The sequence below is a fragment of the Hyla sarda genome, unplaced genomic scaffold, assembly GCF_029499605.1.
Source record: "Hyla sarda isolate aHylSar1 unplaced genomic scaffold, aHylSar1.hap1 scaffold_305, whole genome shotgun sequence".
Lineage (NCBI taxonomy): Eukaryota > Metazoa > Chordata > Amphibia > Anura > Hylidae > Hyla > Hyla sarda.
The window spans coordinates 1-140,399 of NW_026609770.1; the positions used below are offsets into that span (position 1 = coordinate 1).

The 140,399-nt window shown below is 46.8% G+C and overlaps 45 non-coding genes and 10 pseudogenes across 45 annotated transcripts in view; all 55 read right to left on the reverse strand.

The window, feature by feature from the left end:
• Positions 1 to 410: 410 nt before the first annotated feature.
• On the reverse strand, positions 411 to 601 carry LOC130328270 (U2 spliceosomal RNA). Its single transcript, XR_008872302.1, has one exon. It is a non-coding gene; the product is annotated as a U2 spliceosomal RNA (small nuclear RNA).
• Positions 602 to 2,693: 2,092 nt separating this feature from the next.
• Positions 2,694 to 2,873, reverse strand: LOC130328229 (U2 spliceosomal RNA; annotated as a pseudogene).
• A 692-nt stretch (positions 2,874 to 3,565) lies between these two features.
• Positions 3,566 to 3,725, reverse strand: LOC130328241 (U2 spliceosomal RNA; annotated as a pseudogene).
• Positions 3,726 to 5,807: 2,082 nt separating this feature from the next.
• On the reverse strand, positions 5,808 to 5,998 carry LOC130328282 (U2 spliceosomal RNA). Its single transcript, XR_008872313.1, has one exon. It is a non-coding gene; the product is annotated as a U2 spliceosomal RNA (small nuclear RNA).
• A 2,088-nt stretch (positions 5,999 to 8,086) lies between these two features.
• Positions 8,087 to 8,277, reverse strand: LOC130328294 (U2 spliceosomal RNA). Its single transcript, XR_008872324.1, has one exon. It is a non-coding gene; the product is annotated as a U2 spliceosomal RNA (small nuclear RNA).
• Positions 8,278 to 10,361: 2,084 nt separating this feature from the next.
• On the reverse strand, positions 10,362 to 10,552 carry LOC130328155 (U2 spliceosomal RNA). Its single transcript, XR_008872219.1, has one exon. It is a non-coding gene; the product is annotated as a U2 spliceosomal RNA (small nuclear RNA).
• A 2,085-nt stretch (positions 10,553 to 12,637) lies between these two features.
• On the reverse strand, positions 12,638 to 12,828 carry LOC130328168 (U2 spliceosomal RNA). The gene has a single exon (XR_008872230.1). It is a non-coding gene; the product is annotated as a U2 spliceosomal RNA (small nuclear RNA).
• Positions 12,829 to 14,919: 2,091 nt separating this feature from the next.
• On the reverse strand, positions 14,920 to 15,110 carry LOC130328180 (U2 spliceosomal RNA). The gene has a single exon (XR_008872241.1). It is a non-coding gene; the product is annotated as a U2 spliceosomal RNA (small nuclear RNA).
• A 2,085-nt stretch (positions 15,111 to 17,195) lies between these two features.
• LOC130328192 (U2 spliceosomal RNA) lies at positions 17,196 to 17,386 on the reverse strand. The gene has a single exon (XR_008872252.1). It is a non-coding gene; the product is annotated as a U2 spliceosomal RNA (small nuclear RNA).
• A 2,087-nt stretch (positions 17,387 to 19,473) lies between these two features.
• LOC130328204 (U2 spliceosomal RNA) lies at positions 19,474 to 19,664 on the reverse strand. Its single transcript, XR_008872263.1, has one exon. It is a non-coding gene; the product is annotated as a U2 spliceosomal RNA (small nuclear RNA).
• A 2,088-nt stretch (positions 19,665 to 21,752) lies between these two features.
• LOC130328216 (U2 spliceosomal RNA) lies at positions 21,753 to 21,943 on the reverse strand. Its single transcript, XR_008872274.1, has one exon. It is a non-coding gene; the product is annotated as a U2 spliceosomal RNA (small nuclear RNA).
• Positions 21,944 to 24,020: 2,077 nt separating this feature from the next.
• Positions 24,021 to 24,210, reverse strand: LOC130328237 (U2 spliceosomal RNA). The gene has a single exon (XR_008872287.1). It is a non-coding gene; the product is annotated as a U2 spliceosomal RNA (small nuclear RNA).
• Positions 24,211 to 24,903: 693 nt separating this feature from the next.
• Positions 24,904 to 25,063, reverse strand: LOC130328246 (U2 spliceosomal RNA; annotated as a pseudogene).
• Positions 25,064 to 27,150: 2,087 nt separating this feature from the next.
• Positions 27,151 to 27,341, reverse strand: LOC130328228 (U2 spliceosomal RNA). Its single transcript, XR_008872281.1, has one exon. It is a non-coding gene; the product is annotated as a U2 spliceosomal RNA (small nuclear RNA).
• A 2,100-nt stretch (positions 27,342 to 29,441) lies between these two features.
• On the reverse strand, positions 29,442 to 29,625 carry LOC130328225 (U2 spliceosomal RNA). Its single transcript, XR_008872279.1, has one exon. It is a non-coding gene; the product is annotated as a U2 spliceosomal RNA (small nuclear RNA).
• Positions 29,626 to 35,016: 5,391 nt separating this feature from the next.
• On the reverse strand, positions 35,017 to 35,234 carry LOC130328253 (U2 spliceosomal RNA; annotated as a pseudogene).
• A 2,087-nt stretch (positions 35,235 to 37,321) lies between these two features.
• On the reverse strand, positions 37,322 to 37,512 carry LOC130328240 (U2 spliceosomal RNA). The gene has a single exon (XR_008872288.1). It is a non-coding gene; the product is annotated as a U2 spliceosomal RNA (small nuclear RNA).
• A 2,084-nt stretch (positions 37,513 to 39,596) lies between these two features.
• Positions 39,597 to 39,787, reverse strand: LOC130328252 (U2 spliceosomal RNA). Its single transcript, XR_008872289.1, has one exon. It is a non-coding gene; the product is annotated as a U2 spliceosomal RNA (small nuclear RNA).
• Positions 39,788 to 41,877: 2,090 nt separating this feature from the next.
• On the reverse strand, positions 41,878 to 42,068 carry LOC130328257 (U2 spliceosomal RNA). Its single transcript, XR_008872290.1, has one exon. It is a non-coding gene; the product is annotated as a U2 spliceosomal RNA (small nuclear RNA).
• A 2,088-nt stretch (positions 42,069 to 44,156) lies between these two features.
• LOC130328259 (U2 spliceosomal RNA) lies at positions 44,157 to 44,347 on the reverse strand. Its single transcript, XR_008872292.1, has one exon. It is a non-coding gene; the product is annotated as a U2 spliceosomal RNA (small nuclear RNA).
• Positions 44,348 to 46,429: 2,082 nt separating this feature from the next.
• On the reverse strand, positions 46,430 to 46,620 carry LOC130328260 (U2 spliceosomal RNA). The gene has a single exon (XR_008872293.1). It is a non-coding gene; the product is annotated as a U2 spliceosomal RNA (small nuclear RNA).
• A 2,097-nt stretch (positions 46,621 to 48,717) lies between these two features.
• LOC130328261 (U2 spliceosomal RNA) lies at positions 48,718 to 48,908 on the reverse strand. The gene has a single exon (XR_008872294.1). It is a non-coding gene; the product is annotated as a U2 spliceosomal RNA (small nuclear RNA).
• Positions 48,909 to 51,004: 2,096 nt separating this feature from the next.
• On the reverse strand, positions 51,005 to 51,195 carry LOC130328262 (U2 spliceosomal RNA). The gene has a single exon (XR_008872295.1). It is a non-coding gene; the product is annotated as a U2 spliceosomal RNA (small nuclear RNA).
• A 2,076-nt stretch (positions 51,196 to 53,271) lies between these two features.
• LOC130328263 (U2 spliceosomal RNA) lies at positions 53,272 to 53,462 on the reverse strand. Its single transcript, XR_008872296.1, has one exon. It is a non-coding gene; the product is annotated as a U2 spliceosomal RNA (small nuclear RNA).
• A 2,089-nt stretch (positions 53,463 to 55,551) lies between these two features.
• LOC130328264 (U2 spliceosomal RNA) lies at positions 55,552 to 55,742 on the reverse strand. The gene has a single exon (XR_008872297.1). It is a non-coding gene; the product is annotated as a U2 spliceosomal RNA (small nuclear RNA).
• A 2,080-nt stretch (positions 55,743 to 57,822) lies between these two features.
• Positions 57,823 to 58,013, reverse strand: LOC130328265 (U2 spliceosomal RNA). The gene has a single exon (XR_008872298.1). It is a non-coding gene; the product is annotated as a U2 spliceosomal RNA (small nuclear RNA).
• Positions 58,014 to 60,099: 2,086 nt separating this feature from the next.
• On the reverse strand, positions 60,100 to 60,290 carry LOC130328267 (U2 spliceosomal RNA). The gene has a single exon (XR_008872299.1). It is a non-coding gene; the product is annotated as a U2 spliceosomal RNA (small nuclear RNA).
• Positions 60,291 to 62,382: 2,092 nt separating this feature from the next.
• Positions 62,383 to 62,573, reverse strand: LOC130328268 (U2 spliceosomal RNA). The gene has a single exon (XR_008872300.1). It is a non-coding gene; the product is annotated as a U2 spliceosomal RNA (small nuclear RNA).
• Positions 62,574 to 64,660: 2,087 nt separating this feature from the next.
• Positions 64,661 to 64,851, reverse strand: LOC130328269 (U2 spliceosomal RNA). Its single transcript, XR_008872301.1, has one exon. It is a non-coding gene; the product is annotated as a U2 spliceosomal RNA (small nuclear RNA).
• A 2,089-nt stretch (positions 64,852 to 66,940) lies between these two features.
• On the reverse strand, positions 66,941 to 67,131 carry LOC130328271 (U2 spliceosomal RNA). Its single transcript, XR_008872303.1, has one exon. It is a non-coding gene; the product is annotated as a U2 spliceosomal RNA (small nuclear RNA).
• A 2,094-nt stretch (positions 67,132 to 69,225) lies between these two features.
• LOC130328220 (U2 spliceosomal RNA) lies at positions 69,226 to 69,399 on the reverse strand (annotated as a pseudogene).
• A 5,800-nt stretch (positions 69,400 to 75,199) lies between these two features.
• Positions 75,200 to 75,376, reverse strand: LOC130328250 (U2 spliceosomal RNA; annotated as a pseudogene).
• Positions 75,377 to 77,469: 2,093 nt separating this feature from the next.
• Positions 77,470 to 77,660, reverse strand: LOC130328272 (U2 spliceosomal RNA). Its single transcript, XR_008872304.1, has one exon. It is a non-coding gene; the product is annotated as a U2 spliceosomal RNA (small nuclear RNA).
• Positions 77,661 to 79,745: 2,085 nt separating this feature from the next.
• LOC130328273 (U2 spliceosomal RNA) lies at positions 79,746 to 79,936 on the reverse strand. The gene has a single exon (XR_008872305.1). It is a non-coding gene; the product is annotated as a U2 spliceosomal RNA (small nuclear RNA).
• Positions 79,937 to 82,022: 2,086 nt separating this feature from the next.
• On the reverse strand, positions 82,023 to 82,213 carry LOC130328274 (U2 spliceosomal RNA). Its single transcript, XR_008872306.1, has one exon. It is a non-coding gene; the product is annotated as a U2 spliceosomal RNA (small nuclear RNA).
• A 2,092-nt stretch (positions 82,214 to 84,305) lies between these two features.
• LOC130328275 (U2 spliceosomal RNA) lies at positions 84,306 to 84,496 on the reverse strand. The gene has a single exon (XR_008872307.1). It is a non-coding gene; the product is annotated as a U2 spliceosomal RNA (small nuclear RNA).
• A 2,090-nt stretch (positions 84,497 to 86,586) lies between these two features.
• On the reverse strand, positions 86,587 to 86,777 carry LOC130328276 (U2 spliceosomal RNA). The gene has a single exon (XR_008872308.1). It is a non-coding gene; the product is annotated as a U2 spliceosomal RNA (small nuclear RNA).
• Positions 86,778 to 88,871: 2,094 nt separating this feature from the next.
• On the reverse strand, positions 88,872 to 89,062 carry LOC130328278 (U2 spliceosomal RNA). Its single transcript, XR_008872309.1, has one exon. It is a non-coding gene; the product is annotated as a U2 spliceosomal RNA (small nuclear RNA).
• Positions 89,063 to 91,148: 2,086 nt separating this feature from the next.
• LOC130328209 (U2 spliceosomal RNA) lies at positions 91,149 to 91,339 on the reverse strand. The gene has a single exon (XR_008872268.1). It is a non-coding gene; the product is annotated as a U2 spliceosomal RNA (small nuclear RNA).
• A 2,102-nt stretch (positions 91,340 to 93,441) lies between these two features.
• Positions 93,442 to 93,632, reverse strand: LOC130328279 (U2 spliceosomal RNA). The gene has a single exon (XR_008872310.1). It is a non-coding gene; the product is annotated as a U2 spliceosomal RNA (small nuclear RNA).
• Positions 93,633 to 95,723: 2,091 nt separating this feature from the next.
• On the reverse strand, positions 95,724 to 95,914 carry LOC130328280 (U2 spliceosomal RNA). Its single transcript, XR_008872311.1, has one exon. It is a non-coding gene; the product is annotated as a U2 spliceosomal RNA (small nuclear RNA).
• Positions 95,915 to 97,994: 2,080 nt separating this feature from the next.
• LOC130328281 (U2 spliceosomal RNA) lies at positions 97,995 to 98,185 on the reverse strand. Its single transcript, XR_008872312.1, has one exon. It is a non-coding gene; the product is annotated as a U2 spliceosomal RNA (small nuclear RNA).
• A 2,092-nt stretch (positions 98,186 to 100,277) lies between these two features.
• On the reverse strand, positions 100,278 to 100,456 carry LOC130328230 (U2 spliceosomal RNA; annotated as a pseudogene).
• A 692-nt stretch (positions 100,457 to 101,148) lies between these two features.
• LOC130328242 (U2 spliceosomal RNA) lies at positions 101,149 to 101,308 on the reverse strand (annotated as a pseudogene).
• A 2,099-nt stretch (positions 101,309 to 103,407) lies between these two features.
• On the reverse strand, positions 103,408 to 103,598 carry LOC130328283 (U2 spliceosomal RNA). The gene has a single exon (XR_008872314.1). It is a non-coding gene; the product is annotated as a U2 spliceosomal RNA (small nuclear RNA).
• A 2,083-nt stretch (positions 103,599 to 105,681) lies between these two features.
• On the reverse strand, positions 105,682 to 105,872 carry LOC130328284 (U2 spliceosomal RNA). The gene has a single exon (XR_008872315.1). It is a non-coding gene; the product is annotated as a U2 spliceosomal RNA (small nuclear RNA).
• A 2,076-nt stretch (positions 105,873 to 107,948) lies between these two features.
• LOC130328285 (U2 spliceosomal RNA) lies at positions 107,949 to 108,139 on the reverse strand. The gene has a single exon (XR_008872316.1). It is a non-coding gene; the product is annotated as a U2 spliceosomal RNA (small nuclear RNA).
• A 2,096-nt stretch (positions 108,140 to 110,235) lies between these two features.
• Positions 110,236 to 110,409, reverse strand: LOC130328221 (U2 spliceosomal RNA; annotated as a pseudogene).
• A 12,847-nt stretch (positions 110,410 to 123,256) lies between these two features.
• LOC130328286 (U2 spliceosomal RNA) lies at positions 123,257 to 123,447 on the reverse strand. Its single transcript, XR_008872317.1, has one exon. It is a non-coding gene; the product is annotated as a U2 spliceosomal RNA (small nuclear RNA).
• A 2,090-nt stretch (positions 123,448 to 125,537) lies between these two features.
• Positions 125,538 to 125,728, reverse strand: LOC130328287 (U2 spliceosomal RNA). Its single transcript, XR_008872318.1, has one exon. It is a non-coding gene; the product is annotated as a U2 spliceosomal RNA (small nuclear RNA).
• Positions 125,729 to 127,818: 2,090 nt separating this feature from the next.
• On the reverse strand, positions 127,819 to 128,009 carry LOC130328289 (U2 spliceosomal RNA). Its single transcript, XR_008872319.1, has one exon. It is a non-coding gene; the product is annotated as a U2 spliceosomal RNA (small nuclear RNA).
• A 2,088-nt stretch (positions 128,010 to 130,097) lies between these two features.
• On the reverse strand, positions 130,098 to 130,283 carry LOC130328226 (U2 spliceosomal RNA). The gene has a single exon (XR_008872280.1). It is a non-coding gene; the product is annotated as a U2 spliceosomal RNA (small nuclear RNA).
• A 5,389-nt stretch (positions 130,284 to 135,672) lies between these two features.
• LOC130328254 (U2 spliceosomal RNA) lies at positions 135,673 to 135,890 on the reverse strand (annotated as a pseudogene).
• Positions 135,891 to 137,963: 2,073 nt separating this feature from the next.
• On the reverse strand, positions 137,964 to 138,154 carry LOC130328290 (U2 spliceosomal RNA). Its single transcript, XR_008872320.1, has one exon. It is a non-coding gene; the product is annotated as a U2 spliceosomal RNA (small nuclear RNA).
• A 2,090-nt stretch (positions 138,155 to 140,244) lies between these two features.
• LOC130328291 (U2 spliceosomal RNA) overlaps positions 140,245 to 140,399 on the reverse strand; it is a 191-nt gene continuing 36 nt past the window's right edge. The window contains exon 1 of the small nuclear RNA XR_008872321.1: positions 140,245 to 140,399. This exon is cut by the window's right edge and continues 36 nt beyond it. This is a non-coding gene — a small nuclear RNA (U2 spliceosomal RNA).

A 140,399-nucleotide genomic window follows, 5' to 3' on the forward strand; every position in this document is an offset into this window, starting at 1 on the left:
ATCACGTTCAACCAGGGAATTAAGGGGTAGGGGTGTGGCGCGATATTGGGGAAGGGATGAGATTTTATATTTCTTCATAAGCATTAATCTTATTTTGTCAATTAGGAACATTCAGCACCCACCCGCTATCAAGGCAGCTGCCTATCATGTCATGCCCTACCTGCACAGGTGTGCTGGCTACTCAAATGATCCAATTAAGGAGGCCATTTAGTCAGCAGCAGCAGAAGTCCTGTGCCTGGACGCTCCAACAGGGGCCAGACACAAGCAGAAGCAGAAGCAGCAGAAGCAGCAGCAGCACCACCTTTTGTTTTTTGGCTGCAGCAGCAGCAAGGCCCACAGGGCTGGCTAGCTGGCTAGCCAGCAAGCAGGTAGCAATGAAAGTAGGAATCTTTCTTTTTAACCCTGTAAGGGGGTGGTGCACTGTACCCGAAGATACTGCCATATCGGGTCAATGCATAGGGCGACGGAAGCAAGCTTCGAAATCGGCCCCCGTTCTCAAAAATCCATTTAATATATGGTCCCCAGATAGGGGACGTATCAGATATTAAACTGATAAGAACAGATACTACACTTGATCTTAGCCAAAAGGCCGAGAAGCGATAACCGTGAAAGGGGCGGGCCCAACAAGGTCCCCTTCATGGGCACTATCACTGCTTGCTGTCAGGGAGGCTGCCAGACAATTTTCCATGCACACTCTGGGCTGGGGGGCAGTCAACCACCAGTACACACAGCAGAACCTAAACCCATACCATTATTGCTAAGCAGCAAGACAGGGGCCCATTGCACTCCCACGGGGCCTTTTTAAATGCAATCCATAACCCGGATTTGCCAGGAACCCTTCTTACTCCTCCTACTTGCATGTGACACTGGGCTTAGGATCTGCATAGGAAACACACACACAAGCACACACCTACCTTTGTTGCCTGCAGATGCCTCCTTGGCTGTCCCCAAACGGTATCAAACCAACACCCACGGGAAGCTGTAAGCATAGAGGACATGCCTGCACCCCATTGGACTTACCTGTGTGGGTTAAATCCGGGTTATTTGACAACCTATGGCGGTGATGGTTCTGCTCAGGCAGAGCAGTGCTGATGCTCCTCATAAAGCTGTCGCTGCTGTGAAGGTTCTAGGTGACATCACAAATCCCTTTGGTTACATACACAACAAAGCTGGGTTGTTGTTGTTTACACTCTGCAAGGCCTGTGGAAGTGAGTGACATCATAGCACTGTAGTTCTGAGGGTTCAAGATGGATGCAACAATCTCCTGTTGCTTCTATGAAGGCCGTAATAGACGACATCACCAAACAGCTCCATAGTCACATACACAGCAAAGGAGAGATGTTGTTTACACCTAGTGATGTCAGTGGTATTGAGTGACATCACAGCACAGTGCTAAGGCTCCTGGGCCTGGACACAGCAGCGGCTGCAATATCTCAACGGAGAATACGTTTATATCTATGTGTGTGTGTGCGCATATATATATATATATATATATATATATATATATATATATATATATATATTTCTCCGCCGAAATCACTTTTAAACCCATTTCCACCTTTTTTTCCCTTCTCTTCCTCTTACTTTTTTTTCACGTTTTTTTACGTTTTTCTCCTTTTCGCCTCTTTTCTGGGCGTATTATTCTTCTTTTTCTTCTTTTTTTTCGTCTAATGCATACCCCATCAGTGCAGCAATGCTTATTCAATACCGCCAGCAGATGGAGACACTGGGGGATAATTTTCTAAGGATTTATACTGATTTTTCCTGTCTGAATTTGTCGCACAGAAAGTTGCAGGCCAAATATGTGTGACATTTCTGCGACTTTAGCTTCTAGAGCATTTTTACAACATTATACATAGGTGCTGAATACATAAAAAGCGACTGTTCAGCGACAGACAAGTCGCATCGGCTGAAAGTAGGCCAGAATGTCAGTCCATGTTGGAGCAGGTTTAGATACAGTCTAAAGCATAGATCTCAAAGTCTGTGCACAGAATTTAGCAAGGGCCTCGCACCTTCTGATGCATCAGGTAGGTGCACAATAGCATAGCCTAACCCTCTGTACTTTGGTCTATATTGATGCGGGACATAGACAGCCAGCTGATGACCAATCCATTAGTGCAATGGATGGCTGGAAGCATTTGTCTTTGCCTTTGCAATACCACAGAAGCAATGCATGGTCAATGTACAGCAATGACACACCTGTGTGAACAGCCAGGAGACCCCCCCCCCCATGTTATGTTACATAGTTACATAGTTAGTACGGTCGAAAAAAGACATATGTCCATCACGTTCAACCAGGGAATTAAGGGGTAGGGGTGTGGCGCGATATTGGGGAAGGGATGAGATTTTATATTTCTTCATAAGCATTAATCTTATTTTGTCAATTAGGAACATTCAGCACCCACCCGCTATCAAGGCAGCTGCCTATCATGTCATGCCCTACCTGCACAGGTGTGCTGGCTACTCAAATGATCCAATTAAGGAGGCCATTTAGTCAGCAGCAGCAGAAGTCCTGTGCCTGGACGCTCCAACAGGGGCCAGACACAAGCAGAAGCAGAAGCAGCAGAAGCAGCAGCAGCACCACCTTTTGTTTTTTGGCTGCAGCAGCAGCAAGGCCCACAGGGCTGGCTAGCTGGCTAGCCAGCAAGCAGGTAGCAATGAAAGTAGGAATCTTTCTTTTTAACCCTGTAAGGGGGTGGTGCACTGTACCCGAAGATACTGCCATATCGGGTCAATGCATAGGGCGACGGAAGCAAGCTTCGAAATCGGCCCCCGTTCTCAAAAATCCATTTAATATATGGTCCCCAGATAGGGGACGTATCAGATATTAAACTGATAAGAACAGATTTTTTTTTTTTTTATCTAAAGCCGAGGAACGTGCTTTCGATTCACCCAAAGTGCAAGAAAAAGTGCAAACGTGTTACACTAAAAAAACGTGCACAAAGGATGCGGTCTATCGCAAGCCCTTCTCCGATAGGAGAGAGGCCCCCCAACAAACCTTACCCTTCGCCTCCGGACCAAAAGGTACCTGCGAGGTTCCAGGTTCGATGTCCCTTTTCGCCGAAGCTACTAGGAGACCACAAATGCTCCCGGCATCCCCCTTGGCGTTAGCCAAGGTATCTGCCCGCAGAGCCGATTACGGTAGGTACCCTGCGAAGCAGGAGTACCCGGGGTGTTTGCAGGGAGGTGCGGAACCTAATGGCCACACACACCTCCCCTAGACCGCCAGGAGGGACACCCAGAAGGGCTACCGCATCCTGACAAATCCTGTGAACACACGACACGCAAAAAGTGACACAGTGAGACAAAAAATAAATAAATAAGTGAATGTGTGCAGATATACTGCCCGGACATCCGGCCGGATCTATAAAAATTTCTCTGATCCTAGCCAGAAGGCCGGGAATCAAGAGGTGAGTGCCACAAGGTGAAGAGATTATGGTGCCCGTGCTTCAACTCAGTGAGCCTATTCTCCCAGTGAGTTTCGGCACCTCGGGGTCACCACTCCCCGAGGCACAAAAGTACCTCGGCTCTAGACCCTCTCAGCCTCATGGCGAGACCCGGAGGGAACAGGTCACATCGGGGCAGCCGTCGAGCTGATTCCTCAGAACCAGCCCCGGAAAGCCCTGGTACACCTGCATCCTCCATGCAGCACCCATCCCCACCAGCATGAAAACTGATAAGAACAGATACTACACTTGATCTTAGCCAAAAGGCCGAGAAGCGATAACCGTGAAAGGGGCGGGCCCAACAAGGTCCCCTTCATGGGCACTATCACTGCTTGCTGTCAGGGAGGCTGCCAGACAATTTTCCATGCACACTCTGGGCTGGGGGGCAGTCAACCACCAGTACACACAGCAGAACCTAAACCCATACCATTATTGCTAAGCAGCAAGACAGGGGCCCATTGCACTCCCACGGGGCCTTTTTAAATGCAATCCATAACCCGGATTTGCCAGGAACCCTTCTTACTCCTCCTACTTGCATGTGACACTGGGCTTAGGATCTGCATAGGAAACACACACACAAGCACACACCTACCTTTGTTGCCTGCAGATGCCTCCTTGGCTGTCCCCAAACGGTATCAAACCAACACCCACGGGAAGCTGTAAGCATAGAGGACATGCCTGCACCCCATTGGACTTACCTGTGTGGGTTAAATCCGGGTTATTTGACAACCTATGGCGGTGATGGTTCTGCTCAGGCAGAGCAGTGCTGATGCTCCTCATAAAGCTGTCGCTGCTGTGAAGGTTCTAGGTGACATCACAAATCCCTTTGGTTACATACACAACAAAGCTGGGTTGTTGTTGTTTACACTCTGCAAGGCCTGTGGAAGTGAGTGACATCATAGCACTGTAGTTCTGAGGGTTCAAGATGGATGCAACAATCTCCTGTTGCTTCTATGAAGGCCGTAATAGACGACATCACCAAACAGCTCCATAGTCACATACACAGCAAAGGAGAGATGTTGTTTACACCTAGTGATGTCAGTGGTATTGAGTGACATCACAGCACAGTGCTAAGGCTCCTGGGCCTGGACACAGCAGCGGCTGCAATATCTCAACGGAGAATACGTTTATATCTACGTGTGTGTGTGCGCATATATATATATATATATATATATATATATATATATATATTTCTCCGCCAAAATCACTTTTAAACCCATTTCCACCTTTTTTTCCCTTCTCTTCCTCTTACTTTTTTTTCACGTTTTTTTACGTTTTTCTCCTTTTCGCCTCTTTTCTGGGCGTATTATTCTTCTTTTTCTTCTTTTTTTTCGTCTAATGCATACCCCATCAGTGCAGCAATGCTTATTCAATACCGCCAGCAGATGGAGACACTGGGGGATAATTTTCTAAGGATTTATACTGATTTTTCCTGTCTGAATTTGTCGCACAGAAAGTTGCAGGCCAAATATGTGTGACATTTCTGCGACTTTAGCTTCTAGAGCATTTTTACAACATTATACATAGGTGCTGAATACATAAAAAGCGACTGTTCAGCGACAGACAAGTCGCATCGGCTGAAAGTAGGCCAGAATGTCAGTCCATGTTGGAGCAGGTTTAGATACAGTATAAAGCATAGATCTCAAAGTCTGTGCACAGAATTTAGCAAGGGCCTCGCACCTTCTGATGCATCAGGTAGGTGCACAATAGCATAGCCTAACCCTCTGTACTTTGGTCTATATTGATGCGGGACATAGACAGCCAGCTGATGACCAATCCATTAGTGCAATGGATGGCTGGAAGCATTTGTCTTTGCCTTTGCAATACCACAGAAGCAATGCATGGTCAATGTACAGCAATGACACACCTGTGTGAACAGCCAGGAGACCCCCCCCCCCATGTTATGTTACATAGTTACATAGTTAGTACGGTCGAAAAAAGACATATGTCCATCACGTTCAACCAGGGAATTAAGGGGTAGGGGTGTGGCGCGATATTGGGGAAGGGATGAGATTTTATATTTCTTCATAAGCATTAATCTTATTTTGTCAATTAGGAACATTCAGCACCCACCCGCTATCAAGGCAGCTGCCTATCATGTCATGCCCTACCTGCACAGGTGTGCTGGCTACTCAAATGATCCAATTAAGGAGGCCATTTAGTCAGCAGCAGCAGAAGTCCTGTGCCTGGACGCTCCAACAGGGGCCAGACACAAGCAGAAGCAGAAGCAGCAGAAGCAGCAGCAGCACCACCTTTTGTTTTTTGGCTGCAGCAGCAGCAAGGCCCACAGGGCTGGCTAGCTGGCTAGCCAGCAAGCAGGTAGCAATGAAAGTAGGAATCTTTCTTTTTAACCCTGTAAGGGGGTGGTGCACTGTACCCGAAGATACTGCCATATCGGGTCAATGCATAGGGCGACGGAAGCAAGCTTCGAAATCGGCCCCCGTTCTCAAAAATCCATTTAATATATGGTCCCCAGATAGGGGACGTATCAGATATTAAACTGATAAGAACAGATACTACACTTGATCTTAGCCAAAAGGCCGAGAAGCGATAACCGTGAAAGGGGCGGGCCCAACAAGGTCCCCTTCATGGGCACTATCACTGCTTGCTGTCAGGGAGGCTGCCAGACAATTTTCCATGCACACTCTGGGCTGGGGGGCAGTCAACCACCAGTACACACAGCAGAACCTAAACCCATACCATTATTGCTAAGCAGCAAGACAGGGGCCCATTGCACTCCCACGGGGCCTTTTTAAATGCAATCCATAACCCGGATTTGCCAGGAACCCTTCTTACTCCTCCTACTTGCATGTGACACTGGGCTTAGGATCTGCATAGGAAACACACACACAAGCACACACCTACCTTTGTTGCCTGCAGATGCCTCCTTGGCTGTCCCCAAACGGTATCAAACCAACACCCACGGGAAGCTGTAAGCATAGAGGACATGCCTGCACCCCATTGGACTTACCTGTGTGGGTTAAATCCGGGTTATTTGACAACCTATGGCGGTGATGGTTCTGCTCAGGCAGAGCAGTGCTGATGCTCCTCATAAAGCTGTCGCTGCTGTGAAGGTTCTAGGTGACATCACAAATCCCTTTGGTTACATACACAACAAAGCTGGGTTGTTGTTGTTTACACTCTGCAAGGCCTGTGGAAGTGAGTGACATCATAGCACTGTAGTTCTGAGGGTTCAAGATGGATGCAACAATCTCCTGTTGCTTCTATGAAGGCCGTAATAGACGACATCACCAAACAGCTCCATAGTCACATACACAGCAAAGGAGAGATGTTGTTTACACCTAGTGATGTCAGTGGTATTGAGTGACATCACAGCACAGTGCTAAGGCTCCTGGGCCTGGACACAGCAGCGGCTGCAATATCTCAACGGAGAATACGTTTATATCTATGTGTGTGTGTGCGCATATATATATATATATATATATATATATATATATATATATATATATTTCTCCGCCGAAATCACTTTTAAACCCATTTCCACCTTTTTTTCCCTTCTCTTCCTCTTACTTTTTTTTCACGTTTTTTTACGTTTTTCTCCTTTTCGCCTCTTTTCTGGGCGTATTATTCTTCTTTTTCTTCTTTTTTTTCGTCTAATGCATACCCCATCAGTGCAGCAATGCTTATTCAATACCGCCAGCAGATGGAGACACTGGGGGATAATTTTCTAAGGATTTATACTGATTTTTCCTGTCTGAATTTGTCGCACAGAAAGTTGCAGGCCAAATATGTGTGACATTTCTGCGACTTTAGCTTCTAGAGCATTTTTACAACATTATACATAGGTGCTGAATACATAAAAAGCGACTGTTCAGCGACAGACAAGTCGCATCGGCTGAAAGTAGGCCAGAATGTCAGTCCATGTTGGAGCAGGTTTAGATACAGTCTAAAGCATAGATCTCAAAGTCTGTGCACAGAATTTAGCAAGGGCCTCGCACCTTCTGATGCATCAGGTAGGTGCACAATAGCATAGCCTAACCCTCTGTACTTTGGTCTATATTGATGCGGGACATAGACAGCCAGCTGATGACCAATCCATTAGTGCAATGGATGGCTGGAAGCATTTGTCTTTGCCTTTGCAATACCACAGAAGCAATGCATGGTCAATGTACAGCAATGACACACCTGTGTGAACAGCCAGGAGACCCCCCCCCCCATGTTATGTTACATAGTTACATAGTTAGTACGGTCGAAAAAAGACATATGTCCATCACGTTCAACCAGGGAATTAAGGGGTAGGGGTGTGGCGCGATATTGGGGAAGGGATGAGATTTTATATTTCTTCATAAGCATTAATCTTATTTTGTCAATTAGGAACATTCAGCACCCACCCGCTATCAAGGCAGCTGCCTATCATGTCATGCCCTACCTGCACAGGTGTGCTGGCTACTCAAATGATCCAATTAAGGAGGCCATTTAGTCAGCAGCAGCAGAAGTCCTGTGCCTGGACGCTCCAACAGGGGCCAGACACAAGCAGAAGCAGAAGCAGCAGAAGCAGCAGCAGCACCACCTTTTGTTTTTTGGCTGCAGCAGCAGCAAGGCCCACAGGGCTGGCTAGCTGGCTAGCCAGCAAGCAGGTAGCAATGAAAGTAGGAATCTTTCTTTTTAACCCTGTAAGGGGGTGGTGCACTGTACCCGAAGATACTGCCATATCGGGTCAATGCATAGGGCGACGGAAGCAAGCTTCGAAATCGGCCCCCGTTCTCAAAAATCCATTTAATATATGGTCCCCAGATAGGGGACGTATCAGATATTAAACTGATAAGAACAGATACTACACTTGATCTTAGCCAAAAGGCCGAGAAGCGATAACCGTGAAAGGGGCGGGCCCAACAAGGTCCCCTTCATGGGTACTATCACTGCTTGCTGTCAGGGAGGCTGCCAGACAATTTTCCATGCACACTCTGGGCTGGGGGGCAGTCAACCACCAGTACACACAGCAGAACCTAAACCCATACCATTATTGCTAAGCAGCAAGACAGGGGCCCATTGCACTCCCACGGGGCCTTTTTAAATGCAATCCATAACCCGGATTTGCCAGGAACCCTTCTTACTCCTCCTACTTGCATGTGACACTGGGCTTAGGATCTGCATAGGAAACACACACACAAGCACACACCTACCTTTGTTGCCTGCAGATGCCTCCTTGGCTGTCCCCAAACGGTATCAAACCAACACCCACGGGAAGCTGTAAGCATAGAGGACATGCCTGCACCCCATTGGACTTACCTGTGTGGGTTAAATCCGGGTTATTTGACAACCTATGGCGGTGATGGTTCTGCTCAGGCAGAGCAGTGCTGATGCTCCTCATAAAGCTGTCGCTGCTGTGAAGGTTCTAGGTGACATCACAAATCCCTTTGGTTACATACACAACAAAGCTGGGTTGTTGTTGTTTACACTCTGCAAGGCCTGTGGAAGTGAGTGACATCATAGCACTGTAGTTCTGAGGGTTCAAGATGGATGCAACAATCTCCTGTTGCTTCTATGAAGGCCGTAATAGACGACATCACCAAACAGCTCCATAGTCACATACACAGCAAAGGAGAGATGTTGTTTACACCTAGTGATGTCAGTGGTATTGAGTGACATCACAGCACAGTGCTAAGGCTCCTGGGCCTGGACACAGCAGCGGCTGCAATATCTCAACGGAGAATACGTTTATATCTATGTGTGTGTGTGCGCATATATATATATATATATATATATATATATATATATATATATTTCTCCGCCGAAATCACTTTTAAACCCATTTCCACCTTTTTTTCCCTTCTCTTCCTCTTACTTTTTTTTCACGTTTTTTTACGTTTTTCTCCTTTTCGCCTCTTTTCTGGGCGTATTATTCTTCTTTTTCTTCTTTTTTTTCGTCTAATGCATACCCCATCAGTGCAGCAATGCTTATTCAATACCGCCAGCAGATGGAGACACTGGGGGATAATTTTCTAAGGATTTATACTGATTTTTCCTGTCTGAATTTGTCGCACAGAAAGTTGCAGGCCAAATATGTGTGACATTTCTGCGACTTTAGCTTCTAGAGCATTTTTACAACATTATACATAGGTGCTGAATACATAAAAAGCGACTGTTCAGCGACAGACAAGTCGCATCGGCTGAAAGTAGGCCAGAATGTCAGTCCATGTTGGAGCAGGTTTAGATACAGTCTAAAGCATAGATCTCAAAGTCTGTGCACAGAATTTAGCAAGGGCCTCGCACCTTCTGATGCATCAGGTAGGTGCACAATAGCATAGCCTAACCCTCTGTACTTTGGTCTATATTGATGCGGGACATAGACAGCCAGCTGATGACCAATCCATTAGTGCAATGGATGGCTGGAAGCATTTGTCTTTGCCTTTGCAATACCACAGAAGCAATGCATGGTCAATGTACAGCAATGACACACCTGTGTGAACAGCCAGGAGACCCCCCCCCCCATGTTATGTTACATAGTTACATAGTTAGTACGGTCGAAAAAAGACATATGTCCATCACGTTCAACCAGGGAATTAAGGGGTAGGGGTGTGGCGCGATATTGGGGAAGGGATGAGATTTTATATTTCTTCATAAGCATTAATCTTATTTTGTCAATTAGGAACATTCAGCACCCACCCGCTATCAAGGCAGCTGCCTATCATGTCATGCCCTACCTGCACAGGTGTGCTGGCTACTCAAATGATCCAATTAAGGAGGCCATTTAGTCAGCAGCAGCAGAAGTCCTGTGCCTGGACGCTCCAACAGGGGCCAGACACAAGCAGAAGCAGAAGCAGCAGAAGCAGCAGCAGCACCACCTTTTGTTTTTTGGCTGCAGCAGCAGCAAGGCCCACAGGGCTGGCTAGCTGGCTAGCCAGCAAGCAGGTAGCAATGAAAGTAGGAATCTTTCTTTTTAACCCTGTAAGGGGGTGGTGCACTGTACCCGAAGATACTGCCATATCGGGTCAATGCATAGGGCGACGGAAGCAAGCTTCGAAATCGGCCCCCGTTCTCAAAAATCCATTTAATATATGGTCCCCAGATAGGGGACGTATCAGATATTAAACTGATAAGAACAGATACTACACTTGATCTTAGCCAAAAGGCCGAGAAGCGATAACCGTGAAAGGGGCGGGCCCAACAAGGTCCCCTTCATGGGCACTATCACTGCTTGCTGTCAGGGAGGCTGCCAGACAATTTTCCATGCACACTCTGGGCTGGGGGGCAGTCAACCACCAGTACACACAGCAGAACCTAAACCCATACCATTATTGCTAAGCAGCAAGACAGGGGCCCATTGCACTCCCACGGGGCCTTTTTAAATGCAATCCATAACCCGGATTTGCCAGGAACCCTTCTTACTCCTCCTACTTGCATGTGACACTGGGCTTAGGATCTGCATAGGAAACACACACACAAGCACACACCTACCTTTGTTGCCTGCAGATGCCTCCTTGGCTGTCCCCAAACGGTATCAAACCAACACCCACGGGAAGCTGTAAGCATAGAGGACATGCCTGCACCCCATTGGACTTACCTGTGTGGGTTAAATCCGGGTTATTTGACAACCTATGGCGGTGATGGTTCTGCTCAGGCAGAGCAGTGCTGATGCTCCTCATAAAGCTGTCGCTGCTGTGAAGGTTCTAGGTGACATCACAAATCCCTTTGGTTACATACACAACAAAGCTGGGTTGTTGTTGTTTACACTCTGCAAGGCCTGTGGAAGTGAGTGACATCATAGCACTGTAGTTCTGAGGGTTCAAGATGGATGCAACAATCTCCTGTTGCTTCTATGAAGGCCGTAATAGACGACATCACCAAACAGCTCCATAGTCACATACACAGCAAAGGAGAGATGTTGTTTACACCTAGTGATGTCAGTGGTATTGAGTGACATCACAGCACAGTGCTAAGGCTCCTGGGCCTGGACACAGCAGCGGCTGCAATATCTCAACGGAGAATACGTTTATATCTATGTGTGTGTGTGCGCATATATATATATATATATATATATATATATATATATATATATATTTCTCCGCCGAAATCACTTTTAAACCCATTTCCACCTTTTTTTCCCTTCTCTTCCTCTTACTTTTTTTTCACGTTTTTTTACGTTTTTCTCCTTTTCGCCTCTTTTCTGGGCGTATTATTCTTCTTTTTCTTCTTTTTTTTCGTCTAATGCATACCCCATCAGTGCAGCAATGCTTATTCAATACCGCCAGCAGATGGAGACACTGGGGGATAATTTTCTAAGGATTTATACTGATTTTTCCTGTCTGAATTTGTCGCACAGAAAGTTGCAGGCCAAATATGTGTGACATTTCTGCGACTTTAGCTTCTAGAGCATTTTTACAACATTATACATAGGTGCTGAATACATAAAAAGCGACTGTTCAGCGACAGACAAGTCGCATCGGCTGAAAGTAGGCCAGAATGTCAGTCCATGTTGGAGCAGGTTTAGATACAGTCTAAAGCATAGATCTCAAAGTCTGTGCACAGAATTTAGCAAGGGCCTCGCACCTTCTGATGCATCAGGTAGGTGCACAATAGCATAGCCTAACCCTCTGTACTTTGGTCTATATTGATGCGGGACATAGACAGCCAGCTGATGACCAATCCATTAGTGCAATGGATGGCTGGAAGCATTTGTCTTTGCCTTTGCAATACCACAGAAGCAATGCATGGTCAATGTACAGCAATGACACACCTGTGTGAACAGCCAGGAGACCCCCCCCCCATGTTATGTTACATAGTTACATAGTTAGTACGGTCGAAAAAAGACATATGTCCATCACGTTCAACCAGGGAATTAAGGGGTAGGGGTGTGGCGCGATATTGGGGAAGGGATGAGATTTTATATTTCTTCATAAGCATTAATCTTATTTTGTCAATTAGGAACATTCAGCACCCACCCGCTATCAAGGCAGCTGCCTATCATGTCATGCCCTACCTGCACAGGTGTGCTGGCTACTCAAAAGATCCAATTAAGGAGGCCATTTAGTCAGCAGCAGCAGAAGTCCTGTGCCTGGACGCTCCAACAGGGGCCAGACACAAGCAGAAGCAGAAGCAGCAGAAGCAGCAGCAGCACCACCTTTTGTTTTTTGGCTGCAGCAGCAGCAAGGCCCACAGGGCTGGCTAGCTGGCTAGCCAGCAAGCAGGTAGCAATGAAAGTAGGAATCTTTCTTTTTAACCCTGTAAGGGGGTGGTGCACTGTACCCGAAGATACTGCCATATCGGGTCAATGCATAGGGCGACGGAAGCAAGCTTCGAAATCGGCCCCCGTTCTCAAAAATCCATTTAATATATGGTCCCCAGATAGGGGACGTATCAGATATTAAACTGATAAGAACAGATACTACACTTGATCTTAGCCAAAAGGCCGAGAAGCGATAACCGTGAAAGGGGCGGGCCCAACAAGGTCCCCTTCATGGGCACTATCACTGCTTGCTGTCAGGGAGGCTGCCAGACAATTTTCCATGCACACTCTGGGCTGGGGGGCAGTCAACCACCAGTACACACAGCAGAACCTAAACCCATACCATTATTGCTAAGCAGCAAGACAGGGGCCCATTGCACTCCCACGGGGCCTTTTTAAATGCAATCCATAACCCGGATTTGCCAGGAACCCTTCTTACTCCTCCTACTTGCATGTGACACTGGGCTTAGGATCTGCATAGGAAACACACACACAAGCACACACCTACCTTTGTTGCCTGCAGATGCCTCCTTGGCTGTCCCCAAACGGTATCAAACCAACACCCACGGGAAGCTGTAAGCATAGAGGACATGCCTGCACCCCATTGGACTTACCTGTGTGGGTTAAATCCGGGTTATTTGACAACCTATGGCGGTGATGGTTCTGCTCAGGCAGAGCAGTGCTGATGCTCCTCATAAAGCTGTCGCTGCTGTGAAGGTTCTAGGTGACATCACAAATCCCTTTGGTTACATACACAACAAAGCTGGGTTGTTGTTGTTTACACTCTGCAAGGCCTGTGGAAGTGAGTGACATCATAGCACTGTAGTTCTGAGGGTTCAAGATGGATGCAACAATCTCCTGTTGCTTCTATGAAGGCCGTAATAGACGACATCACCAAACAGCTCCATAGTCACATACACAGCAAAGGAGAGATGTTGTTTACACCTAGTGATGTCAGTGGTATTGAGTGACATCACAGCACAGTGCTAAGGCTCCTGGGCCTGGACACAGCAGCGGCTGCAATATCTCAACGGAGAATACGTTTATATCTATGTGTGTGTGTGCGCATATATATATATATATATATATATATATATATATATATATATATATATTTCTCCGCCGAAATCACTTTTAAACCCATTTCCACCTTTTTTTCCCTTCTCTTCCTCTTACTTTTTTTTCACGTTTTTTTACGTTTTTCTCCTTTTCGCCTCTTTTCTGGGCGTATTATTCTTCTTTTTCTTCTTTTTTTTCGTCTAATGCATACCCCATCAGTGCAGCAATGCTTATTCAATACCGCCAGCAGATGGAGACACTGGGGGATAATTTTCTAAGGATTTATACTGATTTTTCCTGTCTGAATTTGTCGCACAGAAAGTTGCAGGCCAAATATGTGTGACATTTCTGCGACTTTAGCTTCTAGAGCATTTTTACAACATTATACATAGGTGCTGAATACATAAAAAGCGACTGTTCAGCGACAGACAAGTCGCATCGGCTGAAAGTAGGCCAGAATGTCAGTCCATGTTGGAGCAGGTTTAGATACAGTCTAAAGCATAGATCTCAAAGTCTGTGCACAGAATTTAGCAAGGGCCTCGCACCTTCTGATGCATCAGGTAGGTGCACAATAGCATAGCCTAACCCTCTGTACTTTGGTCTATATTGATGCGGGACATAGACAGCCAGCTGATGACCAATCCATTAGTGCAATGGATGGCTGGAAGCATTTGTCTTTGCCTTTGCAATACCACAGAAGCAATGCATGGTCAATGTACAGCAATGACACACCTGTGTGAACAGCCAGGAGACCCCCCCCCCCCATGTTATGTTACATAGTTACATAGTTAGTACGGTCGAAAAAAGACATATGTCCATCACGTTCAACCAGGGAATTAAGGGGTAGGGGTGTGGCGCGATATTGGGGAAGGGATGAGATTTTATATTTCTTCATAAGCATTAATCTTATTTTGTCAATTAGGAACATTCAGCACCCACCCGCTATCAAGGCAGCTGCCTATCATGTCATGCCCTACCTGCACAGGTGTGCTGGCTACTCAAATGATCCAATTAAGGAGGCCATTTAGTCAGCAGCAGCAGAAGTCCTGTGCCTGGACGCTCCAACAGGGGCCAGACACAAGCAGAAGCAGAAGCAGCAGAAGCAGCAGCAGCACCACCTTTTGTTTTTTGGCTGCAGCAGCAGCAAGGCCCACAGGGCTGGCTAGCTGGCTAGCCAGCAAGCAGGTAGCAATGAAAGTAGGAATCTTTCTTTTTAACCCTGTAAGGGGGTGGTGCACTGTACCCGAAGATACTGCCATATCGGGTCAATGCATAGGGCGACGGAAGCAAGCTTCGAAATCGGCCCCCGTTCTCAAAAATCCATTTAATATATGGTCCCCAGATAGGGGACGTATCAGATATTAAACTGATAAGAACAGATACTACACTTGATCTTAGCCAAAAGGCCGAGAAGCGATAACCGTGAAAGGGGCGGGCCCAACAAGGTCCCCTTCATGGGCACTATCACTGCTTGCTGTCAGGGAGGCTGCCAGACAATTTTCCATGCACACTCTGGGCTGGGGGGCAGTCAACCACCAGTACACACAGCAGAACCTAAACCCATACCATTATTGCTAAGCAGCAAGACAGGGGCCCATTGCACTCCCACGGGGCCTTTTTAAATGCAATCCATAACCCGGATTTGCCAGGAACCCTTCTTACTCCTCCTACTTGCATGTGACACTGGGCTTAGGATCTGCATAGGAAACACACACACAAGCACACACCTACCTTTGTTGCCTGCAGATGCCTCCTTGGCTGTCCCCAAACGGTATCAAACCAACACCCACGGGAAGCTGTAAGCATAGAGGACATGCCTGCACCCCATTGGACTTACCTGTGTGGGTTAAATCCGGGTTATTTGACAACCTATGGCGGTGATGGTTCTGCTCAGGCAGAGCAGTGCTGATGCTCCTCATAAAGCTGTCGCTGCTGTGAAGGTTCTAGGTGACATCACAAATCCCTTTGGTTACATACACAACAAAGCTGGGTTGTTGTTGTTTACACTCTGCAAGGCCTGTGGAAGTGAGTGACATCATAGCACTGTAGTTCTGAGGGTTCAAGATGGATGCAACAATCTCCTGTTGCTTCTATGAAGGCCGTAATAGACGACATCACCAAACAGCTCCATAGTCACATACACAGCAAAGGAGAGATGTTGTTTACACCTAGTGATGTCAGTGGTATTGAGTGACATCACAGCACAGTGCTAAGGCTCCTGGGCCTGGACACAGCAGCGGCTGCAATATCTCAACGGAGAATACGTTTATATCTATGTGTGTGTGTGCGCATATATATATATATATATATATATATATATATATATATATATATATTTCTCCGCCGAAATCACTTTTAAACCCATTTCCACCTTTTTTTCCCTTCTCTTCCTCTTACTTTTTTTTCACGTTTTTTTACGTTTTTCTCCTTTTCGCCTCTTTTCTGGGCGTATTATTCTTCTTTTTCTTCTTTTTTTTCGTCTAATGCATACCCCATCAGTGCAGCAATGCTTATTCAATACCGCCAGCAGATGGAGACACTGGGGGATAATTTTCTAAGGATTTATACTGATTTTTCCTGTCTGAATTTGTCGCACAGAAAGTTGCAGGCCAAATATGTGTGACATTTCTGCGACTTTAGCTTCTAGAGCATTTTTACAACATTATACATAGGTGCTGAATACATAAAAAGCGACTGTTCAGCGACAGACAAGTCGCATCGGCTGAAAGTAGGCCAGAATGTCAGTCCATGTTGGAGCAGGTTTAGATACAGTCTAAAGCATAGATCTCAAAGTCTGTGCACAGAATTTAGCAAGGGCCTCGCACCTTCTGATGCATCAGGTAGGTGCACAATAGCATAGCCTAACCCTCTGTACTTTGGTCTATATTGATGCGGGACATAGACAGCCAGCTGATGACCAATCCATTAGTGCAATGGATGGCTGGAAGCATTTGTCTTTGCCTTTGCAATACCACAGAAGCAATGCATGGTCAATGTATAGCAATGACACACCTGTGTGAACAGCCAGGAGACCCCCCCCCCCATGTTATGTTACATAGTTACATAGTTAGTACGGTCGAAAAAAGACATATGTCCATCACGTTCAACCAGGGAATTAAGGGGTAGGGGTGTGGCGCGATATTGGGGAAGGGATGAGATTTTATATTTCTTCATAAGCATTAATCTTATTTTGTCAATTAGGAACATTCAGCACCCACCCGCTATCAAGGCAGCTGCCTATCATGTCATGCCCTACCTGCACAGGTGTGCTGGCTACTCAAATGATCCAATTAAGGAGGCCATTTAGTCAGCAGCAGCAGAAGTCCTGTGCCTGGACGCTCCAACAGGGGCCAGACACAAGCAGAAGCAGCAGAAGAAGCAGCAGCAGCACCACCTTTTGTTTTTTGGCTGCAGCAGCAGCAAGGCCCACAGGGCTGGCTAGCTGGCTAGCCAGCAAGCAGGTAGCAATGAAAGTAGGAATCTTTCTTTTTAACCCTGTAAGGGGGTGGTGCACTGTACCCGAAGATACTGCCATATCGGGTCAATGCATAGGGCGACGGAAGCAAGCTTCGAAATCGGCCCCCGTTCTCAAAAATCCATTTAATATATGGTCCCCAGATAGGGGACGTATCAGATATTAAACTGATAAGAACAGATACTACACTTGATCTTAGCCAAAAGGCCGAGAAGCGATAACCGTGAAAGGGGCGGGCCCAACAAGGTCCCCTTCATGGGCACTATCACTGCTTGCTGTCAGGGAGGCTGCCAGACAATTTTCCATGCACACTCTGGGCTGGGGGGCAGTCAACCACCAGTACACACAGCAGAACCTAAACCCATACCATTATTGCTAAGCAGCAAGACAGGGGCCCATTGCACTCCCACGGGGCCTTTTTAAATGCAATCCATAACCCGGATTTGCCAGGAACCCTTCTTACTCCTCCTACTTGCATGTGACACTGGGCTTAGGATCTGCATAGGAAACACACACACAAGCACACACCTACCTTTGTTGCCTGCAGATGCCTCCTTGGCTGTCCCCAAACGGTATCAAACCAACACCCACGGGAAGCTGTAAGCATAGAGGACATGCCTGCACCCCATTGGACTTACCTGTGTGGGTTAAATCCGGGTTATTTGACAACCTATGGCGGTGATGGTTCTGCTCAGGCAGAGCAGTGCTGATGCTCCTCATAAAGCTGTCGCTGCTGTGAAGGTTCTAGGTGACATCACAAATCCCTTTGGTTACATACACAACAAAGCTGGGTTGTTGTTGTTTACACTCTGCAAGGCCTGTGGAAGTGAGTGACATCATAGCACTGTAGTTCTGAGGGTTCAAGATGGATGCAACAATCTCCTGTTGCTTCTATGAAGGCCGTAATAGACGACATCACCAAACAGCTCCATAGTCACATACACAGCAAAGGAGAGATGTTGTTTACACCTAGTGATGTCAGTGGTATTGAGTGACATCACAGCACAGTGCTAAGGCTCCTGGGCCTGGACACAGCAGCGGCTGCAATATCTCAACGGAGAATACGTTTATATCTATGTGTGTGTGTGCGCATATATATATATATATATATATATATATATATATATATATATATTTCTCCGCCGAAATCACTTTTAAACCCATTTCCACCTTTTTTTCCCTTCTCTTCCTCTTACTTTTTTTTCACGTTTTTTTACGTTTTTCTCCTTTTCGCCTCTTTTCTGGGCGTATTATTCTTCTTTTTCTTCTTTTTTTTCGTCTAATGCATACCCCATCAGTGCAGCAATGCTTATTCAATACCGCCAGCAGATGGAGACACTGGGGGATAATTTTCTAAGGATTTATACTGATTTTTCCTGTCTGAATTTGTCGCACAGAAAGTTGCAGGCCAAATATGTGTGACATTTCTGCGACTTTAGCTTCTAGAGCATTTTTACAACATTATACATAGGTGCTGAATACATAAAAAGCGACTGTTCAGCGACAGACAAGTCGCATCGGCTGAAAGTAGGCCAGAATGTCAGTCCATGTTGGAGCAGGTTTAGATACAGTCTAAAGCATAGATCTCAAAGTCTGTGCACAGAATTTAGCAAGGGCCTCGCACCTTCTGATGCATCAGGTAGGTGCACAATAGCATAGCCTAACCCTCTGTACTTTGGTCTATATTGATGCGGGACATAGACAGCCAGCTGATGACCAATCCATTAGTGCAATGGATGGCTGGAAGCATTTGTCTTTGCCTTTGCAATACCACAGAAGCAATGCATGGTCAATGTACAGCAATGACACACCTGTGTGAACAGCCAGGAGACCCCCCCCCCCCATGTTATGTTACATAGTTACATAGTTAGTACGGTCGAAAAAAGACATATGTCCATCACGTTCAACCAGGGAATTAAGGGGTAGGGGTGTGGCGCGATATTGGGGAAGGGATGAGATTTTATATTTCTTCATAAGCATTAATCTTATTTTGTCAATTAGGAACATTCAGCACCCACCCGCTATCAAGGCAGCTGCCTATCATGTCATGCCCTACCTGCACAGGTGTGCTGGCTACTCAAATGATCCAATTAAGGAGGCCATTTAGTCAGCAGCAGCAGAAGTCCTGTGCCTGGACGCTCCAACAGGGGCCAGACACAAGCAGAAGCAGAAGCAGCAGAAGCAGCAGCAGCACCACCTTTTGTTTTTTGGCTGCAGCAGCAGCAAGGCCCACAGGGCTGGCTAGCTGGCTAGCCAGCAAGCAGGTAGCAATGAAAGTAGGAATCTTTCTTTTTAACCCTGTAAGGGGGTGGTGCACTGTACCCGAAGATACTGCCATATCGGGTCAATGCATAGGGCGACGGAAGCAAGCTTCGAAATCGGCCCCCGTTCTCAAAAATCCATTTAATATATGGTCCCCAGATAGGGGACGTATCAGATATTAAACTGATAAGAACAGATACTACACTTGATCTTAGCCAAAAGGCCGAGAAGCGATAACCGTGAAAGGGGCGGGCCCAACAAGGTCCCCTTCATGGGCACTATCACTGCTTGCTGTCAGGGAGGCTGCCAGACAATTTTCCATGCACACTCTGGGCTGGGGGGCAGTCAACCACCAGTACACACAGCAGAACCTAAACCCATACCATTATTGCTAAGCAGCAAGACAGGGGCCCATTGCACTCCCACGGGGCCTTTTTAAATGCAATCCATAACCCGGATTTGCCAGGAACCCTTCTTACTCCTCCTACTTGCATGTGACACTGGGCTTAGGATCTGCATAGGAAACACACACACAAGCACACACCTACCTTTGTTGCCTGCAGATGCCTCCTTGGCTGTCCCCAAACGGTATCAAACCAACACCCACGGGAAGCTGTAAGCATAGAGGACATGCCTGCACCCCATTGGACTTACCTGTGTGGGTTAAATCCGGGTTATTTGACAACCTATGGCGGTGATGGTTCTGCTCAGGCAGAGCAGTGCTGATGCTCCTCATAAAGCTGTCGCTGCTGTGAAGGTTCTAGGTGACATCACAAATCCCTTTGGTTACATACACAACAAAGCTGGGTTGTTGTTGTTTACACTCTGCAAGGCCTGTGGAAGTGAGTGACATCATAGCACTGTAGTTCTGAGGGTTCAAGATGGATGCAACAATCTCCTGTTGCTTCTATGAAGGCCGTAATAGACGACATCACCAAACAGCTCCATAGTCACATACACAGCAAAGGAGAGATGTTGTTTACACCTAGTGATGTCAGTGGTATTGAGTGACATCACAGCACAGTGCTAAGGCTCCTGGGCCTGGACACAGCAGCGGCTGCAATATCTCAACGGAGAATACGTTTATATCTATGTGTGTGTGTGCGCATATATATATATATATATATATATATATATATATATATATATATATTTCTCCGCCGAAATCACTTTTAAACCCATTTCCACCTTTTTTTCCCTTCTCTTCCTCTTACTTTTTTTTCACGTTTTTTTACGTTTTTCTCCTTTTCGCCTCTTTTCTGGGCGTATTATTCTTCTTTTTCTTCTTTTTTTTCGTCTAATGCATACCCCATCAGTGCAGCAATGCTTATTCAATACCGCCAGCAGATGGAGACACTGGGGGATAATTTTCTAAGGATTTATACTGATTTTTCCTGTCTGAATTTGTCGCACAGAAAGTTGCAGGCCAAATATGTGTGACATTTCTGCGACTTTAGCTTCTAGAGCATTTTTACAACATTATACATAGGTGCTGAATACATAAAAAGCGACTGTTCAGCGACAGACAAGTCGCATCGGCTGAAAGTAGGCCAGAATGTCAGTCCATGTTGGAGCAGGTTTAGATACAGTCTAAAGCATAGATCTCAAAGTCTGTGCACAGAATTTAGCAAGGGCCTCGCACCTTCTGATGCATCAGGTAGGTGCACAATAGCATAGCCTAACCCTCTGTACTTTGGTCTATATTGATGCGGGACATAGACAGCCAGCTGATGACCAATCCATTAGTGCAATGGATGGCTGGAAGCATTTGTCTTTGCCTTTGCAATACCACAGAAGCAATGCATGGTCAATGTACAGCAATGACACACCTGTGTGAACAGCCAGGAGACCCCCCCCCCCATGTTATGTTACATAGTTACATAGTTAGTACGGTCGAAAAAAGACATATGTCCATCACGTTCAACCAGGGAATTAAGGGGTAGGGGTGTGGCGCGATATTGGGGAAGGGATGAGATTTTATATTTCTTCATAAGCATTAATCTTATTTTGTCAATTAGGAACATTCAGCACCCACCCGCTATCAAGGCAGCTGCCTATCATGTCATGCCCTACCTGCACAGGTGTGCTGGCTACTCAAATGATCCAATTAAGGAGGCCATTTAGTCAGCAGCAGCAGAAGTCCTGTGCCTGGACGCTCCAACAGGGGCCAGACACAAGCAGAAGCAGAAGCAGCAGAAGCAGCAGCAGCACCACCTTTTGTTTTTTGGCTGCAGCAGCAGCAAGGCCCACAGGGCTGGCTAGCTGGCTAGCCAGCAAGCAGGTAGCAATGAAAGTAGGAATCTTTCTTTTTAACCCTGTAAGGGGGTGGTGCACTGTACCCGAAGATACTGCCATATCGGGTCAATGCATAGGGCGACGGAAGCAAGCTTCGAAATCGGCCCCCGTTCTCAAAAATCCATTTAATATATGGTCCCCAGATAGGGGACGTATCAGATATTAAACTGATAAGAACAGATACTACACTTGATCTTAGCCAAAAGGCCGAGAAGCGATAACCGTGAAAGGGGCGGGCCCAACAAGGTCCCCTTCATGGGCACTATCACTGCTTGCTGTCAGGGAGGCTGCCAGACAATTTTCCATGCACACTCTGGGCTGGGGGGCAGTCAACCACCAGTACACACAGCAGAACCTAAACCCATACCATTATTGCTAAGCAGCAAGACAGGGGCCCATTGCACTCCCACGGGGCCTTTTTAAATGCAATCCATAACCCGGATTTGCCAGGAACCCTTCTTACTCCTCCTACTTGCATGTGACACTGGGCTTAGGATCTGCATAGGAAACACACACACAAGCACACACCTACCTTTGTTGCCTGCAGATGCCTCCTTGGCTGTCCCCAAACGGTATCAAACCAACACCCACGGGAAGCTGTAAGCATAGAGGACATGCCTGCACCCCATTGGACTTACCTGTGTGGGTTAAATCCGGGTTATTTGACAACCTATGGCGGTGATGGTTCTGCTCAGGCAGAGCAGTGCTGATGCTCCTCATAAAGCTGTCGCTGCTGTGAAGGTTCTAGGTGACATCACAAATCCCTTTGGTTACATACACAACAAAGCTGGGTTGTTGTTGTTTACACTCTGCAAGGCCTGTGGAAGTGAGTGACATCATAGCACTGTAGTTCTGAGGGTTCAAGATGGATGCAACAATCTCCTGTTGCTTCTATGAAGGCCGTAATAGACGACATCACCAAACAGCTCCATAGTCACATACACAGCAAAGGAGAGATGTTGTTTACACCTAGTGATGTCAGTGGTATTGAGTGACATCACAGCACAGTGCTAAGGCTCCTGGGCCTGGACACAGCAGCGGCTGCAATATCTCAACGGAGAATACGTTTATATCTATGTGTGTGTGTGCGCATATATATATATATATATATATATATATATATATTTCTCCGCCGAAATCACTTTTAAACCCATTTCCACCTTTTTTTCCCTTCTCTTCCTCTTACTTTTTTTTCACGTTTTTTTACGTTTTTCTCCTTTTCGCCTCTTTTCTGGGCGTATTATTCTTCTTTTTCTTCTTTTTTTTCGTCTAATGCATACCCCATCAGTGCAGCAATGCTTATTCAATACCGCCAGCAGATGGAGACACTGGGGGATAATTTTCTAAGGATTTATACTGATTTTTCCTGTCTGAATTTGTCGCACAGAAAGTTGCAGGCCAAATATGTGTGACATTTCTGCGACTTTAGCTTCTAGAGCATTTTTACAACATTATACATAGGTGCTGAATACATAAAAAGCGACTGTTCAGCGACAGACAAGTCGCATCGGCTGAAAGTAGGCCAGAATGTCAGTCCATGTTGGAGCAGGTTTAGATACAGTCTAAAGCATAGATCTCAAAGTCTGTGCACAGAATTTAGCAAGGGCCTCGCACCTTCTGATGCATCAGGTAGGTGCACAATAGCATAGCCTAACCCTCTGTACTTTGGTCTATATTGATGCGGGACATAGACAGCCAGCTGATGACCAATCCATTAGTGCAATGGATGGCTGGAAGCATTTGTCTTTGCCTTTGCAATACCACAGAAGCAATGCATGGTCAATGTACAGCAATGACACACCTGTGTGAACAGCCAGGAGACCCCCCCCCCCCATGTTATGTTACATAGTTACATAGTTAGTACGGTCGAAAAAAGACATATGTCCATCACGTTCAACCAGGGAATTAAGGGGTAGGGGTGTGGCGCGATATTGGGGAAGGGATGAGATTTTATATTTCTTCATAAGCATTAATCTTATTTTGTCAATTAGGAACATTCAGCACCCACCCGCTATCAAGGCAGCTGCCTATCATGTCATGCCCTACCTGCACAGGTGTGCTGGCTACTCAAATGATCCAATTAAGGAGGCCATTTAGTCAGCAGCAGCAGAAGTCCTGTGCCTGGACGCTCCAACAGGGGCCAGACACAAGCAGAAGCAGAAGCAGCAGAAGCAGCAGCAGCACCACCTTTTGTTTTTTGGCTGCAGCAGCAGCAAGGCCCACAGGGCTGGCTAGCTGGCTAGCCAGCAAGCAGGTAGCAATGAAAGTAGGAATCTTTCTTTTTAACCCTGTAAGGGGGTGGTGCACTGTACCCGAAGATACTGCCATATCGGGTCAATGCATAGGGCGACGGAAGCAAGCTTCGAAATCGGCCCCCGTTCTCAAAAATCCATTTAATATATGGTCCCCAGATAGGGGACGTATCAGATATTAAACTGATAAGAACAGATTTTTTTTTTTTTTTTTTTTTTTTTTTTAAAGCCGAGGAACGTGCTTTCGATTCACCCAAAGTGCAAGAAAAAGTGCAAACGTGTTACACTAAAAAAAAGTGCACAAAGGATGCGGTCTATCGCAAGCCCTTCTCCGATAGGAGAGAGGCCCCCCAACAAACCTTACCCTTCACCTCCGGACCAAAAGGTACCTGCGAGGTTCCAGGTTCGATGTCCCTTTTCGCCGAAGCTACTAGGGGACCACAAATGCTCCCGGCATCCCCCTTGGCGTTAGCCAAGGTATCTGCCCGCAGAGCCGATTACGGTAGGTACCCTGCCAAAGCAGGAGTACCCGGGGTGTTTGCAGGGAGGTGCGGAACCTAATGGCCACACACACCTCCCCTAGACCGCCAGGAGGGACACCCAGAAGGGCTACCGCATCCTGACCAATCCTGTGAACACACAACACGCAAAAAGTGACACAGTGAGACAAAAAAGAAATAAATAAGTGAATGTGTGCAGATATACTGCCCGGACATCCGGCCGGATCTATAAAAATTTCTCTGATCCTAGCCAGAAGGCCGGGAATCAAGAGGTGAGTGCCACAAGGTGAAGAGATTATGGTGCCCGTGCTTCAACTCAGTGAGCCTATTCTCCCAGTGAGTTTCGGCACCTCGGGGTCACCACTCCCCGAGGCACAAAAGTACCTCGGCTCTAGACCCTCTCAGCCTCATGGCGAGACCCGGAGGGAACAGGTCACATCGGGGCAGCCGTCGAGCTGATTCCTCAGAACCAACCCCGGAAAGCCCTGGTACACCTGCATCCTCCATGCAGCACCCATCCCCACCAGCATGAAAACTGATAAGAACAGATACTACACTTGATCTTAGCCAAAAGGCCGAGAAGCGATAACCGTGAAAGGGGCGGGCCCAACAAGGTCCCCTTCATGGGCACTATCACTGCTTGCTGTCAGGGAGGCTGCCAGACAATTTTCCATGCACACTCTGGGCTGGGGGGCAGTCAACCACCAGTACACACAGCAGAACCTAAACCCATACCATTATTGCTAAGCAGCAAGACAGGGGCCCATTGCACTCCCACGGGGCCTTTTTAAATGCAATCCATAACCCGGATTTGCCAGGAACCCTTCTTACTCCTCCTACTTGCATGTGACACTGGGCTTAGGATCTGCATAGGAAACACACACACAAGCACACACCTACCTTTGTTGCCTGCAGATGCCTCCTTGGCTGTCCCCAAACGGTATCAAACCAACACCCACGGGAAGCTGTAAGCATAGAGGACATGCCTGCACCCCATTGGACTTACCTGTGTGGGTTAAATCCGGGTTATTTGACAACCTATGGCGGTGATGGTTCTGCTCAGGCAGAGCAGTGCTGATGCTCCTCATAAAGCTGTCGCTGCTGTGAAGGTTCTAGGTGACATCACAAATCCCTTTGGTTACATACACAACAAAGCTGGGTTGTTGTTGTTTACACTCTGCAAGGCCTGTGGAAGTGAGTGACATCATAGCACTGTAGTTCTGAGGGTTCAAGATGGATGCAACAATCTCCTGTTGCTTCTATGAAGGCCGTAATAGACGACATCACCAAACAGCTCCATAGTCACATACACAGCAAAGGAGAGATGTTGTTTACACCTAGTGATGTCAGTGGTATTGAGTGACATCACAGCACAGTGCTAAGGCTCCTGGGCCTGGACACAGCAGCGGCTGCAATATCTCAACGGAGAATACGTTTATATCTATGTGTGTGTGTGCGCATATATATATATATATATATATATATATATATATATATATATATATTCTCCGCCGAAATCACTTTTAAACCCATTTCCACCTTTTTTTCCCTTCTCTTCCTCTTACTTTTTTTCACGTTTTTTTACGTTTTTCTCCTTTTCGCCTCTTTTCTGGGCGTATTATTCTTCTTTTTCTTCTTTTTTTTCGTCTAATGCATACCCCATCAGTGCAGCAATGCTTATTCAATACCGCCAGCAGATGGAGACACTGGGGGATAATTTTCTAAGGATTTATACTGATTTTTCCTGTCTGAATTTGTCGCACAGAAAGTTGCAGGCCAAATATGTGTGACATTTCTGCGACTTTAGCTTCTAGAGCATTTTTACAACATTATACATAGGTGCTGAATACATAAAAAGCGACTGTTCAGCGACAGACAAGTCGCATCGGCTGAAAGTAGGCCAGAATGTCAGTCCATGTTGGAGCAGGTTTAGATACAGTCTAAAGCATAGATCTCAAAGTCTGTGCACAGAATTTAGCAAGGGCCTCGCACCTTCTGATGCATCAGGTAGGTGCACAATAGCATAGCCTAACCCTCTGTACTTTGGTCTATATTGATGCGGGACATAGACAGCCAGCTGATGACCAATCCATTAGTGCAATGGATGGCTGGAAGCATTTGTCTTTGCCTTTGCAATACCACAGAAGCAATGCATGGTCAATGTACAGCAATGACACACCTGTGTGAACAGCCAGGAGACCCCCCCCCCCCATGTTATGTTACATAGTTACATAGTTAGTACGGTCGAAAAAAGACATATGTCCATCACGTTCAACCAGGGAATTAAGGGGTAGGGGTGTGGCGCGATATTGGGGAAGGGATGAGATTTTATATTTCTTCATAAGCATTAATCTTATTTTGTCAATTAGGAACATTCAGCACCCACCCGCTATCAAGGCAGCTGCCTATCATGTCATGCCCTACCTGCACAGGTGTGCTGGCTACTCAAATGATCCAATTAAGGAGGCCATTTAGTCAGCAGCAGCAGAAGTCCTGTGCCTGGACGCTCCAACAGGGGCCAGACACAAGCAGAAGCAGAAGCAGCAGAAGCAGCAGCAGCACCACCTTTTGTTTTTTGGCTGCAGCAGCAGCAAGGCCCACAGGGCTGGCTAGCTGGCTAGCCAGCAAGCAGGTAGCAATGAAAGTAGGAATCTTTCTTTTTAACCCTGTAAGGGGGTGGTGCACTGTACCCGAAGATACTGCCATATCGGGTCAATGCATAGGGCGACGGAAGCAAGCTTCGAAATCGGCCCCCGTTCTCAAAAATCCATTTAATATATGGTCCCCAGATAGGGGACGTATCAGATATTAAACTGATAAGAACAGATACTACACTTGATCTTAGCCAAAAGGCCGAGAAGCGATAACCGTGAAAGGGGCGGGCCCAACAAGGTCCCCTTCATGGGCACTATCACTGCTTGCTGTCAGGGAGGCTGCCAGACAATTTTCCATGCACACTCTGGGCTGGGGGGCAGTCAACCACCAGTACACACAGCAGAACCTAAACCCATACCATTATTGCTAAGCAGCAAGACAGGGGCCCATTGCACTCCCACGGGGCCTTTTTAAATGCAATCCATAACCCGGATTTGCCAGGAACCCTTCTTACTCCTCCTACTTGCATGTGACACTGGGCTTAGGATCTGCATAGGAAACACACACACAAGCACACACCTACCTTTGTTGCCTGCAGATGCCTCCTTGGCTGTCCCCAAACGGTATCAAACCAACACCCACGGGAAGCTGTAAGCATAGAGGACATGCCTGCACCCCATTGGACTTACCTGTGTGGGTTAAATCCGGGTTATTTGACAACCTATGGCGGTGATGGTTCTGCTCAGGCAGAGCAGTGCTGATGCTCCTCATAAAGCTGTCGCTGCTGTGAAGGTTCTAGGTGACATCACAAATCCCTTTGGTTACATACACAACAAAGCTGGGTTGTTGTTGTTTACACTCTGCAAGGCCTGTGGAAGTGAGTGACATCATAGCACTGTAGTTCTGAGGGTTCAAGATGGATGCAACAATCTCCTGTTGCTTCTATGAAGGCCGTAATAGACGACATCACCAAACAGCTCCATAGTCACATACACAGCAAAGGAGAGATGTTGTTTACACCTAGTGATGTCAGTGGTATTGAGTGACATCACAGCACAGTGCTAAGGCTCCTGGGCCTGGACACAGCAGCGGCTGCAATATCTCAACGGAGAATACGTTTATATCTATGTGTGTGTGTGCGCATATATATATATATATATATATATATATATATATATATATATATATTTCTCCGCCGAAATCACTTTTAAACCCATTTCCACCTTTTTTTCCCTTCTCTTCCTCTTACTTTTTTTTCACGTTTTTTTACGTTTTTCTCCTTTTCGCCTCTTTTCTGGGCGTATTATTCTTCTTTTTCTTCTTTTTTTTCGTCTAATGCATACCCCATCAGTGCAGCAATGCTTATTCAATACCGCCAGCAGATGGAGACACTGGGGGATAATTTTCTAAGGATTTATACTGATTTTTCCTGTCTGAATTTGTCGCACAGAAAGTTGCAGGCCAAATATGTGTGACATTTCTGCGACCTTTAGCTTCTAGAGCATTTTTACAACATTATACATAGGTGCTGAATACATAAAAAGCGACTGTTCAGCGACAGACAAGTCGCATCGGCTGAAAGTAGGCCAGAATGTCAGTCCATGTTGGAGCAGGTTTAGATACAGTCTAAAGCATAGATCTCAAAGTCTGTGCACAGAATTTAGCAAGGGCCTCGCACCTTCTGATGCATCAGGTAGGTGCACAATAGCATAGCCTAACCCTCTGTACTTTGGTCTATATTGATGCGGGACATAGACAGCCAGCTGATGACCAATCCATTAGTGCAATGGATGGCTGGAAGCATTTGTCTTTGCCTTTGCAATACCACAGAAGCAATGCATGGTCAATGTACAGCAATGACACACCTGTGTGAACAGCCAGGAGACCCCCCCCCCCCCATGTTATGTTACATAGTTACATAGTTAGTACGGTCGAAAAAAGACATATGTCCATCACGTTCAACCAGGGAATTAAGGGGTAGGGGTGTGGCGCGATATTGGGGAAGGGATGAGATTTTATATTTCTTCATAAGCATTAATCTTATTTTGTCAATTAGGAACATTCAGCACCCACCCGCTATCAAGGCAGCTGCCTATCATGTCATGCCCTACCTGCACAGGTGTGCTGGCTACTCAAATGATCCAATTAAGGAGGCCATTTAGTCAGCAGCAGCAGAAGTCCTGTGCCTGGACGCTCCAACAGGGGCCAGACACAAGCAGAAGCAGAAGCAGCAGAAGCAGCAGAAGCAGCAGCAGCACCACCTTTTGTTTTTTGGCTGCAGCAGCAGCAAGGCCCACAGGGCTGGCTAGCTGGCTAGCCAGCAAGCAGGTAGCAATGAAAGTAGGAATCTTTCTTTTTAACCCTGTAAGGGGGTGGTGCACTGTACCCGAAGATACTGCCATATCGGGTCAATGCATAGGGCGACGGAAGCAAGCTTCGAAATCGGCCCCCGTTCTCAAAAATCCATTTAATATATGGTCCCCAGATAGGGGACGTATCAGATATTAAACTGATAAGAACAGATAAGGTTTCAACAAAATTTTATTGAATAAATCAGAAACCATACAAAATTTAAAATGCAAAATAATAAAAGGTTCACAAAAGTTTTAAAATACAAATAATAAAACCAGTAATAAAAGGAGAAAAAATAAAAATGGCAGGATAAAACATTATACAAATGTCATAAAAACTGATTATATTGTTATTTCGTTCCATAGAGGCAGACACCACATGGATGCTGCCTCGCTGGCCCCCAACTGTTTCTTGTCTCTTAGGTAATAGATGTACATCTCACTCAGGGCCAGCTTTATACAGTTTTTAACATCAATAAAATCATGTTTAAAAAGTAAGATGTTCCTAACTTTCCAGATGGCATTTTTAAAACAATTAATAATCATCCAGCAGATCATCTGCTGTTTAAAATTGGGGCAGTTAAAAAGACCGTAAAAGACACATTCGTGATTAAAATCTTTTAGGCCGCAGGCCCACTTCAAAAGTGGGCCTACCTTCCTCCAAAGCTCCCGTGCAAAAGGGCAGTTCCAAAATATGTGCAGCACCGTTTCGTCCACTCCGCAGCCATCTCTCGGGCACTTGGCTCTCGCCACCAGTCCTCGCCTGTGCTGGAACTCACGAGTAGGGAGGCACTGGTGGACGATTGCCCAGGCAAGATCCCTGTGTACATTCGCCAGAAACTTCCCGTACACGTTCCGCCATACCTTTTTGGATCTTGCCTGTGTGAAATTGGACACTGCCAGGGTAACCTCACTCCGCCTGAGGACCTTTGATACCTTTCTCTGGTCCCCCAGTATGTCAGGCTCCAAATCTTGGAGACCTAGGAGCCTGACTGTCTTTTCCAACACCACATAATGTTTTGGGGGACACAGAAGCACCGGAGCGTTCAGAGGGATGCGCAACCATCTTTTAAAAACCATGCCCGCAGCGTACCTTAAAAAGCAGCTAAAAATGCCATCGGATTTAATAATTTTAAAACAGAAACAGAAATACTTTATGTAAAAGAAAGTAAAAAGGTTAGGAACATCTTTCCCGCCATTATCTTTACTTTTGTACATAAAATCACGCTTTAATTTCTCCATTTTTGAACCCCATAAAAAAGTAAAAACAATTCTAGTTACTTTTTTAATGTATAAAATAGATGGAGGAAATACCATGGCAATGTATAGCATAATAGGGAGTAAAACCATCTTTATTATTAAAATCTTCCCCTCCATGGTAAGGTTTCTAAGATTCCACATTAAAATCTTCTTCTCCATCTTAGCTATAGCTGAATCCCAGTTAGGGCTCCCATCATTGACCTGGTTAAAAACAATACCTAAAACTTTAATTTGATCCTGTTGCATTGTAACTCCTGGGGTGATGGATGAATCCCAGGAGCCAATATAAAAACAGTCACATTTATCTGTGTTTAGCTTAAAACCAGAGACCTCGCAGAAATAGCTGGTGTTCCTCAATGCCCCCCTCATGGATGGAGAGTCCGGGCACAGTATGGTGACATCATCCATGTACCCCAACACCTTTAGATGGGTCCCTCCTCCACCAGGTATCGGTACGCCTCTTACTACCCGGTCTTTTCTGAGGAGGGCCATCAGTGGTTCGATTGCGCAAATAAAAAGGAGTGGGGACAGGGGGCAGCCCTGTTTGACACCTGATAAAAGAGGAACACCGCTGGTTAAAAAGCCATTAACAGAGACTTGACTAAAACAGGATCGGTATAAAAGCATGATTCGGCTTAAAATCATTTCAGGCACTGCCATCTTTTTAAGAACTAAAAACAGGTATTCATGGGAGACCCTATCAAAGGCTTTTTCAAAGTCTAAGGATAAAATTGCTACAGTTTGATTTCTATCCTTAAAATACCATAAAACATCTCTTAAAATATTTAGGGATTCAGCTATAGACCTTCCAGGTACCCCACAAACCTGATTTGGGTGAATTAATTTATGAATAAAAGGTTTAAAACGGACAGCTAATAACTTGGCTAAAACTTTATAATCGACATTTAAAAGTGTGATGGGGCGCCAATTTTTTAGCATATCCTTTTCACCCTTTTTAAAAAGTAATGATACAATCCCCCTCCTCCAGGAAGGGGGAAGTTCATTAACAATAAAAGTTTCTTTATACAATAAAACCATATCATCCTTTAAAATATCCCAAAAAGCTAAATAAAATTCGATGGGTAAACCATCTTCCCCAGGGGCCTTCCCACTAGAAAAACTTTTAAAAACAAATAAAAGTTCATCTAAGTTAAGATCACGGGATAAAACCTCCTGGTCTAAAACATCTAGCTTAAAATCAAGGGAATTAAGAACATGTTCTAAAAAGGATGGATTAAGATCTTTCTTATTAAAAAGAAGCTGGTAGAAGTTAAAAACTGCATCTAACATGCCTTTTGGAGTGGATTCACCCTCAAGGTTTTGGATGATATCCCTCCTATTCATCACTTTTTTAAAAAAGAAACGGGAACATTTCTCGCCCTCCTCCAGGTGCTGCACATGTGAGTTAAAAATGATTTGTTTCCCTTTCTTTTCTATGGCATGTTTTATTTCAGTTTTAAGGTTTAAAATATCATTTTCTACATCCATACCAGCTTCTTTCAATTTAAAAAGTACATTTAAACGCATGTTAAGAACATAAAACCACTGTTTTTCCATTTTTGCCTTCTTCTTACCTGCTTTGATAAAAAAAAATCTGATTTTAGATTTGGTGCCCTCCCACCAGTGCAGCATAGGCTCGTGGGGTTTTCTTTGTGATTGCCAGCATTGGTAGGTCCGCACAAACTCCTCTTTTATCTCAGGGTCCTCTAGGAGTGTGGTGTTTAATCTCCAGAGGCCCCTTTTTGCTTTTTGCTCCCCCTCTAGCTCCAGGCCCACCAAGAGGAGCTTATGATCAGAGAAGATATTCTGCTCGAGCGTGCATTTCAGGGGTTTAAAAGCTCTAGAGGAAAAAATAAAATCGATTCTGGAGCTCACTCTTCCATTGGACCATGTGGCGCCCGGGTCCTCCGGCAAGAGATCCTTCCAGCAATCTTTCAAATTAAAATCATCAATAAAATTTTTAAGCAGGTAAGAAGTGCGGTCTTTACGATTAATATCCCCACCCTGCCGGTGTTCCCCATCACGTATGCAGTTAAAATCACCTCCCACCAGCAGGGGGGAAGACCCAACACAAAACAGTGGTAAAATTTCAAATAGTTCTGCCCGCTCCTGTTTATCAGGAGGGGCATACACATTTAAAACACGAATTAAAAGTCCATTAAAATATAGATGAATTAAAAGAGCTCTGCCAGGCACAATCTCAGTTACTGTATGAATAGAAAAGGACTGGCCTCGGCAGAGCAGCCCAACACCCACAGAACGACAGTCATTTGCACCGGACCATATGGATGGGCCCAGCTTCCAGTCTTCTTTTAAGTCTTTATAGTCCATTTTACTAGGGATTCCACATTCTTGTAGCAGGCAAAGGTCAAAGTCACATGTCTCTAGATAAGAAAATAAAGCAGCCCTGCGATCAGGGCTCTTTAAGGACCTCACATTGAGTGAGGCAATTTTTACAGGGATAGGCATAGTTTATGGAGAGTCCGTGCTTGGAGAATCAAAGTCAATAATAAGCTGCGTACCGTCATCCCCCGCCTGCGGGGTCATCAGCTCCTTGATGTTCTGAGGGTCGGAGCTTGAGATCGATGATGCCCCGACCCTGAGCTCGCTCTCGTCCGAACTACGGCACGCCGCTTTCCTTTGAATGTCTTCCTCTTCTTCTTCTCTTTGTCTTTTAAATGTCACACTGCTGTCCATATCCTCTGTGTTGCTCTCACTCGATGTAATCTCTGGCCCCCGGCTGATGGATCTGCGTCTTCTTTCATCTTTTGACGACTGGAACTGCTGCACAGGGGCCTCTGAGGCCTCTTTTCCGGAACCTTTGCCGCTACCTTGGGAAGTTTTCATCGCTTGTTCCCCAGCAAGCGTTGCTGAGGACTGTTGCTCCAACTTCCCCATCGATCGACGATGGCCAGTTTTACCCACCGGGTCCACTGCTGGCGGGGCAGCAAACCCTGGTTTGGCGCCACTTGTCTTCTTGGCCCTGTCCTGTATAGGCGGAGTAACAGGACCGGGCTCAGACCTGGCCACCTGGCTCCCCTTCCGGCGGGCTTTCACCGGGGCCTCTTCGTCCGGAGCAGGGCGACCCTGGGCCAAGCCAGTACCTGGCTTATGCTGCAATTTTGGGTCCACCTCTGCCCCCACCGAGGCCCGTCGGCTGCCACCCGCCACAGGTGAGCCCCCTTCAGAAGTTTTGGCGGGCTCTTGAGCCAGGTAGGAAGTCGATCGACGTCTTTCAATTTCCCGGGCAGTAAACTCGATCACCCGCCCGGGCTTCGTGGAATCCCCATGGCCTCCCCCTAGCACTACCACCGGTGGGCCCCCCGATGGAGCACCAGAGGTCTTGGGCCTGGACCCATCAGTACCTGCCATCTGGGGTTTGGGCATCTTAAAAAAGGACGTCTTTTGTCCTGTCCCCTCTTTGGGTGGGCCCAGCCTTGACCCACCCATCGTAGTTTTTGCTTTATGGGGACAGGAATTAAAATCGTGATTTTCCTCTCCGCAGAGGTTGCACCTTATCGTATGGCTACATCTTGAGGCTATGTGACCTTCTTGGCCACACCTATTGCAGCGAATCACACGCTCCGCGCCGCAGGTCTCCTGGGTGTGGCCAAACCTCAAGCAATTTCGGCAATACATAGGCATTTGAGGATAGAACAGGAAGCCCCGAACTCTCCCGATGGCAAAATTTGGGGGCGGATGGCAAAGACCCCCAATACCACCGGGATCCTTACGGAGCTTGACCCAGAACTTCCTCTTGCCGTTCCAGAACCGCACGGAGTTCAAGATTTTGTTTGCGAATCGCACCTCTTCGCAGTATCGTCGAAGAAAAGTGGCTATATCCTCCGTGGTCACATGAGGGCTGTGCATAGCCACCACCAACGGTATATGTTCCTCACCATAGAGGAACTGGAACGAAAGACCGTCGAGTCGATCGTCCCTCTGGTCCGCACCAGACAAGGTTGCATAGATGTTATCGCAACACGCCGTGGCCGTGAAGGTGACGGTATACAGGCCACGGCTTTCCTGGTCATTTAGACACAGGATGTCCTCCCTATTGAGGCGGAAGTAGTCAAGAAGAATCACCTCCGCAATGAAGCGGAGGTTCTTCAACTGACGATGGCTCTCCGACACCTCTATGCGGATGGTATTTCGCATCGACATTTCCCCAGAGGGGAAAGCCCAGGAGAACGGCATCTTCCACACCCAGGGACTAAGCCCCTTCCCCAATAGCAGCAGGGGCTCGGAATCCCGCTATAAAAGCGGAACCCTTACCCAAGGCAGAGGTCGGGGGTACCCTAGGTGCTTCCGAAGCTACAGGTAACGCTCAACGTACTGAAAATGCCTTCTGAGACACAAGGTCCCAGAGACAGGGGGATCGCAACCCGTTGTCTGTGGACTAAGCCCGCTCCCCAATAGCAGCAAGGGGGTGAAGTCCCTCCGTAAGGAGAGACAATCCCCCAAGGCCGAGAAGCGGGGTACCACAGACACCTTCCGACCAGACCAAATGCAGATACTACACTTGATCTTAGCCAAAAGGCCGAGAAGCGATAACCGTGAAAGGGGCGGGCCCAACAAGGTCCCCTTCATGGGCACTATCACTGCTTGCTGTCAGGGAGGCTGCCAGACAATTTTCCATGCACACTCTGGGCTGGGGGGCAGTCAACCACCAGTACACACAGCAGAACCTAAACCCATACCATTATTGCTAAGCAGCAAGACAGGGGCCCATTGCACTCCCACGGGGCCTTTTTAAATGCAATCCATAACCCGGATTTGCCAGGAACCCTTCTTACTCCTCCTACTTGCATGTGACACTGGGCTTAGGATCTGCATAGGAAACACACACACAAGCACACACCTACCTTTGTTGCCTGCAGATGCCTCCTTGGCTGTCCCCAAACGGTATCAAACCAACACCCACGGGAAGCTGTAAGCATAGAGGACATGCCTGCACCCCATTGGACTTACCTGTGTGGGTTAAATCCGGGTTATTTGACAACCTATGGCGGTGATGGTTCTGCTCAGGCAGAGCAGTGCTGATGCTCCTCATAAAGCTGTCGCTGCTGTGAAGGTTCTAGGTGACATCACAAATCCCTTTGGTTACATACACAACAAAGCTGGGTTGTTGTTGTTTACACTCTGCAAGGCCTGTGGAAGTGAGTGACATCACAGCACTGTAGTTCTGAGGGTTCAAGATGGATGCAACAATCTCCTGTTGCTTCTATGAAGGCCGTAATAGACGACATCACCAAACAGCTCCATAGTCACATACACAGCAAAGGAGAGATGTTGTTTACACCTAGTGATGTCAGTGGTATTGAGTGACATCACAGCACAGTGCTAAGGCTCCTGGGCCTGGACACAGCAGCGGCTGCAATATCTCAACGGAGAATACGTTTATATCTATGTGTGTGTGTGCGCATATATATATATATATATATATATATATATATATATATATATATTTCTCCGCCGAAATCACTTTTAAACCCATTTCCACCTTTTTTTCCCTTCTCTTCCTCTTACTTTTTTTTCACGTTTTTTTACGTTTTTCTCCTTTTCGCCTCTTTTCTGGGCGTATTATTCTTCTTTTTCTTCTTTTTTTTCGTCTAATGCATACCCCATCAGTGCAGCAATGCTTATTCAATACCGCCAGCAGATGGAGACACTGGGGGATAATTTTCTAAGGATTTATACTGATTTTTCCTGTCTGAATTTGTCGCACAGAAAGTTGCAGGCCAAATATGTGTGACATTTCTGCGACTTTAGCTTCTAGAGCATTTTTACAACATTATACATAGGTGCTGAATACATAAAAAGCGACTGTTCAGCGACAGACAAGTCGCATCGGCTGAAAGTAGGCCAGAATGTCAGTCCATGTTGGAGCAGGTTTAGATACAGTCTAAAGCATAGATCTCAAAGTCTGTGCACAGAATTTAGCAAGGGCCTCGCACCTTCTGATGCATCAGGTAGGTGCACAATAGCATAGCCTAACCCTCTGTACTTTGGTCTATATTGATGCGGGACATAGACAGCCAGCTGATGACCAATCCATTAGTGCAATGGATGGCTGGAAGCATTTGTCTTTGCCTTTGCAATACCACAGAAGCAATGCATGGTCAATGTACAGCAATGACACACCTGTGTGAACAGCCAGGAGACCCCCCCCCCCCATGTTATGTTACATAGTTACATAGTTAGTACGGTCGAAAAAAGACATATGTCCATCACGTTCAACCAGGGAATTAAGGGGTAGGGGTGTGGCGCGATATTGGGGAAGGGATGAGATTTTATATTTCTTCATAAGCATTAATCTTATTTTGTCAATTAGGAACATTCAGCACCCACCCGCTATCAAGGCAGCTGCCTATCATGTCATGCCCTACCTGCACAGGTGTGCTGGCTACTCAAATGATCCAATTAAGGAGGCCATTTAGTCAGCAGCAGCAGAAGTCCTGTGCCTGGACGCTCCAACAGGGGCCAGACACAAGCAGAAGCAGAAGCAGCAGAAGCAGCAGCAGCACCACCTTTTGTTTTTTGGCTGCAGCAGCAGCAAGGCCCACAGGGCTGGCTAGCTGGCTAGCCAGCAAGCAGGTAGCAATGAAAGTAGGAATCTTTCTTTTTAACCCTGTAAGGGGGTGGTGCACTGTACCCGAAGATACTGCCATATCGGGTCAATGCATAGGGCGACGGAAGCAAGCTTCGAAATCGGCCCCCGTTCTCAAAAATCCATTTAATATATGGTCCCCAGATAGGGGACGTATCAGATATTAAACTGATAAGAACAGATACTACACTTGATCTTAGCCAAAAGGCCGAGAAGCGATAACCGTGAAAGGGGCGGGCCCAACAAGGTCCCCTTCATGGGCACTATCACTGCTTGCTGTCAGGGAGGCTGCCAGACAATTTTCCATGCACACTCTGGGCTGGGGGGCAGTCAACCACCAGTACACACAGCAGAACCTAAACCCATACCATTATTGCTAAGCAGCAAGACAGGGGCCCATTGCACTCCCACGGGGCCTTTTTAAATGCAATCCATAACCCGGATTTGCCAGGAACCCTTCTTACTCCTCCTACTTGCATGTGACACTGGGCTTAGGATCTGCATAGGAAACACACACACAAGCACACACCTACCTTTGTTGCCTGCAGATGCCTCCTTGGCTGTCCCCAAACGGTATCAAACCAACACCCACGGGAAGCTGTAAGCATAGAGGACATGCCTGCACCCCATTGGACTTACCTGTGTGGGTTAAATCCGGGTTATTTGACAACCTATGGCGGTGATGGTTCTGCTCAGGCAGAGCAGTGCTGATGCTCCTCATAAAGCTGTCGCTGCTGTGAAGGTTCTAGGTGACATCACAAATCCCTTTGGTTACATACACAACAAAGCTGGGTTGTTGTTGTTTACACTCTGCAAGGCCTGTGGAAGTGAGTGACATCATAGCACTGTAGTTCTGAGGGTTCAAGATGGATGCAACAATCTCCTGTTGCTTCTATGAAGGCCGTAATAGACGACATCACCAAACAGCTCCATAGTCACATACACAGCAAAGGAGAGATGTTGTTTACACCTAGTGATGTCAGTGGTATTGAGTGACATCACAGCACAGTGCTAAGGCTCCTGGGCCTGGACACAGCAGCGGCTGCAATATCTCAACGGAGAATACGTTTATATCTATGTGTGTGTGTGCGCATATATATATATATATATATATATATATATATATATATATATTTCTCCGCCGAAATCACTTTTAAACCCATTTCCACCTTTTTTTCCCTTCTCTTCCTCTTACTTTTTTTTCACGTTTTTTTACGTTTTTCTCCTTTTCGCCTCTTTTCTGGGCGTATTATTCTTCTTTTTCTTCTTTTTTTTCGTCTAATGCATACCCCATCAGTGCAGCAATGCTTATTCAATACCGCCAGCAGATGGAGACACTGGGGGATAATTTTCTAAGGATTTATACTGATTTTTCCTGTCTGAATTTGTCGCACAGAAAGTTGCAGGCCAAATATGTGTGACATTTCTGCGACTTTAGCTTCTAGAGCATTTTTACAACATTATACATAGGTGCTGAATACATAAAAAGCGACTGTTCAGCGACAGACAAGTCGCATCGGCTGAAAGTAGGCCAGAATGTCAGTCCATGTTGGAGCAGGTTTAGATACAGTCTAAAGCATAGATCTCAAAGTCTGTGCACAGAATTTAGCAAGGGCCTCGCACCTTCTGATGCATCAGGTAGGTGCACAATAGCATAGCCTAACCCTCTGTACTTTGGTCTATATTGATGCGGGACATAGACAGCCAGCTGATGACCAATCCATTAGTGCAATGGATGGCTGGAAGCATTTGTCTTTGCCTTTGCAATACCACAGAAGCAATGTATGGTCAATGTACAGCAATGACACACCTGTGTGAACAGCCAGGAGACCCCCCCCCCCATGTTATGTTACATAGTTACATAGTTAGTACGGTCGAAAAAAGACATATGTCCATCACGTTCAACCAGGGAATTAAGGGGTAGGGGTGTGGCGCGATATTGGGGAAGGGATGAGATTTTATATTTCTTCATAAGCATTAATCTTATTTTGTCAATTAGGAACATTCAGCACCCACCCGCTATCAAGGCAGCTGCCTATCATGTCATGCCCTACCTGCACAGGTGTGCTGGCTACTCAAATGATCCAATTAAGGAGGCCATTTAGTCAGCAGCAGCAGAAGTCCTGTGCCTGGACGCTCCAACAGGGGCCAGACACAAGCAGAAGCAGAAGCAGCAGAAGCAGCAGCAGCACCACCTTTTGTTTTTTGGCTGCAGCAGCAGCAAGGCCCACAGGGCTGGCTAGCTGGCTAGCCAGCAAGCAGGTAGCAATGAAAGTAGGAATCTTTCTTTTTAACCCTGTAAGGGGGTGGTGCACTGTACCCGAAGATACTGCCATATCGGGTCAATGCATAGGGCGACGGAAGCAAGCTTCGAAATCGGCCCCCGTTCTCAAAAATCCATTTAATATATGGTCCCCAGATAGGGGACGTATCAGATATTAAACTGATAAGAACAGATACTACACTTGATCTTAGCCAAAAGGCCGAGAAGCGATAACCGTGAAAGGGGCGGGCCCAACAAGGTCCCCTTCATGGGCACTATCACTGCTTGCTGTCAGGGAGGCTGCCAGACAATTTTCCATGCACACTCTGGGCTGGGGGGCAGTCAACCACCAGTACACACAGCAGAACCTAAACCCATACCATTATTGCTAAGCAGCAAGACAGGGGCCCATTGCACTCCCACGGGGCCTTTTTAAATGCAATCCATAACCCGGATTTGCCAGGAACCCTTCTTACTCCTCCTACTTGCATGTGACACTGGGCTTAGGATCTGCATAGGAAACACACACACAAGCACACACCTACCTTTGTTGCCTGCAGATGCCTCCTTGGCTGTCCCCAAACGGTATCAAACCAACACCCACGGGAAGCTGTAAGCATAGAGGACATGCCTGCACCCCATTGGACTTACCTGTGTGGGTTAAATCCGGGTTATTTGACAACCTATGGCGGTGATGGTTCTGCTCAGGCAGAGCAGTGCTGATGCTCCTCATAAAGCTGTCGCTGCTGTGAAGGTTCTAGGTGACATCACAAATCCCTTTGGTTACATACACAACAAAGCTGGGTTGTTGTTGTTTACACTCTGCAAGGCCTGTGGAAGTGAGTGACATCATAGCACTGTAGTTCTGAGGGTTCAAGATGGATGCAACAATCTCCTGTTGCTTCTATGAAGGCCGTAATAGACGACATCACCAAACAGCTCCATAGTCACATACACAGCAAAGGAGAGATGTTGTTTACACCTAGTGATGTCAGTGGTATTGAGTGACATCACAGCACAGTGCTAAGGCTCCTGGGCCTGGACACAGCAGCGGCTGCAATATCTCAACGGAGAATACGTTTATATCTATGTGTGTGTGTGCGCATATATATATATATATATATATATATATATATATATATATATATATTTCTCCGCCGAAATCACTTTTAAACCCATTTCCACCTTTTTTTCCCTTCTCTTCCTCTTACTTTTTTTTCACGTTTTTTTACGTTTTTCTCCTTTTCGCCTCTTTTCTGGGCGTATTATTCTTCTTTTTCTTCTTTTTTTTCGTCTAATGCATACCCCATCAGTGCAGCAATGCTTATTCAATACCGCCAGCAGATGGAGACACTGGGGGATAATTTTCTAAGGATTTATACTGATTTTTCCTGTCTGAATTTGTCGCACAGAAAGTTGCAGGCCAAATATGTGTGACATTTCTGCGACTTTAGCTTCTAGAGCATTTTTACAACATTATACATAGGTGCTGAATACATAAAAAGCGACTGTTCAGCGACAGACAAGTCGCATCGGCTGAAAGTAGGCCAGAATGTCAGTCCATGTTGGAGCAGGTTTAGATACAGTCTAAAGCATAGATCTCAAAGTCTGTGCACAGAATTTAGCAAGGGCCTCGCACCTTCTGATGCATCAGGTAGGTGCACAATAGCATAGCCTAACCCTCTGTACTTTGGTCTATATTGATGCGGGACATAGACAGCCAGCTGATGACCAATCCATTAGTGCAATGGATGGCTGGAAGCATTTGTCTTTGCCTTTGCAATACCACAGAAGCAATGCATGGTCAATGTACAGCAATGACACACCTGTGTGAACAGCCAGGAGACCCCCCCCCCCCCATGTTATGTTACATAGTTACATAGTTAGTACGGTCGAAAAAAGACATATGTCCATCACGTTCAACCAGGGAATTAAGGGGTAGGGGTGTGGCGCGATATTGGGGAAGGGATGAGATTTTATATTTCTTCATAAGCATTAATCTTATTTTGTCAATTAGGAACATTCAGCACCCACCCGCTATCAAGGCAGCTGCCTATCATGTCATGCCCTACCTGCACAGGTGTGCTGGCTACTCAAATGATCCAATTAAGGAGGCCATTTAGTCAGCAGCAGCAGAAGTCCTGTGCCTGGACGCTCCAACAGGGGCCAGACACAAGCAGAAGCAGAAGCAGCAGAAGCAGCAGCAGCACCACCTTTTGTTTTTTGGCTGCAGCAGCAGCAAGGCCCACAGGGCTGGCTAGCTGGCTAGCCAGCAAGCAGGTAGCAATGAAAGTAGGAATCTTTCTTTTTAACCCTGTAAGGGGGTGGTGCACTGTACCCGAAGATACTGCCATATCGGGTCAATGCATAGGGCGACGGAAGCAAGCTTCGAAATCGGCCCCCGTTCTCAAAAATCCATTTAATATATGGTCCCCAGATAGGGGACGTATCAGATATTAAACTGATAAGAACAGATACTACACTTGATCTTAGCCAAAAGGCCGAGAAGCGATAACCGTGAAAGGGGCGGGCCCAACAAGGTCCCCTTCATGGGCACTATCACTGCTTGCTGTCAGGGAGGCTGCCAGACAATTTTCCATGCACACTCTGGGCTGGGGGGCAGTCAACCACCAGTACACACAGCAGAACCTAAACCCATACCATTATTGCTAAGCAGCAAGACAGGGGCCCATTGCACTCCCACGGGGCCTTTTTAAATGCAATCCATAACCCGGATTTGCCAGGAACCCTTCTTACTCCTCCTACTTGCATGTGACACTGGGCTTAGGATCTGCATAGGAAACACACACACAAGCACACACCTACCTTTGTTGCCTGCAGATGCCTCCTTGGCTGTCCCCAAACGGTATCAAACCAACACCCACGGGAAGCTGTAAGCATAGAGGACATGCCTGCACCCCATTGGACTTACCTGTGTGGGTTAAATCCGGGTTATTTGACAACCTATGGCGGTGATGGTTCTGCTCAGGCAGAGCAGTGCTGATGCTCCTCATAAAGCTGTCGCTGCTGTGAAGGTTCTAGGTGACATCACAAATCCCTTTGGTTACATACACAACAAAGCTGGGTTGTTGTTGTTTACACTCTGCAAGGCCTGTGGAAGTGAGTGACATCATAGCACTGTAGTTCTGAGGGTTCAAGATGGATGCAACAATCTCCTGTTGCTTCTATGAAGGCCGTAATAGACGACATCACCAAACAGCTCCATAGTCACATACACAGCAAAGGAGAGATGTTGTTTACACCTAGTGATGTCAGTGGTATTGAGTGACATCACAGCACAGTGCTAAGGCTCCTGGGCCTGGACACAGCAGCGGCTGCAATATCTCAACGGAGAATACGTTTATATCTATGTGTGTGTGTGCGCATATATATATATATATATATATATATATATATATATATATATATTTCTCCGCCGAAATCACTTTTAAACCCATTTCCACCTTTTTTTCCCTTCTCTTCCTCTTACTTTTTTTTCACGTTTTTTTACGTTTTTCTCCTTTTCGCCTCTTTTCTGGGCGTATTATTCTTCTTTTTCTTCTTTTTTTTCGTCTAATGCATACCCCATCAGTGCAGCAATGCTTATTCAATACCGCCAGCAGATGGAGACACTGGGGGATAATTTTCTAAGGATTTATACTGATTTTTCCTGTCTGAATTTGTCGCACAGAAAGTTGCAGGCCAAATATGTGTGACATTTCTGCGACTTTAGCTTCTAGAGCATTTTTACAACATTATACATAGGTGCTGAATACATAAAAAGCGACTGTTCAGCGACAGACAAGTCGCATCGGCTGAAAGTAGGCCAGAATGTCAGTCCATGTTGGAGCAGGTTTAGATACAGTCTAAAGCATAGATCTCAAAGTCTGTGCACAGAATTTAGCAAGGGCCTCGCACCTTCTGATGCATCAGGTAGGTGCACAATAGCATAGCCTAACCCTCTGTACTTTGGTCTATATTGATGCGGGACATAGACAGCCAGCTGATGACCAATCCATTAGTGCAATGGATGGCTGGAAGCATTTGTCTTTGCCTTTGCAATACCACAGAAGCAATGCATGGTCAATGTACAGCAATGACACACCTGTGTGAACAGCCAGGAGACCCCCCCCCCCCATGTTATGTTACATAGTTACATAGTTAGTACGGTCGAAAAAAGACATATGTCCATCACGTTCAACCAGGGAATTAAGGGGTAGGGGTGTGGCGCGATATTGGGGAAGGGATGAGATTTTATATTTCTTCATAAGCATTAATCTTATTTTGTCAAATTAGGAACATTCAGCACCCACCCGCTATCAAGGCAGCTGCCTATCATGTCATGCCCTACCTGCACAGGTGTGCTGGCTACTCAAATGATCCAATTAAGGAGGCCATTTAGTCAGCAGCAGCAGAAGTCCTGTGCCTGGACGCTCCAACAGGGGCCAGACACAAGCAGAAGCAGAAGCAGCAGAAGCAGCAGCAGCACCACCTTTTGTTTTTTGGCTGCAGCAGCAGCAAGGCCCACAGGGCTGGCTAGCTGGCTAGCCAGCAAGCAGGTAGCAATGAAAGTAGGAATCTTTCTTTTTAACCCTGTAAGGGGGTGGTGCACTGTACCCGAAGATACTGCCATATCGGGTCAATGCATAGGGCGACGGAAGCAAGCTTCGAAATCGGCCCCCGTTCTCAAAAATCCATTTAATATATGGTCCCCAGATAGGGGACGTATCAGATATTAAACTGATAAGAACAGATACTACACTTGATCTTAGCCAAAAGGCCGAGAAGCGATAACCGTGAAAGGGGCGGGCCCAACAAGGTCCCCTTCATGGGCACTATCACTGCTTGCTGTCAGGGAGGCTGCCAGACAATTTTCCATGCACACTCTGGGCTGGGGGGCAGTCAACCACCAGTACACACAGCAGAACCTAAACCCATACCATTATTGCTAAGCAGCAAGACAGGGGCCCATTGCACTCCCATGGGGCCTTTTTAAATGCAATCCATAACCCGGATTTGCCAGGAACCCTTCTTACTCCTCCTACTTGCATGTGACACTGGGCTTAGGATCTGCATAGGAAACACACACACAAGCACACACCTACCTTTGTTGCCTGCAGATGCCTCCTTGGCTGTCCCCAAACGGTATCAAACCAACACCCACGGGAAGCTGTAAGCATAGAGGACATGCCTGCACCCCATTGGACTTACCTGTGTGGGTTAAATCCGGGTTATTTGACAACCTATGGCGGTGATGGTTCTGCTCAGGCAGAGCAGTGCTGATGCTCCTCATAAAGCTGTCGCTGCTGTGAAGGTTCTAGGTGACATCACAAATCCCTTTGGTTACATACACAACAAAGCTGGGTTGTTGTTGTTTACACTCTGCAAGGCCTGTGGAAGTGAGTGACATCATAGCACTGTAGTTCTGAGGGTTCAAGATGGATGCAACAATCTCCTGTTGCTTCTATGAAGGCCGTAATAGACGACATCACCAAACAGCTCCATAGTCACATACACAGCAAAGGAGAGATGTTGTTTACACCTAGTGATGTCAGTGGTATTGAGTGACATCACAGCACAGTGCTAAGGCTCCTGGGCCTGGACACAGCAGCGGCTGCAATATCTCAACGGAGAATACGTTTATATCTATGTGTGTGTGTGCGCATATATATATATATATATATATATATATATATATATATATTTCTCCGCCGAAATCACTTTTAAACCCATTTCCACCTTTTTTTCCCTTCTCTTCCTCTTACTTTTTTTTCACGTTTTTTTACGTTTTTCTCCTTTTCGCCTCTTTTCTGGGCGTATTATTCTTCTTTTTCTTCTTTTTTTTCGTCTAATGCATACCCCATCAGTGCAGCAATGCTTATTCAATACCGCCAGCAGATGGAGACACTGGGGGATAATTTTCTAAGGATTTATACTGATTTTTCCTGTCTGAATTTGTCGCACAGAAAGTTGCAGGCCAAATATGTGTGACATTTCTGCGACTTTAGCTTCTAGAGCATTTTTACAACATTATACATAGGTGCTGAATACATAAAAAGCGACTGTTCAGCGACAGACAAGTCGCATCGGCTGAAAGTAGGCCAGAATGTCAGTCCATGTTGGAGCAGGTTTAGATACAGTCTAAAGCATAGATCTCAAAGTCTGTGCACAGAATTTAGCAAGGGCCTCGCACCTTCTGATGCATCAGGTAGGTGCACAATAGCATAGCCTAACCCTCTGTACTTTGGTCTATATTGATGCGGGACATAGACAGCCAGCTGATGACCAATCCATTAGTGCAATGGATGGCTGGAAGCATTTGTCTTTGCCTTTGCAATACCACAGAAGCAATGTATGGTCAATGTACAGCAATGACACACCTGTGTGAACAGCCAGGAGACCCCCCCCCCCATGTTATGTTACATAGTTACATAGTTAGTACGGTCGAAAAAAGACATATGTCCATCACGTTCAACCAGGGAATTAAGGGGTAGGGGTGTGGCGCGATATTGGGGAAGGGATGAGATTTTATATTTCTTCATAAGCATTAATCTTATTTTGTCAATTAGGAACATTCAGCACCCACCCGCTATCAAGGCAGCTGCCTATCATGTCATGCCCTACCTGCACAGGTGTGCTGGCTACTCAAATGATCCAATTAAGGAGGCCATTTAGTCAGCAGCAGCAGAAGTCCTGTGCCTGGACGCTCCAACAGGGGCCAGACACAAGCAGAAGCAGAAGCAGCAGAAGCAGCAGCAGCACCACCTTTTGTTTTTTGGCTGCAGCAGCAGCAAGGCCCACAGGGCTGGCTAGCTGGCTAGCCAGCAAGCAGGTAGCAATGAAAGTAGGAATCTTTCTTTTTAACCCTGTAAGGGGGTGGTGCACTGTACCCGAAGATACTGCCATATCGGGTCAATGCATAGGGCGACGGAAGCAAGCTTCGAAATCGGCCCCCGTTCTCAAAAATCCATTTAATATATGGTCCCCAGATAGGGGACGTATCAGATATTAAACTGATAAGAACAGATACTACACTTGATCTTAGCCAAAAGGCCGAGAAGCGATAACCGTGAAAGGGGCGGGCCCAACAAGGTCCCCTTCATGGGCACTATCACTGCTTGCTGTCAGGGAGGCTGCCAGACAATTTTCCATGCACACTCTGGGCTGGGGGGCAGTCAACCACCAGTACACACAGCAGAACCTAAACCCATACCATTATTGCTAAGCAGCAAGACAGGGGCCCATTGCACTCCCACGGGGCCTTTTTAAATGCAATCCATAACCCGGATTTGCCAGGAACCCTTCTTACTCCTCCTACTTGCATGTGACACTGGGCTTAGGATCTGCATAGGAAACACACACACAAGCACACACCTACCTTTGTTGCCTGCAGATGCCTCCTTGGCTGTCCCCAAACGGTATCAAACCAACACCCACGGGAAGCTGTAAGCATAGAGGACATGCCTGCACCCCATTGGACTTACCTGTGTGGGTTAAATCCGGGTTATTTGACAACCTATGGCGGTGATGGTTCTGCTCAGGCAGAGCAGTGCTGATGCTCCTCATAAAGCTGTCGCTGCTGTGAAGGTTCTAGGTGACATCACAAATCCCTTTGGTTACATACACAACAAAGCTGGGTTGTTGTTGTTTACACTCTGCAAGGCCTGTGGAAGTGAGTGACATCATAGCACTGTAGTTCTGAGGGTTCAAGATGGATGCAACAATCTCCTGTTGCTTCTATGAAGGCCGTAATAGACGACATCACCAAACAGCTCCATAGTCACATACACAGCAAAGGAGAGATGTTGTTTACACCTAGTGATGTCAGTGGTATTGAGTGACATCACAGCACAGTGCTAAGGCTCCTGGGCCTGGACACAGCAGCGGCTGCAATATCTCAACGGAGAATACGTTTATATCTATGTGTGTGTGTGCACATATATATATATATATATATATATATATATATATATATATATATATATATATTTCTCCGCCGAAATCACTTTTAAACCCATTTCCACCTTTTTTTCCCTTCTCTTCCTCTTACTTTTTTTTCACGTTTTTTTACGTTTTTCTCCTTTTCGCCTCTTTTCTGGGCGTATTATTCTTCTTTTTCTTCTTTTTTTTCGTCTAATGCATACCCCATCAGTGCAGCAATGCTTATTCAATACCGCCAGCAGATGGAGACACTGGGGGATAATTTTCTAAGGATTTATACTGATTTTTCCTGTCTGAATTTGTCGCACAGAAAGTTGCAGGCCAAATATGTGTGACATTTCTGCGACTTTAGCTTCTAGAGCATTTTTACAACATTATACATAGGTGCTGAATACATAAAAAGCGACTGTTCAGCGACAGACAAGTCGCATCGGCTGAAAGTAGGCCAGAATGTCAGTCCATGTTGGAGCAGGTTTAGATACAGTCTAAAGCATAGATCTCAAAGTCTGTGCACAGAATTTAGCAAGGGCCTCGCACCTTCTGATGCATCAGGTAGGTGCACAATAGCATAGCCTAACCCTCTGTACTTTGGTCTATATTGATGCGGGACATAGACAGCCAGCTGATGACCAATCCATTAGTGCAATGGATGGCTGGAAGCATTTGTCTTTGCCTTTGCAATACCACAGAAGCAATGCATGGTCAATGTACAGCAATGACACACCTGTGTGAACAGCCAGGAGACCCCCCCCCCCCCCATGTTATGTTACATAGTTACATAGTTAGTACGGTCGAAAAAAGACATATGTCCATCACGTTCAACCAGGGAATTAAGGGGTAGGGGTGTGGCGCGATATTGGGGAAGGGATGAGATTTTATATTTCTTCATAAGCATTAATCTTATTTTGTCAATTAGGAACATTCAGCACCCACCCGCTATCAAGGCAGCTGCCTATCATGTCATGCCCTACCTGCACAGGTGTGCTGGCTACTCAAATGATCCAATTAAGGAGGCCATTTAGTCAGCAGCAGCAGAAGTCCTGTGCCTGGACGCTCCAACAGGGGCCAGACACAAGCAGAAGCAGAAGCAGCAGAAGCAGCAGCAGCACCACCTTTTGTTTTTTGGCTGCAGCAGCAGCAAGGCCCACAGGGCTGGCTAGCTGGCTAGCCAGCAAGCAGGTAGCAATGAAAGTAGGAATCTTTCTTTTTAACCCTGTAAGGGGGTGGTGCACTGTACCCGAAGATACTGCCATATCGGGTCAATGCATAGGGCGACGGAAGCAAGCTTCGAAATCGGCCCCCGTTCTCAAAAATCCATTTAATATATGGTCCCCAGATAGGGGACGTATCAGATATTAAACTGATAAGAACAGATACTACACTTGATCTTAGCCAAAAGGCCGAGAAGCGATAACCGTGAAAGGGGCGGGCCCAACAAGGTCCCCTTCATGGGCACTATCACTGCTTGCTGTCAGGGAGGCTGCCAGACAATTTTCCATGCACACTCTGGGCTGGGGGGCAGTCAACCACCAGTACACACAGCAGAACCTAAACCCATACCATTATTGCTAAGCAGCAAGACAGGGGCCCATTGCACTCCCACGGGGCCTTTTTAAATGCAATCCATAACCCGGATTTGCCAGGAACCCTTCTTACTCCTCCTACTTGCATGTGACACTGGGCTTAGGATCTGCATAGGAAACACACACACAAGCACACACCTACCTTTGTTGCCTGCAGATGCCTCCTTGGCTGTCCCCAAACGGTATCAAACCAACACCCACGGGAAGCTGTAAGCATAGAGGACATGCCTGCACCCCATTGGACTTACCTGTGTGGGTTAAATCCGGGTTATTTGACAACCTATGGCGGTGATGGTTCTGCTCAGGCAGAGCAGTGCTGATGCTCCTCATAAAGCTGTCGCTGCTGTGAAGGTTCTAGGTGACATCACAAATCCCTTTGGTTACATACACAACAAAGCTGGGTTGTTGTTGTTTACACTCTGCAAGGCCTGTGGAAGTGAGTGACATCATAGCACTGTAGTTCTGAGGGTTCAAGATGGATGCAACAATCTCCTGTTGCTTCTATGAAGGCCGTAATAGACGACATCACCAAACAGCTCCATAGTCACATACACAGCAAAGGAGAGATGTTGTTTACACCTAGTGATGTCAGTGGTATTGAGTGACATCACAGCACAGTGCTAAGGCTCCTGGGCCTGGACACAGCAGCGGCTGCAATATCTCAACGGAGAATACGTTTATATCTATGTGTGTGTGTGCGCATATATATATATATATATATATATATATATATATATATATATATATATATATATTTCTCCGCCGAAATCACTTTTAAACCCATTTCCACCTTTTTTTCCCTTCTCTTCCTCTTACTTTTTTTTCACGTTTTTTTACGTTTTTCTCCTTTTCGCCTCTTTTCTGGGCGTATTATTCTTCTTTTTCTTCTTTTTTTTCGTCTAATGCATACCCCATCAGTGCAGCAATGCTTATTCAATACCGCCAGCAGATGGAGACACTGGGGGATAATTTTCTAAGGATTTATACTGATTTTTCCTGTCTGAATTTGTCGCACAGAAAGTTGCAGGCCAAATATGTGTGACATTTCTGCGACTTTAGCTTCTAGAGCATTTTTACAACATTATACATAGGTGCTGAATACATAAAAAGCGACTGTTCAGCGACAGACAAGTCGCATCGGCTGAAAGTAGGCCAGAATGTCAGTCCATGTTGGAGCAGGTTTAGATACAGTCTAAAGCATAGATCTCAAAGTCTGTGCACAGAATTTAGCAAGGGCCTCGCACCTTCTGATGCATCAGGTAGGTGCACAATAGCATAGCCTAACCCTCTGTACTTTGGTCTATATTGATGCGGGACATAGACAGCCAGCTGATGACCAATCCATTAGTGCAATGGATGGCTGGAAGCATTTGTCTTTGCCTTTGCAATACCACAGAAGCAATGCATGGTCAATGTACAGCAATGACACACCTGTGTGAACAGCCAGGAGACCCCCCCCCCCATGTTATGTTACATAGTTACATAGTTAGTACGGTCGAAAAAAGACATATGTCCATCACGTTCAACCAGGGAATTAAGGGGTAGGGGTGTGGCGCGATATTGGGGAAGGGATGAGATTTTATATTTCTTCATAAGCATTAATCTTATTTTGTCAATTAGGAACATTCAGCACCCACCCGCTATCAAGGCAGCTGCCTATCATGTCATGCCCTACCTGCACAGGTGTGCTGGCTACTCAAATGATCCAATTAAGGAGGCCATTTAGTCAGCAGCAGCAGAAGTCCTGTGCCTGGACGCTCCAACAGGGGCCAGACACAAGCAGAAGCAGAAGCAGCAGAAGCAGCAGCAGCACCACCTTTTGTTTTTTGGCTGCAGCAGCAGCAAGGCCCACAGGGCTGGCTAGCTGGCTAGCCAGCAAGCAGGTAGCAATGAAAGTAGGAATCTTTCTTTTTAACCCTGTAAGGGGGTGGTGCACTGTACCCGAAGATACTGCCATATCGGGTCAATGCATAGGGCGACGGAAGCAAGCTTCGAAATCGGCCCCCGTTCTCAAAAATCCATTTAATATATGGTCCCCAGATAGGGGACGTATCAGATATTAAACTGATAAGAACAGATACTACACTTGATCTTAGCCAAAAGGCCGAGAAGCGATAACCGTGAAAGGGGCGGGCCCAACAAGGTCCCCTTCATGGGCACTATCACTGCTTGCTGTCAGGGAGGCTGCCAGACAATTTTCCATGCACACTCTGGGCTGGGGGGCAGTCAACCACCAGTACACACAGCAGAACCTAAACCCATACCATTATTGCTAAGCAGCAAGACAGGGGCCCATTGCACTCCCACGGGGCCTTTTTAAATGCAATCCATAACCCGGATTTGCCAGGAACCCTTCTTACTCCTCCTACTTGCATGTGACACTGGGCTTAGGATCTGCATAGGAAACACACACACAAGCACACACCTACCTTTGTTGCCTGCAGATGCCTCCTTGGCTGTCCCCAAACGGTATCAAACCAACACCCACGGGAAGCTGTAAGCATAGAGGACATGCCTGCACCCCATTGGACTTACCTGTGTGGGTTAAATCCGGGTTATTTGACAACCTATGGCGGTGATGGTTCTGCTCAGGCAGAGCAGTGCTGATGCTCCTCATAAAGCTGTCGCTGCTGTGAAGGTTCTAGGTGACATCACAAATCCCTTTGGTTACATACACAACAAAGCTGGGTTGTTGTTGTTTACACTCTGCAAGGCCTGTGGAAGTGAGTGACATCATAGCACTGTAGTTCTGAGGGTTCAAGATGGATGCAACAATCTCCTGTTGCTTCTATGAAGGCCGTAATAGACGACATCACCAAACAGCTCCATAGTCACATACACAGCAAAGGAGAGATGTTGTTTACACCTAGTGATGTCAGTGGTATTGAGTGACATCACAGCACAGTGCTAAGGCTCCTGGGCCTGGACACAGCAGCGGCTGCAATATCTCAACGGAGAATACGTTTATATCTATGTGTGTGTGTGCGCATATATATATATATATATATATATATATATATATTTCTCCGCCGAAATCACTTTTAAACCCATTTCCACCTTTTTTTCCCTTCTCTTCCTCTTACTTTTTTTTCACGTTTTTTTACGTTTTTCTCCTTTTCGCCTCTTTTCTGGGCGTATTATTCTTCTTTTTCTTCTTTTTTTTCGTCTAATGCATACCCCATCAGTGCAGCAATGCTTATTCAATACCGCCAGCAGATGGAGACACTGGGGGATAATTTTCTAAGGATTTATACTGATTTTTCCTGTCTGAATTTGTCGCACAGAAAGTTGCAGGCCAAATATGTGTGACATTTCTGCGACTTTAGCTTCTAGAGCATTTTTACAACATTATACATAGGTGCTGAATACATAAAAAGCGACTGTTCAGCGACAGACAAGTCGCATCGGCTGAAAGTAGGCCAGAATGTCAGTCCATGTTGGAGCAGGTTTAGATACAGTCTAAAGCATAGATCTCAAAGTCTGTGCACAGAATTTAGCAAGGGCCTCGCACCTTCTGATGCATCAGGTAGGTGCACAATAGCATAGCCTAACCCTCTGTACTTTGGTCTATATTGATGCGGGACATAGACAGCCAGCTGATGACCAATCCATTAGTGCAATGGATGGCTGGAAGCATTTGTCTTTGCCTTTGCAATACCACAGAAGCAATGCATGGTCAATGTACAGCAATGACACACCTGTGTGAACAGCCAGGAGACCCCCCCCCCCATGTTATGTTACATAGTTACATAGTTAGTACGGTCGAAAAAAGACATATGTCCATCACGTTCAACCAGGGAATTAAGGGGTAGGGGTGTGGCGCGATATTGGGGAAGGGATGAGATTTTATATTTCTTCATAAGCATTAATCTTATTTTGTCAATTAGGAACATTCAGCACCCACCCGCTATCAAGGCAGCTGCCTATCATGTCATGCCCTACCTGCACAGGTGTGCTGGCTACTCAAATGATCCAATTAAGGAGGCCATTTAGTCAGCAGCAGCAGAAGTCCTGTGCCTGGACGCTCCAACAGGGGCCAGACACAAGCAGAAGCAGAAGCAGCAGAAGCAGCAGCAGCACCACCTTTTGTTTTTTGGCTGCAGCAGCAGCAAGGCCCACAGGGCTGGCTAGCTGGCTAGCCAGCAAGCAGGTAGCAATGAAAGTAGGAATCTTTCTTTTTAACCCTGTAAGGGGGTGGTGCACTGTACCCGAAGATACTGCCATATCGGGTCAATGCATAGGGCGACGGAAGCAAGCTTCGAAATCGGCCCCCGTTCTCAAAAATCCATTTAATATATGGTCCCCAGATAGGGGACGTATCAGATATTAAACTGATAAGAACAGATACTACACTTGATCTTAGCCAAAAGGCCGAGAAGCGATAACCGTGAAAGGGGCGGGCCCAACAAGGTCCCCTTCATGGGCACTATCACTGCTTGCTGTCAGGGAGGCTGCCAGACAATTTTCCATGCACACTCTGGGCTGGGGGGCAGTCAACCACCAGTACACACAGCAGAACCTAAACCCATACCATTATTGCTAAGCAGCAAGACAGGGGCCCATTGCACTCCCACGGGGCCTTTTTAAATGCAATCCATAACCCGGATTTGCCAGGAACCCTTCTTACTCCTCCTACTTGCATGTGACACTGGGCTTAGGATCTGCATAGGAAACACACACACAAGCACACACCTACCTTTGTTGCCTGCAGATGCCTCCTTGGCTGTCCCCAAACGGTATCAAACCAACACCCACGGGAAGCTGTAAGCATAGAGGACATGCCTGCACCCCATTGGACTTACCTGTGTGGGTTAAATCCGGGTTATTTGACAACCTATGGCGGTGATGGTTCTGCTCAGGCAGAGCAGTGCTGATGCTCCTCATAAAGCTGTCGCTGCTGTGAAGGTTCTAGGTGACATCACAAATCCCTTTGGTTACATACACAACAAAGCTGGGTTGTTGTTGTTTACACTCTGCAAGGCCTGTGGAAGTGAGTGACATCATAGCACTGTAGTTCTGAGGGTTCAAGATGGATGCAACAATCTCCTGTTGCTTCTATGAAGGCCGTAATAGACGACATCACCAAACAGCTCCATAGTCACATACACAGCAAAGGAGAGATGTTGTTTACACCTAGTGATGTCAGTGGTATTGAGTGACATCACAGCACAGTGCTAAGGCTCCTGGGCCTGGACACAGCAGCGGCTGCAATATCTCAACGGAGAATACGTTTATATCTATGTGTGTGTGTGCGCATATATATATATATATATATATATATATATATATATATATATATATTTCTCCGCCGAAATCACTTTTAAACCCATTTCCACCTTTTTTTCCCTTCTCTTCCTCTTACTTTTTTTTCACGTTTTTTTACGTTTTTCTCCTTTTCGCCTCTTTTCTGGGCGTATTATTCTTCTTTTTCTTCTTTTTTTTCGTCTAATGCATACCCCATCAGTGCAGCAATGCTTATTCAATACCGCCAGCAGATGGAGACACTGGGGGATAATTTTCTAAGGATTTATACTGATTTTTCCTGTCTGAATTTGTCGCACAGAAAGTTGCAGGCCAAATATGTGTGACATTTCTGCGACTTTAGCTTCTAGAGCATTTTTACAACATTATACATAGGTGCTGAATACATAAAAAGCGACTGTTCAGCGACAGACAAGTCGCATCGGCTGAAAGTAGGCCAGAATGTCAGTCCATGTTGGAGCAGGTTTAGATACAGTCTAAAGCATAGATCTCAAAGTCTGTGCACAGAATTTAGCAAGGGCCTCGCACCTTCTGATGCATCAGGTAGGTGCACAATAGCATAGCCTAACCCTCTGTACTTTGGTCTATATTGATGCGGGACATAGACAGCCAGCTGATGACCAATCCATTAGTGCAATGGATGGCTGGAAGCATTTGTCTTTGCCTTTGCAATACCACAGAAACAATGCATGGTCAATGTACAGCAATGACACACCTGTGTGAACAGCCAGGAGACCCCCCCCCCCCATGTTATGTTACATAGTTACATAGTTAGTACGGTCGAAAAAAGACATATGTCCATCACGTTCAACCAGGGAATTAAGGGGTAGGGGTGTGGCGCGATATTGGGGAAGGGATGAGATTTTATATTTCTTCATAAGCATTAATCTTATTTTGTCAATTAGGAACATTCAGCACCCACCCGCTATCAAGGCAGCTGCCTATCATGTCATGCCCTACCTGCACAGGTGTGCTGGCTACTCAAATGATCCAATTAAGGAGGCCATTTAGTCAGCAGCAGCAGAAGTCCTGTGCCTGGACGCTCCAACAGGGGCCAGACACAAGCAGAAGCAGAAGCAGCAGAAGCAGCAGCAGCACCACCTTTTGTTTTTTGGCTGCAGCAGCAGCAAGGCCCACAGGGCTGGCTAGCTGGCTAGCCAGCAAGCAGGTAGCAATGAAAGTAGGAATCTTTCTTTTTAACCCTGTAAGGGGGTGGTGCACTGTACCCGAAGATACTGCCATATCGGGTCAATGCATAGGGCGACGGAAGCAAGCTTCGAAATCGGCCCCCGTTCTCAAAAATCCATTTAATATATGGTCCCCAGATAGGGGACGTATCAGATATTAAACTGATAAGAACAGATACTACACTTGATCTTAGCCAAAAGGCCGAGAAGCGATAACCGTGAAAGGGGCGGGCCCAACAAGGTCCCCTTCATGGGCACTATCACTGCTTGCTGTCAGGGAGGCTGCCAGACAATTTTCCATGCACACTCTGGGCTGGGGGGCAGTCAACCACCAGTACACACAGCAGAACCTAAACCCATACCATTATTGCTAAGCAGCAAGACAGGGGCCCATTGCACTCCCACGGGGCCTTTTTAAATGCAATCCATAACCCGGATTTGCCAGGAACCCTTCTTACTCCTCCTACTTGCATGTGACACTGGGCTTAGGATCTGCATAGGAAACACACACACAAGCACACACCTACCTTTGTTGCCTGCAGATGCCTCCTTGGCTGTCCCCAAACGGTATCAAACCAACACCCACGGGAAGCTGTAAGCATAGAGGACATGCCTGCACCCCATTGGACTTACCTGTGTGGGTTAAATCCGGGTTATTTGACAACCTATGGCGGTGATGGTTCTGCTCAGGCAGAGCAGTGCTGATGCTCCTCATAAAGCTGTCGCTGCTGTGAAGGTTCTAGGTGACATCACAAATCCCTTTGGTTACATACACAACAAAGCTGGGTTGTTGTTGTTTACACTCTGCAAGGCCTGTGGAAGTGAGTGACATCATAGCACTGTAGTTCTGAGGGTTCAAGATGGATGCAACAATCTCCTGTTGCTTCTATGAAGGCCGTAATAGACGACATCACCAAACAGCTCCATAGTCACATACACAGCAAAGGAGAGATGTTGTTTACACCTAGTGATGTCAGTGGTATTGAGTGACATCACAGCACAGTGCTAAGGCTCCTGGGCCTGGACACAGCAGCGGCTGCAATATCTCAACGGAGAATACGTTTATATCTATGTGTGTGTGTGCGCATATATATATATATATATATATATATATATATATATATTTCTCCGCCGAAATCACTTTTAAACCCATTTCCACCTTTTTTTCCCTTCTCTTCCTCTTACTTTTTTTTCACGTTTTTTTACGTTTTTCTCCTTTTCGCCTCTTTTCTGGGCGTATTATTCTTCTTTTTCTTCTTTTTTTTCGTCTAATGCATACCCCATCAGTGCAGCAATGCTTATTCAATACCGCCAGCAGATGGAGACACTGGGGGATAATTTTCTAAGGATTTATACTGATTTTTCCTGTCTGAATTTGTCGCACAGAAAGTTGCAGGCCAAATATGTGTGACATTTCTGCGACTTTAGCTTCTAGAGCATTTTTACAACATTATACATAGGTGCTGAATACATAAAAAGCGACTGTTCAGCGACAGACAAGTCGCATCGGCTGAAAGTAGGCCAGAATGTCAGTCCATGTTGGAGCAGGTTTAGATACAGTCTAAAGCATAGATCTCAAAGTCTGTGCACAGAATTTAGCAAGGGCCTCGCACCTTCTGATGCATCAGGTAGGTGCACAATAGCATAGCCTAACCCTCTGTACTTTGGTCTATATTGATGCGGGACATAGACAGCCAGCTGATGACCAATCCATTAGTGCAATGGATGGCTGGAAGCATTTGTCTTTGCCTTTGCAATACCACAGAAGCAATGCATGGTCAATGTACAGCAATGACACACCTGTGTGAACAGCCAGGAGACCCCCCCCCCCATGTTATGTTACATAGTTACATAGTTAGTACGGTCGAAAAAAGACATATGTCCATCACGTTCAACCAGGGAATTAAGGGGTAGGGGTGTGGCGCGATATTGGGGAAGGGATGAGATTTTATATTTCTTCATAAGCATTAATCTTATTTTGTCAATTAGGAACATTCAGCACCCACCCGCTATCAAGGCAGCTGCCTATCATGTCATGCCCTACCTGCACAGGTGTGCTGGCTACTCAAATGATCCAATTAAGGAGGCCATTTAGTCAGCAGCAGCAGAAGTCCTGTGCCTGGACGCTCCAACAGGGGCCAGACACAAGCAGAAGCAGAAGCAGCAGAAGCAGCAGCAGCACCACCTTTTGTTTTTTGGCTGCAGCAGCAGCAAGGCCCACAGGGCTGGCTAGCTGGCTAGCCAGCAAGCAGGTAGCAATGAAAGTAGGAATCTTTCTTTTTAACCCTGTAAGGGGGTGGTGCACTGTACCCGAAGATACTGCCATATCGGGTCAATGCATAGGGCGACGGAAGCAAGCTTCGAAATCGGCCCCCGTTCTCAAAAATCCATTTAATATATGGTCCCCAGATAGGGGACGTATCAGATATTAAACTGATAAGAACAGATACTACACTTGATCTTAGCCAAAAGGCCGAGAAGCGATAACCGTGAAAGGGGCGGGCCCAACAAGGTCCCCTTCATGGGCACTATCACTGCTTGCTGTCAGGGAGGCTGCCAGACAATTTTCCATGCACACTCTGGGCTGGGGGGCAGTCAACCACCAGTACACACAGCAGAACCTAAACCCATACCATTATTGCTAAGCAGCAAGACAGGGGCCCATTGCACTCCCACGGGGCCTTTTTAAATGCAATCCATAACCCGGATTTGCCAGGAACCCTTCTTACTCCTCCTACTTGCATGTGACACTGGGCTTAGGATCTGCATAGGAAACACACACACAAGCACACACCTACCTTTGTTGCCTGCAGATGCCTCCTTGGCTGTCCCCAAACGGTATCAAACCAACACCCACGGGAAGCTGTAAGCATAGAGGACATGCCTGCACCCCATTGGACTTACCTGTGTGGGTTAAATCCGGGTTATTTGACAACCTATGGCGGTGATGGTTCTGCTCAGGCAGAGCAGTGCTGATGCTCCTCATAAAGCTGTCGCTGCTGTGAAGGTTCTAGGTGACATCACAAATCCCTTTGGTTACATACACAACAAAGCTGGGTTGTTGTTGTTTACACTCTGCAAGGCCTGTGGAAGTGAGTGACATCATAGCACTGTAGTTCTGAGGGTTCAAGATGGATGCAACAATCTCCTGTTGCTTCTATGAAGGCCGTAATAGACGACATCACCAAACAGCTCCATAGTCACATACACAGCAAAGGAGAGATGTTGTTTACACCTAGTGATGTCAGTGGTATTGAGTGACATCACAGCACAGTGCTAAGGCTCCTGGGCCTGGACACAGCAGCGGCTGCAATATCTCAACGGAGAATACGTTTATATCTATGTGTGTGTGTGCGCATATATATATATATATATATATATATATATATATATATATATATTTCTCCGCCGAAATCACTTTTAAACCCATTTCCACCTTTTTTTCCCTTCTCTTCCTCTTACTTTTTTTTCACGTTTTTTTACGTTTTTCTCCTTTTCGCCTCTTTTCTGGGCGTATTATTCTTCTTTTTCTTCTTTTTTTTCGTCTAATGCATACCCCATCAGTGCAGCAATGCTTATTCAATACCGCCAGCAGATGGAGACACTGGGGGATAATTTTCTAAGGATTTATACTGATTTTTCCTGTCTGAATTTGTCGCACAGAAAGTTGCAGGCCAAATATGTGTGACATTTCTGCGACTTTAGCTTCTAGAGCATTTTTACAACATTATACATAGGTGCTGAATACATAAAAAGCGACTGTTCAGCGACAGACAAGTCGCATCGGCTGAAAGTAGGCCAGAATGTCAGTCCATGTTGGAGCAGGTTTAGATACAGTCTAAAGCATAGATCTCAAAGTCTGTGCACAGAATTTAGCAAGGGCCTCGCACCTTCTGATGCATCAGGTAGGTGCACAATAGCATAGCCTAACCCTCTGTACTTTGGTCTATATTGATGCGGGACATAGACAGCCAGCTGATGACCAATCCATTAGTGCAATGGATGGCTGGAAGCATTTGTCTTTGCCTTTGCAATACCACAGAAGCAATGCATGGTCAATGTACAGCAATGACACACCTGTGTGAACAGCCAGGAGACCCCCCCCCCCATGTTATGTTACATAGTTACATAGTTAGTACGGTCGAAAAAAGACATATGTCCATCACGTTCAACCAGGGAATTAAGGGGTAGGGGTGTGGCGCGATATTGGGGAAGGGATGAGATTTTATATTTCTTCATAAGCATTAATCTTATTTTGTCAATTAGGAACATTCAGCACCCACCCGCTATCAAGGCAGCTGCCTATCATGTCATGCCCTACCTGCACAGGTGTGCTGGCTACTCAAATGATCCAATTAAGGAGGCCATTTAGTCAGCAGCAGCAGAAGTCCTGTGCCTGGACGCTCCAACAGGGGCCAGACACAAGCAGAAGCAGAAGCAGCAGAAGCAGCAGCAGCACCACCTTTTGTTTTTTGGCTGCAGCAGCAGCAAGGCCCACAGGGCTGGCTAGCTGGCTAGCCAGCAAGCAGGTAGCAATGAAAGTAGGAATCTTTCTTTTTAACCCTGTAAGGGGGTGGTGCACTGTACCCGAAGATACTGCCATATCGGGTCAATGCATAGGGCGACGGAAGCAAGCTTCGAAATCGGCCCCCGTTCTCAAAAATCCATTTAATATATGGTCCCCAGATAGGGGACGTATCAGATATTAAACTGATAAGAACAGATACTACACTTGATCTTAGCCAAAAGGCCGAGAAGCGATAACCGTGAAAGGGGCGGGCCCAACAAGGTCCTCTTCATGGGCACTATCACTGCTTGCTGTCAGGGAGGCTGCCAGACAATTTTCCATGCACACTCTGGGCTGGGGGGCAGTCAACCACCAGTACACACAGCAGAACCTAAACCCATACCATTATTGCTAAGCAGCAAGACAGGGGCCCATTGCACTCCCACGGGGCCTTTTTAAATGCAATCCATAACCCGGATTTGCCAGGAACCCTTCTTACTCCTCCTACTTGCATGTGACACTGGGCTTAGGATCTGCATAGGAAACACACACACAAGCACACACCTACCTTTGTTGCCTGCAGATGCCTCCTTGGCTGTCCCCAAACGGTATCAAACCAACACCCACGGGAAGCTGTAAGCATAGAGGACATGCCTGCACCCCATTGGACTTACCTGTGTGGGTTAAATCCGGGTTATTTGACAACCTATGGCGGTGATGGTTCTGCTCAGGCAGAGCAGTGCTGATGCTCCTCATAAAGCTGTCGCTGCTGTGAAGGTTCTAGGTGACATCACAAATCCCTTTGGTTACATACACAACAAAGCTGGGTTGTTGTTGTTTACACTCTGCAAGGCCTGTGGAAGTGAGTGACATCATAGCACTGTAGTTCTGAGGGTTCAAGATGGATGCAACAATCTCCTGTTGCTTCTATGAAGGCCGTAATAGACGACATCACCAAACAGCTCCATAGTCACATACACAGCAAAGGAGAGATGTTGTTTACACCTAGTGATGTCAGTGGTATTGAGTGACATCACAGCACAGTGCTAAGGCTCCTGGGCCTGGACACAGCAGCGGCTGCAATATCTCAACGGAGAATACGTTTATATCTATGTGTGTGTGTGCGCATATATATATATATATATATATATATATATATATATATATATATATATATTTCTCCGCCGAAATCACTTTTAAACCCATTTCCACCTTTTTTTCCCTTCTCTTCCTCTTACTTTTTTTTCACGTTTTTTTACGTTTTTCTCCTTTTCGCCTCTTTTCTGGGCGTATTATTCTTCTTTTTCTTCTTTTTTTTCGTCTAATGCATACCCCATCAGTGCAGCAATGCTTATTCAATACCGCCAGCAGATGGAGACACTGGGGGATAATTTTCTAAGGATTTATACTGATTTTTCCTGTCTGAATTTGTCGCACAGAAAGTTGCAGGCCAAATATGTGTGACATTTCTGCGACTTTAGCTTCTAGAGCATTTTTACAACATTATACATAGGTGCTGAATACATAAAAAGCGACTGTTCAGCGACAGACAAGTCGCATCGGCTGAAAGTAGGCCAGAATGTCAGTCCATGTTGGAGCAGGTTTAGATACAGTCTAAAGCATAGATCTCAAAGTCTGTGCACAGAATTTAGCAAGGGCCTCGCACCTTCTGATGCATCAGGTAGGTGCACAATAGCATAGCCTAACCCTCTGTACTTTGGTCTATATTGATGCGGGACATAGACAGCCAGCTGATGACCAATCCATTAGTGCAATGGATGGCTGGAAGCATTTGTCTTTGCCTTTGCAATACCACAGAAGCAATGCATGGTCAATGTACAGCAATGACACACCTGTGTGAACAGCCAGGAGACCCCCCCCCCCATGTTATGTTACATAGTTACATAGTTAGTACGGTCGAAAAAAGACATATGTCCATCACGTTCAACCAGGGAATTAAGGGGTAGGGGTGTGGCGCGATATTGGGGAAGGGATGAGATTTTATATTTCTTCATAAGCATTAATCTTATTTTGTCAATTAGGAACATTCAGCACCCACCCGCTATCAAGGCAGCTGCCTATCATGTCATGCCCTACCTGCACAGGTGTGCTGGCTACTCAAATGATCCAATTAAGGAGGCCATTTAGTCAGCAGCAGCAGAAGTCCTGTGCCTGGACGCTCCAACAGGGGCCAGACACAAGCAGAAGCAGAAGCAGCAGAAGCAGCAGCAGCACCACCTTTTGTTTTTTGGCTGCAGCAGCAGCAAGGCCCACAGGGCTGGCTAGCTGGCTAGCCAGCAAGCAGGTAGCAATGAAAGTAGGAATCTTTCTTTTTAACCCTGTAAGGGGGTGGTGCACTGTACCCGAAGATACTGCCATATCGGGTCAATGCATAGGGCGACGGAAGCAAGCTTCGAAATCGGCCCCCGTTCTCAAAAATCCATTTAATATATGGTCCCCAGATAGGGGACGTATCAGATATTAAACTGATAAGAACAGATACTACACTTGATCTTAGCCAAAAGGCCGAGAAGCGATAACCGTGAAAGGGGCGGGCCCAACAAGGTCCCCTTCATGGGCACTATCACTGCTTGCTGTCAGGGAGGCTGCCAGACAATTTTCCATGCACACTCTGGGCTGGGGGGCAGTCAACCACCAGTACACACAGCAGAACCTAAACCCATACCATTATTGCTAAGCAGCAAGACAGGGGCCCATTGCACTCCCACGGGGCCTTTTTAAATGCAATCCATAACCCGGATTTGCCAGGAACCCTTCTTACTCCTCCTACTTGCATGTGACACTGGGCTTAGGATCTGCATAGGAAACACACACACAAGCACACACCTACCTTTGTTGCCTGCAGATGCCTCCTTGGCTGTCCCCAAACGGTATCAAACCAACACCCACGGGAAGCTGTAAGCATAGAGGACATGCCTGCAACCCATTGGACTTACCTGTGTGGGTTAAATCCGGGTTATTTGACAACCTATGGCGGTGATGGTTCTGCTCAGGCAGAGCAGTGCTGATGCTCCTCATAAAGCTGTCGCTGCTGTGAAGGTTCTAGGTGACATCACAAATCCCTTTGGTTACATACACAACAAAGCTGGGTTGTTGTTGTTTACACTCTGCAAGGCCTGTGGAAGTGAGTGACATCATAGCACTGTAGTTCTGAGGGTTCAAGATGGATGCAACAATCTCCTGTTGCTTCTATGAAGGCCGTAATAGACGACATCACCAAACAGCTCCATAGTCACATACACAGCAAAGGAGAGATGTTGTTTACACCTAGTGATGTCAGTGGTATTGAGTGACATCACAGCACAGTGCTAAGGCTCCTGGGCCTGGACACAGCAGCGGCTGCAATATCTCAACGGAGAATACGTTTATATCTATGTGTGTGTGTGCGCATATATATATATATATATATATATATATATATATATATATATATTTCTCCGCCGAAATCACTTTTAAACCCATTTCCACCTTTTTTTCCCTTCTCTTCCTCTTACTTTTTTTTCACGTTTTTTTACGTTTTTCTCCTTTTCGCCTCTTTTCTGGGCGTATTATTCTTCTTTTTCTTCTTTTTTTTCGTCTAATGCATACCCCATCAGTGCAGCAATGCTTATTCAATACCGCCAGCAGATGGAGACACTGGGGGATAATTTTCTAAGGATTTATACTGATTTTTCCTGTCTGAATTTGTCGCACAGAAAGTTGCAGGCCAAATATGTGTGACATTTCTGCGACTTTAGCTTCTAGAGCATTTTTACAACATTATACATAGGTGCTGAATACATAAAAAGCGACTGTTCAGCGACAGACAAGTCGCATCGGCTGAAAGTAGGCCAGAATGTCAGTCCATGTTGGAGCAGGTTTAGATACAGTCTAAAGCATAGATCTCAAAGTCTGTGCACAGAATTTAGCAAGGGCCTCGCACCTTCTGATGCATCAGGTAGGTGCACAATAGCATAGCCTAACCCTCTGTACTTTGGTCTATATTGATGCGGGACATAGACAGCCAGCTGATGACCAATCCATTAGTGCAATGGATGGCTGGAAGCATTTGTCTTTGCCTTTGCAATACCACAGAAGCAATGCATGGTCAATGTACAGCAATGACACACCTGTGTGAACAGCCAGGAGACCCCCCCCCCCCATGTTATGTTACATAGTTACATAGTTAGTACGGTCGAAAAAAGACATATGTCCATCACGTTCAACCAGGGAATTAAGGGGTAGGGGTGTGGCGCGATATTGGGGAAGGGATGAGATTTTATATTTCTTCATAAGCATTAATCTTATTTTGTCAATTAGGAACATTCAGCACCCACCCGCTATCAAGGCAGCTGCCTATCATGTCATGCCCTACCTGCACAGGTGTGCTGGCTACTCAAATGATCCAATTAAGGAGGCCATTTAGTCAGCAGCAGCAGAAGTCCTGTGCCTGGACGCTCCAACAGGGGCCAGACACAAGCAGAAGCAGAAGCAGCAGAAGCAGCAGCAGCACCACCTTTTGTTTTTTGGCTGCAGCAGCAGCAAGGCCCACAGGGCTGGCTAGCTGGCTAGCCAGCAAGCAGGTAGCAATGAAAGTAGGAATCTTTCTTTTTAACCCTGTAAGGGGGTGGTGCACTGTACCCGAAGATACTGCCATATCGGGTCAATGCATAGGGCGACGGAAGCAAGCTTCGAAATCGGCCCCCGTTCTCAAAAATCCATTTAATATATGGTCCCCAGATAGGGGACGTATCAGATATTAAACTGATAAGAACAGATACTACACTTGATCTTAGCCAAAAGGCCGAGAAGCGATAACCGTGAAAGGGGCGGGCCCAACAAGGTCCCCTTCATGGGCACTATCACTGCTTGCTGTCAGGGAGGCTGCCAGACAATTTTCCATGCACACTCTGGGCTGGGGGGCAGTCAACCACCAGTACACACAGCAGAACCTAAACCCATACCATTATTGCTAAGCAGCAAGACAGGGGCCCATTGCACTCCCACGGGGCCTTTTTAAATGCAATCCATAACCCGGATTTGCCAGGAACCCTTCTTACTCCTCCTACTTGCATGTGACACTGGGCTTAGGATCTGCATAGGAAACACACACACAAGCACACACCTACCTTTGTTGCCTGCAGATGCCTCCTTGGCTGTCCCCAAACGGTATCAAACCAACACCCACGGGAAGCTGTAAGCATAGAGGACATGCCTGCACCCCATTGGACTTACCTGTGTGGGTTAAATCCGGGTTATTTGACAACCTATGGCGGTGATGGTTCTGCTCAGGCAGAGCAGTGCTGATGCTCCTCATAAAGCTGTCGCTGCTGTGAAGGTTCTAGGTGACATCACAAATCCCTTTGGTTACATACACAACAAAGCTGGGTTGTTGTTGTTTACACTCTGCAAGGCCTGTGGAAGTGAGTGACATCATAGCACTGTAGTTCTGAGGGTTCAAGATGGATGCAACAATCTCCTGTTGCTTCTATGAAGGCCGTAATAGACGACATCACCAAACAGCTCCATAGTCACATACACAGCAAAGGAGAGATGTTGTTTACACCTAGTGATGTCAGTGGTATTGAGTGACATCACAGCACAGTGCTAAGGCTCCTGGGCCTGGACACAGCAGCGGCTGCAATATCTCAACGGAGAATACGTTTATATCTATGTGTGTGTGTGCGCATATATATATATATATATATATATATATATATATATATATATATATTTCTCCGCCGAAATCACTTTTAAACCCATTTCCACCTTTTTTTCCCTTCTCTTCCTCTTACTTTTTTTTCACGTTTTTTTACGTTTTTCTCCTTTTCGCCTCTTTTCTGGGCGTATTATTCTTCTTTTTCTTCTTTTTTTTCGTCTAATGCATACCCCATCAGTGCAGCAATGCTTATTCAATACCGCCAGCAGATGGAGACACTGGGGGATAATTTTCTAAGGATTTATACTGATTTTTCCTGTCTGAATTTGTCGCACAGAAAGTTGCAGGCCAAATATGTGTGACATTTCTGCGACTTTAGCTTCTAGAGCATTTTTACAACATTATACATAGGTGCTGAATACATAAAAAGCGACTGTTCAGCGACAGACAAGTCGCATCGGCTGAAAGTAGGCCAGAATGTCAGTCCATGTTGGAGCAGGTTTAGATACAGTCTAAAGCATAGATCTCAAAGTCTGTGCACAGAATTTAGCAAGGGCCTCGCACCTTCTGATGCATCAGGTAGGTGCACAATAGCATAGCCTAACCCTCTGTACTTTGGTCTATATTGATGCGGGACATAGACAGCCAGCTGATGACCAATCCATTAGTGCAATGGATGGCTGGAAGCATTTGTCTTTGCCTTTGCAATACCACAGAAGCAATGCATGGTCAATGTACAGCAATGACACACCTGTGTGAACAGCCAGGAGACCCCCCCCCCCCATGTTATGTTACATAGTTACATAGTTAGTACGGTCGAAAAAAGACATATGTCCATCACGTTCAACCAGGGAATTAAGGGGTAGGGGTGTGGCGCGATATTGGGGAAGGGATGAGATTTTATATTTCTTCATAAGCATTAATCTTATTTTGTCAATTAGGAACATTCAGCACCCACCCGCTATCAAGGCAGCTGCCTATCATGTCATGCCCTACCTGCACAGGTGTGCTGGCTACTCAAATGATCCAATTAAGGAGGCCATTTAGTCAGCAGCAGCAGAAGTCCTGTGCCTGGACGCTCCAACAGGGGCCAGACACAAGCAGAAGCAGAAGCAGCAGAAGCAGCAGCAGCACCACCTTTTGTTTTTTGGCTGCAGCAGCAGCAAGGCCCACAGGGCTGGCTAGCTGGCTAGCCAGCAAGCAGGTAGCAATGAAAGTAGGAATCTTTCTTTTTAACCCTGTAAGGGGGTGGTGCACTGTACCCGAAGATACTGCCATATCGGGTCAATGCATAGGGCGACGGAAGCAAGCTTCGAAATCGGCCCCCGTTCTCAAAAATCCATTTAATATATGGTCCCCAGATAGGGGACGTATCAGATATTAAACTGATAAGAACAGATACTACACTTGATCTTAGCCAAAAGGCCGAGAAGCGATAACCGTGAAAGGGGCGGGCCCAACAAGGTCCCCTTCATGGGCACTATCACTGCTTGCTGTCAGGGAGGCTGCCAGACAATTTTCCATGCACACTCTGGGCTGGGGGGCAGTCAACCACCAGTACACACAGCAGAACCTAAACCCATACCATTATTGCTAAGCAGCAAGACAGGGGCCCATTGCACTCCCACGGGGCCTTTTTAAATGCAATCCATAACCCGGATTTGCCAGGAACCCTTCTTACTCCTCCTACTTGCATGTGACACTGGGCTTAGGATCTGCATAGGAAACACACACACAAGCACACACCTACCTTTGTTGCCTGCAGATGCCTCCTTGGCTGTCCCCAAACGGTATCAAACCAACACCCACGGGAAGCTGTAAGCATAGAGGACATGCCTGCACCCCATTGGACTTACCTGTGTGGGTTAAATCCGGGTTATTTGACAACCTATGGCGGTGATGGTTCTGCTCAGGCAGAGCAGTGCTGATGCTCCTCATAAAGCTGTCGCTGCTGTGAAGGTTCTAGGTGACATCACAAATCCCTTTGGTTACATACACAACAAAGCTGGGTTGTTGTTGTTTACACTCTGCAAGGCCTGTGGAAGTGAGTGACATCATAGCACTGTAGTTCTGAGGGTTCAAGATGGATGCAACAATCTCCTGTTGCTTCTATGAAGGCCGTAATAGACGACATCACCAAACAGCTCCATAGTCACATACACAGCAAAGGAGAGATGTTGTTTACACCTAGTGATGTCAGTGGTATTGAGTGACATCACAGCACAGTGCTAAGGCTCCTGGGCCTGGACACAGCAGCGGCTGCAATATCTCAACGGAGAATACGTTTATATCTATGTGTGTGTGTGCGCATATATATATATATATATATATATATATATATATATATATATATATATATATTTCTCCGCCGAAATCACTTTTAAACCCATTTCCACCTTTTTTTCCCTTCTCTTCCTCTTACTTTTTTTTCACGTTTTTTTACGTTTTTCTCCTTTTCGCCTCTTTTCTGGGCGTATTATTCTTCTTTTTCTTCTTTTTTTTCGTCTAATGCATACCCCATCAGTGCAGCAATGCTTATTCAATACCGCCAGCAGATGGAGACACTGGGGGATAATTTTCTAAGGATTTATACTGATTTTTCCTGTCTGAATTTGTCGCACAGAAAGTTGCAGGCCAAATATGTGTGACATTTCTGCGACTTTAGCTTCTAGAGCATTTTTACAACATTATACATAGGTGCTGAATACATAAAAAGCGACTGTTCAGCGACAGACAAGTCGCATCGGCTGAAAGTAGGCCAGAATGTCAGTCCATGTTGGAGCAGGTTTAGATACAGTCTAAAGCATAGATCTCAAAGTCTGTGCACAGAATTTAGCAAGGGCCTCGCACCTTCTGATGCATCAGGTAGGTGCACAATAGCATAGCCTAACCCTCTGTACTTTGGTCTATATTGATGCGGGACATAGACAGCCAGCTGATGACCAATCCATTAGTGCAATGGATGGCTGGAAGCATTTGTCTTTGCCTTTGCAATACCACAGAAGCAATGCATGGTCAATGTACAGCAATGACACACCTGTGTGAACAGCCAGGAGACCCCCCCCCCCATGTTATGTTACATAGTTACATAGTTAGTACGGTCGAAAAAAGACATATGTCCATCACGTTCAACCAGGGAATTAAGGGGTAGGGGTGTGGCGCGATATTGGGGAAGGGATGAGATTTTATATTTCTTCATAAGCATTAATCTTATTTTGTCAATTAGGAACATTCAGCACCCACCCGCTATCAAGGCAGCTGCCTATCATGTCATGCCCTACCTGCACAGGTGTGCTGGCTACTCAAATGATCCAATTAAGGAGGCCATTTAGTCAGCAGCAGCAGAAGTCCTGTGCCTGGACGCTCCAACAGGGGCCAGACACAAGCAGAAGCAGAAGCAGCAGAAGCAGCAGCAGCACCACCTTTTGTTTTTTGGCTGCAGCAGCAGCAAGGCCCACAGGGCTGGCTAGCTGGCTAGCCAGCAAGCAGGTAGCAATGAAAGTAGGAATCTTTCTTTTTAACCCTGTAAGGGGGTGGTGCACTGTACCCGAAGATACTGCCATATCGGGTCAATGCATAGGGCGACGGAAGCAAGCTTCGAAATCGGCCCCCGTTCTCAAAAATCCATTTAATATATGGTCCCCAGATAGGGGACGTATCAGATATTAAACTGATAAGAACAGATTTTTTGATTGAAAGAGCTTTATTTTCCGTTCAGTCATTACAAGTCGTACAATAAATTACAGTCACACAAAGCATGATAGTACAATACACAGCAAAGGTTCCCTAAGCTATACATCGCACACCATGCTACTCTAACATTCAGCTCAATCCTGCAATATAAAGGCACAAGAGATCAAACAAAAACCAAATAATACAATCTGTGATCGGGGTAGGGGTGTGGGCGACTATGTGGGGGTAGGGAGGGGGGCGGATCACAGGGCCAAACTGTTGGGCTGTATCTTCAGGGGGACATGGGAGAAGGAGAGGGGTCTTCACTCCTCTTCTTCCTCATCAACGGCCGAGCTGTCCAAGATGGAATAGTCTCTAAGCAGGTTCTTGATGAACCTGCGGCAGTCCCGGACGGACATGTTTTCCCTGTTGATCACGAGGCGGTTCCTGGCAAGCCACACTGCGTCCTTAAAACAGTTCATAAGGCGCCAGGCCTCCTGGATGGCCTCCACGTCGTGGGTCCCAGGGAACAGGCCGTAAAGCACCGAATGGTACGATAGGCAGCTCCTGGGCACTGAGTCTCTGAGTTCCTGTTCTAGGGCGTCCAACAGACCCTGTGCAAAGGGGCACTGCCAAAACACGTGGAAAGATGTTTCCTCCACGTAGGGGCAACGGGGGCAGTACCGGGTCTTGCACAGGTTGCGGGCATGCATGAATGACCTGAGAGAGAGACCTCCCATGACGGCCATCCACGACAAGTCCTTGTGTCCATTGGTAAGCCGCTTTGAGGCCACATTGTTCCAAACTGTCTCTGCAGTGGCTGCGGGGAGTCCCGGAACCAGCTCGGTCGAGTCCTTAGCTCGGATGAGCTTGTGGATTGTCTTTGGCTTCCATAGGTCTGGTTTCAGTCCTTCCAGCTGGTGCTCCCTCACAAACCGGACAACATCCCCATAGAACCAGGGAGTGTTCCAGTTGTAAGGGATGGAGCTGTCCCACTTGTCCCAGCCCAGCTGTCTCCAGAGGGGCATGAGAAGCAAGCGAGACATGGACCTGCCCGCTGAGCCAGTCTTTTCTACAAGAGTCCGCTGCACCGTGACACATGCAAAGGAGGCCCTCAGCAGAGCGGGGATGTCGGGTATTCCCTTCCCACCCTTGCGGGGTTCCTTGTACATCACGGTCCTCTTGACTCTGTCCATTTTGCCCCAGACGAAGCCAAACACTGTCCGGGTGATGGCCTTGCAAACGGTGGTATGGGGAGGCCAGGCCTGTGCGGTATATTGGAGCACAGGCAAAACTTCACTCCGCAGGACAAGTGCCTTGCCTTCCATCGTGAGCTTTCTGGAGCTCCACAGTCCGATCTTTGAGTTTATCCTTCCTAGTCGGTCTTGCCAAGACTTAAGGGCCGCTCCTTCCTTCCCGAACCAGACTCCAAGAATTTGAATGAAGTCCGGCTTAATAGTAAAGGGGAAGGGGGCGGAAGAAGCCAGGTGCCACTCCCCGAAGAGCATGGCCTCCGACTTCCCGCAGTTGACTTTTGCCCCCGAAGCTCTGCCGAAGTCCTCGCAGGTCTGGACGAGTGCAGTCACCGAACGCTGGTCAGCGCAGAAGACGGTCACGTCGTCCATGTAGAGCGAGCACTTGACCTCGTGGCGATCTGGTCCTGGTGCGGTGATCCCTCTGATCTCTCCATTCTGCCGGATAGTCTCAGCGAAGAGCTCTATAACACAAACAAAAAGGAGAGGTGAAAGGGGGCAGCCTTGTCTAACCCCTGAAAGAATGGAAAAGGGGTCAGTCTTCCAGCCGTTCACCAACACCGTGCTGTAAATGTCAAAATACATAACGTTAACAAAAGAGCAAAACATCTTCCCCAGACCCAGCCTGCGCAAAACCCTGTCCATGAATGCGTGGGAGACACGGTCGAACGCCTTCTCCTGATCTAAGCTGACCAGGGCGGCGCGGCCCCCGCGGTCCTGGATGTAATGGACCGTGTCTCTCACAAGGGCAAGGCTGTCGGCAATCCTGCGGCCAGGAATGCTGCAGGTCTGGTCCGGATGGACGATCTGCCCCATGACAGGTTTCAGCCTGTTGGCCAGCACCTTGGCGAGGATCTTGTAGTCCACGTTCAGGAGAGAGATGGGACGCCAGTTTTTCAGGTCACATCTCTCCCCCTTCCGCTTATACAAGATCGTGATCATCCCTTCCCTCAACGACGGAGGCATTCTGCCCCCCACCACCATCTCCTCGTACACCTCCAACAGGTCCGGACAGATCAGGTCACCCAGCGCTACGTAGAGCTCGGCCGGGAGACCGTCACTGCCCGGGGTCCTGCCGGGCTTAAAGGATCTAGCGGCAGAGAGCAGCTCCCCCACCGTCAAGGGATCGTCCATAGCCGCCGCACCTGCGGGATCAACAACGTTAGTGACACCTGACAGGAACCTCTCGGCGGCTTCGGGGTCGGATGACTTGGGGGCGTAGAGGTTGCTGTAGAAGTCGTGGACGACCCCCATCACTTCCTCCTTGCCGCTCCTCATGTGTCCGGTCTCATCTCGTAGCTCAGTCAGGGGCGTGTGGCCGGCATGGAGCTTCCTGAAAAAGAAAGAGTTACATTTCTCACCCTTCTCCAGGTTCTCCACCTTGGAACGAAAGACGATTCGCTTGGATTCCTCCTCAAAGTGCCTTTTCAAGCTCTTTTTGGTCTCCTCCAGCTCCTCCCTGACGTCCCAGCCACACTGGAGCAGGTCCTGCAGGGACCGCAGCTCGCGCTGCAGTTTCCTCAAGTCCCACTTCTTCGCACACGCCTGTTGTCTGCCTTTTGCCTGAAAGAAACAACGGAATTCGACTTTAACATATTCCCACCAATCGCTGATGCACTTGAACAGACATTTGTCATTTCGCCATACAAGGTACGCATCCCTAAGTTCCTCCATGACCTCCCTCTGCTCCAACAGGGCACAATTCAACTTCCAGGAGCCTGGGCCAGGAGGGAATCCATGGCCCAGAGTCCCCCGGAATCGAATGGCCCTGTGGTCAGAGAAGAAGCAGGGGACCATAGAGTACGACACCTTTCTGACTGCTCTCGAAGTGAAGATGAAGTCTATCCGAGAACGGAGCGAGCCATCGGGGCGGCTCCACGTATAGTTTACGGAGCCGTTCCCGATGGACCCGACAACGTCCTGCAAGGATGCCTCCGTCACCATCTCAATCAGCAGTTTAGACGTCACGTCCAGGTTGGCGGATGTGCCAGAACTGCGCCCGTCCACCTCAATGGGGCAGTTGAAGTCACCACCCAACACTACTGCCCTAGTGGTGGCGAGTTCAGCCCGCAGGGCCTGGAGAACCTCCAGTCGGACATCCCTCTCAGGGGAGGCGTACACGTTGATGAGCCGCACGGGCTCACCCGCCCAGGAACCGTCTGCGACAAGAAGTCTGCCACAGACGAGCTCCCGGACGGAATCAAGTGCAAAGTTACCTCCCCTGATCAGGATGGCCACCCCCGCAGACCTATTGTCGCCCCCACCAGACCAGTAGGAAGGGCCGTGAGGCCACTGCCTGGCCAGATGGTTGTAAGACCTAGAAGCAGACAAAGCACATTCCTGCAACATGTAAACATCACACCTCTGGGAATCTAAGAACGTAAGAACAGTCTGGAATCTAAACCAAGCTCTAATACTCCTCACATTAATGCAGAAGATGTTGAGATCAGCCATGGGAATAAAAAAAGAGAGGTTAGTTCTGATACTAGTTACCAGTCTGGTCGGACGGGTCCTCTTCTCTGGCGCCTGTCGGCTCGTGTGGCTTCTCGTAGCGCCCTTCCAAGAACTCGTCGTAGACCGTGTTGGACGGAGTGTCCAGGATTTTCTTAACCTCTGGGTCCTGCAGCAGCTCCTCCATAGATTGAGCTTGGACTGGCTCTGCTTGGACCTGCTCCACTTGGGCCTGCTCCATCACCTCCTCTCCTTCTGAAGCCTCAGGGCTCTCGCAGACCTGCTCCATCTCCTCCTCCTCATCTGAAGCTTGAGGGGTTTCGCAGGTCTCGATTATCTTTCTTTTGTGGGACTCTTCTGATACGTTGTCCCTTCCTTTCCTCTTCCTCTGTATGGTACCTGGGGGAGGAAGCACAGGAAAGTCCTCCGAAGGGCGGGCACCAGCAGCTGGAGGGGGGTTAGGTGCTGCTGGGCCAGGAGAGAAAGGAGGCTGGGTGGGGCGGGGGGCAGGAGAGAGTGCCCGGGCAGGGGAGGACGGGGCAGGGGTGGGCCGGGCAGGGGAGGACGGGGCAGGGGTGGGCCGGGCAGGGGAGGACGGGGCAGGGGTGGGCCGGGGTGGGGTACGGGGGGCAGGGGTGGGCCGGGGTGGGGTACGGGGGGCAGGGGTGGGGCGGGATGGGGCAGGAGGGGTGGGGGTGGGACGGGATGGGGCAGGAGGGGCAGGGGTGGGACGGGATGGGGCAGGAGGGGCAGGGGTGGGACGGGATGGGGCAGGGGTGGGACGGGATGGGGCAGGGGTGGGGCGGGATGGGGCAGGAGATGGGGCGGGAGGGGCAGGGGATGGGGCGGGAGGGGCAGGGGAGGGGCGGGACGGGGCAGGGGTGGTGGCTTTCGCCTTCTTACCCTCCTTGGTCGGCTTGGCCATCCGTGGTGTTGGCTCCGGAGCTGGGGCTGGCTTCGGTGCTCTCGCTGCCACAGATGCCCATGTTCTCTCCCTCTGGGGGCAGTCCTTGTAGCTGTGGGCTGCCAGTCCGCAGAGGTTGCAGGTCTTGCTCTTGGGGCAGTCCTTGGTCGTGTGACCTGTCACACGGCAATACCTGCAGGCATCCTCCGTACAGTCCTTGCCCTCGTGGCCCATCTTGCCACATCTCCTGCAGGTCTGCGGCATGTCCGGGTAGAAGATAAGTCCTGTGGAGTTGCCCAAGGAAAATGTCGTTGGCAGGTGCTGTAGTCCGTCTGGAGAAGCAGGGTTCTTGTTGAGTCTGACGACCACAGACCACTTGCAGGTCCAGTATCCGAGTGAGTTCAGGATGCGGGTGGGCTCCCTCACCACGGTGCAGAAGCGCTTCAGGAAGGTCGAGATGTCCGTGCCTGGGGTGTGTGGGTTCCGCATTGAGACCGTCACCCGCCTCTCCTCTCTTTGAATAAGGCAGTTGCCCACAAAGCGAGAGAAAGGGGATTCGGGACTCGCCGCTTTCACCACCTCCCAGTATCTTCTACAGGTCCCAATGGTGGCAAAGGTGATGTAGAAGATTCCCGAAAAGAAGGTTGCTATTCCCAGGGTGTCAGCCGTGGGGAAGCCTTGATCCGCCAGCATCTTCTTGCAGAACACGTCGTGGGACATGTCCGGCACCCTTCCGTCCACGGGCTTGAGCTTCAAGGCAACAGTCTGCCTCATCCAGGGCTCCAGGGTTGGAGCTTCCAGGTTAGGAATTCTGCCGCCCTTCTGCCTTGCCGTGGTGGAGGTTGAAGCTTGCTGTGGTTGGGGCTGGACCTCCAGGCCTTGCCCTGCAGCCTCCTGGGTGGACTTGCTGGTTGAGGCCATGGCTTCTTCCAGCAGGCTCTTTTCCGCTTCCTTGCTTGCTTGTGGAGAGAGGCTTCGCAAAGTCTTCTTTCCCGGGTGGGAGGAGCTATGCAGATCCGGTCCCGGTGGGAGGAGCTATGCAAATCCTTCTCCAGAGGCAGCGAGTTTCTTCGAAAAGATTCTGCGCCGCCTTCCTCTTCGCCGCTGTTCCGGAATTCACCGCCGATTCCCTTCTTCCAGGTTCTTCGTCGGCTTCTTCCGGAGCTGCAGTCTTCAAGATCTTCTCCTTCTTCAGATGTTCCGAGGCAGGCAGGAGACGATCTTCAGGTGGTATGCTCTAGAGAAATGCGGTTCTAATAAGAACGAAAAGTACTGCAATCGTACTACGCAAAATCTCTACCACAATGCTTGGAGTTCTTCAGACCGTAGCGATCATGGTATCTCCCCTGCCAGGTAAGAACAGATACTACACTTGATCTTAGCCAAAAGGCCGAGAAGCGATAACCGTGAAAGGGGCGGGCCCAACAAGGTGCCCTTCATGGGCACTATCACTGCTTGCTGTCAGGGAGGCTGCCAGACAATTTTCCATGCACACTCTGGGCTGGGGGGCAGTCAACCACCAGTACACACAGCAGAACCTAAACCCATACCATTATTGCTAAGCAGCAAGACAGGGGCCCATTGCACTCCCACGGGGCCTTTTTAAATGCAATCCATAACCCGGATTTGCCAGGAACCCTTCTTACTCCTCCTACTTGCATGTGACACTGGGCTTAGGATCTGCATAGGAAACACACACACAAGCACACACCTACCTTTGTTGCCTGCAGATGCCTCCTTGGCTGTCCCCAAACGGTATCAAACCAACACCCACGGGAAGCTGTAAGCATAGAGGACATGCCTGCACCCCATTGGACTTACCTGTGTGGGTTAAACCCGGGTTATTTGACAACCTATGGCGGTGATGGTTCTGCTCAGGCAGAGCAGTGCTGATGCTCCTCATAAAGCTGTCGCTGCTGTGAAGGTTCTAGGTGACATCACAAATCCCTATGGTTACATACACAACAAAGCTGGGTTGTTGTTGTTTACACTCTGCAAGGCCTGTGGAAGTGAGTGACATCATAGCACTGTAGTTCTGAGGGTTCTAGATGGATGCAACAATCTCCTGTTGCTTCTATGAAGGCCATAATAGACGACATCACCAAACAGCTCCATAGTCACATACACAGCAAAGGAGAGATGTTGTTTACACCTAGTGATGTCAGTGGTATTGAGTGACATCACAGCACAGTGCTAAGGCTCCTGGGCCTGGACACAGCAGCGGCTGCAATATCTCAACGGAGAATACGTTTATATATATGTGTGTGTGTGCGCGTATATATATATATATATATATATATATATATATATATATATATTTCTCCGCCGAAATCACTTTTAAACCCATTTCCACCTTTTTTTCCCTTCTCTTCCTCTTACTTTTTTTTCACGTTTTTTTACGTTTTTCTCCTTTTCGCCTCTTTTCTGGGCGTATTATTCTTCTTTTTCTTCTTTTTTTTCGTCTAATGCATACCCCATCAGTGCAGCAATGCTTATTCAATACCGCCAGCAGATGGAGACACTGGGGGATAATTTTCTAAGGATTTATACTGATTTTTCCTGTCTGAATTTGTCGCACAGAAAGTTGCAGGCCAAATATGTGTGACATTTCTGCGACTTTAGCTTCTAGAGCATTTTTACAACATTATACATAGGTGCTGAATACATAAAAAGCGACTGTTCAGCGACAGACAAGTCGCATCGGCTGAAAGTAGGCCAGAATGTCAGTCCATGTTGGAGCAGGTTTAGATACAGTCTAAAGTATAGATCTCAAAGTCTGTGCACAGAATTTAGCAAGGGCCTCGCACCTTCTGATGCATCAGGTAGGTGCACAATAGCATAGCCTAACCCTCTGTACTTTGGTCTATATTGATGCGGGACATAGACAGCCAGCTGATGACCAATCCATTAGTGCAATGGATGGCTGGAAGCATTTGTCTTTGCCTTTGCAATACCACAGAAGCAATGCATGGTCAATGTACAGCAATGACACACCTGTGTGAACAGCCAGGAGACCCCCCCCCCCCCCCATGTTATGTTACATAGTTACATAGTTAGTACGGTCGAAAAAAGACATATGTCCATCAAGTTCAACCAGGGAATTAAGGGGTAGGGGTGTGGCGCGATATTGGGGAAGGGATGAGATTTTATATTTCTTCATAAGCATTAATCTTATTTTGTCAATTAGGAACATTCAGCACCCACCCGCTATCAAGGCAGCTGCCTATCATGTCATGCCCTACCTGCACAGGTGTGCTGGCTACTCAAATGATCCAATTAAGGAGGCCATTTAGTCAGCAGCAGCAGAAGTCCTGTGCCTGGACGCTCCAACAGCGGCCAGACACAAGCAGAAGCAGAAGCAGCAGAAGCAGCAGCAGCACCACCTTTTGTTTTTTGGCTGCAGCAGCAGCAGCAAGGCCCACAGGGCTGGCTAGCTGGCTAGCCAGCAAGCAGGTAGCAATGAAAGTAGGAATCTTTCTTTTTAACCCTGTAAGGGGGTGGTGCACTGTACCCGAAGATACTGCCATATCGGGTCAATGCATAGGGCGACGGAAGCAAGCTTCGAAATCGGCCCCCGTTCTCAAAAATCCATTTAATATATGGTCCCCAGATAGGGGACGTATCAGATATTAAACTGATAAGAACAGATACTACACTTGATCTTAGCCAAAAGGCCGAGAAGCGATAACCGTGAAAGGGGCGGGCCCAACAAGGTGCCCTTCATGGGCACTATCACTGCTTGCTGTCAGGGAGGCTGCCAGACAATTTTCCATGCACACTCTGGGCTGGGGGGCAGTCAACCACCAGTACACACAGCAGAACCTAAACCCATACCATTATTGCTAAGCAGCAAGACAGGGGCCCATTGCACTCCCACGGGGCCTTTTTAAATGCAATCTATAACCCGGATTTGCCAGGAACCCTTCTTACTCCTCCTACTTGCATGTGACACTGGGCTTAGGATCTGCATAGGAAACACACACACAAGCACACACCTACCTTTGTTGCCTGCAGATGCCTCCTTGGCTGTCCCCAAACGGTATCAAACCAACACCCACGGGAAGCTGTAAGCATAGAGGACATGCCTGCACCCCATTGGACTTACCTGTGTGGGTTAAACCCGGGTTATTTGACAACCTATGGCGGTGATGGTTCTGCTCAGGCAGAGCAGTGCTGATGCTCCTCATAAAGCTGTCGCTGCTGTGAAGGTTCTAGGTGACATCACAAATCCCTATGGTTACATACACAACAAAGCTGGGTTGTTGTTGTTTACACTCTGCAAGGCCTGTGGAAGTGAGTGACATCATAGCACTGTAGTTCTGAGGGTTCTAGATGGATGCAACAATCTCCTGTTGCTTCTATGAAGGCCATAATAGACGACATCACCAAACAGCTCCATAGTCACATACACAGCAAAGGAGAGATGTTGTTTACACCTAGTGATGTCAGTGGTATTGAGTGACATCACAGCACAGTGCTAAGGCTCCTGGGCCTGGACACAGCAGCGGCTGCAATATCTCAACGGAGAATACGTTTATATATATGTGTGTGTGTGCGCGTATATATATATATATATATATATATATATATATATATATATATATATTTCTCCGCCGAAATCACTTTTAAACCCATTTCCACCTTTTTTTCCCTTCTCTTCCTCTTACTTTTTTTTCACGTTTTTTTACGTTTTTCTCCTTTTCGCCTCTTTTCTGGGCGTATTATTCTTCTTTTTCTTCTTTTTTTTCGTCTAATGCATACCCCATCAGTGCAGCAATGCTTATTCAATACCGCCAGCAGATGGAGACACTGGGGGATAATTTTCTAAGGATTTATACTGATTTTTCCTGTCTGAATTTGTCGCACAGAAAGTTGCAGGCCAAATATGTGTGACATTTCTGCGACTTTAGCTTCTAGAGCATTTTTACAACATTATACATAGGTGCTGAATACATAAAAAGCGACTGTTCAGCGACAGACAAGTCGCATCGGCTGAAAGTAGGCCAGAATGTCAGTCCATGTTGGAGCAGGTTTAGATACAGTCTAAAGTATAGATCTCAAAGTCTGTGCACAGAATTTAGCAAGGGCCTCGCACCTTCTGATGCATCAGGTAGGTGCACAATAGCATAGCCTAACCCTCTGTACTTTGGTCTATATTGATGCGGGACATAGACAGCCAGCTGATGACCAATCCATTAGTGCAATGGATGGCTGGAAGCATTTGTCTTTGCCTTTGCAATACCACAGAAGCAATGCATGGTCAATGTACAGCAATGACACACCTGTGTGAACAGCCAGGAGACCCCCCCCCCCCCCCATGTTATGTTACATAGTTACATAGTTAGTACGGTCGAAAAAAGACATATGTCCATCAAGTTCAACCAGGGAATTAAGGGGTAGGGGTGTGGCGCGATATTGGGGAAGGGATGAGATTTTATATTTCTTCATAAGCATTAATCTTATTTTGTCAATTAGGAACATTCAGCACCCACCCGCTATCAAGGCAGCTGCCTATCATGTCATGCCCTACCTGCACAGGTGTGCTGGCTACTCAAATGATCCAATTAAGGAGGCCATTTAGTCAGCAGCAGCAGAAGTCCTGTGCCTGGACGCTCCAACAGCGGCCAGACACAAGCAGAAGCAGAAGCAGCAGCAGCACCACCTTTTGTTTTTTGGCTGCAGCAGCAGCAAGGCCCACAGGGCTGGCTAGCTGGCTAGCCAGCAAGCAGGTAGCAATGAAAGTAGGAATCTTTCTTTTTAACCCTGTAAGGGGGTGGTGCACTGTACCCGAAGATACTGCCATATCGGGTCAATGCATAGGGCGACGGAAGCAAGCTTCGAAATCGGCCCCCGTTCTCAAAAATCCATTTAATATATGGTCCCCAGATAGGGGACGTATCAGATATTAAACTGATAAGAACAGATACTACACTTGATCTTAGCCAAAAGGCCGAGAAGCGATAACCGTGAAAGGGGCGGGCCCAACAAGGTGCCCTTCATGGGCACTATCACTGCTTGCTGTCAGGGAGGCTGCCAGACAATTTTCCATGCACACTCTGGGCTGGGGGGCAGTCAACCACCAGTACACACAGCAGAACCTAAACCCATACCATTATTGCTAAGCAGCAAGACAGGGGCCCATTGCACTCCCACGGGGCCTTTTTAAATGCAATCCATAACCCGGATTTGCCAGGAACCCTTCTTACTCCTCCTACTTGCATGTGACACTGGGCTTAGGATCTGCATAGGAAACACACACACAAGCACACACCTACCTTTGTTGCCTGCAGATGCCTCCTTGGCTGTCCCCAAACGGTATCAAACCAACACCCACGGGAAGCTGTAAGCATAGAGGACATGCCTGCACCCCATTGGACTTACCTGTATGGGTTAAACCCGGGTTATTTGACAACCTATGGCGGTGATGGTTCTGCTCAGGCAGAGCAGTGCTGATGCTCCTCATAAAGCTGTCGCTGCTGTGAAGGTTCTAGGTGACATCACAAATCCCTATGGTTACATACACAACAAAGCTGGGTTGTTGTTGTTTACACTCTGCAAGGCCTGTGGAAGTGAGTGACATCATAGCACTGTAGTTCTGAGGGTTCTAGATGGATGCAACAATCTCCTGTTGCTTCTATGAAGGCCATAATAGACGACATCACCAAACAGCTCCATAGTCACATACACAGCAAAGGAGAGATGTTGTTTACACCTAGTGATGTCAGTGGTATTGAGTGACATCACAGCACAGTGCTAAGGCTCCTGGGCCTGGACACAGCAGCGGCTGCAATATCTCAACGGAGAATACGTTTATATATATGTGTGTGTGTGCGCGTATATATATATATATATATATATATATATATATATATATATTTCTCCGCCGAAATCACTTTTAAACCCATTTCCACCTTTTTTTCCCTTCTCTTCCTCTTACTTTTTTTTCACGTTTTTTTTACGTTTTTCTCCTTTTCGCCTCTTTTCTGGGCGTATTATTCTTCTTTTTCTTCTTTTTTTTCGTCTAATGCATACCCCATCAGTGCAGCAATGCTTATTCAATACCGCCAGCAGATGGAGACACTGGGGGATAATTTTCTAAGGATTTATACTGATTTTTCCTGTCTGAATTTGTCGCACAGAAAGTTGCAGGCCAAATATGTGTGACATTTCTGCGACTTTAGCTTCTAGAGCATTTTTACAACATTATACATAGGTGCTGAATACATAAAAAGCGACTGTTCAGCGACAGACAAGTCGCATCGGCTGAAAGTAGGCCAGAATGTCAGTCCATGTTGGAGCAGGTTTAGATACAGTCTAAAGTATAGATCTCAAAGTCTGTGCACAGAATTTAGCAAGGGCCTCGCACCTTCTGATGCATCAGGTAGGTGCACAATAGCATAGCCTAACCCTCTGTACTTTGGTCTATATTGATGCGGGACATAGACAGCCAGCTGATGACCAATCCATTAGTGCAATGGATGGCTGGAAGCATTTGTCTTTGCCTTTGCAATACCACAGAAGCAATGCATGGTCAATGTACAGCAATGACACACCTGTGTGAACAGCCAGGAGACCCCCCCCCCCCCCCATGTTATGTTACATAGTTACATAGTTAGTACGGTCGAAAAAAGACATATGTCCATCAAGTTCAACCAGGGAATTAAGGGGTAGGGGTGTGGCGCGATATTGGGGAAGGGATGAGATTTTATATTTCTTCATAAGCATTAATCTTATTTTGTCAATTAGGAACATTCAGCACCCACCCGCTATCAAGGCAGCTGCCTATCATGTCATGCCCTACCTGCACAGGTGTGCTGGCTACTCAAATGATCCAATTAAGGAGGCCATTTAGTCAGCAGCAGCAGAAGTCCTGTGCCTGGACGCTCCAACAGCGGCCAGACACAAGCAGAAGCAGAAGCAGAAGCAGCAGCAGCACCACCTTTTGTTTTTTGGCTGCAGCAGCAGCAAGGCCCACAGGGCTGGCTAGCTGGCTAGCCAGCAAGCAGGTAGCAATGAAAGTAGGAATCTTTCTTTTTAACCCTGTAAGGGGGTGGTGCACTGTACCCGAAGATACTGCCATATCGGGTCAATGCATAGGGCGACGGAAGCAAGCTTCGAAATCGGCCCCCGTTCTCAAAAATCCATTTAATATATGGTCCCCAGATAGGGGACGTATCAGATATTAAACTGATAAGAACAGATACTACACTTGATCTTAGCCAAAAGGCCGAGAAGCGATAACCGTGAAAGGGGCGGGCCCAACAAGGTGCCCTTCATGGGCACTATCACTGCTTGCTGTCAGGGAGGCTGCCAGACAATTTTCCATGCACACTCTGGGCTGGGGGGCAGTCAACCACCAGTACACACAGCAGAACCTAAACCCATACCATTATTGCTAAGCAGCAAGACAGGGGCCCATTGCACTCCCACGGGGCCTTTTTAAATGCAATCCATAACCCGGATTTGCCAGGAACCCTTCTTACTCCTCCTACTTGCATGTGACACTGGGCTTAGGATCTGCATAGGAAACACACACACAAGCACACACCTACCTTTGTTGCCTGCAGATGCCTCCTTGGCTGTCCCCAAACGGTATCAAACCAACACCCACGGGAAGCTGTAAGCATAGAGGACATGCCTGCACCCCATTGGACTTACCTGTGTGGGTTAAACCCGGGTTATTTGACAACCTATGGCGGTGATGGTTCTGCTCAGGCAGAGCAGTGCTGATGCTCCTCATAAAGCTGTCGCTGCTGTGAAGGTTCTAGGTGACATCACAAATCCCTATGGTTACATACACAACAAAGCTGGGTTGTTGTTGTTTACACTCTGCAAGGCCTGTGGAAGTGAGTGACATCATAGCACTGTAGTTCTGAGGGTTCTAGATGGATGCAACAATCTCCTGTTGCTTCTATGAAGGCCATAATAGACGACATCACCAAACAGCTCCATAGTCACATACACAGCAAAGGAGAGATGTTGTTTACACCTAGTGATGTCAGTGGTATTGAGTGACATCACAGCACAGTGCTAAGGCTCCTGGGCCTGGACACAGCAGCGGCTGCAATATCTCAACGGAGAATACGTTTATATATATGTGTGTGTGTGCGCGTATATATATATATATATATATATATATATATATATATATATATTTCTCCGCCGAAATCACTTTTAAACCCATTTCCACCTTTTTTTCCCTTCTCTTCCTCTTACTTTTTTTTCACGTTTTTTTACGTTTTTCTCCTTTTCGCCTCTTTTCTGGGCGTATTATTCTTCTTTTTCTTCTTTTTTTTCGTCTAATGCATACCCCATCAGTGCAGCAATGCTTATTCAATACCGCCAGCAGATGGAGACACTGGGGGATAATTTTCTAAGGATTTATACTGATTTTTCCTGTCTGAATTTGTCGCACAGAAAGTTGCAGGCCAAATATGTGTGACATTTCTGCGACTTTAGCTTCTAGAGCATTTTTACAACATTATACATAGGTGCTGAATACATAAAAAGCGACTGTTCAGCGACAGACAAGTCGCATCGGCTGAAAGTAGGCCAGAATGTCAGTCCATGTTGGAGCAGGTTTAGATACAGTCTAAAGTATAGATCTCAAAGTCTGTGCACAGAATTTAGCAAGGGCCTCGCACCTTCTGATGCATCAGGTAGGTGCACAATAGCATAGCCTAACCCTCTGTACTTTGGTCTATATTGATGCGGGACATAGACAGCCAGCTGATGACCAATCCATTAGTGCAATGGATGGCTGGAAGCATTTGTCTTTGCCTTTGCAATACCACAGAAGCAATGCATGGTCAATGTACAGCAATGACACACCTGTGTGAACAGCCAGGAGACCCCCCCCCCCCCCCCCATGTTATGTTACATAGTTACATAGTTAGTACGGTCGAAAAAAGACATATGTCCATCAAGTTCAACCAGGGAATTAAGGGGTAGGGGTGTGGTGCGATATTGGGGAAGGGATGAGATTTTATATTTCTTCATAAGCATTAATCTTATTTTGTCAATTAGGAACATTCAGCACCCACCCGCTATCAAGGCAGCTGCCTATCATGTCATGCCCTACCTGCACAGGTGTGCTGGCTACTCAAATGATCCAATTAAGGAGGCCATTTAGTCAGCAGCAGCAGAAGTCCTGTGCCTGGACGCTCCAACAGCGGCCAGACACAAGCAGAAGCAGAAGCAGCAGAAGCAGCAGCAGCACCACCTTTTGTTTTTTGGCTGCAGCAGCAGCAAGGCCCACAGGGCTGGCTAGCTGGCTAGCCAGCAAGCAGGTAGCAATGAAAGTAGGAATCTTTCTTTTTAACCCTGTAAGGGGGTGGTGCACTGTACCCGAAGATACTGCCATATCGGGTCAATGCATAGGGCGACGGAAGCAAGCTTCGAAATCGGCCCCCGTTCTCAAAAATCCATTTAATATATGGTCCCCAGATAGGGGACGTATCAGATATTAAACTGATAAGAACAGATACTACACTTGATCTTAGCCAAAAGGCCGAGAAGCGATAACCGTGAAAGGGGCGGGCCCAACAAGGTGCCCTTCATGGGCACTATCACTGCTTGCTGTCAGGGAGGCTGCCAGACAATTTTCCATGCACACTCTGGGCTGGGGGGCAGTCAACCACCAGTACACACAGCAGAACCTAAACCCATACCATTATTGCTAAGCAGCAAGACAGGGGCCCATTGCACTCCCACGGGGCCTTTTTAAATGCAATCCATAACCCGGATTTGCCAGGAACCCTTCTTACTCCTCCTACTTGCATGTGACACTGGGCTTAGGATCTGCATAGGAAACACACACACAAGCACACACCTACCTTTGTTGCCTGCAGATGCCTCCTTGGCTGTCCCCAAACGGTATCAAACCAACACCCACGGGAAGCTGTAAGCATAGAGGACATGCCTGCACCCCATTGGACTTACCTGTGTGGGTTAAACCCGGGTTATTTGACAACCTATGGCGGTGATGGTTCTGCTCAGGCAGAGCAGTGCTGATGCTCCTCATAAAGCTGTCGCTGCTGTGAAGGTTCTAGGTGACATCACAAATCCCTATGGTTACATACACAACAAAGCTGGGTTGTTGTTGTTTACACTCTGCAAGGCCTGTGGAAGTGAGTGACATCATAGCACTGTAGTTCTGAGGGTTCTAGATGGATGCAACAATCTCCTGTTGCTTCTATGAAGGCCATAATAGACGACATCACCAAACAGCTCCATAGTCACATACACAGCAAAGGAGAGATGTTGTTTACACCTAGTGATGTCAGTGGTATTGAGTGACATCACAGCACAGTGCTAAGGCTCCTGGGCCTGGACACAGCAGCGGCTGCAATATCTCAACGGAGAATACGTTTATATATATGTGTGTGCGCGTATATATATATATATATATATATATATATATATATATATATATATTTCTCCGCCGAAATCACTTTTAAACCCATTTCCACCTTTTTTTCCCTTCTCTTCCTCTTACTTTTTTTTCACGTTTTTTTACGTCTTTCTCCTTTTCGCCTCTTTTCTGGGCGTATTATTCTTCTTTTTCTTCTTTTTTTTCGTCTAATGCATACCCCATCAGTGCAGCAATGCTTATTCAATACCGCCAGCAGATGGAGACACTGGGGGATAATTTTCTAAGGATTTATACTGATTTTTCCTGTCTGAATTTGTCGCACAGAAAGTTGCAGGCCAAATATGTGTGACATTTCTGCGACTTTAGCTTCTAGAGCATTTTTACAACATTATACATAGGTGCTGAATACATAAAAAGCGACTGTTCAGCGACAGACAAGTCGCATCGGCTGAAAGTAGGCCAGAATGTCAGTCCATGTTGGAGCAGGTTTAGATACAGTCTAAAGTATAGATCTCAAAGTCTGTGCACAGAATTTAGCAAGGGCCTCGCACCTTCTGATGCATCAGGTAGGTGCACAATAGCATAGCCTAACCCTCTGTACTTTGGTCTATATTGATGCGGGACATAGACAGCCAGCTGATGACCAATCCATTAGTGCAATGGATGGCTGGAAGCATTTGTCTTTGCCTTTGCAATACCACAGAAGCAATGCATGGTCAATGTACAGCAATGACACACCTGTGTGAACAGCCAGGAGACCCCCCCCCCCCCCCCCATGTTATGTTACATAGTTACATAGTTAGTACGGTCGAAAAAAGACATATGTCCATCAAGTTCAACCAGGGAATTAAGGGGTAGGGGTGTGGCGCGATATTGGGGAAGGGATGAGATTTTATATTTCTTCATAAGCATTAATCTTATTTTGTCAATTAGGAACATTCAGCACCCACCCGCTATCAAGGCAGCTGCCTATCATGTCATGCCCTACCTGCACAGGTGTGCTGGCTACTCAAATGATCCAATTAAGGAGGCCATTTAGTCAGCAGCAGCAGAAGTCCTGTGCCTGGACGCTCCAACAGCGGCCAGACACAAGCAGAAGCAGAAGCAGCAGAAGCAGCAGCAGCACCACCTTTTGTTTTTTGGCTGCAGCAGCAGCAAGGCCCACAGGGCTGGCTAGCTGGCTAGCCAGCAAGCAGGTAGCAATGAAAGTAGGAATCTTTCTTTTTAACCCTGTAAGGGGGTGGTGCACTGTACCCGAAGATACTGCCATATCGGGTCAATGCATAGGGCGACGGAAGCAAGCTTCGAAATCGGCCCCCGTTCTCAAAAATCCATTTAATATATGGTCCCCAGATAGGGGACGTATCAGATATTAAACTGATAAGAACAGATACTACACTTGATCTTAGCCAAAAGGCCGAGAAGCGATAACCGTGAAAGGGGCGGGCCCAACAAGGTGCCCTTCATGGGCACTATCACTGCTTGCTGTCAGGGAGGCTGCCAGACAATTTTCCATGCACACTCTGGGCTGGGGGGCAGTCAACCACCAGTACACACAGCAGAACCTAAACCCATACCATTATTGCTAAGCAGCAAGACAGGGGCCCATTGCACTCCCACGGGGCCTTTTTAAATGCAATCCATAACCCGGATTTGCCAGGAACCCTTCTTACTCCTCCTACTTGCATGTGACACTGGGCTTAGGATCTGCATAGGAAACACACACACAAGCACACACCTACCTTTGTTGCCTGCAGATGCCTCCTTGGCTGTCCCCAAACGGTATCAAACCAACACCCACGGGAAGCTGTAAGCATAGAGGACATGCCTGCACCCCATTGGACTTACCTGTGTGGGTTAAACCCGGGTTATTTGACAACCTATGGCGGTGATGGTTCTGCTCAGGCAGAGCAGTGCTGATGCTCCTCATAAAGCTGTCGCTGCTGTGAAGGTTCTAGGTGACATCACAAATCCCTATGGTTACATACACAACAAAGCTGGGTTGTTGTTGTTTACACTCTGCAAGGCCTGTGGAAGTGAGTGACATCATAGCACTGTAGTTCTGAGGGTTCTAGATGGATGCAACAATCTCCTGTTGCTTCTATGAAGGCCATAATAGACGACATCACCAAACAGCTCCATAGTCACATACACAGCAAAGGAGAGATGTTGTTTACACCTAGTGATGTCAGTGGTATTGAGTGACATCACAGCACAGTGCTAAGGCTCCTGGGCCTGGACACAGCAGCGGCTGCAATATCTCAACGGAGAATATGTTTATATATATGTGTGTGTGTGCGCGTATATATATATATATATATATATATATATATATATATATATATTTCTCCGCCGAAATCACTTTTAAACCCATTTCCACCTTTTTTTCCCTTCTCTTCCTCTTACTTTTTTTTCACGTTTTTTTACGTCTTTCTCCTTTTCGCCTCTTTTCTGGGCGTATTATTCTTCTTTTTCTTCTTTTTTTTCGTCTAATGCATACCCCATCAGTGCAGCAATGCTTATTCAATACCGCCAGCAGATGGAGACACTGGGGGATAATTTTCTAAGGATTTATACTGATTTTTCCTGTCTGAATTTGTCGCACAGAAAGTTGCAGGCCAAATATGTGTGACATTTCTGCGACTTTAGCTTCTAGAGCATTTTTACAACATTATACATAGGTGCTGAATACATAAAAAGCGACTGTTCAGCGACAGACAAGTCGCATCGGCTGAAAGTAGGCCAGAATGTCAGTCCATGTTGGAGCAGGTTTAGATACAGTCTAAAGTATAGATCTCAAAGTCTGTGCACAGAATTTAGCAAGGGCCTCGCACCTTCTGATGCATCAGGTAGGTGCACAATAGCATAGCCTAACCCTCTGTACTTTGGTCTATATTGATGCGGGACATAGACAGCCAGCTGATGACCAATCCATTAGTGCAATGGATGGCTGGAAGCATTTGTCTTTGCCTTTGCAATACCACAGAAGCAATGCATGGTCAATGTACAGCAATGACACACCTGTGTGAACAGCCAGGAGACCCCCCCCCCCCCATGTTATGTTACATAGTTACATAGTTAGTACGGTCGAAAAAAGACATATGTCCATCAAGTTCAACCAGGGAATTAAGGGGTAGGGGTGTGGCGCGATATTGGGGAAGGGATGAGATTTTATATTTCTTCATAAGCATTAATCTTATTTTGTCAATTAGGAACATTCAGCACCCACCCGCTATCAAGGCAGCTGCCTATCATGTCATGCCCTACCTGCACAGGTGTGCTGGCTACTCAAATGATCCAATTAAGGAGGCCATTTAGTCAGCAGCAGCAGAAGTCCTGTGCCTGGACGCTCCAACAGCGGCCAGACACAAGCAGAAGCAGAAGCAGCAGAAGCAGAAGCAGCAGCAGCACCACCTTTTGTTTTTTGGCTGCAGCAGCAGCAAGGCCCACAGGGCTGGCTAGCTGGCTAGCCAGCAAGCAGGTAGCAATGAAAGTAGGAATCTTTCTTTTTAACCCTGTAAGGGGGTGGTGCACTGTACCCGAAGATACTGCCATATCGGGTCAATGCATAGGGCGACGGAAGCAAGCTTCGAAATCGGCCCCCGTTCTCAAAAATCCATTTAATATATGGTCCCCAGATAGGGGACGTATCAGATATTAAACTGATAAGAACAGATACTACACTTGATCTTAGCCAAAAGGCCGAGAAGCGATAACCGTGAAAGGGGCGGGCCCAACAAGGTGCCCTTCATGGGCACTATCACTGCTTGCTGTCAGGGAGGCTGCCAGACAATTTTCCATGCACACTCTGGGCTGGGGGGCAGTCAACCACCAGTACACACAGCAGAACCTAAACCCATACCATTATTGCTAAGCAGCAAGACAGGGGCCCATTGCACTCCCACGGGGCCTTTTTAAATGCAATCCATAACCCGGATTTGCCAGGAACCCTTCTTACTCCTCCTACTTGCATGTGACACTGGGCTTAGGATCTGCATAGGAAACACACACACAAGCACACACCTACCTTTGTTGCCTGCAGATGCCTCCTTGGCTGTCCCCAAACGGTATCAAACCAACACCCACGGGAAGCTGTAAGCATAGAGGACATGCCTGCACCCCATTGGACTTACCTGTGTGGGTTAAACCCGGGTTATTTGACAACCTATGGCGGTGATGGTTCTGCTCAGGCAGAGCAGTGCTGATGCTCCTCATAAAGCTGTCGCTGCTGTGAAGGTTCTAGGTGACATCACAAATCCCTATGGTTACATACACAACAAAGCTGGGTTGTTGTTGTTTACACTCTGCAAGGCCTGTGGAAGTGAGTGACATCATAGCACTGTAGTTCTGAGGGTTCTAGATGGATGCAACAATCTCCTGTTGCTTCTATGAAGGCCATAATAGACGACATCACCAAACAGCTCCATAGTCACATACACAGCAAAGGAGAGATGTTGTTTACACCTAGTGATGTCAGTGGTATTGAGTGACATCACAGCACAGTGCTAAGGCTCCTGGGCCTGGACACAGCAGCGGCTGCAATAACTCAACGGAGAATACGTTTATATATATGTGTGTGTGTGCGCGTATATATATATATATATATATATATATATATATATATATATATATATATTTCTCCGCCGAAATCACTTTTAAACCCATTTCCACCTTTTTTTCCCTTCTCTTCCTCTTACTTTTTTTTCACGTTTTTTTACGTTTTTCTCCTTTTCGCCTCTTTTCTGGGCGTATTATTCTTCTTTTTCTTCTTTTTTTTCGTCTAATGCATACCCCATCAGTGCAGCAATGCTTATTCAATACCGCCAGCAGATGGAGACACTGGGGGATAATTTTCTAAGGATTTATACTGATTTTTCCTGTCTGAATTTGTCGCACAGAAAGTTGCAGGCCAAATATGTGTGACATTTCTGCGACTTTAGCTTCTAGAGCATTTTTACAACATTATACATAGGTGCTGAATACATAAAAAGCGACTGTTCAGCGACAGACAAGTCGCATCGGCTGAAAGTAGGCCAGAATGTCAGTCCATGTTGGAGCAGGTTTAGATACAGTCTAAAGTATAGATCTCAAAGTCTGTGCACAGAATTTAGCAAGGGCCTCGCACCTTCTGATGCATCAGGTAGGTGCACAATAGCATAGCCTAACCCTCTGTACTTTGGTCTATATTGATGCGGGACATAGACAGCCAGCTGATGACCAATCCATTAGTGCAATGGATGGCTGGAAGCATTTGTCTTTGCCTTTGCAATACCACAGAAGCAATGCATGGTCAATGTACAGCAATGACACACCTGTGTGAACAGCCAGGAGACCCCCCCCCCCCCCATGTTATGTTACATAGTTACATAGTTAGTACGGTCGAAAAAAGACATATGTCCATCAAGTTCAACCAGGGAATTAAGGGGTAGGGGTGTGGCGCGATATTGGGGAAGGGATGAGATTTTATATTTCTTCATAAGCATTAATCTTATTTTGTCAATTAGGAACATTCAGCACCCACCCGCTATCAAGGCAGCTGCCTATCATGTCATGCCCTACCTGCACAGGTGTGCTGGCTACTCAAATGATCCAATTAAGGAGGCCATTTAGTCAGCAGCAGCAGAAGTCCTGTGCCTGGACGCTCCAACAGCGGCCAGACACAAGCAGCAGCAGAAGCAGCAGCAGCACCACCTTTTGTTTTTTGGCTGCAGCAGCAGCAAGGCCCACAGGGCTGGCTAGCTGGCTAGCCAGCAAGCAGGTAGCAATGAAAGTAGGAATCTTTCTTTTTAACCCTGTAAGGGGGTGGTGCACTGTACCCGAAGATACTGCCATATCGGGTCAATGCATAGGGCGACGGAAGCAAGCTTCGAAATCGGCCCCCGTTCTCAAAAATCCATTTAATATATGGTCCCCAGATAGAGGACGTATCAGATATTAAACTGATAAGAACAGATACTACACTTGATCTTAGCCAAAAGGCCGAGAAGCGATAACCGTGAAAGGGGCGGGCCCAACAAGGTGCCCTTCATGGGCACTATCACTGCTTGCTGTCAGGGAGGCTGCCAGACAATTTTCCATGCACACTCTGGGCTGGGGGGCAGTCAACCACCAGTACACACAGCAGAACCTAAACCCATACCATTATTGCTAAGCAGCAAGACAGGGGCCCATTGCACTCCCACGGGGCCTTTTTAAATGCAATCCATAACCCGGATTTGCCAGGAACCCTTCTTACTCCTCCTACTTGCATGTGACACTGGGCTTAGGATCTGCATAGGAAACACACACACAAGCACACACCTACCTTTGTTGCCTGCAGATGCCTCCTTGGCTGTCCCCAAACGGTATCAAACCAACACCCACGGGAAGCTGTAAGCATAGAGGACATGCCTGCACCCCATTGGACTTACCTGTGTGGGTTAAACCCGGGTTATTTGACAACCTATGGCGGTGATGGTTCTGCTCAGGCAGAGCAGTGCTGATGCTCCTCATAAAGCTGTCGCTGCTGTGAAGGTTCTAGGTGACATCACAAATCCCTATGGTTACATACACAACAAAGCTGGGTTGTTGTTGTTTACACTCTGCAAGGCCTGTGGAAGTGAGTGACATCATAGCACTGTAGTTCTGAGGGTTCTAGATGGATGCAACAATCTCCTGTTGCTTCTATGAAGGCCATAATAGACGACATCACCAAACAGCTCCATAGTCACATACACAGCAAAGGAGAGATGTTGTTTACACCTAGTGATGTCAGTGGTATTGAGTGACATCACAGCACAGTGCTAAGGCTCCTGGGCCTGGACACAGCAGCGGCTGCAATATCTCAACGGAGAATACGTTTATATATATGTGTGTGTGTGCGCGTATATATATATATATATATATATATATATATATATATATATATATATATATATATTTCTCCGCCGAAATCACTTTTAAACCCATTTCCACCTTTTTTTCCCTTCTCTTCCTCTTACTTTTTTTTCACGTTTTTTTACGTTTTTCTCCTTTTCGCCTCTTTTCTGGGCGTATTATTCTTCTTTTTCTTCTTTTTTTTCGTCTAATGCATACCCCATCAGTGCAGCAATGCTTATTCAATACCGCCAGCAGATGGAGACACTGGGGGATAATTTTCTAAGGATTTATACTGATTTTTCCTGTCTGAATTTGTCGCACAGAAAGTTGCAGGCCAAATATGTGTGACATTTCTGCGACTTTAGCTTCTAGAGCATTTTTACAACATTATACATAGGTGCTGAATACATAAAAAGCGACTGTTCAGCGACAGACAAGTCGCATCGGCTGAAAGTAGGCCAGAATGTCAGTCCATGTTGGAGCAGGTTTAGATACAGTCTAAAGTATAGATCTCAAAGTCTGTGCACAGAATTTAGCAAGGGCCTCGCACCTTCTGATGCATCAGGTAGGTGCACAATAGCATAGCCTAACCCTCTGTACTTTGGTCTATATTGATGCGGGACATAGACAGCCAGCTGATGACCAATCCATTAGTGCAATGGATGGCTGGAAGCATTTGTCTTTGCCTTTGCAATACCACAGAAGCAATGCATGGTCAATGTACAGCAATGACACACCTGTGTGAACAGCCAGGAGACCCCCCCCCCCCCCCATGTTATGTTACATAGTTACATAGTTAGTACGGTCGAAAAAAGACATATGTCCATCAAGTTCAACCAGGGAATTAAGGGGTAGGGGTGTGGCGCGATATTGGGGAAGGGATGAGATTTTATATTTCTTCATAAGCATTAATCTTATTTTGTCAATTAGGAACATTCAGCACCCACCCGCTATCAAGGCAGCTGCCTATCATGTCATGCCCTACCTGCACAGGTGTGCTGGCTACTCAAATGATCCAATTAAGGAGGCCATTTAGTCAGCAGCAGCAGAAGTCCTGTGCCTGGACGCTCCAACAGCGGCCAGACACAAGCAGAAGCAGAAGCAGCAGAAGCAGCAGCAGCACCACCTTTTGTTTTTTGGCTGCAGCAGCAGCAAGGCCCACAGGGCTGGCTAGCTGGCTAGCCAGCAAGCAGGTAGCAATGAAAGTAGGAATCTTTCTTTTTAACCCTGTAAGGGGGTGGTGCACTGTACCCGAAGATACTGCCATATCGGGTCAATGCATAGGGCGACGGAAGCAAGCTTCGAAATCGGCCCCCGTTCTCAAAAATCCATTTAATATATGGTCCCCAGATAGGGGACGTATCAGATATTAAACTGATAAGAACAGATACTACACTTGATCTTAGCCAAAAGGCCGAGAAGCGATAACCGTGAAAGGGGCGGGCCCAACAAGGTGCCCTTCATGGGCACTATCACTGCTTGCTGTCAGGGAGGCTGCCAGACAATTTTCCATGCACACTCTGGGCTGGGGGGCAGTCAACCACCAGTACACACAGCAGAACCTAAACCCATACCATTATTGCTAAGCAGCAAGACAGGGGCCCATTGCACTCCCACGGGGCCTTTTTAAATGCAATCCATAACCCGGATTTGCCAGGAACCCTTCTTACTCCTCCTACTTGCATGTGACACTGGGCTTAGGATCTGCATAGGAAACACACACACAAGCACACACCTACCTTTGTTGCCTGCAGATGCCTCCTTGGCTGTCCCCAAACGGTATCAAACCAACACCCACGGGAAGCTGTAAGCATAGAGGACATGCCTGCACCCCATTGGACTTACCTGTGTGGGTTAAACCCGGGTTATTTGACAACCTATGGCGGTGATGGTTCTGCTCAGGCAGAGCAGTGCTGATGCTCCTCATAAAGCTGTCGCTGCTCTGAAGGTTCTAGGTGACATCACAAATCCCTATGGTTACATACACAACAAAGCTGGGTTGTTGTTGTTTACACTCTGCAAGGCCTGTGGAAGTGAGTGACATCATAGCACTGTAGTTCTGAGGGTTCTAGATGGATGCAACAATCTCCTGTTGCTTCTATGAAGGCCATAATAGACGACATCACCAAACAGCTCCATAGTCACATACACAGCAAAGGAGAGATGTTGTTTACACCTAGTGATGTCAGTGGTATTGAGTGACATCACAGCACAGTGCTAAGGCTCCTGGGCCTGGACACAGCAGCGGCTGCAATATCTCAACGGAGAATACGTTTATATATATGTGTGTGTGTGCGCGTATATATATATATATATATATATATATATATATATATATATATTTCTCCGCCGAAATCACTTTTAAACCCATTTCCACCTTTTTTTCCCTTCTCTTCCTCTTACTTTTTTTTCACGTTTTTTTACGTTTTTCTCCTTTTCGCCTCTTTTCTGGGCGTATTCTTCTTCTTTTTCTTCTTTTTTTTCGTCTAATGCATACCCCATCAGTGCAGCAATGCTTATTCAATACCGCCAGCAGATGGAGACACTGGGGGATAATTTTCTAAGGATTTATACTGATTTTTCCTGTCTGAATTTGTCGCACAGAAAGTTGCAGGCCAAATATGTGTGACATTTCTGCGACTTTAGCTTCTAGAGCATTTTTACAACATTATACATAGGTGCTGAATACATAAAAAGCGACTGTTCAGCGACAGACAAGTCGCATCGGCTGAAAGTAGGCCAGAATGTCAGTCCATGTTGGAGCAGGTTTAGATACAGTCTAAAGTATAGATCTCAAAGTCTGTGCACAGAATTTAGCAAGGGCCTCGCACCTTCTGATGCATCAGGTAGGTGCACAATAGCATAGCCTAACCCTCTGTACTTTGGTCTATATTGATGCGGGACATAGACAGCCAGCTGATGACCAATCCATTAGTGCAATGGATGGCTGGAAGCATTTGTCTTTGCCTTTGCAATACCACAGAAGCAATGCATGGTCAATGTACAGCAATGACACACCTGTGTGAACAGCCAGGAGACCCCCCCCCCCCCCCCATGTTATGTTACATAGTTACATAGTTAGTACGGTCGAAAAAAGACATATGTCCATCAAGTTCAACCAGGGAATTAAGGGGTAGGGGTGTGGCGCGATATTGGGGAAGGGATGAGATTTTATATTTCTTCATAAGCATTAATCTTATTTTGTCAATTAGGAACATTCAGCACCCACCCGCTATCAAGGCAGCTGCCTATCATGTCATGCCCTACCTGCACAGGTGTGCTGGCTACTCAAATGATCCAATTAAGGAGGCCATTTAGTCAGCAGCAGCAGAAGTCCTGTGCCTGGATGCTCCAACAGCGGCCAGACACAAGCAGAAGCAGAAGCAGCAGAAGCAGCAGCAGCACCACCTTTTGTTTTTTGGCTGCAGCAGCAGCAAGGCCCACAGGGCTGGCTAGCTGGCTAGCCAGCAAGCAGGTAGCAATGAAAGTAGGAATCTTTCTTTTTAACCCTGTAAGGGGGTGGTGCACTGTACCCGAAGATACTGCCATATCGGGTCAATGCATAGGGCGACGGAAGCAAGCTTCGAAATCGGCCCCCGTTCTCAAAAATCCATTTAATATATGGTCCCCAGATAGGGGACGTATCAGATATTAAACTGATAAGAACAGATACTACACTTGATCTTAGCCAAAAGGCCGAGAAGCGATAACCGTGAAAGGGGCGGGCCCAACAAGGTGCCCTTCATGGGCACTATCACTGCTTGCTGTCAGGGAGGCTGCCAGACAATTTTCCATGCACACTCTGGGCTGGGGGGCAGTCAACCACCAGTACACACAGCAGAACCTAAACCCATACCATTATTGCTAAGCAGCAAGACAGGGGCCCATTGCACTCCCACGGGGCCTTTTTAAATGCAATCCATAACCCGGATTTGCCAGGAACCCTTCTTACTCCTCCTACTTGCATGTGACACTGGGCTTAGGATCTGCATAGGAAACACACACACAAGCACACACCTACCTTTGTTGCCTGCAGATGCCTCCTTGGCTGTCCCCAAACGGTATCAAACCAACACCCACGGGAAGCTGTAAGCATAGAGGACATGCCTGCACCCCATTGGACTTACCTGTGTGGGTTAAACCCGGGTTATTTGACAACCTATGGCGGTGATGGTTCTGCTCAGGCAGAGCAGTGCTGATGCTCCTCATAAAGCTGTCGCTGCTGTGAAGGTTCTAGGTGACATCACAAATCCCTATGGTTACATACACAACAAAGCTGGGTTGTTGTTGTTTACACTCTGCAAGGCCTGTGGAAGTGAGTGACATCATAGCACTGTAGTTCTGAGGGTTCTAGATGGATGCAACAATCTCCTGTTGCTTCTATGAAGGCCATAATAGACGACATCACCAAACAGCTCCATAGTCACATACACAGCAAAGGAGAGATGTTGTTTACACCTAGTGATGTCAGTGGTATTGAGTGACATCACAGCACAGTGCTAAGGCTCCTGGGCCTGGACACAGCAGCGGCTGCAATATCTCAACGGAGAATACGTTTATATATATGTGTGTGTGTGCGCGTATATATATATATATATATATATATATATATATATTTCTCCGCCGAAATCACTTTTAAACCCATTTCCACCTTTTTTTCCCTTCTCTTCCTCTTACTTTTTTTTCACGTTTTTTTACGTTTTTCTCCTTTTCGCCTCTTTTCTGGGCGTATTATTCTTCTTTTTCTTCTTTTTTTTCGTCTAATGCATACCCCATCAGTGCAGCAATGCTTATTCAATACCGCCAGCAGATGGAGACACTGGGGGATAATTTTCTAAGGATTTATACTGATTTTTCCTGTCTGAATTTGTCGCACAGAAAGTTGCAGGCCAAATATGTGTGACATTTCTGCGACTTTAGCTTCTAGAGCATTTTTACAACATTATACATAGGTGCTGAATACATAAAAAGCGACTGTTCAGCGACAGACAAGTCGCATCGGCTGAAAGTAGGCCAGAATGTCAGTCCATGTTGGAGCAGGTTTAGATACAGTCTAAAGTATAGATCTCAAAGTCTGTGCACAGAATTTAGCAAGGGCCTCGCACCTTCTGATGCATCAGGTAGGTGCACAATAGCATAGCCTAACCCTCTGTACTTTGGTCTATATTGATGCGGGACATAGACAGCCAGCTGATGACCAATCCATTAGTGCAATGGATGGCTGGAAGCATTTGTCTTTGCCTTTGCAATACCACAGAAGCAATGCATGGTCAATGTACAGCAATGACACACCTGTGTGAACAGCCAGGAGACCCCCCCCCCCCCATGTTATGTTACATAGTTACATAGTTAGTACGGTCGAAAAAAGACATATGTCCATCAAGTTCAACCAGGGAATTAAGGGGTAGGGGTGTGGCGCGATATTGGGGAAGGGATGAGATTTTATATTTCTTCATAAGCATTAATCTTATTTTGTCAATTAGGAACATTCAGCACCCACCCGCTATCAAGGCAGCTGCCTATCATGTCATGCCCTACCTGCACAGGTGTGCTGGCTACTCAAATGATCCAATTAAGGAGGCCATTTAGTCAGCAGCAGCAGAAGTCCTGTGCCTGGACGCTCCAACAGCGGCCAGACACAAGCAGAAGCAGAAGCAGCAGAAGCAGCAGCAGCACCACCTTTTGTTTTTTGGCTGCAGCAGCAGCAAGGCCCACAGGGCTGGCTAGCTGGCTAGCCAGCAAGCAGGTAGCAATGAAAGTAGGAATCTTTCTTTTTAACCCTGTAAGGGGGTGGTGCACTGTACCCGAAGATACTGCCATATCGGGTCAATGCATAGGGCGACGGAAGCAAGCTTCGAAATCGGCCCCCGTTCTCAAAAATCCATTTAATATATGGTCCCCAGATAGGGGACGTATCAGATATTAAACTGATAAGAACAGATACTACACTTGATCTTAGCCAAAAGGCCGAGAAGCGATAACCGTGAAAGGGGCGGGCCCAACAAGGTGCCCTTCATGGGCACTATCACTGCTTGCTGTCAGGGAGGCTGCCAGACAATTTTCCATGCACACTCTGGGCTGGGGGGCAGTCAACCACCAGTACACACAGCAGAACCTAAACCCATACCATTATTGCTAAGCAGCAAGACAGGGGCCCATTGCACTCCCACGGGGCCTTTTTAAATGCAATCCATAACCCGGATTTGCCAGGAACCCTTCTTACTCCTCCTACTTGCATGTGAGACTGGGCTTAGGATCTGCATAGGAAACACACACACAAGCACACACCTACCTTTGTTGCCTGCAGATGCCTCCTTGGCTGTCCCCAAACGGTATCAAACCAACACCCACGGGAAGCTGTAAGCATAGAGGACATGCCTGCACCCCATTGGACTTACCTGTGTGGGTTAAACCCGGGTTATTTGACAACCTATGGCGGTGATGGTTCTGCTCAGGCAGAGCAGTGCTGATGCTCCTCATAAAGCTGTCGCTGCTGTGAAGGTTCTAGGTGACATCACAAATCCCTATGGTTACATACACAACAAAGCTGGGTTGTTGTTGTTTACACTCTGCAAGGCCTGTGGAAGTGAGTGACATCATAGCACTGTAGTTCTGAGGGTTCTAGATGGATGCAACAATCTCCTGTTGCTTCTATGAAGGCCATAATAGACGACATCACCAAACAGCTCCATAGTCACATACACAGCAAAGGAGAGATGTTGTTTACACCTAGTGATGTCAGTGGTATTGAGTGACATCACAGCACAGTGCTAAGGCTCCTGGGCCTGGACACAGCAGCGGCTGCAATATCTCAACGGAGAATACGTTTATATATATGTGTGTGTGTGCGCGTATATATATATATATATATATATATATATATATATATATATATATATATATATATTTCTCTGCCGAAATCACTTTTAAACCCATTTCCACCTTTTTTTCCCTTCTCTTCCTCTTACTTTTTTTTCACGTTTTTTTACGTTTTTCTCCTTTTCGCCTCTTTTCTGGGCGTATTATTCTTCTTTTTCTTCTTTTTTTTCGTCTAATGCATACCCCATCAGTGCAGCAATGCTTATTCAATACCGCCAGCAGATGGAGACACTGGGGGATAATTTTCTAAGGATTTATACTGATTTTTCCTGTCTGAATTTGTCGCACAGAAAGTTGCAGGCCAAATATGTGTGACATTTCTGCGACTTTAGCTTCTAGAGCATTTTTACAACATTATACATAGGTGCTGAATACATAAAAAGCGACTGTTCAGCGACAGACAAGTCGCATCGGCTGAAAGTAGGCCAGAATGTCAGTCCATGTTGGAGCAGGTTTAGATACAGTCTAAAGTATAGATCTCAAAGTCTGTGCACAGAATTTAGCAAGGGCCTCGCACCTTCTGATGCATCAGGTAGGTGCACAATAGCATAGCCTAACCCTCTGTACTTTGGTCTATATTGATGCGGGACATAGACAGCCAGCTGATGACCAATCCATTAGTGCAATGGATGGCTGGAAGCATTTGTCTTTGCCTTTGCAATACCACAGAAGCAATGCATGGTCAATGTACAGCAATGACACACCTGTGTGAACAGCCAGGAGACCCCCCCCCCCCCCATGTTATGTTACATAGTTACATAGTTAGTACGGTCGAAAAAAGACATATGTCCATCAAGTTCAACCAGGGAATTAAGGGGTAGGGGTGTGGCGCGATATTGGGGAAGGGATGAGATTTTATATTTCTTCATAAGCATTAATCTTATTTTGTCAATTAGGAACATTCAGCACCCACCCGCTATCAAGGCAGCTGCCTATCATGTCATGCCCTACCTGCACAGGTGTGCTGGCTACTCAAATGATCCAATTAAGGAGGCCATTTAGTCAGCAGCAGCAGAAGTCCTGTGCCTGGACGCTCCAACAGCGGCCAGACACAAGCAGAAGCAGAAGCAGCAGCAGCACCACCTTTTGTTTTTTGGCTGCAGCAGCAGCAAGGCCCACAGGGCTGGCTAGCTGGCTAGCCAGCAAGCAGGTAGCAATGAAAGTAGGAATCTTTCTTTTTAACCCTGTAAGGGGGTGGTGCACTGTACCCGAAGATACTGCCATATCGGGTCAATGCATAGGGCGACGGAAGCAAGCTTCGAAATCGGCCCCCGTTCTCAAAAATCCATTTAATATATGGTCCCCAGATAGGGGACGTATCAGATATTAAACTGATAAGAACAGATTTTTTTTTTTTTTTTTAAAGCCGAGGAACGTGCTTTCGATTCACCCAAAGTGCAAGAAAAAGTGCAAACGTGTTACACTAAAAAAACGTGCACAAAGGATGCGGTCTATCGCAAGCCCTTCTCCGATAGGAGAGAGGCCCCCCAACAAACCTTACCCTTCGCCTCCGGACCAAAAGGTACCTGCGAGGTTCCAGGTTCGATGTCCCTTTTCGCCGAAGCTACTAGGAGACCACAAATGCTCCCGGCATCCCCCTTGGCGTTAGCCAAGGTATCTGCCCGCAGAGCCGATTACGGTAGGTACCCTGCGAAGCAGGAGTACCCGGGGTGTTTGCAGGGAGGTGCGGAACCTAATGGCCACACACACCTCCCCTAGACCGCCAGGAGGGACACCCAGAAGGGCTACCGCATCCTGACAAATCCTGTGAACACACAACACGCAAAAAGTGACACAGTGAGACAAAAAATAAATAAATAAGTGAATGTGTGCAGATATACTGCCCGGACATCCGGCCGGATCTATAAAAATTTCTCTGATCCTAGCCAGAAGGCCGGGAATCAAGAGGTGAGTGCCACAAGGTGAAGAGATTATGGTGCCCGTGCTTCAACTCAGTGAGCCTATTCTCCCAGTGAGTTTCGGCACCTCGGGGTCACCACTCCCCGAGGCACAAAAGTACCTCGGCTCTAGACCCTCTCAGCCTCATGGCGAGACCCGGAGGGAACAGGTCACATCGGGGCAGCCGTCGAGCTGATTCCTCAGAACCAGCCCCGGAAAGCCCTGGTACACCTGCATCCTCCATGCAGCACCCATCCCCACCAGCATGAAAACTGATAAGAACAGATACTACACTTGATCTTAGCCAAAAGGCCGAGAAGCGATAACCGTGAAAGGGGCGGGCCCAACAAGGTGCCCTTCATGGGCACTATCACTGCTTGCTGTCAGGGAGGCTGCCAGACAATTTTCCATGCACACTCTGGGCTGGGGGGCAGTCAACCACCAGTACACACAGCAGAACCTAAACCCATACCATTATTGCTAAGCAGCAAGACAGGGGCCCATTGCACTCCCACGGGGCCTTTTTAAATGCAATCCATAACCCGGATTTGCCAGGAACCCTTCTTACTCCTCCTACTTGCATGTGACACTGGGCTTAGGATCTGCATAGGAAACACACACACAAGCACACACCTACCTTTGTTGCCTGCAGATGCCTCCTTGGCTGTCCCCAAACGGTATCAAACCAACACCCACGGGAAGCTGTAAGCATAGAGGACATGCCTGCACCCCATTGGACTTACCTGTGTGGGTTAAACCCGGGTTATTTGACAACCTATGGCGGTGATGGTTCTGCTCAGGCAGAGCAGTGCTGATGCTCCTCATAAAGCTGTCGCTGCTGTGAAGGTTCTAGGTGACATCACAAATCCCTATGGTTACATACACAACAAAGCTGGGTTGTTGTTGTTTACACTCTGCAAGGCCTGTGGAAGTGAGTGACATCATAGCACTGTAGTTCTGAGGGTTCTAGATGGATGCAACAATCTCCTGTTGCTTCTATGAAGGCCATAATAGACGACATCACCAAACAGCTCCATAGTCACATACACAGCAAAGGAGAGATGTTGTTTACACCTAGTGATGTCAGTGGTATTGAGTGACATCACAGCACAGTGCTAAGGCTCCTGGGCCTGGACACAGCAGCGGCTGCAATATCTCAACGGAGAATACGTTTATATATATGTGTGCGCGTATATATATATATATATATATATATATATATATATATATATATATATATATATATATATTTCTCCGCCGAAATCACTTTTAAACCCATTTCCACCTTTTTTTCCCTTCTCTTCCTCTTACTTTTTTTTCACGTTTTTTTACGTTTTTCTCCTTTTCGCCTCTTTTCTGGGCGTATTATTCTTCTTTTTCTTCTTTTTTTTCGTCTAATGCATACCCCATCAGTGCAGCAATGCTTATTCAATACCGCCAGCAGATGGAGACACTGGGGGATAATTTTCTAAGGATTTATACTGATTTTTCCTGTCTGAATTTGTCGCACAGAAAGTTGCAGGCCAAATATGTGTGACATTTCTGCGACTTTAGCTTCTAGAGCATTTTTACAACATTATACATAGGTGCTGAATACATAAAAAGCGACTGTTCAGCGACAGACAAGTTGCATCGGCTGAAAGTAGGCCAGAATGTCAGTCCATGTTGGAGCAGGTTTAGATACAGTCTAAAGTATAGATCTCAAAGTCTGTGCACAGAATTTAGCAAGGGCCTCGCACCTTCTGATGCATCAGGTAGGTGCACAATAGCATAGCCTAACCCTCTGTACTTTGGTCTATATTGATGCGGGACATAGACAGCCAGCTGATGACCAATCCATTAGTGCAATGGATGGCTGGAAGCATTTGTCTTTGCCTTTGCAATACCACAGAAGCAATGCATGGTCAATGTACAGCAATGACACACCTGTGTGAACAGCCAGGAGACCCCCCCCCCCCCCATGTTATGTTACATAGTTACATAGTTAGTACGGTCGAAAAAAGACATATGTCCATCAAGTTCAACCAGGGAATTAAGGGGTAGGGGTGTGGCGCGATATTGGGGAAGGGATGAGATTTTATATTTCTTCATAAGCATTAATCTTATTTTGTCAATTAGGAACATTCAGCACCCACCCGCTATCAAGGCAGCTGCCTATCATGTCATGCCCTACCTGCACAGGTGTGCTGGCTACTCAAATGATCCAATTAAGGAGGCCATTTAGTCAGCAGCAGCAGAAGTCCTGTGCCTGGACGCTCCAACAGCGGCCAGACACAAGCAGAAGCAGAAGCAGCAGAAGCAGCAGCAGCACCACCTTTTGTTTTTTGGCTGCAGCAGCAGCAAGGCCCACAGGGCTGGCTAGCTGGCTAGCCAGCAAGCAGGTAGCAATGAAAGTAGGAATCTTTCTTTTTAACCCTGTAAGGGGGTGGTGCACTGTACCCGAAGATACTGCCATATCGGGTCAATGCATAGGGCGACGGAAGCAAGCTTCGAAATCGGCCCCCGTTCTCAAAAATCCATTTAATATATGGTCCCCAGATAGGGGACGTATCAGATATTAAACTGATAAGAACAGATACTACACTTGATCTTAGCCAAAAGGCCGAGAAGCGATAACCGTGAAAGGGGCGGGCCCAACAAGGTGCCCTTCATGGGCACTATCACTGCTTGCTGTCAGGGAGGCTGCCAGACAATTTTCCATGCACACTCTGGGCTGGGGGGCAGTCAACCACCAGTACACACAGCAGAACCTAAACCCATACCATTATTGCTAAGCAGCAAGACAGGGGCCCATTGCACTCCCACGGGGCCTTTTTAAATGCAATCTATAACCCGGATTTGCCAGGAACCCTTCTTACTCCTCCTACTTGCATGTGACACTGGGCTTAGGATCTGCATAGGAAACACACACACAAGCACACACCTACCTTTGTTGCCTGCAGATGCCTCCTTGGCTGTCCCCAAACGGTATCAAACCAACACCCACGGGAAGCTGTAAGCATAGAGGACATGCCTGCACCCCATTGGACTTACCTGTGTGGGTTAAACCCGGGTTATTTGACAACCTATGGCGGTGATGGTTCTGCTCAGGCAGAGCAGTGCTGATGCTCCTCATAAAGCTGTCGCTGCTGTGAAGGTTCTAGGTGACATCACAAATCCCTATGGTTACATACACAACAAAGCTGGGTTGTTGTTGTTTACACTCTGCAAGGCCTGTGGAAGTGAGTGACATCATAGCACTGTAGTTCTGAGGGTTCTAGATGGATGCAACAATCTCCTGTTGCTTCTATGAAGGCCATAATAGACGACATCACCAAACAGCTCCATAGTCACATACACAGCAAAGGAGAGATGTTGTTTACACCTAGTGATGTCAGTGGTATTGAGTGACATCACAGCACAGTGCTAAGGCTCCTGGGCCTGGACACAGCAGCGGCTGCAATATCTCAACGGAGAATACGTTTATATATATGTGTGTGTGTGCGCGTATATATATATATATATATATATATATATATATATATATATATATTTCTCCGCCGAAATCACTTTTAAACCCATTTCCACCTTTTTTTCCCTTCTCTTCCTCTTACTTTTTTTTCACGTTTTTTTACGTTTTTCTCCTTTTCGCCTCTTTTCTGGGCGTATTATTCTTCTTTTTCTTCTTTTTTTTCGTCTAATGCATACCCCATCAGTGCAGCAATGCTTATTCAATACCGCCAGCAGATGGAGACACTGGGGGATAATTTTCTAAGGATTTATACTGATTTTTCCTGTCTGAATTTGTCGCACAGAAAGTTGCAGGCCAAATATGTGTGACATTTCTGCGACTTTAGCTTCTAGAGCATTTTTACAACATTATACATAGGTGCTGAATACATAAAAAGCGACTGTTCAGCGACAGACAAGTCGCATCGGCTGAAAGTAGGCCAGAATGTCAGTCCATGTTGGAGCAGGTTTAGATACAGTCTAAAGTATAGATCTCAAAGTCTGTGCACAGAATTTAGCAAGGGCCTCGCACCTTCTGATGCATCAGGTAGGTGCACAATAGCATAGCCTAACCCTCTGTACTTTGGTCTATATTGATGCGGGACATAGACAGCCAGCTGATGACCAATCCATTAGTGCAATGGATGGCTGGAAGCATTTGTCTTTGCCTTTGCAATACCACAGAAGCAATGCATGGTCAATGTACAGCAATGACACACCTGTGTGAACAGCCAGGAGACCCCCCCCCCCCCCCATGTTATGTTACATAGTTACATAGTTAGTACGGTCGAAAAAAGACATATGTCCATCAAGTTCAACCAGGGAATTAAGGGGTAGGGGTGTGGCGCGATATTGGGGAAGGGATGAGATTTTATATTTCTTCATAAGCATTAATCTTATTTTGTCAATTAGGAACATTCAGCACCCACCCGCTATCAAGGCAGCTGCCTATCATGTCATGCCCTACCTGCACAGGTGTGCTGGCTACTCAAATGATCCAATTAAGGAGGCCATTTAGTCAGCAGCAGCAGAAGTCCTGTGCCTGGACGCTCCAACAGCGGCCAGACACAAGCAGAAGCAGAAGCAGCAGCAGCACCACCTTTTGTTTTTTGGCTGCAGCAGCAGCAAGGCCCACAGGGCTGGCTAGCTGGCTAGCCAGCAAGCAGGTAGCAATGAAAGTAGGAATCTTTCTTTTTAACCCTGTAAGGGGGTGGTGCACTGTACCCGAAGATACTGCCATATCGGGTCAATGCATAGGGCGACGGAAGCAAGCTTCGAAATCGGCCCCCGTTCTCAAAAATCCATTTAATATATGGTCCCCAGATAGGGGACGTATCAGATATTAAACTGATAAGAACAGATACTACACTTGATCTTAGCCAAAAGGCCGAGAAGCGATAACCGTGAAAGGGGCGGGCCCAACAAGGTGCCCTTCATGGGCACTATCACTGCTTGCTGTCAGGGAGGCTGCCAGACAATTTTCCATGCACACTCTGGGCTGGGGGGCAGTCAACCACCAGTACACACAGCAGAACCTAAACCCATACCATTATTGCTAAGCAGCAAGACAGGGGCCCATTGCACTCCCACGGGGCCTTTTTAAATGCAATCCATAACCCGGATTTGCCAGGAACCCTTCTTACTCCTCCTACTTGCATGTGACACTGGGCTTAGGATCTGCATAGGAAACACACACACAAGCACACACCTACCTTTGTTGCCTGCAGATGCCTCCTTGGCTGTCCCCAAACGGTATCAAACCAACACCCACGGGAAGCTGTAAGCATAGAGGACATGCCTGCACCCCATTGGACTTACCTGTATGGGTTAAACCCGGGTTATTTGACAACCTATGGCGGTGATGGTTCTGCTCAGGCAGAGCAGTGCTGATGCTCCTCATAAAGCTGTCGCTGCTGTGAAGGTTCTAGGTGACATCACAAATCCCTATGGTTACATACACAACAAAGCTGGGTTGTTGTTGTTTACACTCTGCAAGGCCTGTGGAAGTGAGTGACATCATAGCACTGTAGTTCTGAGGGTTCTAGATGGATGCAACAATCTCCTGTTGCTTCTATGAAGGCCATAATAGACGACATCACCAAACAGCTCCATAGTCACATACACAGCAAAGGAGAGATGTTGTTTACACCTAGTGATGTCAGTGGTATTGAGTGACATCACAGCACAGTGCTAAGGCTCCTGGGCCTGGACACAGCAGCGGCTGCAATATCTCAACGGAGAATACGTTTATATATATGTGTGTGTGTGCGCGTATATATATATATATATATATATATATATATATATATATTTCTCCGCCGAAATCACTTTTAAACCCATTTCCACCTTTTTTTCCCTTCTCTTCCTCTTACTTTTTTTTCACGTTTTTTTACGTTTTTCTCCTTTTCGCCTCTTTTCTGGGCGTATTATTCTTCTTTTTCTTCTTTTTTTTCGTCTAATGCATACCCCATCAGTGCAGCAATGCTTATTCAATACCGCCAGCAGATGGAGACACTGGGGGATAATTTTCTAAGGATTTATACTGATTTTTCCTGTCTGAATTTGTCGCACAGAAAGTTGCAGGCCAAATATGTGTGACATTTCTGCGACTTTAGCTTCTAGAGCATTTTTACAACATTATACATAGGTGCTGAATACATAAAAAGCGACTGTTCAGCGACAGACAAGTCGCATCGGCTGAAAGTAGGCCAGAATGTCAGTCCATGTTGGAGCAGGTTTAGATACAGTCTAAAGTATAGATCTCAAAGTCTGTGCACAGAATTTAGCAAGGGCCTCGCACCTTCTGATGCATCAGGTAGGTGCACAATAGCATAGCCTAACCCTCTGTACTTTGGTCTATATTGATGCGGGACATAGACAGCCAGCTGATGACCAATCCATTAGTGCAATGGATGGCTGGAAGCATTTGTCTTTGCCTTTGCAATACCACAGAAGCAATGCATGGTCAATGTACAGCAATGACACACCTGTGTGAACAGCCAGGAGACCCCCCCCCCCCCCATGTTATGTTACATAGTTACATAGTTAGTACGGTCGAAAAAAGACATATGTCCATCAAGTTCAACCAGGGAATTAAGGGGTAGGGGTGTGGCGCGATATTGGGGAAGGGATGAGATTTTATATTTCTTCATAAGCATTAATCTTATTTTGTCAATTAGGAACATTCAGCACCCACCCGCTATCAAGGCAGCTGCCTATCATGTCATGCCCTACCTGCACAGGTGTGCTGGCTACTCAAATGATCCAATTAAGGAGGCCATTTAGTCAGCAGCAGCAGAAGTCCTGTGCCTGGACGCTCCAACAGCGGCCAGACACAAGCAGAAGCAGAAGCAGCAGCAGCACCACCTTTTGTTTTTTGGCTGCAGCAGCAGCAAGGCCCACAGGGCTGGCTAGCTGGCTAGCCAGCAAGCAGGTAGCAATGAAAGTAGGAATCTTTCTTTTTAACCCTGTAAGGGGGTGGTGCACTGTACCCGAAGATACTGCCATATCGGGTCAATGCATAGGGCGACGGAAGCAAGCTTCGAAATCGGCCCCCGTTCTCAAAAATCCATTTAATATATGGTCCCCAGATAGGGGACGTATCAGATATTAAACTGATAAGAACAGATACTACACTTGATCTTAGCCAAAAGGCCGAGAAGCGATAACCGTGAAAGGGGCGGGCCCAACAAGGTGCCCTTCATGGGCACTATCACTGCTTGCTGTCAGGGAGGCTGCCAGACAATTTTCCATGCACACTCTGGGCTGGGGGGCAGTCAACCACCAGTACACACAGCAGAACCTAAACCCATACCATTATTGCTAAGCAGCAAGACAGGGGCCCATTGCACTCCCACGGGGCCTTTTTAAATGCAATCCATAACCCGGATTTGCCAGGAACCCTTCTTACTCCTCCTACTTGCATGTGACACTGGGCTTAGGATCTGCATAGGAAACACACACACAAGCACACACCTACCTTTGTTGCCTGCAGATGCCTCCTTGGCTGTCCCCAAACGGTATCAAACCAACACCCACGGGAAGCTGTAAGCATAGAGGACATGCCTGCACCCCATTGGACTTACCTGTGTGGGTTAAACCCGGGTTATTTGACAACCTATGGCGGTGATGGTTCTGCTCAGGCAGAGCAGTGCTGATGCTCCTCATAAAGCTGTCGCTGCTGTGAAGGTTCTAGGTGACATCACAAATCCCTATGGTTACATACACAACAAAGCTGGGTTGTTGTTGTTTACACTCTGCAAGGCCTGTGGAAGTGAGTGACATCATAGCACTGTAGTTCTGAGGGTTCTAGATGGATGCAACAATCTCCTGTTGCTTCTATGAAGGCCATAATAGACGACATCACCAAACAGCTCCATAGTCACATACACAGCAAAGGAGAGATGTTGTTTACACCTAGTGATGTCAGTGGTATTGAGTGACATCACAGCACAGTGCTAAGGCTCCTGGGCCTGGACACAGCAGCGGCTGCAATATCTCAACGGAGAATACGTTTATATATATGTGTGTGTGTGCGCGTATATATATATATATATATATATATATATATATATATATATATATATTTCTCCGCCGAAATCACTTTTAAACCCATTTCCACCTTTTTTTCCCTTCTCTTCCTCTTACTTTTTTTTCACGTTTTTTTACGTTTTTCTCCTTTTCGCCTCTTTTCTGGGCGTATTATTCTTCTTTTTCTTCTTTTTTTTCGTCTAATGCATACCCCATCAGTGCAGCAATGCTTATTCAATACCGCCAGCAGATGGAGACACTGGGGGATAATTTTCTAAGGATTTATACTGATTTTTCCTGTCTGAATTTGTCGCACAGAAAGTTGCAGGCCAAATATGTGTGACATTTCTGCGACTTTAGCTTCTAGAGCATTTTTACAACATTATACATAGGTGCTGAATACATAAAAAGCGACTGTTCAGCGACAGACAAGTCGCATCGGCTGAAAGTAGGCCAGAATGTCAGTCCATGTTGGAGCAGGTTTAGATACAGTCTAAAGTATAGATCTCAAAGTCTGTGCACAGAATTTAGCAAGGGCCTCGCACCTTCTGATGCATCAGGTAGGTGCACAATAGCATAGCCTAACCCTCTGTACTTTGGTCTATATTGATGCGGGACATAGACAGCCAGCTGATGACCAATCCATTAGTGCAATGGATGGCTGGAAGCATTTGTCTTTGCCTTTGCAATACCACAGAAGCAATGCATGGTCAATGTACAGCAATGACACACCTGTGTGAACAGCCAGGAGACCCCCCCCCCCCCCCCCATGTTATGTTACATAGTTACATAGTTAGTACGGTCGAAAAAAGACATATGTCCATCAAGTTCAACCAGGGAATTAAGGGGTAGGGGTGTGGCGCGATATTGGGGAAGGGATGAGATTTTATATTTCTTCATAAGCATTAATCTTATTTTGTCAATTAGGAACATTCAGCACCCACCCGCTATCAAGGCAGCTGCCTATCATGTCATGCCCTACCTGCACAGGTGTGCTGGCTACTCAAATGATCCAATTAAGGAGGCCATTTAGTCAGCAGCAGCAGAAGTCCTGTGCCTGGACGCTCCAACAGCGGCCAGACACAAGCAGAAGCAGAAGCAGCAGAAGCAGCAGCAGCACCACCTTTTGTTTTTTGGCTGCAGCAGCAGCAAGGCCCACAGGGCTGGCTAGCTGGCTAGCCAGCAAGCAGGTAGCAATGAAAGTAGGAATCTTTCTTTTTAACCCTGTAAGGGGGTGGTGCACTGTACCCGAAGATACTGCCATATCGGGTCAATGCATAGGGCGACGGAAGCAAGCTTCGAAATCGGCCCCCGTTCTCAAAAATCCATTTAATATATGGTCCCCAGATAGGGGACGTATCAGATATTAAACTGATAAGAACAGATTTTTTGATTGAAAGAGCTTTATTTTCCGTTCAGTCATTACAAGTCGTACAATAAATTACAGTCACACAAAGCATGATAGTACAATACACAGCAAAGGTTCCCTAAGCTATACATCGCACACCATGCTACTCTAACATTCAGCTCAATCCTGCAATAGAAAAGCACAAGAGATCAAACAAAAACCAAATAATACAATCTGTGATCGGGGTAGGGGTGTGGGCGACTATGTGGGGGTAGGGAGGGGGCGGATCACAGGGCCAAACTGTTGGGCTGTATCTTCAGGGAGACATGGGAGAAGGAGAGGGGTCTTCACTCCTCTTCTTCCTCATCAACGGCCGAGCTGTCCAAGATGGAATAGTCTCTAAGCAGGTTCTTGATGAACCTGCGGCAGTCCCGGACGGACATGTTTTCCCTGTTGATCACGAGGCGGTTCCTGGCAAGCCACACTGCGTCCTTAAAACAGTTCATAAGGCGCCAGGCCTCCTGGATGGCCTCCACGTCGTGGGTCCCAGGGAACAGGCCGTAAAGCACCGAATGGTACGATAGGCAGCTCCTGGGCACTGAGTCTCTGAGTTCCTGTTCTAGGGCGTCCAACAGACCCTGTGCAAAGGGGCACTGCCAAAACACGTGGAAAGATGTTTCCTCCACGTAGGGGCAACGGGGGCAGTACCGGGTCTTGCACAGGTTGCGGGCATGCATGAATGACCTGAGAGAGAGACCTCCCATGACGGCCATCCACGACAAGTCCTTGTGTCCATTGGTAAGCCGCTTTGAGGCCACATTGTTCCAAACTGTCTCTGCAGTGGCTGCGGGGAGTCCCGGAACCAGCTCGGTCGAGTCCTTAGCTCGGATGAGCTTGTGGATTGTCTTTGGCTTCCATAGGTCTGGTTTCAGTCCTTCCAGCTGGTGCTCCCTCACAAACCGGACAACATCCCCATAGAACCAGGGAGTGTTCCAGTTGTAAGGGATGGAGCTGTCCCACTTGTCCCAGCCCAGCTGTCTCCAGAGGGGCATGAGAAGCAAGCGAGACATGGACCTGCCCGCTGAGCCAGTCTTTTCTACAAGAGTCCGCTGCACCGTGACACATGCAAAGGAGGCCCTCAGCAGAGCGGGGATGTCGGGTATTCCCTTCCCACCCTTGCGGGGTTCCTTGTACATCACGGTCCTCTTGACTCTGTCCATTTTGCCCCAGACGAAGCCAAACACTGTCCGGGTGATGGCCTTGCAAACGGTGGTATGGGGAGGCCAGGCCTGTGCGGTATATTGGAGCACAGGCAAAACTTCACTCCGCAGGACAAGTGCCTTGCCTTCCATCGTGAGCTTTCTGGAGCTCCACAGTCCGATCTTCGAGTTTATCCTTCCTAGTCGGTCTTGCCAAGACTTAAGGGCCGCTCCTTCCTTCCCGAACCAGACTCCAAGAATTTGAATGAAGTCCGGCTTAACGGCAAAGGGGAAGGGGGCGGGAGAAGCCAGGTGCCATTCCCCGAAGAGCATGGCCTCCGACTTCCCGCAGTTGACTTTTGCCCCCGAAGCTCTGCCGAAGTCCTCGCAGGTCTGGACGAGCGCAGTCACCGAACGCTGGTCAGCGCAGAAGACGGTCACGTCGTCCATGTAGAGCGAGCACTTGACCTCGTGGCGATCTGGTCCTGGTGCGGTGATCCCTCTGATCTCTCCATTCTGCCGGATAGTCTCAGCGAAGAGCTCTATAACACAAACAAAAAGGAGAGGTGAAAGAGGGCAGCCTTGTCTAACCCCTGAAAGAATGGAAAAGGGGTCAGTCTTCCAGCCGTTCACCAACACCGTGCTGTAAATGTCAAAATACATAACGTTAACAAAAGAGCAAAACATCTTCCCCAGACCCAGCCTGCGCAAAACCCTGTCCATGAATGCGTGGGAGACACGGTCGAACGCCTTCTCCTGATCTAAGCTGACCAGGGCGGCGCGGCCCCCGCGGTCCTGGATGTAATGGACCGTGTCTCTCACAAGGGCAAGGCTGTCGGCAATCCTGCGGCCAGGAATGCTGCAGGTCTGGTCCGGATGGACGATCTGCCCCATGACAGGTTTCAGCCTGTTGGCCAGCACCTTGGCGAGGATCTTGTAGTCCACGTTCAGGAGAGAGATGGGACGCCAGTTTTTCAGGTCACATCTCTCCCCCTTCCGCTTATACAAGATCGTGATCATCCCTTCCCTCAACGACGGAGGCATTCTGCCCCCCACCACCATCTCCTCGTACACCTCCAACAGGTCCGGACAGATCAGGTCACCCAGCGCTACGTAGAGCTCGGCCGGGAGACCGTCACTGCCCGGGGTCCTGCCGGGCTTAAAGGATTTAGCGGCAGAGAGCAGCTCCCCCACCGTCAAGGGATCGTCCATTGCCGCCGCACCTGCGGGATCAACAACGTTAGTGACACCTGACAGGAACCTCTCGGCGGCTTCGGGGTCGGATGACTTGGGGGCGTAGAGGTTGCTGTAGAAGTCGTGGGCGACCCCCATCACTTCCTCCTTGCCGCTCCTCATGTGTCCGGTCTCATCTCGTAGCTCAGTCAGGGGCGTGTGGCCGGCATGGAGCTTCCTGAAAAAGAAAGAGTTACATTTCTCACCCTTCTCCAGGTTCTCCACCTTGGAACGAAAGACGATTCGCTTGGATTCCTCCTCAAAGTGCCTTTTCAAGCTCTTTTTGGTCTCCTCCAGCTCCTCCCTGACGTCCCAGCCACACTGGAGCAGGTCCTGCAGGGACCGCAGCTCGCGCTGCAGTTTCCTCAAGTCCCACTTCTTCGCACACGCCTGTTGTCTGCCTTTTGCCTGAAAGAAACAACGGAATTCGACTTTAACATATTCCCACCAATCGCTGATGCACTTGAACAGACATTTGTCATTTCGCCATACAAGGTAAGCATCCCTAAGTTCCTCCATGACCTCCCTCTGCTCCAACAGGGCACAATTCAACTTCCAGGAGCCCGGGCCAGGTGGGAATCCATGGCCCAGAGTCCCCCGGAATCGAATGGCCCTGTGGTCAGAGAAGAAGCAGGGGACCATAGAGTACGACACCTTTCTGACTGCTCTCGAAGTGAAGATGAAGTCTATCCGAGAACGGAGCGAGCCATCGGGGCGGCTCCACGTATAGTTTACGGAGCCGTTCCCGACGGACCCGACAACGTCCTGCAAGGATGCCTCCGTCACCATCTCAATCAGCAGTTTAGACGTCACGTCCAGGTTGGCGGATGTGCCAGAACTGCGCCCGTCCACCTCAATGGGGCAGTTGAAGTCACCACCCAACACTACTGCTCTAGTGGTGGCGAGTTCAGCCCGCAGGGCCTGGAGAACCTCCAGTCGGACATCCCTCTCAGGGGAGGCATACACGTTGATGAGCCGCACGGGCTCACCCGCCCAGGAACCGTCTGCGACAAGAAGTCTGCCACAGACGAGCTCCCGGACGGAATCAAGTGCAAAGTTACCTCCCCCGATCAGGATGGCCACCCCCGCAGACCTATTGTCGCCCCCACCAGACCAGTAGGAAGGGCCGTGAGGCCACTGCCTGGCCAGATGGTTGTAAGACCTAGAAGCAGACAAAGCACATTCCTGCAACATGTAAACATCACACCTCTGGGAATCTAAGAACGTAAGAACAGTCTGAAATCTAAACCAAGCTCTAATACTCCTCACATTAATGCAGAAGATGTTGAGATCAGCCATGGGAATAAAAAGAGAGGTTAGTTCTGATACTAGTTACCAGTCTGGTCGGACGGGTCCTCTTCTCTGGCGCCTGTCGGCTCCTGTGGCTTCTCGTAGCGCCCTTCCAAGAACTCGTCGTAGACCGTGTTGGACGGAGTGTCCAGGATTTTCTTAACCTCTGGGTCCTGCAGCAGCTCCTCCATAGATTGAGCTTGGACTGGCTCTGCTTGGACCTGCTCCACTTGGGCCTGCTCCATCACCTCCTCTCCTTCTGAAGCTTCAAGGCTCTCGCAGACCTGCTCCATCTCCTCCTCCTCATCTGAAGCTTGAGGGGTCTCGCAGGTCTCGATTATTTTTCTTTTGTGGGACTCTTCTGATACGTTGTCCCTTCCTTTCCTCTTCCTCTGTATGGTACCTGGGGGAGGAAGCACAGGAAAGTCCTCCGAAGGGCGGGCACCAGCAGCTGGAGGGGGGTTAGGTGCTGCTGGGCCAGGAGAGAAAGGAGGCTGGGTGGGGCGGGGGGCAGGAGAGAGTGCCCGGGCAGGGGAGGACGGGGCAGGGGTGGGCCGGGCAGGGGAGGACAGGGCAGGGGTGGGCCGGGCAGGGGAGGACGGGGCAGGGGTGGGCCGGGGTGGGGTACGGGGGGCAGGGGTGGGCCGGGGTGGGGTACGGGGGGCAGGGGTGGGGCGGGGTGGGGCAGGAGGGGCGGGGGTGGGAGGGGGTGGGGCGGGGGTGGGACGGGATGGGGCAGGAGGGGCAGGGGTGGGACGGGATGGGGCAGGAGGGGCAGGGGTGGGACGGGATGGGGCAGGGGTGGGGCGGGATGGGGCAGGAGATGGGGCGGGAGGGGCAGGGGATGGGGCGGGAGGGGCAGGGGAGGGGCGGGACGGGGCAGGGGTGGTGGCTTTCGCCTTCTTACCCTCCTTGGTCGGCTTGGCCATCCGTGGTGTTGGCTCCGGAGCTGGGGCTGGCTTCGGTGCTCTCGCTGCCACAGATGCCCATGTTCTCTCCCTCTGGGGGCAGTCCTTGTAGCTGTGGGCTGCCAGTCCGCAGAGGTTGCAGGTCTTGCTCTTGGGGCAGTCCTTGGTCGTGTGACCTGTCACACGGCAATACCTGCAGGCATCCTCCGTACAGTCCTTGCCCTCGTGGCCCATCTTGCCACATCTCCTGCAGGTCTGCGGCATGTCCGGGTAGAAGATAAGTCCTGTGGAGTTGCCCAAGGAAAATGTCGTTGGCAGGTGCTGTAGTCCGTCTGGAGAAGCAGGGTTCTTGTTGAGTCTGACGACCACAGACCACTTGCAGGTCCAGTATCCGAGTGAGTTCAGGATGCGGGTGGGCTCCCTCACCACGGTGCAGAAGCGCTTCAGGAAGGTCGAGATGTCCGTGCCTGGGGTGTGTGGGTTCCGCATTGAGACCGTCACCCGCCTCTCCTCTCTTTGAATAAGGCAGTTGCCCACAAAGCGAGAGAAAGGGGATTCGGGACTCGCCGCTTTCACCACCTCCCAGTATCTTCTACAGGTCCCAATGGTGGCAAAGGTGATGTAGAAGATTCCCGAAAAGAAGGTTGCTATTCCCAGGGTGTCAGCCGTGGGGAAGCCTTGATCCGCCAGCATCTTCTTGCAGAACACGTCGTGGGACATGTCCGGCACCCTTCCGTCCACGGGCTTGAGCTTCAAGGCAACAGTCTGCCTCATCCAGGGCTCCAGGGTTGGAGCTTCCAGGTTAGGAATTCTGCCGCCCTTCTGCCTTGCCGTGGTGGAGGTTGAAGCTTGCTGTGGTTGGGGCTGGACCTCCAGGCCTTGCCCTGCAGCCTCCTGGGTGGACTTGCTGGTTGAGGCCATGGCTTCTTCCAGCAGGCTCTTTTCCGCTTCCTTGCTTGCTTGTGGAGAGAGGCTTCGCAAAGTCTTCTTTCCCGGGTGGGAGGAGCTATGCAGATCCGGTCCCGGTGGGAGGAGCTATGCAAATCCTTCTCCAGAGGCAGCGAGTTTCTTCGAAAAGATTCTGCGCCGCCTTCCTCTTCGCCGCTGTTCCGGAATTCACCGCCGATTCCCTTCTTCCAGGTTCTTCGTCGGCTTCTTCCGGAGCTGCAGTCTTCAAGATCTTCTCCTTCTTCAGATGTTCCGAGGCAGGCAGGAGACGATCTTCAGGTGGTATGCTCTAGAGAAATGCGGTTCTAATAAGAACGAAAAGTACTGCAATCGTACTACGCAAAATCTCTACCACAATGCTTGGAGTTCTTCAGACCGTAGCGATCATGGTATCTCCCCTGCCAGGTAAGAACAGATTTTTTTTTTTTTTTTTTTTTACATTTTTATTGAAAAAAACTCAAAAACTTAAATACATCACAAAAAATGTTTACAATACATCAAATACTGTTTTCCATAAATGTAAATTCCACATAGCTAATGCTTTTTTCTGCCCATATCTCTTTTTATCAATTAAATAGTACAAGTAAACTTCACTGTATATCATCTTCAAACATTCTTTTTCACAAATAAAATCTCTTTTGAAGACAAGGATATTACGAACTTTCCATAATACATTTTTTGTACAGTTGATAAAAATCCACAAAATTCTCTCTTTTTCTTTCGTAACTCCATCACTTTTGCCATATAAAACAACTTCATGATTTAAAACTTTTAGACCTGTTAGGAATTTCAATAAAGAACCAATTAGTCTAAAAACCTTTTGTGCAAAATAACAATTCCAGAAAAGGTGCAAAACAGTTTCATCTATATTGCAATTTTCCCGGGGACAGACACATACAGCATTTAGACCTCTTCTATATTGGAAAAATCTTACCGGAAGACACTCATGGATAATCATCCATGCTAAATCCTTGTGCTCATTAAAAAGATATGGCTCGTTTACCTTTTTCCATATTTGTACACACCTATTATAAGAAAAATTAGAGACCATACATATTTCTTCTTGCAAATTTAACTGTACTTCTATCTTGCGAGCATCCCTCAAGGTTAACAAGTCAAAGTCTTTAAGGTTATACATACGTATAATTTTTTCTAAGATGGCATAATGTTTAGGCGGAGTTAAAAGTACAGGAGAAGATAATGATAAAAACACCCATTCTCTTTTTCTAAAAATATGTCCCGCAGAGTACTTTAAAAAACAGGACCATACACTTTTCATAAAAAGTCCCCTAAAACACCAACTAAAAAACCTTAAGTATAAAAATTTTCTAATACAGGGAACCTGTTTTCCTCCATTTTTTTGTGACTTATACATAGTATCTCTTTTTAATTTTTCTGCTTTAGAACTCCATAGAAACTCAAAGAGAATCCTCTGAAGTTGCCTAGACATAAGTTCATTAGGAGGATAAATCATATTTAAATAGAGCATAATGGGTATTAGCATAGCCTTAATCACCAAAATTTTACCTTCTAAGGATAATTTCCTAAGGGACCAAAAGTCTACCTTTTTCTTTACCTTTTCTTTTACCATTAGCCAACTTTCCTCACCATTGTTATTTTTATCAAAGATGACTCCAAGGATTTTTATTTTTTCTGACTGTAATTTTAGGTTTGGTATTTGCACGTTTTCCCATTTACCTATATAAAAACAGTCACATTTAGATAAATTAAGTTTAAAAGCAGAAGCTTTACAAAAGAAATCAGTAACATCAACAACTCTTTGTAAAGAGAAGGCACTTTCACAAAAAACATTAATATCATCCATATAGCCACACACTTTAAGGGTGGCATTATTACCTCCAGGAACTGGCACTCCTTTTATTATTTTATCATTCCTTATTAAGTTTAACAGAGGTTCTATTGCACATATAAACAGTATAGGAGACAGAGGGCAGCCTTGCTTTACCCCTGATGATAAATTAATAAAATCTGTAAGGAAACCATTTATTAAAATCCTGCTAAAAGAACCTTTATATAAGAGAGCAATTTGCTTAATAAATATGTTAGGAAAACCCATGCGTTGTAAAACCATCCATAAAAAACAATGTGATACTCTATCGAACGCTTTATGAAAATCTAGAGATAGAATGGCTAGATTTTGATTCCGCTCTTGCTGATACCATATGACGTCCCTAATAGCATTTAAAGGTTCAGCTACACTCCTTCCTGGGACACCACATACCTGATCCACATGGATGACCTTGTACAAAAACGGCTTCATTCTGTTAACAAAAATTTTTGACATAATCTTATAATCAACATTAAGAAGCGTAATTGGTCTCCAATTTTCTAAGCTGTTCCTATCCCCCTTTTTGGGGATCAGAGACACTATACCACTCCTCCAAGATAAAGGTAGAACATCAGAATTAAAAGCCTCCTTAAAAATATTAAGCAAATCATCTTTAAAAATGTCCCAAAAGGTTTTATAAAACTCTACAGGAAGTCCATCAGAACCTGGTGTTTTACCTGTGGATAAACTTTTAGCAGCAATTTCTAATTCTTGGCATCTTACTTCTGTGCAAAGTGCATCTTGGTCCTCCTTACTTAAACCACAATCTAAAGTGCTTAGGAGAAAATTAGCAGCAGATATATCAATGGGTTTCTCATTAAACAGATCTTGATAAAAGGATTTAGCTTTGGATAACATTCCTACATTAGTAGTTTCATCCTCAATGTTAATCATTAACTTTTTTGTTTCCATTACCTTTTTAAAAAAGAATCTTGTACACTTTTCATCCTTCTCTTTACATTCAACTTTGGAGTTAAAAATTATTTCTTTCCCTTTGTTAGTTATAGCCTTCTGAATATCACTTTTAACACTTAAAATCAGATCGTCTACATATACACCCAGCTCTTTGAGTTGATAATAGGTTTGTAGTTTTGTGTTAAGATCTCTATACCATTTCAATTTCTCTTTTGTTTTTTTAACACCCATCTTAATAAAATACTCTTTAAATTTTACCTTGCAGAATTCCCACCATGCTAAAAGAGAATTAAAATTAGTCCTTGAGTTCTGCAATTTTTTAAAAAGATAGATAAAATTACATTTAATTTCTTCATCTTCAAGCAAAGAGATATTCAGACGCCAGACTCCTTTGGCTCTGCAAACCCCATCAAACTTACATGTAGCAGATAAAATCTTATGATCTGAAAAAAAGGTAGAAGTCAATTGCATATTCCCATAAAATGCAAATCCAGAAGCAAAAATATAATCAATCCTTGACATATAAAGGCTATTCCCCCAGGTATACCCAGGGTCATTAGGGAAAGAGGTTCTCCACAAATCTTTTAAATTAAAATCAACTATAAAATCCTTTAGTTGTTTTTCAGTCTTATCTTTCCTTTGTTCAGATCCTCCAGCCCGCTCCTCTCCTGCCATTATACAATTAAAATCACCAGCGATGATAAGCGGGGATGAACCCGGTAAATAAAACTGAATTTTCTCTAATAAATCAGATCTTTCATCCTTATCTGGAGAGGCATATACATTTAAAAGTCTCATATTCATGTCATTATAAATAATATGAACGAGCAGGGCTCTACCGGGTACAATGTCTGTGAAGGAGGTAACTTTATACTCACTGCTCTTGAACAGTATGCAAACACCAGTCACTTTCCTCTCATTATCCCCTGACCACACAGACGGGCCAAGAGTCCATTCAGATCTCAAAGATGAATAATTGATATCATAATCAATGGCACATTCCTGTAAAAATAAAATGTCTGTAGGCAAAGAAGACAAGAAAGAAAATAAAGCAGCCCTCCTCTCTGGGCTCTTCAAACTCCTCACATTGAAGGAGGAGATATTAACACTTGGTAGCTCCTGGGTCATTCATTATCCTCAGACAAAGAACCCCAATCTGTAGGTGGTGACACAAATTCCTCAATATTAACAGGGTCGGATGCTGTTATAACCTTTTGGCAGACAATCTCCACGTTCCCCTCGTCCGCACTAACTCGACCACTCCTTTTGATGTTAAGGCCCTTTTCCTCTTTCCGGTCTCTGCTTTTCCTCTTTCGCCGTTCTTCTACATCCATCTCCTCTGTATCCCTTCTGGGCGGTCCAGGACCCTCAACTTCCATGAGAGGAGAACCCCTCACTTCTGTCTCAGGTCCCACGACCTTCCCCGGGGACACAATGCTTTTGGAGACATGAGCCACAGCAGGTATCACAGGAATTCCGGTAGCAGAAGACTCAGGCATCACTTTCAGGGTGTGGGTCTTAGGCACAGGCACAGCATCCATGGAGCTCTTCCTCATCGAGGGACCAGCCGACGTAGCCACAATATTGGCCCAGGAGCGTTGAGGACAATCCTTAAAAGCGTGTCCTTTCTGCTTACACACATTACACAGAATCTCATTTTGACAGTCCAAAGTGGTGTGGCCTTTTTGGCCACATCTTTTGCAAATAACCACTTCCTCTTTGCAAGATTCTTGTGTATGACCATATTCATGGCATTTCCTGCAATAATACGGCATCCCAGGGTAGAATAAATAGCCACGTTTACGCCCAATTAAAAAATTTGCAGGTGGGCGACACAGACCTCCAATTCCTCTCACATCTTCTCTGAACTTAACAGCAAACTTATGCTTTCCAGTCCAAAAGTCCATTGCATTCATTATTTTATGAGAGTATTTGACTTCCGCACAATATTGGTTTAAAAATAAGACAATGTCTCTTATATCCACGTATGGATCGTGCATAGTAACCACCAGTGGAACATCGCCATTAGAATATAGAGCAATGAAAACAAGTCCTTTCATATCCTCCTCATTGGCAAGCTCCCGAACTTTCTCAAACATATGGTCACATGCAGATGCGGAAGTCAAGGTAAGAATGAAAAGTCCTTTACCTGGGTCTTTTAGGCAAAACACATCTTCTCTCTGAATGTGCAATAAATCCAGCATAATTCTCTTGACAAAAAATTCCAAAGTCATCTTCTCCTTTTTCTCCTCATCCACTTCAATACGGAAGGTGTTCTTAATCCGAGTTTCAGTATGCGCAGCAAACCTAAGGGTCGCCATGGGGGATCGCCTTCCCGTTCTTTGTAAGTCCTCCTCCTATAGCAGCATGAGGCTTAAGACGGCTAAAAAACCGCCGATGCCTCAAGGCCGAAGGTTCGACGAACTCAGAGCCCCTTGACAAGATACAAGATCTTAGCCAAAAGGCCGAGAAGCGATAACCGTGAAAGGGGCGGGCCCAACAAGGTGCCCTTCATGGGCACTATCACTGCTTGCTGTCAGGGAGGCTGCCAGACAATTTTCCATGCACACTCTGGGCTGGGGGGCAGTCAACCACCAGTACACACAGCAGAACCTAAACCCATACCATTATTGCTAAGCAGCAAGACAGGGGCCCATTGCACTCCCACGGGGCCTTTTTAAATGCAATCCATAACCCGGATTTGCCAGGAACCCTTCTTACTCCTCCTACTTGCATGTGACACTGGGCTTAGGATCTGCATAGGAAACACACACACAAGCACACACCTACCTTTGTTGCCTGCAGATGCCTCCTTGGCTGTCCCCAAACGGTATCAAACCAACACCCACGGGAAGCTGTAAGCATAGAGGACATGCCTGCACCCCATTGGACTTACCTGTGTGGGTTAAACCCGGGTTATTTGACAACCTATGGCGGTGATGGTTCTGCTCAGGCAGAGCAGTGCTGATGCTCCTCATAAAGCTGTCGCTGCTGTGAAGGTTCTAGGTGACATCACAAATCCCTATGGTTACATACACAACAAAGCTGGGTTGTTGTTGTTTACACTCTGCAAGGCCTGTGGAAGTGAGTGACATCATAGCACTGTAGTTCTGAGGGTTCTAGATGGATGCAACAATCTCCTGTTGCTTCTATGAAGGCCATAATAGACGACATCACCAAACAGCTCCATAGTCACATACACAGCAAAGGAGAGATGTTGTTTACACCTAGTGATGTCAGTGGTATTGAGTGACATCACAGCACAGTGCTAAGGCTCCTGGGCCTGGACACAGCAGCGGCTGCAATATCTCAACGGAGAATACGTTTATATATATGTGTGTGTGTGCGCGTATATATATATATATATATATATATATATATATATATATATTTCTCCGCCGAAATCACTTTTAAACCCATTTCCACCTTTTTTTCCCTTCTCTTCCTCTTACTTTTTTTTCACGTTTTTTTACGTTTTTCTCCTTTTCGCCTCTTTTCTGGGCGTATTATTCTTCTTTTTCTTCTTTTTTTTCGTCTAATGCATACCCCATCAGTGCAGCAATGCTTATTCAATACCGCCAGCAGATGGAGACACTGGGGGATAATTTTCTAAGGATTTATACTGATTTTTCCTGTCTGAATTTGTCGCACAGAAAGTTGCAGGCCAAATATGTGTGACATTTCTGCGACTTTAGCTTCTAGAGCATTTTTACAACATTATACATAGGTGCTGAATACATAAAAAGCGACTGTTCAGCGACAGACAAGTCGCATCGGCTGAAAGTAGGCCAGAATGTCAGTCCATGTTGGAGCAGGTTTAGATACAGTCTAAAGTATAGATCTCAAAGTCTGTGCACAGAATTTAGCAAGGGCCTCGCACCTTCTGATGCATCAGGTAGGTGCACAATAGCATAGCCTAACCCTCTGTACTTTGGTCTATATTGATGCGGGACATAGACAGCCAGCTGATGACCAATCCATTAGTGCAATGGATGGCTGGAAGCATTTGTCTTTGCCTTTGCAATACCACAGAAGCAATGCATGGTCAATGTACAGCAATGACACACCTGTGTGAACAGCCAGGAGACCCCCCCCCCCCCATGTTATGTTACATAGTTACATAGTTAGTATGGTCGAAAAAAGACATATGTCCATCAAGTTCAACCAGGGAATTAAGGGGTAGGGGTGTGGCGCGATATTGGGGAAGGGATGAGATTTTATATTTCTTCATAAGCATTAATCTTATTTTGTCAATTAGGAACATTCAGCACCCACCCGCTATCAAGGCAGCTGCCTATCATGTCATGCCCTACCTGCACAGGTGTGCTGGCTACTCAAATGATCCAATTAAGGAGGCCATTTAGTCAGCAGCAGCAGAAGTCCTGTGCCTGGACGCTCCAACAGCGGCCAGACACAAGCAGAAGCAGAAGCAGCAGAAGCAGCAGCAGCACCACCTTTTGTTTTTTGGCTGCAGCAGCAGCAAGGCCCACAGGGCTGGCTAGCTGGCTAGCCAGCAAGCAGGTAGCAATGAAAGTAGGAATCTTTCTTTTTAACCCTGTAAGGGGGTGGTGCACTGTACCCGAAGATACTGCCATATCGGGTCAATGCATAGGGCGACGGAAGCAAGCTTCGAAATCGGCCCCCGTTCTCAAAAATCCATTTAATATATGGTCCCCAGATAGGGGACGTATCAGATATTAAACTGATAAGAACAGATACTACACTTGATCTTAGCCAAAAGGCCGAGAAGCGATAACCGTGAAAGGGGCGGGCCCAACAAGGTGCCCTTCATGGGCACTATCACTGCTTGCTGTCAGGGAGGCTGCCAGACAATTTTCCATGCACACTCTGGGCTGGGGGGCAGTCAACCACCAGTACACACAGCAGAACCTAAACCCATACCATTATTGCTAAGCAGCAAGACAGGGGCCCATTGCACTCCCACGGGGCCTTTTTAAATGCAATCCATAACCCGGATTTGCCAGGAACCCTTCTTACTCCTCCTACTTGCATGTGACACTGGGCTTAGGATCTGCATAGGAAACACACACACAAGCACACACCTACCTTTGTTGCCTGCAGATGCCTCCTTGGCTGTCCCCAAACGGTATCAAACCAACACCCACGGGAAGCTGTAAGCATAGAGGACATGCCTGCACCCCATTGGACTTACCTGTGTGGGTTAAACCCGGGTTATTTGACAACCTATGGCGGTGATGGTTCTGCTCAGGCAGAGCAGTGCTGATGCTCCTCATAAAGCTGTCGCTGCTGTGAAGGTTCTAGGTGACATCACAAATCCCTATGGTTACATACACAACAAAGCTGGGTTGTTGTTGTTTACACTCTGCAAGGCCTGTGGAAGTGAGTGACATCATAGCACTGTAGTTCTGAGGGTTCTAGATGGATGCAACAATCTCCTGTTGCTTCTATGAAGGCCATAATAGACGACATCACCAAACAGCTCCATAGTCACATACACAGCAAAGGAGAGATGTTGTTTACACCTAGTGATGTCAGTGGTATTGAGTGACATCACAGCACAGTGCTAAGGCTCCTGGGCCTGGACACAGCAGCGGCTGCAATATCTCAACGGAGAATACGTTTATATATATGTGTGTGTGTGCGCGTATATATATATATATATATATATATATATATATATATATATTTCTCCGCCGAAATCACTTTTAAACCCATTTCCACCTTTTTTTCCCTTCTCTTCCTCTTACTTTTTTTTCACGTTTTTTTACGTTTTTCTCCTTTTCGCCTCTTTTCTGGGCGTATTATTCTTCTTTTTCTTCTTTTTTTTCGTCTAATGCATACCCCATCAGTGCAGCAATGCTTATTCAATACCGCCAGCAGATGGAGACACTGGGGGATAATTTTCTAAGGATTTATACTGATTTTTCCTGTCTGAATTTGTCGCACAGAAAGTTGCAGGCCAAATATGTGTGACATTTCTGCGACTTTAGCTTCTAGAGCATTTTTACAACATTATACATAGGTGCTGAATACATAAAAAGCGACTGTTCAGCGACAGACAAGTCGCATCGGCTGAAAGTAGGCCAGAATGTCAGTCCATGTTGGAGCAGGTTTAGATACAGTCTAAAGTATAGATCTCAAAGTCTGTGCACAGAATTTAGCAAGGGCCTCGCACCTTCTGATGCATCAGGTAGGTGCACAATAGCATAGCCTAACCCTCTGTACTTTGGTCTATATTGATGCGGGACATAGACAGCCAGCTGATGACCAATCCATTAGTGCAATGGATGGCTGGAAGCATTTGTCTTTGCCTTTGCAATACCACAGAAGCAATGCATGGTCAATGTACAGCAATGACACACCTGTGTGAACAGCCAGGAGACCCCCCCCCCCCCCATGTTATGTTACATAGTTACATAGTTAGTACGGTCGAAAAAAGACATATGTCCATCAAGTTCAACCAGGGAATTAAGGGGTAGGGGTGTGGCGCGATATTGGGGAAGGGATGAGATTTTATATTTCTTCATAAGCATTAATCTTATTTTGTCAATTAGGAACATTCAGCACCCACCCGCTATCAAGGCAGCTGCCTATCATGTCATGCCCTACCTGCACAGGTGTGCTGGCTACTCAAATGATCCAATTAAGGAGGCCATTTAGTCAGCAGCAGCAGAAGTCCTGTGCCTGGACGCTCCAACAGCGGCCAGACACAAGCAGAAGCAGAAGCAGCAGAAGCAGCAGCAGCACCACCTTTTGTTTTTTGGCTGCAGCAGCAGCAGCAAGGCCCACAGGGCTGGCTAGCTGGCTAGCCAGCAAGCAGGTAGCAATGAAAGTAGGAATCTTTCTTTTTAACCCTGTAAGGGGGTGGTGCACTGTACCCGAAGATACTGCCATATCGGGTCAATGCATAGGGCGACGGAAGCAAGCTTCGAAATCGGCCCCCGTTCTCAAAAATCCATTTAATATATGGTCCCCAGATAGGGGACGTATCAGATATTAAACTGATAAGAACAGATACTACACTTGATCTTAGCCAAAAGGCCGAGAAGCGATAACCGTGAAAGGGGCGGGCCCAACAAGGTGCCCTTCATGGGCACTATCACTGCTTGCTGTCAGGGAGGCTGCCAGACAATTTTCCATGCACACTCTGGGCTGGGGGGCAGTCAACCACCAGTACACACAGCAGAACCTAAACCCATACCATTATTGCTAAGCAGCAAGACAGGGGCCCATTGCACTCCCACGGGGCCTTTTTAAATGCAATCCATAACCCGGATTTGCCAGGAACCCTTCTTACTCCTCCTACTTACATGTGACACTGGGCTTAGGATCTGCATAGGAAACACACACACAAGCACACACCTACCTTTGTTGCCTGCAGATGCCTCCTTGGCTGTCCCCAAACGGTATCAAACCAACACCCACGGGAAGCTGTAAGCATAGAGGACATGCCTGCACCCCATTGGACTTACCTGTGTGGGTTAAACCCGGGTTATTTGACAACCTATGGCGGTGATGGTTCTGCTCAGGCAAAACAGTGCTGATGCTCCTCATAAAGCTGTCGCTGCTGTGAAGGTTCTAGGTGACATCACAAATCCCTATGGTTACATACACAACAAAGCTGGGTTGTTGTTGTTTACACTCTGCAAGGCCTGTGGAAGTGAGTGACATCATAGCACTGTAGTTCTGAGGGTTCTAGATGGATGCAACAATCTCCTGTTGCTTCTATGAAGGCCATAATAGACGACATCACCAAACAGCTCCATAGTCACATACACAGCAAAGGAGAGATGTTGTTTACACCTAGTGATGTCAGTGGTATTGAGTGACATCACAGCACAGTGCTAAGGCTCCTGGGCCTGGACACAGCAGCGGCTGCAATATCTCAACGGAGAATACGTTTATATATATGTGTGTGTGTGCGCGTATATATATATATATATATATATATATATATATATATATATTTCTCCGCCGAAATCACTTTTAAACCCATTTCCACCTTTTTTTCCCTTCTCTTCCTCTTACTTTTTTTTCACGTTTTTTTACGTTTTACTCCTTTTCGCCTCTTTTCTGGGCGTATTATTCTTCTTTTTCTTCTTTTTTTTTCGTCTAATGCATACCCCATCAGTGCAGCAATGCTTATTCAATACCGCCAGCAGATGGAGACACTGGGGGATAATTTTCTAAGGATTTATACTGATTTTTCCTGTCTGAATTTGTCGCACAGAAAGTTGCAGGCCAAATATGTGTGACATTTCTGCGACTTTAGCTTCTAGAGCATTTTTACAACATTATACATAGGTGCTGAATACATAAAAAGCGACTGTTCAGCGACAGACAAGTCGCATCGGCTGAAAGTAGGCCAGAATGTCAGTCCATGTTGGAGCAGGTTTAGATACAGTCTAAAGTATAGATCTCAAAGTCTGTGCACAGAATTTAGCAAGGGCCTCGCACCTTCTGATGCATCAGGTAGGTGCACAATAGCATAGCCTAACCCTCTGTACTTTGGTCTATATTGATGCGGGACATAGACAGCCAGCTGATGACCAATCCATTAGTGCAATGGATGGCTGGAAGCATTTGTCTTTGCCTTTGCAATACCACAGAAGCAATGCATGGTCAATGTACAGCAATGACACACCTGTGTGAACAGCCAGGAGACCCCCCCCCCCCCCCCATGTTATGTTACATAGTTACATAGTTAGTACGGTCGAAAAAAGACATATGTCCATCAAGTTCAACCAGGGAATTAAGGGGTAGGGGTGTGGCGCGATATTGGGGAAGGGATGAGATTTTATATTTCTTCATAAGCATTAATCTTATTTTGTCAATTAGGAACATTCAGCACCCACCCGCTATCAAGGCAGCTGCCTATCATGTCATGCCCTACCTGCACAGGTGTGCTGGCTACTCAAATGATCCAATTAAGGAGGCCATTTAGTCAGCAGCAGCAGAAGTCCTGTGCCTGGACGCTCCAACAGCGGCCAGACACAAGCAGAAGCAGAAGCAGCAGAAGCAGCAGCAGCACCACCTTTTGTTTTTTGGCTGCAGCAGCAGCAAGGCCCACAGGGCTGGCTAGCTGGCTAGCCAGCAAGCAGGTAGCAATGAAAGTAGGAATCTTTCTTTTTAACCCTGTAAGGGGGTGGTGCACTGTACCCGAAGATACTGCCATATCGGGTCAATGCATAGGGCGACGGAAGCAAGCTTCGAAATCGGCCCCCGTTCTCAAAAATCCATTTAATATATGGTCCCCAGATAGGGGACGTATCAGATATTAAACTGATAAGAACAGATACTACACTTGATCTTAGCCAAAAGGCCGAGAAGCGATAACCGTGAAAGGGGCGGGCCCAACAAGGTGCCCTTCATGGGCACTATCACTGCTTGCTGTCAGGGAGGCTGCCAGACAATTTTCCATGCACACTCTGGGCTGGGGGGCAGTCAACCACCAGTACACACAGCAGAACCTAAACCCATACCATTATTGCTAAGCAGCAAGACAGGGGCCCATTGCACTCCCACGGGGCCTTTTTAAATGCAATCCATAACCCGGATTTGCCAGGAACCCTTCTTACTCCTCCTACTTGCATGTGACACTGGGCTTAGGATCTGCATAGGAAACACACACACAAGCACACACCTACCTTTGTTGCCTGCAGATGCCTCCTTGGCTGTCCCCAAACGGTATCAAACCAACACCCACGGGAAGCTGTAAGCATAGAGGACATGCCTGCACCCCATTGGACTTACCTGTGTGGGTTAAACCCGGGTTATTTGACAACCTATGGCGGTGATGGTTCTGCTCAGGCAGAGCAGTGCTGATGCTCCTCATAAAGCTGTCGCTGCTGTGAAGGTTCTAGGTGACATCACAAATCCCTATGGTTACATACACAACAAAGCTGGGTTGTTGTTGTTTACACTCTGCAAGGCCTGTGGAAGTGAGTGACATCATAGCACTGTAGTTCTGAGGGTTCTAGATGGATGCAACAATCTCCTGTTGCTTCTATGAAGGCCATAATAGACGACATCACCAAACAGCTCCATAGTCACATACACAGCAAAGGAGAGATGTTGTTTACACCTAGTGATGTCAGTGGTATTGAGTGACATCACAGCACAGTGCTAAGGCTCCTGGGCCTGGACACAGCAGCGGCTGCAATATCTCAACGGAGAATACGTTTATATATATGTGTGTGTGTGCGCGTATATATATATATATATATATATATATATATATATATATATATATATTTCTCCGCCGAAATCACTTTTAAACCCATTTCCACCTTTTTTTCCCTTCTCTTCCTCTTAATTTTTTTTTCACGTTTTTTTACGTTTTTCTCCTTTTCGCCTCTTTTCTGGGCGTATTATTCTTCTTTTTCTTCTTTTTTTTCGTCTAATGCATACCCCATCAGTGCAGCAATGCTTATTCAATACCGCCAGCAGATGGAGACACTGGGGGATAATTTTCTAAGGATTTATACTGATTTTTCCTGTCTGAATTTGTCGCACAGAAAGTTGCAGGCCAAATATGTGTGACATTTCTGCGACTTTAGCTTCTAGAGCATTTTTACAACATTATACATAGGTGCTGAATACATAAAAAGCGACTGTTCAGCGACAGACAAGTCGCATCGGCTGAAAGTAGGCCAGAATGTCAGTCCATGTTGGAGCAGGTTTAGATACAGTCTAAAGTATAGATCTCAAAGTCTGTGCACAGAATTTAGCAAGGGCCTCGCACCTTCTGATGCATCAGGTAGGTGCACAATAGCATAGCCTAACCCTCTGTACTTTGGTCTATATTGATGCGGGACATAGACAGCCAGCTGATGACCAATCCATTAGTGCAATGGATGGCTGGAAGCATTTGTCTTTGCCTTTGCAATACCACAGAAGCAATGCATGGTCAATGTACAGCAATGACACACCTGTGTGAACAGCCAGGAGACCCCCCCCCCCCCCCCCATGTTATGTTACATAGTTACATAGTTAGTACGGTCGAAAAAAGACATATGTCCATCAAGTTCAACCAGGGAATTAAGGGGTAGGGGTGTGGCGCGATATTGGGGAAGGGATGAGATTTTATATTTCTTCATAAGCATTAATCTTATTTTGTCAATTAGGAACATTCAGCACCCACCCGCTATCAAGGCAGCTGCCTATCATGTCATGCCCTACCTGCACAGGTGTGCTGGCTACTCAAATGATCCAATTAAGGAGGCCATTTAGTCAGCAGCAGCAGAAGTCCTGTGCCTGGACGCTCCAACAGCGGCCAGACACAAGCAGAAGCAGAAGCAGCAGAAGCACCACCTTTAGTTTTTTGGCTGCAGCAGCAGCAAGGCCCACAGGGCTGGCTAGCTGGCTAGCCAGCAAGCAGGTAGCAATGAAAGTAGGAATCTTTCTTTTTAACCCTGTAAGGGGGTGGTGCACTGTACCCGAAGATACTGCCATATCGGGTGAATGCATAGGGCGACGGAAGCAAGCTTCGAAATCGGCCCCCGTTCTCAAAAATCCATTTAATATATGGTCCCCAGATAGGGGACGTATCAGATATTAAACTGATAAGAACAGATAAGGTTTCAACAAAATTTTATTGAATAAATAAGAAACCATACAAAATTTAAAATGCAAAATAATAAAAGGTTCACAAAAGTTTTAAAATACAAATAATAAAACCAGTAATAAAAGGAGAAAAAATAAAAATGGCAGGATAAAACATTATACAAATGTCATAAAAACTGATTATACTGTTATTTCGTTCCATAGAGGCAGACACCACATGGATGCTGCCTCGCTGGCCCCCAACTGTTTCTTGTCTCTTAGGTAATAGATGTACATCTCACTCAGGGCCAGCTTTATACAGTTTTTAACATCAATAAAATCATGTTTAAAAAGTAAGATGTTCCTAACTTTCCAGATGGCATTTTTAAAACAATTAATAATCATCCAGCAGATCATCTGCTGTTTAAAATTGGGGCAGTTAAAAAGACCGTAAAAGACACATTCGTGATTAAAATCTTTTAGGCCGCAGGCCCACTTCAAAAGTGGGCCTACCTTCCTCCAAAGCTCCCGTGCAAAAGGGCAGTTCCAAAATATGTGCAGCACCGTTTCGTCCACTCCGCAGCCATCTCTCGGGCACTTGGCTCTCGCCACCAGTCCTCGCCTGTGCTGAAACTCACGAGTAGGGAGGCACTGGTGGACGATTGCCCAGGCAAGATCCCTGTGTACATTCGCCAGAAACTTCCCGTACACGTTCCGCCATACCTTTTTGGATCTTGCCTGTGTGAAATTGGACACTGCCAGGGTAACCTCACTCCGCCTGAGGACCTTTGATACCTTTCTCTGGTCCCCCAGTATGTCAGGCTCCAAATCTTGGAGACCTAGGAGCCTGACTGTCTTTTCCAACACCACATAATGTTTTGGGGGACACAGAAGCACCGGAGCGTTCAGAGGGATGCGCAACCATCTTTTAAAAACCATGCCCGCAGCGTACCTTAAAAAGCAGCTAAAAATGCCATCGGATTTAATAATTTTAAAACAGAAACAGAAATACTTTATGTAAAAGAAAGTAAAAAGGTTAGGAACATCTTTCCCGCCATTATCTTTACTTTTGTACATAAAATCACGCTTTAATTTCTCCATTTTTGAACCCCATAAAAAAGTAAAAACAATTCTAGTTACTTTTTTAATGTATAAAATAGATGGAGGAAATACCATGGCAATGTATAGCATAATAGGGAGTAAAACCATCTTTATTATTAAAATCTTCCCCTCCATGGTAAGGTTTCTAAGATTCCACATTAAAATCTTCTTCTCCATCTTAGCTATAGCTGAATCCCAGTTAGGGCTCCCATCATTGACCTGGTTAAAAACAATACCTAAAACTTTAATTTGATCCTGTTGCATTGTGACTCCTGGGGTGATGGATGAATCCCAGGAGCCAATATAAAAACAGTCACATTTATCTGTGTTTAGCTTAAAACCAGAGACCTCGCAGAAATAGCTGGTGTTCCTCAATGCCCCCCTCATGGATGGAGAGTCCGGGCACAGTATGGTGACATCATCCATGTACCCCAACACCTTTAGATGGGTCCCTCCTCCACCAGGTATCGGTACGCCTCTTACTACCCGGTCTTTTCTGAGGAGGGCCATCAGTGGTTCGATTGCGCAAATAAAAAGGAGTGGGGACAGGGGGCAGCCCTGTTTGACACCTGATAAAAGAGGAACACCGCTGGTTAAAAAGCCATTAACAGAGACTTGACTAAAACAGGATCGGTATAAAAGCATGATTCGGCTTAAAATCGTTTCAGGCACTGCCATCTTTTTAAGAACTAAAAACAGGTATTCATGGGAGACCCTATCAAAGGCTTTTTCAAAGTCTAAGGATAAAATTGCTACAGTTTGATTTCTATCCTTAAAATACCATAAAACATCTCTTAAAATATTTAGGGATTCAGCTATAGACCTTCCAGGTACCCCACAAACCTGATTTGGGTGAATTAATTTATGAATAAAAGGTTTAAAACGGACAGCTAATAACTTGGCTAAAACTTTATAATCAACATTTAAAAGTGTGATGGGGCGCCAATTTTTTAGCATATCCTTTTCACCCTTTTTAAAAAGTAATGATACAATCCCCCTCCTCCAGGAAGGGGGAAGTTCATTAACAATAAAAGTTTCTTTATACAATAAAACCATATCATCCTTTAAAATATCCCAAAAAGCTAAATAAAATTCGATGGGTAAACCATCTTCCCCAGGGGCCTTCCCACTAGAAAAACTTTTAAAAACAAATAAAAGTTCATCTAAGTTAAGATCACGGGATAAAACCTCCTGGTCTAAAACATCTAGCTTAAAATCAAGGGAATTAAGAACATGTTCTAAAAAGGATGGATTAAGATCTTTCTTATTAAAAAGAAGCTGGTAGAAGTTAAAAACTGCATCTAACATGCCTTTTGGAGTGGATTCACCCTCAAGGTTTTGGATGATATCCCTCCTATTCATCACTTTTTTAAAAAAGAAACGGGAACATTTCTCGCCCTCCTCCAGGTGCTGCACATGTGAGTTAAAAATGATTTGTTTCCCTTTCTTTTCTATGGCATGTTTTATTTCAGTTTTAAGGTTTAAAATATCATTTTCTACATCCATACCAGCTTCTTTCAATTTAAAAAGTACATTTAAACGCATGTTAAGAACATAAAACCACTGTTTTTCCATTTTTGCCTTCTTCTTACCTGCTTTGATAAAAAAAAATCTGATTTTAGATTTGGTGCCCTCCCACCAGTGCAGCATAGGCTCGTGGGGTTTTCTTTGTGATTGCCAGCATTGGTAGGTCCGCACAAACTCCTCTTTTATCTCAGGGTCCTCTAGGAGTGTGGTGTTTAATCTCCAGAGGCCCCTTTTTGCTTTTTGCTCCCCCTCTAGCTCCAGGCCCACCAAGAGGAGCTTATGATCAGAGAAGATATTCTGCTCGAGCGTGCATTTCAGGGGTTTAAAAGCTCTAGAGGAAAAAATAAAATCGATTCTGGAGCTCACTCTTCCATTGGACCATGTGGCGCCTGGGTCCTCCGGCAAGAGATCCTTCCAGCAATCTTTCAAATTAAAATCATCAATAAAATTTTTAAGCAGGTAAGAAGTGCGGTCTTTACGATTAATATCCCCACCCTGCCGGTGTTCCCCATCACGTATGCAGTTAAAATCACCTCCCACCAGCAGGGGGGAAGACCCAACACAAAACAGTGGTAAAATTTCAAATAGTTCTGCCCGCTCCTGTTTATCAGGAGGGGCATACACATTTAAAACACGAATTAAAAGTCCATTAAAATATAGATGAATTAAAAGAGCTCTGCCAGGCACAATCTCAGTTACTGTATGAATAGAAAAGGACTGGCCTCGGCAGAGCAGCCCAACACCCACAGAACGACAGTCATTTGCACCGGACCATATGGATGGGCCCAGCTTCCAGTCTTCTTTTAAGTCTTTATAGTCCATTTTACTAGGGATTCCACATTCTTGTAGCAGGCAAAGGTCAAAGTCACATGTCTCTAGATAAGAAAATAAAGCAGCCCTGCGATCAGGGCTCTTTAAGGACCTCACATTGAGTGAGGCAATTTTTACAGGGATAGGCATAGTTTATGGAGAGTCCGTGCTTGGAGAATCAAAGTCAATAATAAGCTGCGTACCGTCATCCCCCGCCTGCGGGGTCATCAGCTCCTTGATGTTCTGAGGGTCGGAGCTTGAGATCGATGATGCCCCGACCCTGAGCTCGCTCTCGTCCGAACTACGGCACGCCGCTTTCCTTTGAATGTCTTCCTCTTCTTCTTCTCTTTGTCTTTTAAATGTCACACTGCTGTCCATATCCTCTGTGTTGCTCTCACTCGATGTAATCTCTGGCCCCCGGCTGATGGATCTGCGTCTTCTTTCATCATTTGACGACTGGAACTGCTGCACAGGGGCCTGTGAGGCCTCTTTTCCGGAACCTTTGCCGCTACCTTGGGAAGTTTTCATCGCTTGTTCCCCAGCAAGCGTTGCTGAGGACTGTTGCTCCAACTTCCCCATCGATCGACGATGGCCAGTTTTACCCACCGGGTCCACTGCTGGCGGGGCAGCAAACCCTGGTTTGGCGCCACTTGTCTTCTTGGCCCTGTCCTGTATAGGCGGAGTAACAGGACCGGGCTCAGACCTGGCCATCTGGCTCCCCTTCCGGCGGGCTTTCACCGGGGCCTCTTCGTCCGGAGCAGGGCGACCCTGGGCCAAGCCAGTACCTGGCTTATGCTGCAATTTTGGGTCCACTTTTGCCCCCACCGAGGACCGTCGGCTGCCACCCGCCACAGGTGAGCCCCCTTCAGAAGTTTCGGCGGGCTCTTGAGCCAGGTAGGAAGTCGATCGACGTCTTTCAATTTCCCGGGCAGTAAACTCGATCACCCGCCCGGGCTTCGTGGAATCCCCATGGCCTCCCCCTAGCACTACCACCGGTGGGCCCCCCGATGGAGCACCAGAGGTCTTGGGCCTGGACCCATCAGTACCTGCCATCTGGGGTTTGGGCATCTTAAAAAAGGACGTCTTTTGTCCTGTCCCCTCTTTGGGTGGGCCCAGCCTTGACCCACCCATCGTAGTTTTTGCTTTATGGGGACAGGAATTAAAATCGTGATTTTCCTCTCCGCAGAGGTTGCACCTTATCGTATGGCTACATCTTGAGGCTATGTGACCTTCTTGGCCACACCTATTGCAGCGAATCACACGCTCCGCGCCGCAGGTCTCCTGGGTGTGGCCAAACCTCAAGCAATTTCGGCAATACATAGGCATTTGAGGATAGAACAGGAAGCCCCGAACTCTCCCGATGGCAAAATTTGGGGGCGGATGGCAAAGACCCCCAATACCACCGGGATCCTTACGGAGCTTGACCCAGAACTTCCTCTTGCCGTTCCAGAACCGCACGGAGTTCAAGATTTTGTTTGCGAATCGCACCTCTTCGCAGTATCGCCGAAGAAAAGTGGCTATATCCTCCGTGGTCACATGAGGGCTGTGCATAGCCACCACCAACGGTATATGTTCCTCACCATAGAGGAACTGGAACGAAAGACCGTCGAGTCGATCGTCCCTCTGGTCCGCACCAGACAAGGTTGCATAGATGTTATCGCAACACGCCGTGGCCGTGAAGGTGACGGTATACAGGCCACGGCTTTCCTGGTCATTTAGACACAGGATGTCCTCCCTATTGAGGCGGAAGTAGTCAAGAAGAATCACCTCCGCAATGAAGCGGAGGTTCTTCAACTGACGATGGCTCTCCGACACCTCTATGCGGATGGTATTTCGCATCGACATTTCCCCAGAGGGGAAAGCCCAGGAGAACGGCATCTTCCACACCCAGGGACTAAGCCCCTTCCCCAATAGCAGCAGGGGCTCGGAATCCCGCTATAAAAGCGGAACCCTTACCCAAGGCAGAGGTCGGGGGTACCCTAGGTGCTTCCGAAGCTACAGGTAACGCTCAACGTACCGAAAATGCCTTCTGAGACACAAGGTCCCAGAGACAGGGGGATCGCAACCCGTTGTCCGTGGACTAAGCCCGCTCCCCAATAGCAGCAAGGGGGTGAAGTCCCTCCGTAAGGAGAGACAATCCCCCAAGGCCGAGAAGCGGGGTACCACAGACACCTTCCGACCAGACCAAATGCAGATACTACACTTGATCTTAGCCAAAAGGCCGAGAAGCGATAACCGTGAAAGGGGCGGGCCCAACAAGGTGCCCTTCATGGGCACTATCACTGCTTGCTGTCAGGGAGGCTGCCAGACAATTTTCCATGCACACTCTGGGCTGGGGGGCAGTCAACCACCAGTACACACAGCAGAACCTAAACCCATACCATTATTGCTAAGCAGCAAGACAGGGGCCCATTGCACTCCCACGGGGCCTTTTAAATGCAATCCATAACCCGGATTTGCCAGGAACCCTTCTTACTCCTCCTACTTGCATGTGACACTGGGCTTAGGATCTGCATAGGAAACACACACACAAGCACACACCTACCTTTGTTGCCTGCAGATGCCTCCTTGGCTGTCCCCAAACGGTATCAAACCAACACCCACGGGAAGCTGTAAGCATAGAGGACATGCCTGCACCCCATTGGACTTACCTGTGTGGGGGTATACCCGGGTTATTTGACAACCTATGGCGGTGATGGTTCTGCTCAGGCAGAGCAGTGCTGATGCTCCTCATAAAGCTGTCGCTGCTGTGAAGGTTCTAGGTGACATCACAAATCCCTATGGTTACATACACAACAAAGCTGGGTTGTTGTTGTTTACACTCTGCAAGGCCTGTGGAAGTGAGTGACATCATAGCACTGTAGTTCTGAGGGTTCTAGATGGATGCAACAATCTCCTGTTGCTTCTATGAAGGCCATAATAGACGACATCACCAAACAGCTCCATAGTCACATACACAGCAAAGGAGAGATGTTGTTTACACCTAGTGATGTCAGTGGTATTGAGTGACATCACAGCACAGTGCTAAGGCTCCTGGGCCTGGACACAGCAGCGGCTGCAATATCTCAACGGAGAATACGTTTATATATATGTGTGTGTGTGCGCGTATATATATATATATATATATATATATATATATATATATTTCTCCGCCGAAATCACTTTTAAACCCATTTCCACCTTTTTTTCACTTCTCTTCCTCTTACTTTTTTTTCACGTTTTTTTACGTTTTTCTCCTTTTCGCCTCTTTTCTGGGCGTATTATTCTTCTTTTTCTTCTTTTTTTTCGTCTAATGCATACCCCATCAGTGCAGCAATGCTTATTCAATACCGCCAGCAGATGGAGACACTGGGGGATAATTTTCTAAGGATTTATACTGATTTTTCCTGTCTGAATTTGTCGCACAGAAAGTTGCAGGCCAAATATGTGTGACATTTCTGCGACTTTAGCTTCTAGAGCATTTTTACAACATTATACATAGGTGCTGAATACATAAAAAGCGACTGTTCAGCGACAGACAAGTCGCATCGGCTGAAAGTAGGCCAGAATGTCAGTCCATGTTGGAGCAGGTTTAGATACAGTCTAAAGTATAGATCTCAAAGTCTGTGCACAGAATTTAGCAAGGGCCTCGCACCTTCTGATGCATCAGGTAGGTGCACAATAGCATAGCCTAACCCTCTGTACTTTGGTCTATATTGATGCGGGACATAGACAGCCAGCTGATGACCAATCCATTAGTGCAATGGATGGCTGGAAGCATTTGTCTTTGCCTTTGCAATACCACAGAAGCAATGCATGGTCAATGTACAGCAATGACACACCTGTGTGAACAGCCAGGAGACCCCCCCCCCCCCCCCCATGTTATGTTACATAGTTACATAGTTAGTACGGTCGAAAAAAGACATATGTCCATCAAGTTCAACCAGGGAATTAAGGGGTAGGGGTGTGGCGCGATATTGGGGAAGGGATGAGATTTTATATTTCTTCATAAGCATTAATCTTATTTTGTCAATTAGGAACATTCAGCACCCACCCGCTATCAAGGCAGCTGCCTATCATGTCATGCCCTACCTGCACAGGTGTGCTGGCTACTCAAATGATCCAATTAAGGAGGCCATTTAGTCAGCAGCAGCAGAAGTCCTGTGCCTGGACGCTCCAACAGCGGCCAGACACAAGCAGAAGCAGCAGCAGCACCACCTTTTGTTTTTTGGCTGCAGCAGCAGCAAGGCCCACAGGGCTGGCTAGCTGGCTAGCCAGCAAGCAGGTAGCAATGAAAGTAGGAATCTTTCTTTTTAACCCTGTAAGGGGGTGGTGCACTGTACCCGAAGATACTGCCATATCGGGTCAATGCATAGGGCGACGGAAGCAAGCTTCGAAATCGGCCCCCGTTCTCAAAAATCCATTTAATATATGGTCCCCAGATAGGGGACGTATCAGATATTAAACTGATAAGAACAGATACTACACTTGATCTTAGCCAAAAGGCCGAGAAGCGATAACCGTGAAAGGGGCGGGCCCAACAAGGTGCCCTTCATGGGCACTATCACTGCTTGCTGTCAGGGAGGCTGCCAGACAATTTTCCATGCACACTCTGGGCTGGGGGGCAGTCAACCACCAGTACACACAGCAGAACCTAAACCCATACCATTATTGCTAAGCAGCAAGACAGGGGCCCATTGCACTCCCACGGGGCCTTTTTAAATGCAATCCATAACCCGGATTTGCCAGGAACCCTTCTTACTCCTCCTACTTGCATGTGACACTGGGCTTAGGATCTGCATAGGAAACACACACACAAGCACACACCTACCTTTGTTGCCTGCAGATGCCTCCTTGGCTGTCCCCAAACGGTATCAAACCAACACCCACGGGAAGCTGTAAGCATAGAGGACATGCCTGCACCCCATTGGACTTACCTGTGTGGGGGTATACCCGGGTTATTTGACAACCTATGGCGGTGATGGTTCTGCTCAGGCAGAGCAGTGCTGATGCTCCTCATAAAGCTGTCGCTGCTGTGAAGGTTCTAGGTGACATCACAAATCCCTATGGTTACATACACAACAAAGCTGGGTTGTTGTTGTTTACACTCTGCAAGGCCTGTGGAAGTGAGTGACATCATAGCACTGTAGTTCTGAGGGTTCTAGATGGATGCAACAATCTCCTGTTGCTTCTATGAAGGCCATAATAGACGACATCACCAAACAGCTCCATAGTCACATACACAGCAAAGGAGAGATGTTGTTTACACCTAGTAATGTCAGTGGTATTGAGTGACATCACAGCACAGTGCTAAGGCTCCTGGGCCTGGACACAGCAGCGGCTGCAATATCTCAACGGAGAATACGTTTATATATATGTGTGTGTGTGCGCGTATATATATATATATATATATATATATATATATATATATATTTCTCCGCCGAAATCACTTTTAAACCCATTTCCACCTTTTTTTCACTTCTCTTCCTCTTACTTTTTTTTCACGTTTTTTTACGTTTTTCTCCTTTTCGCCTCTTTTCTGGGCGTATTATTCTTCTTTTTCTTCTTTTTTTTCGTCTAATGCATACCCCATCAGTGCAGCAATGCTTATTCAATACCGCCAGCAGATGGAGACACTGGGGGATAATTTTCTAAGGATTTATACTGATTTTTCCTGTCTGAATTTGTCGCACAGAAAGTTGCAGGCCAAATATGTGTGACATTTCTGCGACTTTAGCTTCTAGAGCATTTTTACAACATTATACATAGGTGCTGAATACATAAAAAGCGACTGTTCAGCGACAGACAAGTCGCATCGGCTGAAAGTAGGCCAGAATGTCAGTCCATGTTGGAGCAGGTTTAGATACAGTCTAAAGTATAGATCTCAAAGTCTGTGCACAGAATTTAGCAAGGGCCTCGCACCTTCTGATGCATCAGGTAGGTGCACAATAGCATAGCCTAACCCTCTGTACTTTGGTCTATATTGATGCGGGACATAGACAGCCAGCTGATGACCAATCCATTAGTGCAATGGATGGCTGGAAGCATTTGTCTTTGCCTTTGCAATACCACAGAAGCAATGCATGGTCAATGTACAGCAATGACACACCTGTGTGAACAGCCAGGAGACCCCCCCCCCCCCCCCATGTTATGTTACATAGTTACATAGTTAGTACGGTCGAAAAAAGACATATGTCCATCAAGTTCAACCAGGGAATTAAGGGGTAGGGGTGTGGCGCGATATTGGGGAAGGGATGAGATTTTATATTTCTTCATAAGCATTAATCTTATTTTGTCAATTAGGAACATTCAGCACCCACCCGCTATCAAGGCAGCTGCCTATCATGTCATGCCCTACCTGCACAGGTGTGCTGGCTACTCAAATGATCCAATTAAGGAGGCCATTTAGTCAGCAGCAGCAGAAGTCCTGTGCCTGGACGCTCCAACAGCGGCCAGACACAAGCAGAAGCAGAAGCAGCAGAAGCAGCAGCAGCACCACCTTTTGTTTTTTGGCTGCAGCAGCAGCAAGGCCCACAGGGCTGGCTAGCTGGCTAGCCAGCAAGCAGGTAGCAATGAAAGTAGGAATCTTTCTTTTTAACCCTGTAAGGGGGTGGTGCACTGTACCCGAAGATACTGCCATATCGGGTCAATGCATAGGGCGACGGAAGCAAGCTTCGAAATCGGCCCCCGTTCTCAAAAATCCATTTAATATATGGTCCCCAGATAGGGGACGTATCAGATATTAAACTGATAAGAACAGATA